The sequence below is a fragment of the Trichosurus vulpecula genome, chromosome 9 (assembly GCF_011100635.1).
Source record: "Trichosurus vulpecula isolate mTriVul1 chromosome 9, mTriVul1.pri, whole genome shotgun sequence".
NCBI classification, from domain to species: Eukaryota; Metazoa; Chordata; class Mammalia; order Diprotodontia; family Phalangeridae; genus Trichosurus; species Trichosurus vulpecula.
The window spans coordinates 79,833,633-79,977,811 of record NC_050581.1 but is presented as its reverse complement, the minus strand read 5'-3'; the positions used below and the strand labels follow the sequence as shown (position 1 = coordinate 79,977,811).

Sequence of the window (144,179 nt, the reverse complement as noted above, 5' to 3'; positions counted from 1 at the left end):
TCTCTTGTCTGGAATATTGAAATCGTTTCCGAAAGGTTTCTCTGCCTCCCATCTCTCTCTCCTCCATCCATCTTTTACACAGCTACAAAAATAATCACCCTAATGGACAGACCTGACCATGTTACTCCCTGCTCAACTTTCAGTGGTACAGACTGCCTACAGAATAAAAAGACAAAGTCCTTCATTTTCACTTCGCAGGCTCTGAACACCTGGATCCAACTTACTTTCTCTAATATTATTCTCTTTCACGTGCCAACCAAACTGAATTAGCTGGTCACTTATTATGACCTACTGTCTCATACCTCTGTACCTTTTCATGAGTCATCCCTTATGCCTAGAATGTTTTCCCATCTCATCTCTGCAGAATAAAGCTTTTCTTTAGGCTCAAACTCCAGTGCTTCCCTCCACCTATCGGTCCAGCTGAAAGCATTTTCTCCTTCCTCAAATTTTCTGAGAGCATGGTTCATCTCTTCTTTGCCTCATCACATTCTACCTTGTATTCTTTTTATCTGTGTATATGTCGGAGGCACCAGAATAATGTAAGCTCCTTGAACTCAAGAATGCTATCATTTTCTGTCTGTGAATGCCCAACACTAAATAAAGCATCTTATACACAGACCAAACTTACAGTTTCACTGGTATAGGTGGGGAAATTCCCTTTATCATTACAGATCAAAATTATTCTGTAAGGTATCATCTTACAGAGTTGCCTGGGGCACAGGAAGGTCACACGTGACTACAAGGCAAACCATGAACCCAGTCTTCCAGACTCAGACCTTGGTTCTCTCTCCATTGCAATGCTATCACTCTAAACTTATACAAAATAGGTTGTTTATCAGTGTTTGTGGAATTGATTTGACCTTATTTTGGGTTACAAAGGGATCTGCCATCTGCCCAAGAGAGTGGCTACTTAGCTGATGAAGCCCAACCCATACTCTGATTAAACAACCAGGGTTACCACACACACAGAAAACTGACCTACAAAGTACTTTTCCAGCATTAACTAATTAACTGCTCCCACAGCCTCACCAGACATTAGTTTAAAAAAAAAGCTATCTCTCTATTAGCACCCAAGCTCTTAAGTATGCAACTGATGGGCACTCTCAGGTAATTGATGTATTTTTCAGTCCCTGAATTATTTATCCATTAAATCATAGACCATTATGCCAGACGATTGATAATAATACTTAAATACTTTTAGGATCTGTGATTTTATATGTATGGGTCCTCCCTCTGGACCTCAACCCCTCCACACCTACTCAGATGTTTCATGAATTGTTGCAAAATTTAAAAAAATATCTATTTAAAAATCCATTGCCCAGTAACCAGCCTTCTGATAATGAGCTCCTCTGAAATTTGCTAGGCCAGTTGTATGTTGACAAACCCACAGTCAAAGCTTTTCCAGTTTGTTGGGCCCACCACTGGCAGAGTCCTTGAGAACCCAGGGTCACTTCTACATCATAATAAAGCAGTGAAGTAGAAGAGGTTAATACTGGTTTGCTATTTCCCAATAGACAAATGGTCAAAGGATATGAATAGGCAATTCTCAAAGGAAGAAACCCAAGCTTTGAAAAAATATTCCAAATCACTAATAATTAGTGAAAATTAAATGAAATTTAAAGCAGCTCTGAGATTCCACCTCAGACCCACCAGATTGGCAAAGATGACCAAAAGAGAGAATGACCATTGTTGGAGGATGGGAGGGAAGTGGAGAGGGGGCAACCTACTGCAGCTGTGAGCTGGTGTAGTCATTCTTTTTTTTTTTTTTTTGCAGGGGGGAAAGCAGGGCAATTGGGGTTAAGTGACTTGCCCAAGGTCTAGGTGCTAGTAAGTGTGTCAAGTGTCTGAGGCCAGATTTGAATTCAGGTCCTCCTGACTCTAGGGCCAGCGTTCTACTCACTGTGCCACATAGCTGCCCCCACCCTTCCCCTCCCCCACCCAGTCATTCTTGAAAGCAATTTGGAACTATGTCCAAAAAGTCAGTAAGCAGCATATCCAGCAGCTTAATGTGATCAAAGAAAGAAAAGGATCCATATCTATAAAAAATATTAATAGCAGCACTTTTTGTTATAGCAAAGACTTAGAATGGCTAAACAAATTTGGGGAATGGCTAAACAAATCAGGTATATGAATTAACAGAATACTATTGTACCCTAAGAACTTGTGAAAGGGGCAGTTTCAATGAAACCTGGAAAAGCTTGTTGAGAGAAATGATAATTAATAACCAATGATTTGGGGAGATCCAGAGTTCCCCCCTTTTTTCTAAAGTTCTGATTTTAAAACTTCAGTCTCTTGAAGGACATTGCTGATAATGAGATTGGACTAACTTTCTTGTTTAGACCCCCACCTGAGTGGGGTAACCATTGTGTTTTGCTCAGGCTTGAATGCAGCATAAATTCCTTGAATAGATTGCCCAAGGCTGGGAGTGGTCAAGATGCTTTACCATGCATGTCTGTTATAAGTGTAATTAGCAATAAGATTGTCAGAAAAGAATGTACAGAGAGACTGGAAGGAAGCATAGACAAGCAGGGATGCTTTAAAAATGACATAATGAATTTAACGCAAGCCCGGCATCATAGGGATTCACAGTTTCGTGTAAAATCCTCTTTTTTCTGTCCAACTTTGTGTACGGAAATGCTCATTTTACATGGTATTTGTTAAGTTCAGAATAAAAAAAAATGTTGAATATAAGGGCAATAAAAAACAAAAAAAGACAATAGCTCACTTCTCTGTAGGCCTGGGCAGTTTCTAAAAGTGTTTTCTCCACCACAAGCTTGGGAATCAAAGACTTCCTAACACTTAGGGTCACAAAAAAACAGAATGGATGGCCTCATGAAGTGGTACATTTCACCTTACTGAACGTGTTCAAGCAGAAGCAGAGGACCACTTGTTAGATATGTTACAAAGGGAATTCTATTCCAGTAGAGATTGCAATAGAGCATCACAGTCCCTTCCACTCTTGACATTCAACGATACCGTGAGGTAGGCCCTATAAGTCAGTGGTCTCCAAATATCTTTAATTGCACATTCCATAAGAAAAAATGCATGCATATTTACTTATTTATAAGGAAATACACATTTATACATGCATTACTGTATGGTGCTACTGAACTAATAACTAGGTATATTTTAAAACTTACCCAAAAATAATAGGAAGCCATTGGAGTTTATGGATAGGGAAGTGACATGGTCAGATTTGTGCTTAAGGAAAATCCTTTTGACTTGTATGGAGGATAGACTGGAGCAGGGATGGTCTTAAGTCAGGGATTTTATTGGAATAATCCAAGAAAGAGGTATTGAGAGCTTAAATCAGGGTGGTGGCTATGTGAGCAGAACTAAAGGGACATATGCCAGAGATGTAGAAGCTGAAAGATTTAGCAGCTGATCAGATATTTGGGTGAGGGTGAGGGAAGAGTCAAAACTGACACAAGGGTGTGAACCAAGGTGACTAGAGAGGATGATGGTGCCCTTGACAGTGACAAGGAAGTTAAGAAGATGGATGGTCTCCCACTGCCCAGGGAGCAGGCACTTGCCACAACCAAGAAGTAACCTGAGAGGCACGAGGTAAATATGCTGGAGAAGAGGGGGGAAATGTTTGGGGTGGAATTTTTACATTGACACCTAAGTTCTAACTTCCCAGAAAGGCACTCTTGGCTCAGACAGGGGGAAGTTATGAGTTTGCAAGTGAAGGGAGAAGGCAGAAGGGGAAAATGTGGAAAGGCCAAAGTAGGCATAGTCTTGTTGGGTGTGAGCCCCAGGCTTGGCTATCACGGGAAGGAAGGATGGGATTTGCCCATGTGTCCACCCTCTGATTGACTGATCATAAAGCTTTTCCAAGTTAGGCCATGACCTTCACTTTAGAGTCCCCTTCTCAGGCTAGAGCATCATTCTCCCCATTTTACAGAGTATGAGTCTCAGAGAGAGGAAGTGATTAAAAATGCAATTAGTAACTGGCAAAGCTGGGAATCCAAGCCAGGTCTCCAGATAACTCTTAAATATCCTCAAGTAGGACTAAAAGGGGGAAGAGGAGGGAGAAGAGATAATTGCCAGAGACCTTACTGGTAACTAGGTGCAACTGGGTAGTGCAATGGCTAGATTGTGGCCCCGGAGTCAGGAAGACCTGAGTTCAAATCTGACCTCAGACACTTACTAGCTGTGCGATCCTGGGCAAGTCACTTAACCCTGTTTGCCTCAGTTTCCTCATCTGGAAGATGAGCTAGAAAAGGAAATGGCAAACCACTCCAGTACCTTTGCCAAGAAAACCCCAAATGGAGTTATGAAGAGTCAGACATGACTGGAATGACAAGAACAACCACCACTCTCAGTAAAGAATATCTAAGGTGAATATGAAATCCAGATTTGTCAGTCCTATTGACTAGAACCAAATAAGGTGACATCCCAGCTCTTCAGCCCTACACTTCTGTTTTTCACTGTTGTTGCTCTCTCTCATTCAATAAACACTGATCAAGCACCTACAAGGGCTCTGTGCTCGGCCCCTGAAGCTACAAAGATGAAGAAGCCACAACTCCTGCCTTCACGGAGCTTATTCTTTTTTTGAGAATATAAGATTCCACCACATAACCCTATGAGGTGAGATGAGAGGAATACCTGCTATTTCTACTATTTCTGCTATTGCAATAGCCTGTTAATGCATAAATTAATTGATTGTAGGAGCCAGAAAGAAACATCTCATGTTTTAGAAAAAGAAACTGAAGCTCAAAGAAAGGAAGTGATTTTACACAAAGGCTAAACAAGTAGAAAGTAGCAGAGTTCACAAGGGGGGAGAGGTCATTTCCAGGTGAAAACACAATATTTTACAACCATGAAGAATTCTAGGATCACAAAATCTTAAAGCCAGAAGATGCTTTAGTCCAACCCCTTCATTGCACGGATGTGGAAACTGAGGCCCAGAAAGGGAAAGGCACTAGTCCAAAGTCTGTCAGTCAGCGGCAGGAGCCAGCATGTGAACCTAGGTTTCCTGTCTCTAAGACTACCTTTTATTTATTTTTTTTATTTGCTGTTATATGCTTTTATATGCATATGTTGTAACTCTCAATGAGTATGCTACTTCAAACAAGGACTTTTTTCATTTTTGCCTTGGTATCTCAGCACCTAGCACAATGCCTGGTACACAGTAGGCACTTCATAAATGCTTGTTGACTGACTGTGCCATTTTTCCACTTAGATCACTTATTTCTTCAGAAAGTCCTTTGAGAGCCCAAGATGACACAAATCAAAGATTTAGAACTGGACGTGATCTTGACAGTTATCTAATCCAGCCCCCTCATTTTAAAAATGAGGAAACTGAGTCCCAGAGAGGTTCACAGGTAGTGTCAGATTTGGACCCAGGCTGTTTGATTCCATATCCAGGATTCTACCTCCCCGATGAATTTAGACTGAATCTTTATTCTCTAATTTATGTATTTTTCTGATATATTCAAACTGTCTCTCCATTTTTCAGATGAAAAAACTGAGACTAAAGGAGGCAGAGATATTTCTCATATCACCCTCAAGCTATGGGCTCTGGAGAACCAAGGTAACAGCCATGGCCACACTGCTTTCTTAAGGAGAAATGGGCATTGGTACCATGGATATCCCAGTGAGAGCCTGAAATTGTCCTTCCCCATGCCCAGCGCTTGACAGAAGCCACACTCCTCTGGCTTACTGGAACTAGTCAAGTACATGTGGACCCCCCTGTAAGAACTCATGATCTAGGAAACTCAAAATTCACTAAATAGATGATTGTTCTCATAACAAAAGGAACTTCTGTTTCAGAAAAGAGCTCCTCACACAGCTCCTTGGGAAGCACATTTTTTAAAAAATTCAATTTACAAAAAGTATATTTGTACCCAACTTTTCAGGAATACATCTACTGGGAAAAGGAAGACATGCCTGCATTCTTAACAGACCCAGGTAAAATAATTTTCTTAGTGCTGAAGAAAACACATTGTTTTTAAACTCTAGTCCCCTATGGTGCTCACTCAAACAGCACTCTTTCTCACACCTCCAAAAAATATCATTAAATAACCATCCCTTTAATGCATAAAATAATTAACACTTCTACGGCAAAGTGCTTCCCCCCAAACCACTCTATGAGGTTTGGAGTTGGAAGCATTTTTATTTCCACTTTACAAAATAAGGAACCTGAGGTTCAGAGAGGTATATTATATTATCTCATTTGATCTTCACAACAATCCTGTGAGATAGCTGCTATTATCCCCATTTTACAACTTAGGAAACTGAGGCAGACAGATATTAACTGACATGCCTAGGGTCACACACCTATTAAGTGATTGAACTCAGTTCCTCCTGACCTTGGGACTACTGTTCCATCTACCACAACATCTAGCTGCCTTGGACTCAAGATGCCACGGTCCTCAAGTCAAATCCAGTGCATTTTCCACTACCCCCTACTCTGCATCTGCATAGCACATGATAATTTTAAAAGCTACATGAATGTAGCAGACTATTACTGAGCCATGAGAAGAATAATATGAAAAATTCAAAGAAGCATGGGAAGGCTCATATTGCTGATGCAGAATAAAGTACATAAAACCAGGAAAACAGTACATACATAATAACTGCAACAAAGTAAATGGGGGGAAATAAAATAATGAAACTTAATCCTGTATGATCATAATGACCAACCTTGACAACCTGCAGAGATGAAAAAATGCTCCTCCATCCTAACTTTGCAAAGGCAAAGGACCATGGGTTTGGCACATATACTACATAGACTGTCAGACTTGTTTTATGTGTTTCTTAGTTTCGCTTAACTACTTTTTTTTTTGGAATGGGGGAAGGCAGGGCAATTGGGGTTAAGTGACTTGCCTAAGGTCACACAGCTAGTAAGTGTGTCAAATGTCTGAGGTTGGATTGAACTCAGGTCCTCTTGACTCCAGGGCCAGTGCTCTACTCACTACGCCACCTAGCTGCCCCTACTTTTTTCTTTAAAAAAAAATCTTTGCCATAGGGGATGACTTATAGAATAGGGGAAAGGGAGAGATATATTCAGAAATTAAGGCAATATAAAAACAAAAGATACCCATAAAATTAAAAATAAAAGTAGTACATCCCCTTAGACCAGGAATTCTTAAGCTAAGGTCCAGGAATTTGGTTGTTATTTTTTTTAATATATTTTCATAACTATGTTTTAATATAATTGGTTTCCTTTCCAATCCTACATACTTTGTTTTATGCATTTAGTAATATTTTTCTGAGAAGAGGTCTATAGGCTTCTCCAGACTGGAAAAGGACTCTATCACACAAAACAGCGAAAAGTCCCTACCTCAGATGATCTTCTCATAACAACCCAGTGGGAGGCTGGGGTGGGGGGGTGGGTAGGAGTGGGAGGATTAACTATCCTCTCCCTTTAACCAGAGGAAATGGAAAACAGAAGAGAAGTGACTTGCCTAGAGTCCCACAGTGAAAATAAGTGGAACAGCCAGGAGTAGAGGTCAGATCTCTTAACTTCCAGTCCCCCATGTCACACTTTAAAATTTTCTTTTTAAAAAGTCAGACTGTCTGTCTGCAGCCCTTCCTCTGCCTCCTAGACAGCGAGTACTACTCTCTGACAAGGCTCCAGCCTCCAAGGCCCGCAGCAGTCCACCTCATAGAAATGCCAGCTGTCCAAGAATGTCACCTTATCTTGCTTAAAGTTATTCCATCTAGTAATATCACGGAAATTATGGCACCTCGCTGTTCTACATGAAGTACAAGGCAGAGCTCTTTGTAAGGCCTGGCAGCTGCCACTCTCAGCAGAGCAGATGGCAGTGATAAAAACACAAGGCTGAGAACAGGTTGATAAAGCCATTGCAGTCATTACACTTGCACTTTGCAATTACTCTCCTCCCTCCTGTTCCTCCTACCTCTTCTCCTTTCTTCCTCCTCTTCCTCCCATTCCCCCTCCTCCTCTCCCCTTCTCTTCCTATTCTTCCCACCTACTCCTCCCCCTCCCTCCTCTCCTCTTCCTCCTCCTCTTCATTCTCCTTTTCCTCAGAAGAAAAATCTGGGTTCATCTGAGGAGAGAATCACTCTAGGGGCACTACTTAATGCCTTAGGCCATGCTACCAACTATAACCACCCTCTCCAAAAACAAAAAGGAAGGTGGGAAGGGAAGAAGAATATCCCACCCTAGGAAAAACACAGAACCAACACTCATCACCACCCTACTATTCAAAGAAGCTCCCAGGTTAAAGGTGTAAGTCAGATCTTTCTGTTCCTTCAGTAGGACAAGATGCTAATTTCTCATCTCCGGGTAAAGATCAAAGTCATGCACAGTAATGAACATGTGTAACCTGAAGGTGGGCCATTTCACACTCTTCATTAATGGCCACTTACTGAGTTCACAGCATTCATTTTTCTAATCCCTGGATTTCCAATTGTAGAATAGAGACTTCGGGACTAGTAGAGCTGAAAGAGATCTCAGAATCTGGAACTTAGAATGTCAACACTAGAAGGGGTCTTAGAATATAGATAATAGAATGTCAAAGCTACAGGGACCTTCTAACAAAGAACCTAGAACCTGAACATCAGCACTGAGATGGGACTTAGAATATAAGCAATCGAATGTCAATGCTAGTGGGACCTTCAAATATAGAACCTAACCCCTGGATGTAAGAGTTAAAAGGGACCTGAGAATATAAGGAATAGAATGCTGAATCTTCTGGTGAAGAACCCAGAATGTCAGAGCTAGAAAGGAGCTTGGAACAGAGAATAGTGGAAAAGGAAGGGACTTTGGAGATGGTTTTGTTCAAACCAGAGGTAATATGTCAAAGGACAGAATGCTGGATTTAAATTCTTGACTTTGCCATTTACTAGCTCGCTGACCTTAAGTAAGTTACTTAACTTCTTGGGGCCTCAGCTCCCCATCGGTAAAATGAAGAGATTGGATTAAATCGAAACACCCTTCCAACTCCAGATCTGATTCTTCCTGTTAACGGAAGCTCAGAGAATGTCTTCTTTTCCTCCTCCAGCAGATAGAGCACTGCACCTGGAGTCAGAAAGATCTGAGTTGAAAATCCAACCTCTGACTCTTACTAGTGCATGACTGTGAGCAAGTCCCTCAACCTGTTTGCCTCAGTTTCCTCATCTGTAAAATGGGGATAATAATGAGACCTACCTCCTAGGGTGGTTGTGAGGATAAAATAGTATTTGTAAAGTGCTTTGCAAACCTTAAAGCTACTTATAAAGACTATCATTATTATTTTGCCCTGAAGTCTGAAGTGTCTCTCCATAATCTCCCCCCACCTTCCTCCTCCATTTGAATTCTCCTTTGCCCTACGGGCATTTTGTAGCACCTGCTCCAAATGGAAGAACTGGGCTCCAGAAACATCCATTCGACAGGGAGAAATCCCTGTCGTGGACTGGAGTTGTCAGAGAAGGCAATATGGAAGAGGTGGGGGCTCCTGAAGGCTGGGCAGGCTAAGTGTAGCAAGCAGAAAGGAAAAAGGAGGGCATTCAAAGCTTGGAGGCCAGGGGTAGAGAACAAAGATATGAGTGAAGGCCACCTGCAATAATGTGACCACTGACTTTTCCTGCTCCCTTCCCCCACCTATACATAGGCCACCTCCCCACCGAGTGAGCAAGCAAATGAAAATCATTCATCAGTCTGCAAGTTCACCAGGGTCCTTAGAAAGATCAGGTAAGCTATACTGAGCACTGAGTCCCCTGAAGAAAAAGATTCCCATCAGCAGAAAGTGTGGCCCCAATTTTTCTTCCAAATCTTGAGTGACCAAAGTTCACACTAGATCTGTGAGGTCTTTTCTAGTTCTATTCCTACCGTCCTGTGACCTTATGATTCTTTTCTTCGCTCAATCAACTCCTTTTCAAATCCCCCTAGGCTCTCTAGGTCCAGGATAAGTTAAAGAACAGTAAAAAAAAAAACAAACTGGAAGGTAGATTTCCTTCTCAGTTTTGGGGATGGGAGTGGGGTTCTTTTGTAGCAGATGAATCAGGTTTACCATAAAGTATGCCCGGGAATTAGCCTCCTACTCCCAATGGTTCCTCCATACACTTCCCTACTGAAAACCCTGGAGGGGAGCAGCCAAGGCTGAGCCTCTCTAATGTATGTCACAGGCACCCTCCCCCGACTCCCCAGTTCATCTGGTATTCTGCCAATCCACAATGTACGTCATTTACAAGTCCCTCCTCAGATTTGTATGTTTTGGGGCATCTGTTTAGTTTTATTACTTCTGGCCTTGGCTTCAATACTCCTTCACAGATCAAATAACTGCTTCCCTTACCCACTAATTCCAACAGCTGGTTACTGCTCGCCAAGCTCCTACTATAATTACCAAGGGAAGAATTATAAATAAATGTGTACAAGCAAACAGATGCTGTCATTTTAAAAATCGATCCATCCAGTAAAAATGCCCCACTTAGGACTTAAGTGGTGTACGACAGAGCATGTGTCTCAGCACCATTTTAATAAAATCTAAAAATAATGGCACAGCTTATTGATGGATCCGAAACGAGCAAATGAGGGAAGATTGCTAAAGGGGAAGAGAAGAAACCAGTCTAGTTAACTTTGCCACATTTGGGAGCCCCCCACCCCAGCCATCTCTACAACCTAAGACAGCAGAGCAGGTCAGACATTTGCTGAATCTGAATTTCATACCTTGTTTATTTTCCCTTTCTCTCTTTTCAAAGGGGACACTGCCTCCCCAACTCAGTTACATTACAAATGAAATTCACTGAGTGTTTTCCTCTGGGATTCATCCCACTATATGTGGTGGCACTAAGGCATCATGAAAACACTGCTGAAAGAGTTGGGAAATCTGGATTCCGGTCCTGGACCTGTCATTAATTCACCATGGGACTTTAGGCAACGCCCTCGCTCTCTGTAAAATGAGGCAGTTGGAGGAGGTGATTTCCAAAGTCCCGTCTAGCTCTAATATCTTATATTCTCTCTTCTAAGGCCTCTTCCAAATCTGACATGCTCTACTCTGTGTTCTAAGGTGTCTTCAGGCCCTGATAGTCTATGTTCCGTGTTCCAAGTTCCTTTTACCTGTGACCTTCTATGTTTCACATCCAAAGATCTCTCTCAACTCTGAAATTTTGTGATCCTATGATAGAAGAAATAGCTCTGGCAATTGCAGAGAATCAATGGGCTACTTTCCAAAGACCTCACTACAGGCTAGGCTAAATCAACTTATTTTTCTCTTTGGATGAAAACCATTGGAATTCAGGTGTCAATTCAGGTTCTTGCCACATGGAACAAGATGCTTTAATTTAAAATATTGTTTAAGCTAATGATAACAGCTAGCATTCATATAGCACTTTAAGATTTTCAAAGTGCTTCACAAATATCTCATTTTATCCTCACAACAACCCTGGGAGGTAGGTGCTATTATAATCCCCATTTTACAGATGAGAAAACTGAGACAGACACAAGTGGTTTGCCAGGGTTGTATAGCTAATGGGTGTCTGAGGCTGAATTTGAATGCATTCTTCCAGGTCCACTGCTCTATCCACTGTACCACCTAGCTGCCTGAGAAATTACTTGGTATATACTCTTTGCATTTATTTCTCTGTGTAAATGTTGTATTATCTCAGTAAAGCATAGTCATTGAGAGGAAGGATGAAGCTGGGTGGTGCAGTGTGATTAGTGGTTAGAGCACTAGGTTTAAAATCAGGAAGACTTTAGTCTAACCGCATCAGACCTTTAAGAGCTGTATGATCCTGGGCAATGCATCTCACCTCTCTCAGCCTCAGCTTCCTCATCTGTTAAAAAAAAAAAATTCCTCCTTTGCTTGAAATCTATGATCCTAAGGGCCTTTGCTTTTTTGTTTTCATCTTTATGCCTGGAGTGCCTAGCAAAATGCCTTGCGTATAAATCGTACTTAATAAGTTTGTCATACTGAATTCAGTTGGATTCTTCCCTGCCTCTCCACTCCCACCCCCATTCCGACCCCACCCCCACCCCAATCCCTACTCCACCCTCACCTCTTGGTTCTGACCACTTCATGCCATAGTGTGAAGACTTCCAGTCCTTTATCATTACCGACAGAGACAACCCAATCCTTTCAGGCTCCAAATCAAAGTCTTTCATAATCCAACTCCAACATACCTGTTTGCAATTTCTGTCTCTTCACATACCCTAAGCCCCAGCCACACCTGTGTACTCGCTGCTTCCCAAACACATCTGTCACTTACTCGACTCCAACCACTTCTTTGCATATGCTATTTAATATACTTGAAATACCTCTGGACCAACCCATACACACACACACACACACACACACACACACACACACACACACACACACATCTCCTAGAGCTAAAACCTTAAGCGTCCCTTCAAGGTCCGATCAAATGTTACCCCAATTCTTAATCACTTTCCCTAGTAAACCCTCCCCCTCCCTCAGCCAAAAATGAATGCTGCCTCCTGGATACCCTTTACACTTTCTTTGTCTCTTCCGCTAGGCTTCACATTCTGTTTTGTATTACATTTATGTCTGTCTATTCCTTATTCCTCCCTACTAAACTGTCAGCGCCCTGTAGGGAGGGGCTGTCTTATATATCTTTGTCTCGATTCAACTCAACAATCATAATGTAGGCACCTTTAAGACGCAGGCCTTGCTTTCAACGAGGTCATAATCAAATAAGGGTGAAAAGAGTGGAAGAAAAAGAAGGACCCAAGATAAAATGGAGAGTGTGACAAGCACCAAGGGCAGATCCCATCGAAGTACTAGAAGAAATGGGGACAAGATCATTTTCAGATGAGGGCAGAGGGAGGGGAGTCCGTATAAAGCAAATTAAATAGGCTCTTCGTAAATGTCTGCTGAATGTAATTTAAACAGGCACAACCTTGAATCTATTGATTCCTGAAGACCTGTATCTATGCAAAAAAAAGTATAACTGTTGTATTGTTATTGACAATATCATTTTTGCAATTTCTATAATCTTGCCTCACTTTTCCTGGCATTGTTGAGGGAGAAAAAACAACGCAGGGATTCAGGAATCCCAAAACTAAAGTTCCCAGGACTGGAGTTCCCAGATGGGGTCATTAAGGGGGAGTGCTCCTCAAGGACCTGAGTACTGGAAAGGGTCAGGACCGTCCGAAATGAATTCACAATCTCAAGCGTTCTTTAAATCAAGGCGGCAAAGATTTATTACGCTTTACAGTGGGCAAGAGTTCTTAGGGAACCTGCAACCTTAGAGGGGTGCAGGAAGAGCTTTTGTACAAGATTTGGGGATGAAACATGTCAATTAGGTGTTTTGGGGTGGGATTAGGGAGTGGCTAAGGGCTGGTCAGTTCTTAAAGGAACATGTACTTTTAGTATCTACTGAGAGGGTGTGTTACCCAAAGTTCACTGAGAAATAGCCCAAGGGGGGGCTATTAGGAGGAGTGGTTTTGACTGTGAAACCATCACTAAGTTAACTAGGAGTCAGGGCTGACTGGGAATATCTAAGTGGCTTTCATCAAATGTCTTGTTAGACAAAATAAATGTAAGAGAGTATGCATTTGACTAAATCTAGGATACATATCAATAAGGTCAGTAAGTAGTAAATATGGTCATGACCCAGTGTACAGCCAACTATCAGTACACAGGGAGTAGATGGGCACAGCTACCTACTGTGAAAGGAGTAGAGATAAGTGTGTTGCCGGGGCATGCTGCCCTTGAGCTAGAGAGACAGTATTTTGAGGCTAGGGAAAGATATGATTTTAGAACTGGATGTGGTTTTGGAATTAGGGTCCAAGCAAGAGCACCCATCAGCACTTTTCACATTTATTTTTATTTGATCTTCATAATCCTATGAAAAAAAGTTCATATATGGGAGACATTAATATCCCCACTTTGCAAATGAGGGAAATGAAATCCAAAGATGGTAAGGACAAGAGAACCTATTTCCTTCCAAAGCTAACTCCCAAAGGCATCTGGTTAAAAAATCTAAAAAGTTCGACAAGTCAGTTTTTAACCTTTAGAAAACCCCCAAGAGGACCTAGTTGTGCATATATAGTCATTTCATTTGGTGATATACTTTGGAGGTGAAATGGATTTGGGGCCTAATTGTTCTTCTTTTCTGAGTGATGGAATACAATTGAATAATATCTTTTCAAAAGGCTTTTATTTCCTGCTCTCCTTTTATTTCCTTTTCTGAAGGGAAGAAAAATCTACAATTCGCTTGTGATTAAGGTAGAATGTAGTCAGTCGGTCAACAAGCATTTATTAAGCACTTACTATGTGTCAGACACTGTGCTAAACTCTTGGGGTACAAAAAAAGGGGCAAAAGCACAAGCAACTACATACATATGATATTCATAAACAGTAGATGAAAGGTAATCTCAGAAAGAAAGAAGGGGGGGGATGAGACTTCCTTCAGAAGGTAGGATTTGACTTTAGTTTGAAAGTAGCCAGTGAAACCAGTAAGTAGAAGTAGGGAGAGTAAAAAAAACACTGAGTCAGGGGATGGAATGTCCTGCTTAAGGAACAGCAAGAACACTAGTGTTGTTGGAAATGAGCAATATGTAAGTATAATTGGGTGATTCTTATTCTATTTCATAGGGTGCTGTTGCTAAAATTTAACATAGACATAAATCATTGGCGGGGTTCTCCAAATACTTCTATTTGTAAATGATACTGTGTTTCCTTGAGCCCCAGAACACTACAAAGATTCTTCAATGAAATCAACTGTTACTTAAGAGATTGGCCTAACCTTATACACTGCAAAAATAAAGAGGATAAAAAACACATGTTGCCCAGATCGTTATACACTGTTGGACAGATAATGCATTGGTACTGCAGATAGGCGATGAGCTGAGCCCAGAATTAAACAGAGGGAGATTGGGCTGGATTGCATTTCTAAACTTTGGCATTTTCAGTGATTCTCAACCTGCAACCTTCTTCAAAAGACAATCTTTTTAATGGGAATATTCTCCTAGTAATACTATGTGGTGTAAAGGCAGTCAGTAAGTGAGAAGATCTTTCCCCCAACCCCTGTCCATTTGAATAGGCTTCAGGTAGGGCTCCAGGTGGGGCCAATGAAGAGAGGTCTGACTAGATCTTCTTTTCTCAGTAGGCCCCAAACCCCTAGCTACTAGGTGCTAAACCAATGTGGGCGTGAAGCCCTCAGGACCCTAAGGGGAGTTGCTAAGACCAGAGCCAATAGTATGTGCCTAAGTCCTGGTCGCTCAGATGACATTCTAGTCAATTGGATGACAGCTAAGGACTGTATAAAAAAAGAGAACAGGAGAGGCAGACATGGCAGAAGCAGGAGAAGGAGGAGCAGCAGAAGCATGAGAAGGAGGCGCAGCAGAAGCAGAACCAGCAGGCGCTACTGAGAGCAGAACTGACCCAAGAACCATCTTCCGGAGAGTGCTGAGCAAGGGCTTGAGACCAGTGAGCGATCTTCTTACAGGAGGGCCCTAGCATTAGGGGGAAGCATAAGTATGGTTTGGCTTACTGCCATAATATTTTTCTGTAACCTCCTGGTTACTATTGTGAAGCGGGCTTATTGGATCTGGAAGGTTTTGGCCATGAATTGGGGACATTGGTCCGTGGGTCTGCTACTTTGGAGCTTGAATAAATGCTTTAATTCCTCTGCCTTCTACTTAGAGAATTCCTTATATCCTGCGATTCTGAACCATTCAGGTATGCTCATGATTTTCTTCAGTCATGAATTCTGCCTTAATGCTACATGTGGCTACAAATCATGGAGCACCAGGAGCTTAGAAGAAGTGAAATTATAGGCCGCTCTAGAAGCAACAGAAAGTTTGCACAGTGGGGTATAAACAGGTGACAGCACATTCTCTCCAGAGACAGAGAACCTAGGTTCAAATTCCGGTGCTACCACTTACAAGTTGTATGACCTTAGGTGAGTCACTTATCCTCTCTAGGCCTCAGCTTCCTCATCTGTAAAGTTATGAAGTCGAACCAGATGTTCTCTAATGCTCTTTTCAGATCTAAATCTATGATCCGGTGATGGGGCACAAAATCTATTGTCTAGAATACTAATGGGAGCAGAAAAGAGGAAAGCAAGAAAGAAGGAGAACAGATGAACGGTCTGAGACCTGTACTGATATCCTAGGAATATTAAAAGAATAACAGAACTACAAGAACTCCATTGTACTGGACATAGCTGCTTTGCTGAGTTGTGCTTTTTTTTAAGACATGGCCAAGATCAAAGTAGGCTAGAAAGACTTGGCTAAACAGATATCTGCACCGGTAGAGTGAGTGCCTACAAGAATGAGAAATGCTGAAGGGTTGAAATTATCTATTGAAATATTGAAGTATTTTGGATTGTGAGCTATAGCATCATCAGAAAGTGCCCACACCAGTGAAATCACAGATCCACCAGAGCACTGAAGAGTATGGAATGAATGCTAAAAGTCCACCAGCTAATGAGAAGTCTTATTTTTTGGCTGAAAGTTGTCCTGAGACTGTAGAAAGGGAAAATGAACTCCATCCACATTATCCAACTGGATTAAGTCAAATGCCACAGGTCATGATTTCTTGGTGGAGGATGTGATTGTCAGGCGAGTCAGAAATGGGGACAGTATATGGGAGGTATATATGCTATAGGCCTAAAGAACAATGGACCCAGCTGGGTTCAATGAATTGTAATTAGGGTTTAACAAATCATAACTAGTTCAATAGTTTACTAAGTTCAAACGTGAATCAGTAAGCATTTATTAAACATCTACTATATGCCTGGCACTATGCTCTTAGGCACTAGGGAGACAGATATAAAAGTGAAATAGACTATCCTCAATGTGCTTGCATTCTTAATAGTGGGATGCAACATGTTCAGAGATAAGAAAGTACAGCATAAACAAAATAAATGCACATGATGAGAACTGAGGGGTGTCAGGAGGTGACTAAAAACTGAAAGATTCAATCAACCTATACTGAGTAGTTTTCTTATGTACTCATTTTTGATTACCTATAACCACATTCTTGATATTTCTGGATACAAATAAAGAATACCTCAAAGTGGGTCCATAACTCAAATTTATACTACAGATTTCCATTGGGCTGGAATCAATTACTATATTTTATATAATTTTAACTTCAAATAGTACAAATTCAAATACATGGCACCACTTTATGGGATTCATTATTTACATTAGTGAGACCTAGATGTACTCTTCCCTTGTGAATAAGGCCTAAAAGATGGATTCTTATGGTCTACTCTAGACTCTGTATGAGCAGAGGTAAGAAGGAAAAGAGGAATACAATTTCTAGAATAATGCAACAAGATATATGGAATGCTAGAACTGGAGCTGTTTGGGACTTTTGTTGGTTTGTTTAAAAAAAAAAGGCTTAGGGACAAAGGCAGTGGTTCCCTAGATCAGTTCCATGAAGCTAGGATCCTGCAAAGTATTGTGGTCAGCAGACCAACACCATAGCCTAACAGGGGTGGGGAACCTGTGGCCTCAAGGCCACAAGTGACCCTCTAGGTCCTCATGTGCAGCCCTTTGACTGAATCCAGTTTGTTCTGTAAGTTTGGATTCAGTCAAAGGACTGCACATGAGGACCTAGAAGGTCACGTGTGGCCTTGAGGTTGCAGGTTCCCCACCCCTGGTAAAATATTATCTTTCACAGTTGGTAATCTGAATCCCTATTCACTCTTCTCTTAATTTAGCTATTTAACTTAACTCACATGGGATTAAGAGAGGCCCCTATGGTCTTTCAAGGAATAACTTTTTACACACAGTTTAGGTCTGGGCAATTCATTTCCCCTCTCTTCAAGTCTGAGCTTGTAAATAAAAAAGAAGGATGGGGGAGATGGGAATTGGATTCCATGATTCCTAAGGTTTCTTCCAGTCTTACAATTCTATTTTATGTTTTAATATCCTATCCAGCTCAAGTAATAACATTTCTTTCAGTTATAATATTCTATGTTCTGTGGTCCCTTCCAGCTCTAACATTCCGGGCTCTAAACTCCCTTTTCATACTAACATTCTAGGTTCTAAACTTTCTTCTGCTCTTCCACTCTATGTTCTAAAAAATCTCCTTTAGCTCTAACATTTTATGTTATATGTTCTAAAGTCTCTTCCTACCCTAGCATTCTATATTCCAAATCTCTCCCAGTGCTGATATTTTGTGTTCTAAAAGTTTCCTTTTAGCTCTAACATTTTATGTTCTATGATTGATGTTGGAGTTACTATGGAAAGACGAGCACACTAACTCATTGTTGGTGGACCTGTGAATTAATCCAACCATTCTGCAAAGTAATTTGAAGTTATCCCATGAGAATGATTAAAATACCCATACCCTTTGACTGAGTGACTCCACTGTTTTAGCCCAAAGAAGTCAATGACAAAAAGAAAAGATCTTATAGATGCAAAAATATTGTAACAGTATTTTTTGTAGTAGCAAAGAACTAGTAACAAAGTAGATGTCTGTTGTCTGGAGAAAGGCTAAACAGACTATGGTACATGAATGTCACAGACTATTCCTGCGCTACTAGAATTATGAATATGATGAACATCAAGAAGCCTAGAAAGGTATGTGAAAGGATACAAACTGAAATAAGCAGAACCAAGAAAACAATATACAAAATGACTACAATAATGTAAATGGAAAGAACAACAAAGTAATTTTTTTAATTAGTGCTTTGAAATTATAATGACCCCAAAGAAAAGCTACACAAAAACTCCCTACATTCTTTTCAGAAGTGGGGAACTATGACTGTAGAATGCTACATATCATGTCAGGCTTTTTTGATAGGTTAGTTAGTTATTTCAGAACTTTTTTCTTCCTCTCTTTATCATTATAGAAGATGATTCTCTGGAGGGGGAGGAGAGGATATGTTGAGAAATTATGAAACATAAAAACAAAAAAATAAAACTATTTTTAAAAAATTCTGTGTTCTATATTCTAGGGTGTCTTCCAGTTCAAGCATTCTATATTCTAAAATCACTTCCTGTTCTACCATTTTATTCCACATTCCCTCTTTTAAAATCCCTTTCAGCTTTGAGATTCTGTGTTTTATGACCCCTTCTGGCTCTAAACTTTTAGAGACTAATGACCTCATGGCAAAACATAAGACTTCCAAATCCCATTCCTCCCTTTGCATTTCAAGAAGAGTGGTGAACTAGACAACCAGCTGAGTGGCCCAGAATAACTGGATGAGAATTCATTTTTGAACTCTGGACTGGACATTTTGTTCCTATATCACCAAATGTTAACCCTCAATCAGACTTGTACAGTACTATCGGAGGTTCCCTTTAGGACAAGACAACAAGTTGCTCTTTAAAAAAAAAAAAAGGTGTTTTTTCTCACATAAAGGTCAAACACATTATGACAAAATAAAGCATATGGCTGCCCAAATCTGCTTTTATTACATCTAATTGAAAGAGACATAGTCAGGCACATGAATATTTTAGCAGTTTCCAGCATGCAAATCATTGTGCCAAGGCCCAATTACTTACTAATCGGTAAATGCCCAGCTACCATGTGTCAGCTAAGAACAATATCTATTTCTTCTCCATGCCTGTTGCAGCCTTTGGACTGCTTCTCTGTTTGAATCATTGATAATTCACATTAGGTCCTAAATAGCTCCCCAGCACAAGAATAACTTTAAATTCTCTAAGGTTTTATACTCTGACATCCTTCTGTGGACAGAGTGCACAGAGAATGCCATTTGGCAGCAGAAGAATAGAAAATTGAAATATTTTATTATAATCTGTGACTAATTTGCCTTGATGAAAAGATTTCAGAAACTGCTCTTTATATATCAGGATATACGAATGAATGGGAATTAACGAGAGCTTATTTTCTGGTCAATTTCAAAAGAATCCAGAGCTCCTAAGGGTTGAGCAGGATGAGGAAATCTACTGAAATTATTTGTTTCATAGGATGTTAGAGTTGGAAGGTACTTTCGAGATTTCCTCACCCAAGCTTCTCTGATTTTATAGATAGGAAAAATCTATATTTCCAGAGAGCTGAATTAATTTACCCAAGATCACATTGTTAATAAATCCTGTCAATGAATAAGCATTATTAAGTACCTATTATGTGCCAGGCATTTTGCTAAGTGCTTGGGATACAACAAGAGACAAGACAGTTCCTGCCTTCAAGGAGATTACCATCTAGTGGGGGAGACAACAAGTAAACATATGAAGAACCAGGGCTCTAACCTGAGACCTCTAACTCCAAGACCAGGGTGCTTTCCACTACACAATTCCAACACCCAAACTCAGAGCATTGCTTCTGTGTCATCTTTGTAAATACTTCAAAATGTCAAGGATCTATGATTTAGTCAGCATGGGTTTTTCCTCCAGCAACAAAAATGGCAAGCCTTCAATAAATGGTATTTGCAAATTCCTGTGATTGAAAAATTCATTAACCTGGTGATAAGGTCCTCCAGACTTAGCAAGGCTAGTTCTCAGATGAAATATATTATTGTATCAGAGGATCAATATTCCAAGCCTTTCAAGCCTGATAGGATATTCCAGGACTTGTATTCCAGTGATATTACATTTAAAAACCCATGATTTGATGAAGCAATAGAGTAGGAAATTAGCAGAGAACTCTTGTAAATATTGTAATTGAAATAAATCATGGAAATCTTCACACTACTAAAACTTAAAACAACCAAAAATCCCAATAATTTCAATACTTCAAGGATCTATATCTCAACACTATGGATCCTCTCTCCACTGAAATATTTAGCAATGTTTCCATTATTAACTAAGTGATCTTCAGGAGTTATTATAATCAAAATGTCATTACCTTGTTCCTAGTCTACTGATGAACTTTTCTTTTTCAAAAAATTGATATTTTTGTTGACATATTGTTTTTCCAAATATATCTTTCTCTACTTTCTCCCCAAAGAGCTATCCCTTATAACAAAGAGGAAGAAAGAAGGAAAAAGGGAGGGAGGGAAGGAAGGAAAGGAGGATAAGAGAGGAGGGAAAGCCATTCCCCAATTAATGGGTATCTACATTGTCTTTAGCTCTTTAATACTATAAAAAAATAGTGCTATAAACATTTTGGACATATATGAGAACTTTCTTTCTATCTTAGGCTTCATTGGGGTTTGAGCCTAGCAGAAGGATCTTTGGATCAGAGGAGATGAAAATTTTAGTCACTTACTTAGCACAATTCCAAATTGCTTTCTATAATGATTGGACCAATTCACCCCTCAATCAACAATGTATTAGTGTGTCTGTCTTTCCATAATTCCTCCAACATTGACTATTCCCACACATTATTATCTTTTCCAGTTTTATGGTTGTAATGTGAAACCTGAGTGTTTTGATTTGCATTTCTTTTATTATCACTGATTTGGGGCAATCTTTCATATGGTTACTTATCATTTTCAATTCTTTTGAAAACTGTTTGCTCATCTTCTTTGACTACTGATCCACTAGAGAATAGCTCTAGGTCTTTATCCATCTCTAAGTTCCCTATACATCCTGAATATCAGGTTTTTATTATAAATATTTTTCTTCCCAAATCCACAGCTTTGCTTCTTATCTTAGTTGTGTTAATTTGTTCATGCAAAAGCTTTTTAATTTCATGCAATTATATTTACCTTCCTTTCAATTAAACATTTAATAAGTACCTACTGTAGTCAAGGCTCTGGGCTAGGTATTAGGGACACAAAGATGCAACAAGACATTGTGCCTGCCCTGAAGGAGGTTACAGTCTAATAGGTGAAGACCTAGGATGTCCTATTACTGCACCTGTAACAGCAGGGGAAAGAAATATAACTCTCTCAACGTGGAGAGAAAAGGAAAAAACTTTATTGAATGTAACACAAATCATCCTATCTCAATCTAGACACCATTTCATTTACCTCTGTCCACCAACACTTCCCCCTAAAAAAACCCCATATGTCTCAAACTGATTTCATAACCCTTTTTTTCCTAATTTCTTCTACTTTTTTAAATCATTATAGTCATTATTACTATTGTAAGGGAGGGAGTGGAAGTCCCTATTCCCTTCCCCCAATTGATGTGGTACTCACTGAAGGCCCAGAATGTCATCACAAGATGTTAATGTAGTGATAAACCAACAGTGAAGATAAGCCTATGTCCTGATCCCTTTATGAAGTGGAAGAGTTCTCTGACCAAATTAAGAAGGGAACAGAGGGATTGGCTGGACAAACAAATTAGTCAAGTCTCTGGGAATTTTGAATAGCTAAATGCAGGACAAATATCAGCAACTGGAGAAAGATTTCAAACTAAGAATTGCCTTACAAAGGAGACCTCTGTGGAGGGGAGAAGGAAATTTCACCCACATTGGTCTTGAGACATTGCATCAACAGAAGGGGAAAAATACTCCACACAAATATAAATGTAGAGGGACAGTTACCAAGAAAGGAAGTAGCTTCAAAGAGAGAGTCCACCGGAAGTAAAGAAAATAGCCAGTCATGGAGAGGGACAGACTGTAGGAACCCAGGTGAGTAGCCTACCCAGCAGAGCTACTGCACCCAAGGGAAGCTGTATGAGGACTCTACAAAGAGAGAAAGGATTTCCAGTCCCTACAGAACCAGAAGCTGTCAGTTGCCTTTGCACATATGTAGCCTACATATATGACCTATAACCATTGTATTTAAATTTAAGTTCTTTTTTAATTTTTATTTATTTTGTTAAATATTTCCCAATCATGTTTAAAAAAATTTTAACAATCTTTTTTTTTGGAGTTCCTTGAGAAGGTAAGCAATTTTATATCAATTATACATGTGAAGTCATACAAAACACAGAACCCACTCTTTCAAAGGATGATATCTGTTATTTGTTAGAGAGAACACCCCAGGTTTATGGGAACAATATTATTGTTCTTCCTATGCCATGTGGGTGAATGCCTTTACTAGGAGAGAACTGAGTCCATTACTAGCTCTAACATTAGTGGGAAGTAAATGGTGGAGGGAGGTGAGCTGTAGTACTAAGAATGCAGATCCACAGAGTTACTCTTGGAACTCAAGGTAGTAGCTACCTTTTGAGGCCTGAAAGCACAAATGCACGTGCAGGTTGGAGGAGCCTAGCAAAGGGCATGACTATCACTAAAGTACACAGAGAGGCAGCATGGTATAGTGTAGAGAACTGGCCTCAGAGTCAAATAGGCCTGGATTCAAGTCCTTCCCCTGACCTCCCTCCCAGCTGCATCACCCTGGGCAAGTCAAGTATTCTTGGAAAAATATGAGTCACAGAGAAGGTGCCAATCTATACTGATAGAGGAAGTTCCTCACCAGGAGTTCTGTACTCCAATCAAATTGACCATTCCAGTAAATACACATATGTATATTGATTACACTTCCATACTTCTCACGTGGATGAGACCTCCATCCAGTGGTACAGATTGTCATCTACCCACATCATCTTTGAGTATGATTCTGGTCCAAGTCATTCCATAGAACTCCTGTAGAGGAGCCATCCAGCACACCTGGGACCTTCCTATAACTAAAGGGTACCTTCAATTAGAGGCCATCTAGTCTCACTTTAGAGACAAAGAAAGTGAGATCCACGAGGCAACGCGACCTTGCCTAAGATCAATAGGTAACAAGTGTCAAAGTCCGGGTATGAACCAAGATCCTCTAACTCTGGACCCTGGACTCTTCCCACAATACTACAGGCACTAACACCATGCTCGGAATATCCATCTGTTTCTCCTCATTCTCATGATCTGCCTACCCCCTTCACAAATTACATTGACTGGCCAATACCTCTTATGCCACATACTGCATTACAAACAATCACTCGTAATATGCTGCAGTCTACTTACCACACATCTCTCCATTGCCCTTTGGGTCACACATAATTTTGATTCTTTGGAAATCATGGTGTGGAATGATCTATAGCCATATAGCATCACCAGAATAATAATGGTGTTAAGAGATGAGTTTTTGCATCACAGAGTGGCTTGGGATGACTGAAAGTAATGTGTCTTTCCCAAATGTAATCCAACCTGTTCTCTTCCTCCTATTCAGTTCTGGCCCCAGCTCACTGTCCATCTTCAGTTCCTGTCCAAGAAAATATAATGACAGACTAACTCAATGAGCTGTGCAGTACAGTGGGCAGTGTACTGAAGCAGGGGTTATGAGACCTGAGTTTGAATTCCCATTCTACCACTTACTATTTTGGGAATGTTATATAATCTGTCTGGGTCTCCGTTTCTTCATCTGTAAAATAACAAGGTTAGACTACGCAGTCTACACATCAGATGTCTCTTCTGGCTTTAGGTCTATGCTCTTCTGTTGTAGCCTGGACAATATTCTTCATCTATTTCATTTTTTCCTATGTGGATCGTTAGGTTCATTTCTTTTGAGCGTCCATGAATCTCTTTGAGAAAAACCTGTAGTATTCTAGAGTTTGATGCAATCAGCACAACACCATCTACAAAAGAAGCACCTGGAGGACCCCCTCTCTAATCAATAAGGAATTCCTGTTTCAATTGTATTCTTTGCATGAGTACCAATGCGGCTGTGCTAAATACCTCTGATGATTGGATAGCTCCCTATTTTATGCTTTGTTTTATATACTAATAAGCTCATTGAACAGAGTAATTTTGCTGCATCTAACAAGAAACACTGCATTATCATAACATATACATGAGAATATTACTTGGTGGAAGAGAGCCTTTGAAGCTGTTTTACTCTCCCAGGTCAAATACTCTTTTCCAACTGACGAACAATAAACACAGCAGGATCACATATTCTTTATACCTTTCAGTCAGTTGTATGACTTTAAAGGTGCACTATAGAAAAATCACTTGTGAAAGTCAGTGTGTTAAAAGGCACAATAGGCAACCTTGGTGGAGTGATGAATTGGTTCACTTATTCTGGAAAGTGATTTGGAACTATGCCCAAAAAGTCACTAAACTAACAAATACCCTTTAACCCAGTAATACCACTACTAGGTCTGTACCTCAAAGAGATCAGAGAAAGGGGGAAAGGACTCATATGTACAAAAATACTTATAAAGGCTCTTTCCTTATAGCAAAGAACTGGAAACTAAGGGGGCCTCTATCATGTGGAGAATAACTAAAAAATTATGGTATATGAATAAAATATTTGAGAAATTATGAAAAGGACAATTTCAATGAAACTTGGGAAGGCTTATATAACATGATATAGAGTGAAATGAACATAAGCAGGAGAAAAATTTATGCGTTAACAACATTGTAAAACAGAACATTTTTTAAAGACTTAAGAACTTTGAGCAACAGGATGATTAAACATAATTCTAGAAGACCAGTGCCAACACTTGCTATGTACCTCCTGACAGAGAAAAAGGTGGATTCACAATGCAGAATGGGACATGCATATTTTTGGACCTGGCCAATGTGGGAATTTGTTTTGCTTGACTATGAACATACTCTTCAGTCCAGTGACACTGGCCTCTTGGCTGTTCCACAGAAGACACTCCATCTCTCTGCTCCAGGCATTTTCTCTGGTTGTCCCCCATGCCTAAAATGTTCTCCCTCTTCATCTCCATTTACTGACTTCCCTGGCTTCCTTTAATCCCATATTTTATGGGAACCCTTTCCCAACCCTCTTAATTTTAGTGCATTCCTTCTATTAATTACTTCCTATTTATACTGGATATGGTTTGCTTTATATATATTTGTTCATTTGTTATCTTCCTCTTTTCCTCTTTAGACTGCAAACTCCTTTGAGGGCAGAGGCTGTCTTTTGCCTTTTTTTGTATCTACAATGCTTATCATAGTGTCTGACAAACAGCAGGCACTTAATAAGTGTTTAGTGATTAATTGGTTGCTTATAATGTTTATTTTCAATTGCAGGGAGGAAGCAGGTGGAAAAGAAAAGAAATATTTTAATTAATTTTTTTAAAATTAGAATTTGAAAATCAGTGTGCTCTCTTCTCATATTTTAGTCAAAAACAACCTAGATGCATATGCAAATCATTTCCTAAAAATTTTATAGAGATGAGAGTGGAGGCATATGCACTAGAAGTTAACGGCTTTTTCATCATCTTTTTTTAAATAATAGGCTGAGAAGTTTTCTTATAGATCTAGTATACCCATCCCTGATACCTTGAAAATCAGTCCCTAAATGCTGTTAATCGTGTCATTTCCCTACAAATCCTTTATGTGTGTACCTGGTCTGACCCAACTCCTTTTCTTCAGGGACCGGAGCTTTAAGAGTGTGAGTCCAGGGTGGGGTTGGCATTGTCATTTATGATGAAAGTTATTTGTTACAGACATTCTAGCAGATCTGTTCCCTTTTTGTATGTGTTCTGTCATCTTTTCAGTTTCATCTAGAAATGCTCTTGAGGGTAATCTGGAAGAACTAAGTATCACTCAACTCCTTGCTGTTTTATGAAACAATATTGCTTATGATCATAGGATTAAGGATTTAAAGCTGGAAGGCACCTTAGAGGTCAACTAATTCAAAACCCCTCATTTTATAGGTGAGGAAACTGAGGAACAAAAAGGGTTAAGAAACTTGCCCAAGGTCAGAGTAGTAGTGTCAAAGGCAGGACTAAAATCCAATTCCTCCAAAAGTCAGTGATCTCATAATACCACGTTGTCTCCCACCATCCTTCTTTAGGGCATTCTGCAAATGAGTTTATGTTCTAAACTGGTATGGTCCTAGGCTGATCTCTCTTTGCTTGGCAAAGAAATCCAGTATCTGCTGTCTAAGGCCATTTGGGAGCTATTCTGGCCTCGGGGCGGGGCGGGGGTGGTAACTACTTTACACCAGTTAAACTTCCATAAGAAACTGTAACTATAAGAATCCATGTTTTTCATTTATTAATTTCACATTTTGAGAGATATCAGCTCGTTTGAATAGGTTGGGTTAGAGCTATTATAATGGTATACAGTCTCTTCTTCATCTTTGCCCTTTATCCTTTTAATTTGCTCTTCCTCTTTTTCTCTAACTGATGTTCTGACTGAACAGATAGTTAATTCTTTGATATCCCTACAATATCAGTAGTCAGTCACTTCCTGTATGTTAAGACACAATCAGTTTCATCTTTCTGGTGATTTTGTTCAGTGTTCAACGTCCACTGGCTTCTGAATTCTCCTTTTGAAAATATTCATGATAGACAAACTTGAGGATTTGAAGTAGTCTCTAAATGTTTGGCCTTTTTAATCCCTTAATTTAGAACCATATTTTTCATTATCCTTCTCGTACCCAACCCTACCTCCATCTACTTTCACAATGAAGTCATTGAGTATAAAGGTATATGATGACTTGGTTGGGAGGATGCTGTCAAATCCTTTGGAGAATTACTCTACCTCTTTATCCTCTGCAACGGACATTGGTACACAAAATGTAGCCATCTTTATGGTGGTCTTTTTGCTTATGTTTCTCATGAGCACTGTAAGGTGAGATGATCAAGTGCTCCATGAGCAGTAGGTATAGTAGAGTGCCGGACTTGTGGTCAAGGAGGCTTGGATCCAAATCCTGTCTCATATGCTTTTGAGTTGTGTGACCCTAGGAAAGTCACTTAACCTCTCCGAGCTTCTGTTTCCTCATCTCTACAATGAAATATTTAGGATTTATGACCTTTAAGATCTCTTCCAACTCTATTATCTTTGATCCCATATAAAAAATATGTTGCCTTTGGGGGCACTAGGAAACCAGTTCTATTAACTGCTTTATTTGCCTCACAAAGAAGAGCTATGAGCTATCCTTCAATGTGGTTACAACTTCCTTTTGTTTTCCAGTTCCATCTCCAGCCAAAACGTTGTCATTAACATGGTTCTGTTCTCCTAATCAGAATAGAACTAGCAATTTTAGCATCTAGGGCAAGCAATACAAAATGTGCCCTCGAAACAACTTTGCAATGTATGACATAAAAGTGATACAAGAAGCAATTAAGACAAATTAAAGTAAGTAGAACAGAAAACTTCTTATAATAGTGGCTCACTGATAGGGGTTACCAATAGTGCCCTCAATCTTGGTAGTTTCCTGTTTTGACTAACTGTTCTTGCTAACTAGGTCCAGTCATTTTGTTTTTGCACCTTCTAAATTTCAGGCCCTGGGGGTGGGGGAATACTCAACAATCCTGCCCCAGTTATGCTTCCACATGCAGCAATATATCAACCCACTGTTACCAGACAAAATTCTCTCACTGAGAGGTCCAACAGTTTGTCATTTATGGACACTGTCAAAACTATGTGACTCCTAGCACCTTCTACTCCCATTTCTGCTACTATTCTACTGTCATTATAAAAATAGAAAGGAGATTCACAAGACTAAGGGCTCCTTTGTATTTTTTTTTTGTTTCATAAGTCATTATGGTCAAAACATTAATCACGTCTTGTGATGAGACTTTCTGCAACTAGCTAGGCTACTCCCAGGACAAAAGATGCAATTTGTCACTGGGACTATCCTCAGAATTTTTCCAGTTTGGCAGAACCTTCCAGAATATGCAATCCACTAGAGTAGCTTTTGAGATTTCAGGGCTATTTCTATGTCATGATGAGGAACTGAAGGTAGAATTCTGTGAAGTTTAGTAACAGTAGCCATAATACTACTGTTTAAAGTATTAACATTTACCACTGCTACTACTGCTAATACTACTACTGCTGCAACTAATAACAATAATAATAATAATAACCAGATATCACTTCACTAAGCAACAAGAAAGGCGAGTAACAGGTATAGACCGACAGATTTGTTGAGAGTAACCAAAAGTGGCTTACTAGATGGAGCCTATGAAATGACTAATATCCAACAACAGAATCAAAAGTTCTTTGACAAATGACATCTTTGTGAATTCAGACAAAAATATGTCAAAAAAGAAGCATTAAAGAAATGGCTGAGGCGTGTGGATTTGTTTGTAGAAATGGAGGGGTCTGTGATAGCAATTCAGGATCAGGTCGCTGCCATCAGAAATTACAGAAGGGTTACCCCTAAGGAGCCCAGATTTTTCATGTTCAATGTAGATTATTCAAGACGATGTCAACAACATATTATTTTAGGCTATAAAAAATTTTAACACCTACTGAATACCTAGCAAGACATGACCTGGTTGTTAGGGTTATACATCAGAAGTTTACTATCTGTCATGTCAATGAATCCTCATACTACAAATACAGACCCCCAAGATATCCTAGAGAATTCAATCAATAGACTGCACTGAACAAGACCATTATTACAGACCAAACTATAGAGTATCCGAACTGGATTTTAGATATCATCTGTGCCTGGCAAGCCTTAAAGTGTTATACAAATATTATTGTCATCTTCATCATCATCATCATCATCATCATCATCATCATCATCATCATCATCATCATCTAATCCAATTTTCTCATTTTACCAGTGAGGATATGAGGCCTAGAGAGATGAAGTGTTTGCTCAAGGTCAAACATTCATTTCTGGCTGAGTTGAGACTAGAAGTCAAGGTTCCTTTCTCTCAGGCTAATGATATTTCTATTATACCATGTTGCCTCTCACATCAATTGATTCTCTTATGATGGCCCTCATGGCTAGGCTACTACAATACCCCTTCAACTGTTTTCCCTGCCTCAAGACTTTCCTACTTCCAGTCAATCCTGGAAAATCTTTCAGATTAATTTTCCAAAAATCTTGCTTTCACTGTATCATCTCTCTATAAAAAACCATCAGTGGTTTCCCACTGCCTACAGGATAAAGTGCAAACTTTAAATTTTGTGCTCAAGGTCCCCCATCTTATTTCTCTCCACAATGTCCTCAAGAAGCAGGGGATAAAGAAGGAATTTCATTTACTGACAAGGAAACTGAGGCATTGAGAGATTGTTTTTAATGACTTACCCAAAGTCACCCAAATCATGACTAGTAGAATGATTTTAGAGGTTGTCACATATCCACAAATCATTTAATTAAACACAAGCCACTCAATGGCTTTGGTTGAAAGGAAGCTCTTGTGGTTTTCTGTGATGGATGTTAAAGGCTGTTAGGTAGTGGTAGGTTTTTTTCTTAGTAAATGTGATAATTATGCCTCAAATGTCTCCAGTACATTTGTATATTTTAAAATTGCGGGCTTTTGATTAATGAAAAAAAATTGGAAGATGACTTTTTTGTTCAGTGCCCCTCATAGTGAAACAGTCCTTTAATGGACCTGTGAGACTAATAGCCACTTCAGTAACTCCCAGCAATGCTCAGCTTTGGCCAATGAAATGGCCTGAAATAAACAGTCCAGCACACAACCTCATCATTAAAGACATGTTTTCCTTTTTAAAACATTCCATTTGCATCTCTAATTCATTTCAACTCCCCTGTTAAAAACAAAAACAAGCTAAAGAGGGTATTTGTCTTAGTCTGAAAGGGCAGCTTTTACCATTAATTGGTTACCAGTCACAGTCTTTCCTGAAAGCCATTCAAGAGAAGCATCCAGATACAATGGAGAGAACCTTGGACTTGGAGCAAAAGGCCTGGATCAAAGGATTGACTCTAGCACTTATAAGTTGTGTGATCCCAGACAAGTTACTAAAACAGCTCAGAGTCTTATTTTCCTCATCTGTAAAGGAGAGATAATCTTACTTCATAGGTTTGTTGCAAGCAAAATGTGTTGTAAACCATGAAGTGCCTTATAAATGAATTAATTTTGTTGAGAAGTAATGTAATCTGGTATATTTGATGGGCTTGGAGTCAAGAGAGACCCAGTTTCAAATTCCAGCTTTGAAGACAATAAGACAATATGCTGTGTGATCTCGGGCAAATCACTTAACCTGGATCTCGATTTCCTAATCTGTAAAATGCTGGTGTGTGTGTGTGTGTGTGTGTGTGTGTGTGTACCTCACTGGGTTGTAGTGTGGGAAAATACTCTGTAAACCTTACATAGGGCTGTATGTAAATGTGAATTATCCCTTCCAGTTGGAAGGTTCAGGAAATGATTTATGGAGATATTTGAGCTGAGTCTTGAATTTAGGTAAGAGAATTGGAGGATTAGAAAGTATTTTAGGTGGAAGTACTAAAAAAGTGTGTTCAGCCATACTGTGAGTGGCAGCCAGTTTGGCAGGATCTGATGAATTCTTATAGGGAAGTAGTGAAAAATGAGGATAAAAGGTAAATTAGGGTCAAATTATAAAGGGCCTTGAATGCTAGACTTACGAGTTTGAAATTGATTCAGGAGGTAACAGGGAATCACTGATGATTTCTGAGCAGTGTAATGACTACACTGGGAATTAAGGTGGGATTTTATTACTGTTTAAGAATGCTAAATTGATTGTGTCTTTGGTTGACCCTTACTAGGTGCCAAGCCCCAGGACCAAACTCCTATCTATTAGGTGCTAAGCCTATGTGGGTATGAAGCCCTTCAGGGCCCTAAGGGGAGTTGCTAAGACCAGAGCCAACAGTAGGCGCCTAAGTTCTGGTTTGATGACCTCCAAACACTGTATAAAAAGAGAGAACAGAGCTATTTGCTAGAGGCTCTCACTCCTGGAGGAGTGATGGCGTGGGACTCTGGACAGCTGCTTTAAGAGCCTCCTGGCTCACCTAGATGTTGATGGTTTCTTGGAAACTATGAATTGTATTTGGTCTGTTTATAATGTATGTTTGTAATTTGTTTGTATTTGCTCTGAAGTTCAGGGTGCTGGCTTTTTCCTCTGAACTAAGTGAATGATATTTGTATGTTGGATTGAAATAAGATTGTTAACCTCTTAATGTTACTTTCCTTAGTAAAGCAGATCAAAAGAACCTGTGCTGGCAGCATTCTTGTTGTTGGGCTTGTCTTTAGTCTTTCACCCCCACAGCAGCTGCTAGCCGAATTGTTGCAACAAAAGGCACAATCAAATCAGGACATTAGGAAAACTGAACTGACCACATGTAATAATAGCTAGCATTTAGAGAGCACCAACTATGTGCCAAGGACTGTGTTAAGTACTTTATGAATATTATCTCATGTGATCTTCACAACAACCCTGAGAGGTGGGTACTAATATTATACCCATTTCTTTTTATATGGGGAAACTGAAAAACTGAAAAGTTGAGTTTGAATCCTGCCTCTAATACAGGAAGCATATCACTGAGACAAACAGAGGTTAGGTGATTTACCCTAGGTAACACAGCTAGTAAATATCTGAGGTCAGATCTAGCTGACTTGGGTCTTCCTGACTCCAAGTCCAGTACTGTCTGTCTACTATGCTACGTAGCTGCCTATGTGCAGCAGGAAAGGGAGAGAGGAAAGAATGAAGATAGGACAACCCTTCCGAAGCTGCTGCAGTAGTTCAGGTATTGAGGGCTAGAACTGAACTAATGGTAGTGGGAAAAGAAATGAAAAGCCATCAGGAAGAACTGGGAGGACTTTAGGACTGATTTCATTCATGGATGAAGGAGGAGTCAATTTTCCCAATTAAGTGACTTGACTATTTTCACCTAGTAATTGTCAGAGGGGGGATTCAAACCTACGAAGTAAGTCTATTGTGCAGGGTAGATTCAGCAGAGTGGTCTGAGCAGAAGTGATGCTGCAAGGGGACCCTTGGCATAGACTACTCAGAGAACGCGGGAGCTGGAAGGTGCCTCAGAGATCACCTAATCCAAGTACCTCATTGAGTCCCGGTGAATAATCTGCCCACAGGTACCCACCTAGCAGGTGGAAGAATTGGAACTTGAGCCCAGCCAGGATTGGGTGAATTTAAGACCACTCCAAAGTGGTGCCTTCTTTCCCAAAAGTCTCTCACATTCCTTTCCCGCAGCCCCCTCCTTCTCGCCGCCCCTCCAGAGGATGCTCCTCCCTCTCCTTTGTGGGAGGGGTAGGCTCAGAGAGGCGATCGATCGCTCGGTATTCTGCTAGGAGCGTAGCCCAGCGGCTGAGATGAGCTCTGAGTGATCGATACCTTCATGTGCTCCATGCCCGGAAGGACGAAGGATAGCACCGTTAAGGGCCAGGAACCGGGTGAGGAGGATACAGTGAGTGTGTCGGAGAAAAGCATGTGGGCCACAAAACCACGAGGGCACAGCTGAGAGGGGAAACTAAGAGTCAGGAAACTGCACACTGCCACGCGTGCCCGACACCTAAGATAAGGTTTGGGAAGGAGTCCGTGGGAGAGCACGTTGCGCTTGCGCGGTAGTGGGGCTGCGTTTGGCGGAGGTCTTTGTGCACCTGCGCAGTGTGATTTAGGCGGGACTTGGTACGCCTGCACCGCGTAGAAGTTTGTGGTTGGGGCTAAGACGCCTGCGCGGTTGTTCAGGCTTGTACGGTGTCTGCGTCTGTTGCTTGCGTTGTCTGGTTCATTCCCTTAGGGGGCCTGCATCTCTGGGGAAGCTTGTTTCCTGGGGCCGGAAGCCCGTGTGGATGGATACTGCTTTCTGCAAGAATCGGAGCGGGGTGTGAATCCCGTCCCTGCTACCTCGTAGCCGTGTGTCTTTGGGCAAGTTCCTTCCTCTCTCTGGGTCGAACTAAGGAGACGTTGGAGTTGATGGAGAAGTTCCCCTCTCTCATTTTATGGTCTTCCCTATTCCTTTACCCTCCTACCAGCCCGGGCTCAGGGGCCTAGGAAATAATAGTGTTTCTGTAAATGGGTACGTGTGCGCTCTTCGGGGTCCGAGAGCATTGTGCCGTAGGGGCTCCCGAAGTGATTGTTGAAATTTAGGGGGCGAGGGATTTTAAAGTTGCAGAAAAGAAGACTTAGAAGTGTCAAGTCAGCAAGCATTTATTAAGTGCTTGCTGTGTGCTCAGCACTGTAGTAAGTGTTAGGTATACAAAAAAAAGGCCAAAAAAAAAAGACCTTAAATTCAAGTAGGGAGACAACATGCAAACAACTAGGTATAAGGCAACAAGTGAAATCAACAAAGGTTTATTAATCACTTGCTATGTGCTGGTTGTGCTAAGCTACAAAGGAAAAGGTGGAGGGTGAGATGGGAACCATTCCCTGCCCACAAGAAGCTCATAATCTGGAAGAGAAAACATAACAACTAGGAACAAACAAGGCAGACTAAGTTGGAGATGCTCTTAGAAAGAAGGACATTAAGATTAAGGGGAGTGGAAAAGGTTTGTTAAAGAAACTAAAAGTTTTTAAAAAGTCAAGACAGAACTAAAAGGATGTGCTTGTCCAGACCTTCAACCTAAGGAAAAGTTCGGGATCACTTTTAGCTTTGGAAAAGTGGAATGGTCTGCCTTGGGATGTAGTGGGTTCCAACCTGTTAGGCAACTTTGAGTAAAGAACAGCTACCCACTTGTAAAAAGGATTTCTGTATATATTGGGCAAGAGGGCCTCTTTCTGTGAGTATTACTGTCTTCGGGCTCCTGCAAGTTGGCAAACCCAGTCTCTGAGGCTTAGAACACCCTTTATTCTCTTCTCAGTTTATTGACAACTGGATTCTCTTCCTTTAAGTTCCAGACTTAGCCCCACATCCATGAGTAAAGTCACCCTGGAAACCTTTTCCCTCAGCTGAAAGTGACGTCTCCCGTTTATTGCATCTTGTTCTTTGCCCTAGTCAAGTTTTACCCAGAATCATACTTATTTGTGAATAGTCCCCATCCCTTGTTTGTTACAGTAAGCTCCTTAAAAGCAGGCCGCCTTATTTCCATCTTTTTCCGTATAGCACCTAAGTAATTGTCAAATAGCCTTTGGCCCCTCATTGCTCCAGGCGCAGATACACCAGGTTCCTATGGATTCTGCCCCTACAGGGGCTTTTCTACCTACAAAGGGCATCAGATTTTTCCAGAGTGTTTAAAGTCAGTGAAAGAGAAAGATGGAAAGGGAGGGATAGGATGAATGAATTAACAACTATAAAAGCACTTGCTAAGTTCACTATGTGCAAAGCATTGTGTTAAGTGCTAGAGATACAGATAAAAAAGCAAGACAGTCCCATCTCTCAAGGGATTCACATTCTAATAGGGAGAGACAACACATTTGGGGAGGGCAATATGGTGTTAACAGCCTGAATTTGGAGTCAGAGATACCTGAAGTTGAGCTCTGATCCTCTGTGGCAACGTGAGGAAGTCTGTTTTCTCCTTTGTAAAATGGAGATTATAATACTTGTACTCTTATAAAGTTGTTATGGGGAAAGAACTTTGTAAGCCATAGAGCTGTGTATGAATATAACCTGCTATTATGTTCCCTTTAGAGTCTTGAAATGTAGTATCAGTGCAGTGGGAAAAGCATGGAACTGGAGAGTCAAGAGTCCTAGGTTCTAGCCCCAGTTCAAACTAGTTGTTTGACCTTGGATGTGCTGTTTCTTTTACGTGGTCCTCATTCTCCACTGCAGAAAACCAGGGGATTGAATGACAGTGATCTCTAAGGTCCTCTCAAGTCCTGAGATCATATAACTATATGTCACTAATCCCATTCTTTTGGGGCCCTGCTCACTCTTCCAAGATAATGATAACTTGTTCAGTCAGCCATTCAGTCAGTTGTTTCTGACTCTTTGTGACCCCATTTGGGGTTTTCTTGGCACAGATACTGGAGTGGTTTGCCATTTCTTTCTCCAACTCATTTTATAGATGAGGAAACTGAGGCAAACAGGGTTAAGTGACTTGCCCGGGGTCGCACAGCTAATAAATGTCTGAGGCCAGATTTGAGCTCAGGAAGATGAGTCTTCCTGATCTAAGCACAGTACTCACCTAGCCACCCCAATAATAATAACTAACATCTCTAATTCTGTTCTTAGCAAAAAACACCCCTGCCTCAAGTCCTCCCAAATTTCAACTGCTAGGTCACTTCACCAAACTCATACAAAGAGAAAGGATTATGAGACAGCATTAAACTTGAAATCTGAAGATCCCAGGTTTGACACCTGATACCAACTGAAGGAACTCTCCACTTGAAATGAGGAAAACACTGTAAATGTTAAATCACTATATAAACATGGACTAATATAATTTATTAAATGAATGCTAAAATTGCAGGGAGAATTAATTAGTCACCCTGCACTGCATTTGAAGTTGACTAGGTGACCACTAATATCTCTTCTGAAAATGAATCAGAAGATCCAGGATCAGGTACTCCTTCTGATACTTAGTAGCTATGGATCACATCTTTTTATTTCTTTGACCCTCAGTTTCCTCATCTGTAAAATACAGAGGATGATATTTGCCCACACTTAAAACTACTTGGCTTAGTAGTAGAGAGGAGTGCTTTGTAGTTGTTAAAGTGCTGTGTAAATGAAATCTACAGTTGGTATTCTGGTAGGGAGGAGCCTGTCTACAGGATTCTGTAGCTCAGAATATGAGGATTCTTAATGCCTTCTTTTTTGTCCACTATTTGACTCTCTTCCTCTGTGCCAAACTATTAAATACAAATTATTTGTTTTCCTTTTCCTTTTACCTTGGATTTGACAGACTCTAGATCCCGAGGTACTCTGCAGTTCTTAATATGGAGACAATATGAATTTGCTTCTAGCTCCCATATAAAGTGTAAAACTTAGAAATCTACCCCTTCCTGCAAGCAGATCTGCCTCCTATCAATCCAGGAATCTAGAGTTATTCTCCCGAGTATCCCCTGACCTAGCTCCACTTCTAAATTGAGATGATCCAATGAAATACAATGACTGTGAAAATAAAATGTTTGAGGGTTCTTGTATTTCTATACTTCTAGGTTTTCACTAGACAAATTATAAGAATGAATGAAAAGGTATTAAGTGCTTACTGTGTGCCAAGCACTGTGCCATGAAGATGTCAGTCATAGTAAAGTTATAATGAAGACATTAGTTAGTGTAGAGAAGAGTTTTCTGTGGTTTACAAGTTTCATTTGTTTCCTAACAGCAAATTCATGAAGATCATTGTTGAGAAGAAAGAAGTGCACCAAGCAAACAGCTGTCTTGTGGGTTAGATGTCAAAAGCCAATCTTTCTGACAATAAGATGTCAGCGACATGTTCCCTCTCAGAAGAACTCATGGCCTTGCTCCCCCAGACCAAAGAGAGCTTCAAGTTAGACTTCAGTGAGAAGGTTGAAAAAAGTGTAGTGATATTACTTCATCAAGCTCGAGAGCTTTTCTATGAAGGAAAAATGAATGAATGTCTGAAGACCAGTGAAACAATAAGAGATTACTCCTGGGAAAAACTTAATACTGGAACTTGGAGGGATGTGGACAAAGAATGGCGACGAGTTTATTCTTATGGGTGTCTTTTAAAAGTTCTTTGTATGTGCTTTAAAACTGATGACATAGGAGAAGCAATCAGAGTCTGTGACATGGGTCTGTTGATGGGAGCATCCATACTGGAGGACATTCTGGTTAAAGTAGTCAATGTCCTTCAGAAGCATCTTCAACATGGGAAAAGACCTGAAACCAAGATTGAAGAACTGAGCAAAAAGGTATTAATTTGAGATTGTTACTGAATTATGTGTAATAGATGCTAACGTAGTGGTTCCTATAAAAGCAGAATCCCAGATTCCTTCCAGGCTGAATGTCTGTGGTCCACTGACCTGAGCTGTCCATGGTTGATGAACTGCAGAGCATGTTGTTTTGAGGCAGACATTGATTTTGCAGATGGAACATTTCAGCCCATTTTCTTGGTTTATTTGCAATTTCTACAGCAGCAATTTTCCATTACTTTTTTTTTTATAGCATTTATGGTCTCAAAGAGAAACACCTCAGACACACTGTAGGAGTGAGTTGCAGCTGCTTTTAGTCCATTTTGTACACCTATTTATTGGTCAGCTAGCTGAATTATCACTCACTTTTCTTGTTACAGCTGCTTCTATTTTGTTTCCTGTTGCTGAGTTTGTAATGAAAATTGCCTCAAACTAACTTTTTCTGACTCACGGATACTGTCATTTGAGTACGTGGGATTTTTTGAGATGCTTATATTATTGCCCCAAACATACGTTACCTTAGTTGGCATCAGTATCTTAAATGTGTTTTGCCAAAGAATACCTCCAGGCAGGGTTTATGGGTTGGTTTAAATCTAAGTTGTTTAAAAGAATCAGAATCAGCCAGCTCATGTTATTTTTCTAGCCCTCCACTAAAATTGTTGTAGGTATCGTACCCACACCTGATGATGCTCCTGCCTGATGGGTCTCAGTTCAAAAATCAATCATTCATTCAAAAAGTATTTTAAGTTCTGTGCTGTGAGAAACATGAGAGAGATGTACAACATGTTTCCTGCCCTTAGGGGAAGACAGCAGAAATGAAAAAATTAAATAATAGCCTAAGTCAGAATATGACGAAATGCTGAAGTGTATAGTACAGATTATAAGTGAAATAGGAATTCAAAGAAGGAAAACATGAATATTGGCTGGAGCAGTAAAAGAATTCAGCCAGCATTTGTAGCACTGCCTGCTATGTTACCAGAATGGTGCTGGGTGCTAAGGAAAGAACATCGCTTACTAAGAAATGGTTCCTGCTGTCAGGGAGCTTCTATCTGGTAGTAGAAATGGATAGATCTGATCTGAGAGGTAGTAGAATAATGAAAACTAACGTTTATGTAACAACAGCAACAACACTGGGAGGCAGGTGCTACTGTTATCCCCATTTAACAAATGAAGAAACTGAGGCAGGCAGCAGTTAAGTGACTTGTTCAAGGTCACACAGCTAGTAAGTGTCTGAAGGATTTGTACACAAGTCTTCCTGACTCCAGACCCAGTGCTCTATCCACTGGACCACCTGGCTGGTTGGCAGAAAAAGTTAGAAAACCTAGGTTCGAATTCTGACTCTGTTTACCTTTGTGACCTTGGGAGTGTTAACTTCTCTGGGCCTCATACTATATATGTAAAATGATGGAGTCTTAAAGATCCTTTCCTAAATTTTAAGTCCTATAGGAAGGCAGAAAGGACATGAGAAGGTATTATAAAGAGGCCCATAAGCAGAGCTAGAGCCTGACACGTGAAGAGATTGAGCTGATCCAAGTGAAAGATGTATCATAGGGGAAAATCCATCCTTCTTAATGAACTTTTATTCTGAATATTGTTTATATCTCTGACCATTGGGAAGAGATGTAGGACATTTGAAATATGTGTATCTTGGGAAGGTTATATGTTTGTATAGTAGTTTTCCTTAGAGATTACCTTTTCTTTACCTCCATTGCTATGAAATAGGTACTTTCTCAAGTTTGTGTAAACTATGTGTAAATACAATTTGTTGTGACTCAAATTCTGTCTTTATATACAGAAAACCAAAAGTGACCATACATTGGCTCCAGCTGTGAAATTAGGAACTGCAGTTCCAATACTACAATGCCCTTCACTTGAGTTTTTTAGGAAAAATTATTTGGTTCCACAAAAGCCTGTTATTCTGGAGGGGATTGCTAACCACTGGCCATGCATGAAGAAATGGAGGTAAGTAGCAAAAGTAAGTAAGTTGGTGTCGTTTTCCCCATTTTGTACCTCCTAGGCAGGTTGATGAATCCTTCGGCTATATATCCAAACCATAGAAGTCTCAATAAACAAGTTATCACTGAATTGAAGAATTCATATTTGTGATTAAAAAATCATTTAGTTCTTTTATTCTGTAACATAGGCTGCAAGATTATTTTAAACTTTTCCCCTCTTTCCCGTAGAAACATTTCTTGTAGATGTTTACATTTTAGATTTCCTTTATACTAATTAAGACATTTATTAGCATTTCACTGCTCTGGACCTCAGTTTCCCCATCTATAAAATAGATAATAGTACTTGCACAGAAGTGTTATGTGGAAAGTGCTTTGTCAACCTTAAAACAGTATAGAAATGTGAGTTATTATTATCATCATTATTTTCAAGGGCTTTGATACAATAGAAGGAATTATTATCACCACAGAATGTCTATCAACAGACTGAGTCTACATTCTGAGGACTAGCTTACCTAAGTATGGAGAGTTTTCTTACCTGTAAACCAGCTACTTGGTGATGAATTCTTTGGCCATGGGAACCCATGGAACAAAGAATGATACAAAATGGTCCTCCATCTCCTGTGGCCCTCTTCTGCTTCTTCAGTGACAGTGGCAGAATAGCAGGGAAAGGGGCAGAGTGTGCGAAGAATCACTTTTTAGACCATCTGTAAATATTAATTAGTTACGCTAAATGTGAGATCCTTGTCCAGTGACCAAAGAGTGTCATACTGCTGGAGAACCTGAATCATAAAATATTTATATTCTCTCTATAAATGGAATCAGAAGAAACAAATAAGTTGCAGCTAAATAGAAGGCTTGTAGGTATTCTTTGGAGGTACAATAAAAGGAGTTGTTGGAATTCGTTTTATCTTATGCCCAAAGGCAACAGGAAACATTTTTTTCTTGGGATATTGATCATCTCATATTGCAGTACTCATGATAAGTATTTGCAAAGAAACTACCATAAAAATACTTATGCCTTACATGCAGACATTATTATAGAGAATAGGAGTAGAAAAATCACATGAAAAACTCTATAAGGATTTCCAAATTACATCAGTCTACACTTATATGACCACTAAAGCTATTGCTTCAACACAAAGATTAGAAAAAATTGAGGTTAGTGAGAAATATTGTTCAGGAAGGAGTGAGGGAAGCCAAAAACTCATAGACTACACAGAAACTTCGTGACTTTATATCATAAACACTTCAAGAAATAAATTTGTAGGTGCTGGACACAGCATCAAATGACATCACAAAAAATGAAATTTGCTTTATTTTAACAGACAGAAAAAGATTCATTATTGATGTATGTTATTTTCCTTCCCTGTCTGGTGGGCCATCTCCCCCGTCCTATGTACCACTCACCCTGGAGACCTGTACAGTCCTTGAGAGTCATAGTACTGCCCTGTGATTTGGACTTCCTTTGGAACAGATATGAATTTGGGGTTGCTATATGTTTTGGGAGTTTTCCCAAAAAGGGAATTTTGCATTAGGGGCTGCTAGAGGAGCCTCCCTCCCCTCACCATACACCAAGTTTCCAACCCCACTTAAGGACAAATACAGTCTTCCGCACCTACAAAAGGAATTTGCAGTCACCAGAGAGATAACACTCTCTGCTTCCCATTGGGCCTCCATAGTCTGCATAACTAACTGATGATTATCTCCTCTAACAATAGAAGAGATTCTGGTTTATGTCCCTCACATCCTGACAGTCCGTTGCTGCCCCTTGTCTTTCTGAAAGGCTCAATCTAGGAACTCTTGATATCTAGGGATTCTTATTCCTCCACTGTTACCATGTAGTTCCATCCTCATAATAGTTGGAGGTAGAGATCCCAGTTTGCTCTTCTAAACCATGGATCTGCATTTTGTAGCTTCCCTACCTCCAGTGCTAAATGTTTGATCCTCTTCTAAGGAATGAGGCAGTGAGGTGTCTTAGTGGACAGAGCACTGGACTTGGAGTCAGGAAGTCCTGAGTTTGAATCCTGCCTTACGCATTTACTAGTAGTGTGATCCAGAGGAAATCACAAATACTTTGTCTTGGCCTCAGTTTCTTTAGCTGTAAAATGGAGATAATAGCACCTACTACCTTCCGACTCTCTCACTTATCTTCAGTCTTTCCCTGTCTTTTGGCTGCTTCCTTATTGCCTGCAGATATGCCCATGTTTTCCCTATCTCAGAAAACCCTCACTTAATTTATCCACTTCCATTAGCTATCATCCCCTATGTCTCCTCCCTTTTATGGCTAAATTTCCTTGAGAAGGCCGACTACAATAGGTGCCTCCACTTACCTTCCTCTCCCTCTCTCCTTAACTGTTTATAGTGTGGCCAATAAGCCAGAACTGCTCTGCAAAGTTACTAGCCATCTCTTAATTGCCAAATCCAATGGGTGTTTTTCAATCCTCATCCTTGACCTGCCTGTTAATCAGTATCAAACCTCTTCTCTTGGATACTTTCTCCTCTAGGTTTTCATGCCACTACTGACTCCTGGTTTTCCTACCTCTCTAACTGTTTCTTCTCAGCTTCCTTTGCTAGAACTTCATCTAGGTCGCACTTCCTAATGATGGGTGTCTCACAGGGCTCTGTCCTGGGACTTCTATTCTCCTATACTATTTCACTAGGTGATCCCATCAGCTCCCATGGATTCAATTACTATTCCTATGCTGATAATTCTCAAATCTGCTTATTCAGCTCTGACCTCCCTTCTGACATCCAGTCTGATAACTCCAAATGCCTTTTGGATATCTCTAGAGAACTGGATGTTTTGTAGACGTCTTATACTTAACATGGCCGAAACTGAATTTACTGTCTTTCCCTCTATCCTTCCCCTCTTCCTGACTTCCATCTTACTATGGGAGGTACCACCATCCTCTCAGTAACCTAGGCTTGCAGCCTTGGCATCATCCTCAACTCCTCATGCTCTCACCACCACCACCCCATAGGCAATCTACTGCCAAGGCTTACTGATTTTACCTTCATAACATCTAACAATAATATAATAATAATAGCTTTTAACATCTATGTGTAGCACCTACACTGTGCTAAGCACTCTGTAAATATTATCTCATTTGATCCTCAATAGCAGCCCAAAAGGTGGTAGTAGTAGTCCCATTTTGCCCCTGTATATTCCCTCTTCAATTTTCTGACACTGCTGCCACCTTGGTAGTGGTGTTGGTGGTGTGCAGTCATTTCAGTCATGTCTAACTCTTTAAAACCCCAACTTGGGGTTTTCTTGGCAAAGATACTGAAGTGGTTTGCCATTTTTCCTTCTCTGGCTCATTCTTTACTGACAAGGAACTAAGGAGGTTTGGGTTAAGTGACTTGGCCAGGGTCACACAGCTAGTAAGTGTCTGAGGCCAGATTTGAACACACGAAGATGAGTCTTCCTGATTCCAAGCCCAGTGTTCTATCTCTACTGTATCACGTAGCTACCTGGTAGCACTCTGGTACAGGCCTGTATCAACAATCCAGCTAGCAGCTGCTGTGGGGTGTGAACCAACAACAACTAACCCACAGAACGCTGCAAGCCCAGGTCCTTTCCATCTGCTTTAAAGCACCGTTAAGGGGTTAACAATCATACTTTAATCTAGCATACAAATAGCATTTACTTAGTTCAGGGGAAAAAACCAGCACCCTAAATGACAGACCAAATACAATTCGTAGTTATCAACATCTGAGTCTTCAGCCGGGGAGCTCATTACAAGGGCTGGCCCAGAGTACATGCCACTCCTGCTGTGGCTCAGAGCTCTGAGAGAGAATGCTAACCTCTGGACTTATATATCCTGTTCAGGGCCCTGAGGGCCCCCACCTCATCCAGGCTGGTTGTGGAGAAGTTCCCCACCCCCAATATCACATCAGATACAAATCAATCAGTGGCTCCCAATTGTGTCAGTGCTGAGAGATACAAAAACATCCCATTTTATCTGCCCCATTCAAACAAAGGCCAGAATCATTAAAGGTCAACAGCAAAAAGTCCCACCTTAATTACCATTACAAGGCCCTCATCATCTCACAGCTGGACTACTGCAGTAGCCCCCCTGTCATAAATCTGTCCTACTCCAGTCCATCCTGCACTCAGCTGTCCAGTTAATCTTCCTAAAGAGCTAACTGTGTCACCCTGCTATTCAGTAAGTTGCAGTGGCTCCCCATTATCTCCAGGATCCAATATTAAATCTTCCTTTTCATGTTCAGAGCTTTTTATCACTTGCCTCCCCACCACCTTCCCTGTCTTCTTATTCTTTGCACATACATACACATACATACATACATTGGCCTCTTTGATGTCCCTTGTACAAATGACATTCCATCTCTCAACACCCAGCATTTTCTCTGGCTGTCCCCCATGCCTACAATGATCTCCCACCTTATCTCTGCCTCCTGGCTTCCCACAAGTCCCAGTTTAAATACTGCCTTCTATAGGAAGTTTTTCCCATTCCCCCTTAATCCTAATTCCTTCTTCCAGTTATTTCCAGTTTATTCTGCATACAGCTTGTCTGTCCATAGTTGTTTGCATGTTGTCTCCCCTCTAAGACTGTAAATTCCTTGAGAGCAGAGACTGTCTTTTGCCTTTCTTTGTATCTCCAGTGCTTAGCACAGAGTAGGAGCTTTATAATGTTTATTGATAACTGAGGATCAAAGCACTTTGAAAATCTTAAAGCATTATATAAGTGCTAGCCATATTGATGGTGATGATGATGATGATGACGATGGTGGAGGAGGAGACTGGTTTTGGAGTGCTAGCCAAAACTCCTTACAGTTCTGTTCAGGAGCCTGGGCCCAGGATTCTCAAGTATGATGCTCTAAAATTCCCTCTTCCTGGAGCCACATGATTCCAGTGCAAGAATCTGCACTGCTGCCTCATGGCTTGGGTAACATTCCTCCCTCCTCTCCTGCAGTCATATAGAGAGAGGCTCTGCCACCGGCTTTGTAGTAGCAATTCCTCACGGCTGCCTCCTATCCTGTCCACATGCTTCACTCACACATACCCCTGCTCCAAGCTCTAGGTCTGTTTGTATCAGCAGGGTGGTGGGGGGGGGAGACTTAGTAAAAAAGGGTAGTGCTTAAATTGAGTATTGAAAGAGTAAAGAATTCTCTTAAGATGAAGGGGGGGGGGACATGAGAGACACAGACATGGGTGATGGAATGCTTTGTGTGAAAACCAGCAAAAAGGCCAGTTTGGTTCAACCGGGAGTATAAGGAGAATAAAGTACAGTCAGCCTAGAAAGGTAGGTTGGGGCCAAATTGTTATAGACTTTAAATATAAATGTAACTTTTCTGAAGCAAATCATTTTAAGTGCACTAGGGAAGCTAGCAGTAGAGTGGGAAGACTACTGATTCCAAGGGCTTGGGTCAGGATCCCAGCTCTGCCACTTACTACTTGTGTGACAGGTTTTTCTTCTCTAGGCCTCAGTTTCTTCACCTGTAAAATAAGGGGGTTATATTAGAGGATCTCTGAAGGCTTTTCTGGTGCTAAATTCGATGATCATATAAATCCTATGCCTCTCCATGGACAAATGGAAGCAAGGAGCCCAAGAAATAGAGGAAACAATCAATCAAAATTTATTAAGCACATACCATGTGCCAGGCATTGTGCTAGGCTCTGGAGATACAATAAGAGGCAAAAGAAAGTCCCTGCCCTCAAGGAGCTTACAAGCCAATGGGGGAGACAACATGCAAACAAATATATACAAAGTGAGCTATACAGGATAAAGAGGAAATAACAAAAAGAGGGAAGGAATTAAGAGGGGTTGGGGGAGGCTGTCTGTAGAAGGTGGAATTTTAGTTGAAACTTAAAGGAAGCCAGAGAGGTCAGTAGTCAGAGTTGAGGAGAGAGAGCATTCTAGCCCTGCTGAAGAGCCAGATAAAATGCCCAGAGATGGAGTGCCTTCTTCATGGAACAGCCAGGAGGCCAGTGTCACTGGATCAAAGGTGAGTGAAGTATAAAAAAACTGGTAAGGTAGAAGGGTGCTAGGGTATGAAGAGCTTTGAATGCCAAGCAGAGCATTTTGTATTTGTTCCTGGAAGCAGTAAGAAGCCTCTAAAATTTATTGGATGGGTGGGGGTGACACAATGACATAATGACCAGTATAAACTGAAAGGGGCACAATTTAGCTGAGATGGGGTAGGGGGAAGAGGAATAGGGGTGAGACGAGAGGAAGGGAGTTATAAGGCATATAAGATATATCTTATGGAACCGCACTGACGTTGGGAATTCAGAGAGGTAAAAGATATGGTAAGGAATGTAAGATAATTTTGAGCTTATAAGATTATAAGCCCCTCAAGAGCAGAGACTTATTTCTTATTTTTGTACCCCATTCTCTAGCACATAGTAAGCACTTACTAAAATTTTTTTGAATTGATTAAATAGAAGAATAAAATTATATGGTATATATGTCAAATAAGAGATCAAGACAATAAGCACAGCAGGACTTCAGACTGAAGAGCAACAACAACTACAGGGGCCAGAAAAGGCTTTATGGAAGTTGTATTTGAGGCGGGTTTTGAAGGAAGAACAGATACTTAAAAAGAAGTGAAGATAATTCAAGTGATGGGGAACATCATGAACATGAGCAGGGCAAATTCAGAGAAAATGATTGAAGTGAACAGTTCATGAATATAAGACTAAAAGAAATGACACTCCAGATTGTACTAGGATCCTGTTCTTAGAGTAAGGAAACCAAAACATGACATGATTCCATGATTTCCCCATCACTTAAGTGTTTTATAAGAGTGAGAGCAAAACTTCTATCTTCATGGTCACTCTTCTTGTTTCATTATAAATAGGATAAGTCTGCACCCTTACTTAGTAATATGCCTGAAATCAGTCATTGTTTCCACATACTTCTTCCTGATAACTACTATCCACATCTTTACTTTCAGAAAGCATGAACCGAACAAAAAATGTGGCATGAGTCAAAGCTTTTTCACAAGTCTTTCTTCAAAAGACTGTCTGTGTAAAAATAGGACAGATGTGTCAAAGGTGTTAGCAAATGTCGAAATAAATCCACTTGTTCAGTTTCACTCTAAACAAATCAAAGAACTGGTTAGTAGTAGTCGCAGGCCTAGCCTCTTTCATTATATGGCCTTTTAACAGGTAGCTACTTTTTTAAAAAATGGATTTTCATGTGTAGTCAGTCACACAGCTACTCCTGTACACTGCTCGCCTCCAAGCTCAGGATAGCAGCCTGCAGATTTTCGAGTGTTAACTTTTAAAGGAACTGGCTCTTGAGGCATAACATGAACAACCATCAGATTAGTTTGCTAAAGTCTAAAAAGTTAGGTTATCCTGTAAGAAAAGTTAGCTTTGTTACTGCTATAGGAATTCATAATAACTAATAATATAGCTGTTGTTCAGTCGTTTTCAGTTATGTCCAACTCTCTGTGATCCCTGTTTGGGTTTTCCTTGCCAAAGATACTGGAGTGGTTTGACATTTCCTTCTCTAATTCATTTTACAGATGAGGAAACTGAGGCAAGTAGGGTTAAGTGGCTTACCCAGAGTTACACAGCTAGTAAGTGTCTGAGGCTGGATTCCAAGCCCAATGTTCTATCCACTGCACCACCTCACTGCCCCACATAGCTATAGGAATAAATAATCTAGTACTTCAGTTAGGAATGTGTCAGTGTAGGTCACGGACATTAGGTGATGACACTGATAAATATGAAAAGAGACAGTAAAAATTCTGTGGCTGCTAAAGTATACACATTACTGAAGAAGAAGGAAGGTATACTGAGGTCAGAGAAACATTACTCTACTACAAGTTGGGAGGGTTAATGTCCTTGAATGGTATATGATAAAAACTTCCTTAAGACTAATAAAAGGTCTCAATTATCATAACCCTTGTTATATTTGTACCCTGAGTTTACATTTCCCGAGTCTCTTCTATCAAGATTGAAAGTGATAAGGGAAGTAACCAGGAAATTGAACAAAACTGTGCAAATATTTGCTTACCCAGGATCTAAGTGAAATTGGATTGGTCCTGGTGGAAATTATGCAGCATGTTTAAAGAAAGATGGATGAATTTAGCCTCGTGGTTTCCATTATATTTTCATTGGAATTTGTGTTGGGGGAACACTGTAGAATACAGAAAACACTAAAAAAGGTTTGTTGGTTAGGGAAATTTGTTAGGCTGGTGAAAGTTTTTGCTGGCCCAAACAAACCCCAAACTTGTTATATGTATTTCTTTCTAATAGTGTGGATTATATTCAAGAAATAGCTGGCTGTCGTACTGTCCCAGTGGAAGTAGGGTCCAAGTACACTGATGAAGAATGGTCTCAAAGGCTCATGACTGTCAATGAATTTATCAGCAAATATATTATGAATAAGGTCTGTCCTTTTTTTTTTCTCTAAGTGCTTATGAAAAAAATAAACTAATATTTCTTGACGAGTGTTCCCATGCACTGAAATTTAAAGAGACATATGGGAATAGGAGTATAAGTGCCATAAGTAACTTCATAATCTCAGTGCAGTAGGCTAGAGGTAAGCAGTCAGACATACCAGGATATGGAAACTGGAACATTTGGAATTTTTAGGACCTATGTGAACTGTTATTTTCCACAAAGCCCTCCCCTGATACTGACATCATTATGGCATTGAATTGATCCTAGGTTCTTTAAGGCTTTGCCAATAGAGCACAAGCTATGTCAGGGTCTACCGTGTTAGAAAATTTTTGAGTGCAATCCCTGTAATAGACTCTATCTACCTTCCCGAGACAAGCATAGCTTAATATGGAGAGGATCGTCACCAATAGATGGACTATAATAGTGATTAATTCTTTGGCCGTTGCAACCCATGATACGAGTAAAAATACAAAATGGCCTTCAATCCCACATAGGCCCCTCTGTTTCCACAGTAATGGTGGCAGAATGAAACCAAAGGAGGCAGAGGATACTAAGAATCATAGTTTTTCAGCCATCTATAAACATTAACTTAGCTTTCAATAGTCTGAACATGAAACACCTGTCCATGGAATCGTATTAATCATTACATTCTCCTTATGAAGAAAACCAGAAGATAGTAGGAAGTACAGCTAAATGAAAGGATGGCACACAGGTCTTCCTTGGAAAGGCAAATAAACGAGCTCATTGAGTTCACCTTTGTGTATCCAAAAACAATGAGTGATATTTCATGGGATATTTGGTTATCTGGTATGCTCATGATAATTATTTGCAAAAAAAATCACTATGAAAATAATTATACCTTATATCACTATTTCAGAGAATGAGCAGCTAGAAAAAAATAAGACCCTTTAAATGAAATCAACATATAATTTTCATACACAATGATTTCATTGGATAGGTGTTAGAAAATATGGGAGAAAATATGATTTCAGGAGTAAGGAATAAGAGGAGCCAAAAATGTGTATTCTTCACATAAGTCTCACACACATGCTTCTTTAAGAAAAGAATTTAGGAGGTGTTGGACATGGTGAGCACTGAATAATATCACACTCAAAAAATAAACTGATTATATTTTAATTGGCAGGAAACAACTTATTATAATTGTGAGACACCTTCCTGAATTAGCTGTATTTATACAGGGAGACCATCGTGGGCTAGTGCCATTCTCTCTAAAGTTAACTTCCATTTACTTTATATTTATCTTGTATGTTCTGATTTATAAATGTTGTCTCCCTTATTAAAACATAAGCTCCTTGAGTCAAGATGGCAGAGTAAGAGGATGTAGTTGAGCCTTGTTCCTCACAGTAATCAGACCAAATTCTGATTGGGAAGGCCAGAAAGAAGTCACATGGAATCACTTTTCCAGCCCAGGATGGCTTAGAGAGACAGTCATAGTGAGGTTTGTAGACACTGGGGATGGGGTCTGGCCAGGAGTATGCATAGCCTGAAGCCTTCCAGGACACAGGGACTGCCCGAAAGAAAGTCAAGAAAGAACACCAAGGCAGGAGTAGATGCCAGGGGAGCCTTGAACTAGCACTGAGTGTAGGAATGGGTACTATCTGGCAGTTCTATTGCCTACTACCCAGTTCCAGGTCATAGATCAGGGCAGAAAAAAACAGTCTGAAGTGTTGGCCATCAAGGAACAAGTTCCAGAACCATAATTATGTGGCTCTGATCCCAGGCGGTACAAAAGCTCACTGAAGAAAGTAACTCTTTAAAAATTAGAATTGGCCAAATGAAAGCTAATGACTCCATGAGAGATCAAGAATTAGTAAGGCAAAATCTAAAGAAAGAAAATGTGAAATATTTCATAGGAAAAACAGACTTGGAAACCAGATGAAGGAAAGATGCTTTAAGAATCACTGAACTACCTGAAAGCCATGAACAAGAAAAAAGAACCTAATTATCATATTTCAAGAAATCATAAAAGAAAACTGCCCAATTATCTCAGAAGCAGAGAGCAAAGTAGGAATTGAAGGGATCAACCGATCATCTTCTGAAAGAAACCCCAAAATTAGAACTCCCAGGAGTATTATAGCCAAAATCCAGAACTCCCAGCTCAAGGAAAAATATACTGCAAGCAAACAGAAAGAAAGAATAAAAGTGCTGAGGAGACAGTCAGGATTACACAAGATTCACCAGCCACTACTTCCAAAGGAATGGAGAGCTTGGAACACGATATTCCAGAAGGCAAAGGATATAGGCTTATAACCAAGAATCACCTACCCAGCAAAACGAAGTATAATGTTCAGGGGGAGAAAATGAATCTTTAGCAACACTGAGGACTTCTAAGCATTCCTGACAAAAAGACCAGAGCTAAGTATAAAGTTTGAAATATAAACACAGGAGTCAAGAGAAACATAAAAAGGTAAACATGAGTAAGCAATCATAAGGAAGTAAAGAACAACTGTTTACATTCTTATATAGGAAGATGATAAATGTAGCTAGCCTCTCTGTAATAATTGGTGCATAGAGGGAATCTCATTATTCATAAAATCTGGGAGTGATTCTCTTATGTTTTGATGATCTCAAAAGAACAATGGAAAGGATTAGAGAAGAGAGAGATCAGCTCTCAGAAGAGTTCTTGGGGTGTCTGAAGGAGACAGGGCAAACTGCCAAAAGCATGAAGGAAAAAATATCTATGTCCATACTATTAACCCTCCCCCCACCAAAAAAAAAATAAAAAATAAGGCTACCAGGAGCAAATCAATAATTCCTCATCTGTATACCTACTTATCCTTCTTCAAAAAATGTCTATTAGAATAATCTAAACATGCATTGAGGGAATATTTGTTGAAGATATTTGAAGGGAAAAGGTGGACTTCCACAAGCAGTATTCCAGAACATTACACAGTTGACTGAAATATATAGATAGCCTAATGTACTTACTAAGTTTATTGATTACAAGTAAAAATTTTATTCAGTAAAGCAAAATGCCACTTTAAAGGCATTCCTCCAACAAGATGTATAAAAATCATGCATGCATATGTCAGAATTATACAAGATGTGTTAAAAAGATAAAACAGGTAATCTTATTTGGCAGTCCTCTGATTATTACTATCAAGCAGGGCTTAAAACAGGAAACTGTAAGCTTACCAAAGGTGTTCAATTCAGAATAGAGTCCAAATTGAGAAGGAATTCCTATAGATAGTAAGGTCTTCCAAATATTCCTGTATGCAGGTGACATTGTCCTTAATTTATTAAGCTCTAGAACACTGCAAATAGTCCTAACAGGATGGTGAGTGGCTTTGAGAGCATGCTACATTAGATCTGTGAAATAACTGGGAATTTTTATCCCAGAAAGATGACTTCAGCGAGATATAACATATCTTCAAGTAAGCAAAGAGCTGTCAGATGTAGTAAGATTAGACTACTTCTGCTAGGGCTCCTCCCCCCCCCCCCCACTCCCCATTGCCACGGCAGAAGTAGGGTCAGTGTAATGTTGGAAAGAAGCAAATTTAGAGTTGACATAAGGAAAAACTTCCAACAAATAGAGGTATCCAAAAGCATAATGGGTTGCCTTGGGGAGTAGTAAATTCCCTTTCACTGGAAGTCTTCAACAAATAAAGGATAGCCATTCGGGTATGTTTTAGAAAGGATTCTGATTTATATATTGGGATACACTGAATGGCCACTGAGCGAGCTCCTTTCCGACTTGGTAAAATTTACCAGATATGTGGTCTGTTAGCATAGCCTTCAAGAACCCAGAGCCATCAGCACACCATCATGAGGCATCCAAGTAGGACTCTATCGAGCATATGGTTCATAATGTTTCCATATCTTACTCTCATATTCCAAACAGGACCATCAACTCCAAGTGACTGTCAAGTAATATTTTCTGCTGCTGCTGTTGTTGAGTTGTTACAGTTGTGTCTGACTCTTCATAACTCCATGTAGGGTTTTCTTGGCAAGGGTACTGGAGTGGTTCGCCAGCCCACTTTACAGATGAGGAACTGAGGCAAGCAGAGTTAAGTGACTTGCCAGCTAGTAAGCATTCAGCCTGGATTTGAACTCATGAAGATGTCTTCCTGATTCCAGGCCCAGTTCTCAACCCACTCTTTCAGTATTCCAGAGGTATGGTTTGGTCTGGTGGAAAGAGTACTGAATTTAATGTCAGAAAGACCTGGGTTCACCCAGTTCTGATACTAACTGTATGACCTTGGATGAGTCATTTAACCTGAGTGTGAGTTTCCTCATCTCTAAAATGTGAGGAAGCCTGCTTTATAGGCCTATTGTTGTAAGAAAAATTCATTCTAAAATTTAAAGTGATATACAAAGGATTCTTTTCACAAATTTTAGATCCCACAAATGCTAATTTAAAATACCAGTGCAAAAAATGAAAATTCACTTAGGAACATTAAGATCACAAACTTCTGTCAAAAAAAAAATCAGAATTACCAGTCTCAACCATGGTCAAAACCTGTGATTCTGCCTGTGACCTTATCACAAAGAGGTATACTGTGGGTGAGAACGTGGTTATATTCCTTGACATTAAGCTTGGGATATGAAATTAAGTGAGTACCGTTATTAAAGTAATGGGTTTTCCTAGAGCTGGAATGAAATAGCCATTTATATAATGCACAGATTGGGAAGGCTGAAGAATGGCATCTACTGATTAGAAAGCAAACATAGTACCATTAGGGTTCACTCCATTAAGGAGCTAACCCATCTAACTGGGAGAGCTTTATGCTGTTAACACTATCATCATCCTCCATACCGCCCCCCCCATCCCCCCATGCCCCCACGTAAAGGACGCTCATTCCCAGAACAGTAAGTTATAGTCCAAATTGATCACCAAGGGACATATCATATAGTCAAATTGACTCCTACATGTCACCATCTTCTCTTTGTTCTTCCTCCCTCAAAACAGCAGAATGACATCGGCTACCTTGCTCAGCACCAATTATTTGATCAGGTAAGCGTATGGATTGCATTTCTTTCTGGGTTCAAGTCTTGACTCTAAAACTTAACTGGCTTTGTGACCCTGGGCAAATCACTTAACCTCTCGGTGAATGGCTCACTCTCTACATTGCAGAGCAGTTAATGAGCTGCATTGTTAAAGGAAGTTTCCCCACAAGGGCACACCAATAAAATCACAGGTCTGATTTTTATAAAGCAGCAATAATAATAAACATTATATGTCAAGTTCCAAGTGGGTGGCACAGACAAGTGCCTCTGGAGTTCCCAGGAAGAAAAGATCACTGTAGGGTAGGTAGGGACGGCTTTCTGGACAGAACATGAACCAAAGGCTTGAAGGATAATTAGTTTCAAAAAGATAGTAGGAGAAAGTGCATTCCCAGTGAGCAAAAGAGAAAAAAAAGATGGTAGACTTATACAGGATGTGTTCATGAGCAGTGAGCAGTCTAGTATGATAGGAGGAATGATAGGAATTTGAACCATAGATAGTTTTCGGCCAGATCTTAGAGGCCTGGAATTCCATGTGAACGAATTTGGACTTTAATGCTATAGTTAAAAATACTTTTTGGACATGAGCTATAGTCAGCAAGCAGTAGGTAACCAGTGAATTCTTTGGACAGGAGTATAACATGGTGAGAGTAGTGTTGAGGAAAGCTTAAATTCAGCAGGGACATCTAGAATGTATCTGTATGATAGGGATGCAGTAGAAACCACAAAATGTTAGAGCTACTTTTAGAGTGACTTTTGAGATTAGTTGGGCCAGTCCCCTCATCTGCAAAATGAGAGGCCTGATGGGGTGAGTAACTTATGTTTCCAAAGTCAAACAGCTAGTGAATGGCAGAGCCATAACTAGTAGCAAGCTTAACTGATTTCCAATCTTTGTATTCACCATACCATATCTGTAAGTGAGGAGTTTCCAAATTATACTACTGTCCCCTGTATTTTATTGAGAATTTTTATGAAACTATTGGAATTTATTGTCAGACTAAATCTAATTACAAAAAAGGAGTCCATGCAAAAAAATTAGAGTTAGGCATGCATATGTTCCAGTCACTTTCTGCACAGTTTCTGTCATCTGAGCAGGCCGTAACTCCAAAATTTTCCTAGCAAGTACTTTCTTTAGATGTTTGTAATTTTGTCTGTGTAGATAGACCTTCCACCAAGAGAGATTACAATCCCTTTATTCCTTATTAAATAGTTTCATGAATTGGTATGGCCAAAATAATTCATGTCTCCTCGGCATAATAAGGATGCTCCTCAAATGATATACACAAAGTTCAGCACTAGGCCCAAATTCAAAATCTTTCCATCTTGGTAGGATCAGCCATACCCATACCCTTCAAGAAAACAGGATCACTTCCACATAATGAGGCCGTTGGAGTAGGACTATGGTGGAGTTAGAAGATAAATCAATTAGTATTTAGTGTTTTATGCATATAGATTCCATAGACCAAAGCCTCTTACAAGAAGATGAGTTCATCTGGCTAATTTTTCTACTAACAAATACAAAATAAGAGTCCTACCTCGAGAAAGAATCCAATTAATTTCCCGGCTAATGGGAAGTTTAATATAAGTGTAGAAGAGAGCTGGACTTTGCCCTGATAGCATGAAGCTGGTCTTGGCAGTACTTAACATTTCCTTGAGATGCCAAAAGTGTATAAGGTAGTTTCAGAGATGAGAGTTGGCTGAAGTATTAATTTTTATAGTCATCTCTTCAGGTTGGAAGCTTCGTTGCAAATGGTTAGCCATTCCCTTAGCCAGGAGAACAAAATAAAAAAAAAACCATTGGAGAGATTGTAGGTGGAAATGAGTAAGAAAAGAAAACTGTCCCATAACAATGAATACCATGGAGTAGTAGAATTCCAGGATAAAATTCCAAAAGAAAATAATTTTGCATTATCTAGAACTCCATAAAAGAGAATGAAGTGGACACAGGAACCCCCAGTGTGGTTGGCAAGCCTAACTTAAAAAACCTGAAGGACCAGCAAAGGAATAAACTAGATGGGCTTAGAGCAGAATATGGAAAACCTTGGCAAGGCATTAAACATCTTGGGGGGAAAAAAAGAAATACATTATTTAATAAGACATCAAAAATACTAGAGCAGAATCAAAAGACAGCAAAATTGGGAAAAAAAAAACCCTGAAATAAACTGTTGTCAAAAGCAATTGACCTAGAATACACAGTGCAGAGAAATATCCTAAGAATCAGGCCAAATAAGTTAAACAGTTTGCCAAAGGTCACCCACGTAGTAAGTTACAGACCCTGGATTTGTACCCTAATGAGTTCAGTTCAACAAACATTAAGTGCACATACTCACTATGTGCTACATACTGTTAGGTGTTTGGCCCTGGGGATATAAAGATAAGTGATATATTCATATGTAAATGAGATTTTATATACACACACATTCTTATATATGAGATATTCCCTGCCCTCAGGAAGCTTACATTCTACCACAAAGAATAGCTGACACAAGACAGCACTGTAAGGTTTACAAATTGCATTCTGTATATTATATGATTCTCACAGCAACTCTGTAATGGGTTGTGCAGAGCAAATGTTATATTATTCCTGTTTTTACATCTGAGGAAAGTGTAAGAGCTGAGATTTGAACCCAGGTCTCACCATACTGCCTTTTATGGTCTAATACAGAGTAGAGCTGTTTGAAAGACGGGACTAGCTCATTTTGTCTTTGTAGTCCCAGTCCTAGTTCGTTGTCTTTCACATAGTAGCTTATGGTTTTAGAAATTGAATTCAGATGGAATTGTTCTTTTCCACTGTACCACCCTACACCCAAGAAATGCAACTCTCTTTGGTAGCAGCACAGTAGCAGTAGTCCTACCCTTACTGCTATCTTAGCAGCTTCTGATTCCTGGGCTTAAGGATAAACTGAAGTATACCAGGCAATAGATTTAAATTTGCAATTTTCCAAATCTCACTGGGTAATTACATTGTGTAGGTATACTCATTCATGTAGAGGTGAAAATAAGCAAGGCCAAGGACTTTGTGCCAAGAAGTACACGAATATGATCTTCAGTTCCCCCTCACCTTTTTATACTCCCCAGTTGCCTTTCAGCCTTTCAGCATCTCTCTCTCTCTCTCTCTCTCTCCCTCTCCCCCTCTCTCTCCCTCTCCCTCTCTCTCTCCCCCTCTCTCTCTCTCCCCCTCTCTCTCTCTCCCCCTCTCTCTCTCTCCCCCTCTCTCTCTCTCCCTCTCTCCCTGTCTTCCTCTCTCCCTGTCTCCCTCTCTCCCTGTCTCCCTCTCCCCCTCTCCCCCTCTCCCCCCCTTCTCTCTCCCCCCTTCTCCCTCTCCCTCCCCCTCCCTCCCTCTCTCTCCCTCTCCCCCCACCTCTCTCTCTCCCTCTCTCTCACACACACACACACACACACACACACACACACACACACACGGAAAGCATTGATTGTATACATACTGCTCCCAGCTGCCCAGTGTGTCTCAGTGCAGTGCTTGGTTGAGACCAGTTCTCCCTTTGCCCTCCTTCTCCACCTTTTTGAAGACATTAGTAATGTATTCATTTTTACATAGTAGTTTACAGTTTGCAAAGCCCTTCGCTGGAAACAGTCCTGTAATGTAGCAGCAAAATATATTATTCCCATTTTCTAGACAAGGAAAATGAAGCTCAGAAATGTTAGGTGATTTGCTCAAGTTCTTACAACAGATAAATGGCAGAATCTAGGACCTGACTTGATATTTTAGCTGCAATTACAGTGTTGTATCCACTGTACAGTAGGCTTTAAAAGCCTCTTATTTACAAAGCAACTAAAATACAAATAATACAAAATCTAAATCCAAATGCTTATTCCCTTCCCCTCCTTCCTATGTAAATGATACTCTGCACTAAATTATTATTAGCCTTGCCTACTCTCAAGACCAGTCAAGACTTTCTATCAGTGATTCAGCATTTTGAACTGATTGTCCCGTACATATCTTAAAACTCAACATGTACAAAACAGAACTTGGTATCTTTTCACACAAACCTACTCCTTTTCTATTGGATTGTGAGCCCCTCAGGAACAGGGACAGTTTTTTTGCCTTTCTTTGTATCCCCAGTGCTTAGCACAGTACGTGGGATATAGTTGGCACTTAATGTTTACTGACTGACGTACTTTTCTATACTTACCTTTTACTATCAAAGCTACCATATCCTTCAAGTCACCCAGGGTCAAAACCTCAGTGTCACTCTTGATTCCTCACCATCACTCACCCCACATTCCCTTGTTGACACTTGTGTTGTTTCTACTTGTACATTTCCCATATTTATCCCCTTCTCTCTTCACACAAAACAGACCTTTGCCACTTTTAGCCTGTACTATTTTAAAAGCCTCCTAATTGGTCTCCCTGTGTGAGGCATCCCAACCCATTGTCTGCTGCTGCCAGAGGCACACTAATATCACAGGTACAACTGTGATACTCCCCACTCAACAAATTCCAAGAGTTCCTTATTACTGCTAGAACAAAACAGAAGTTCGTTTTGAGTATTTAAAGCTCTTCACAACCTAGTGTAATAACCACACCGGCATACCCAGGAAGGCTGCTAGTGTAGGTTCTTAGATCTGCTTTACTAAGGAAAGGTAGCTGTTTCAGGGTCAACAGTCTTCTTTAATTACATAAAATACAGAGAAGAGAAATAAAGACCAACAGACAGGGCTCTACTGCTTGAATCAAAAACACTGAGAGCCTTTACCTCTGAGCAGCTGGGAGCTCTGAATATGCAACCACTCATTCTCAACCAAGGAATCACAAGGTCCTTCTTGTAAGCAAGCCCCCAAAGCAAAAGCTCACCTCCCAGAATATATACTCTTTCAGGTAATAGGCTCAGAACCAGAAGGCATCACTACTCCCCTGATTCAGTGCCTAATTAGCAAAAGGCGTGTAAGCCTTCCTACAAGCGAGCAAGCTTCCCTTAATGGGTTCCACATGAGGCCTATTGATGGGCGGGAAGATCTTATTCCCCATTAACCTTATACCTGGCCCCCTCCTGTCTTTCTAATTTCCCCACACATTACTGTCTTCCACATCACTGTAGTCAGGCAGGCAGGCAGGCACTGTGCTAAGCAATGAGAATACAACAGAAGAAGCAGAAATATATTCCTTGTCCCCAAAGAGCTTCCATTCTAATTGGAGAAGACTGGCCTGAAAGGGGAGCTGAGAGTGGGGAGGGAGAAGAGAAGGTACATGGTGCAGGAGCATGGTAGAGAAAGGCTTCTGGAGGCTAGGCAGCAGCAGTGGGAAGAAGGTATTTCTGGTCTGGGACTCCTCCTTTAATTGGATTTTCTGGGAGGAGCCATCCAATCAGGTAAAGCCACAGAGGTGGAGAGTTCTTCCGATGTGAGAAATAGTTCAGGAGCAAAATGAACTTTGAGGTTCGCTGAAGATGTTTCTATATAAAGTCCTGTGGGGAAAACTCAGCAGCGCAGACTGTAGAGGGAGGAATATATCTTTGGCCTGGGCCGCCTCCTTTAAGTGGACGTTCTAGAAAGAACCATCATAGTCCATCAGTAATGGCCCACTTGTCTTCCTCACACACCATGTTCTGTCTCCTATCTCTCTGCCTTTGTGTTAGCTGTCCCCCAGGCCTAGGATGCACTCCTTCTTCACCTCTACTTAGAATCCCTAGCATCCTATAAGTTTGAAATCAAGCGTCACCTATAAAACAAACCTTTCCCACATCCCCTCAACTTCACTAGTGTTCTGATATTACATATGTCAAGACTCTGTAAATGTTAGCTCTTATTATTAGCTATTAGAATGTAAGCTCTTTAATAACCAAAACTTTATACTTCTTTTTATCATGTGTTCAGAATGGTACCAGGAACCAAAGTGTCTAATAAATGCTTATTATAATAATAGTTCAGTTTTGAACTCTTAGCTTTAATTATACCCAAGACCAGTCAAAACTTCTGATATAACGGATCATTTATTAAAAAGTAATTGAAAATAATACATGTGTGTCCTAGGTTGAATTGCTCAACTTCTTAGGGAGGGTGGGTGGGAAGGGAAGAGGGAAGAGAATTTGGAACTCAAAGTTTTAAAATCAGATGTTCAAAAACAAAGTTTTTGTATGCAACTAAAAAATAAGATACACAGGCAATGGGGCGTAGAAATTTATCTTGCCCTACAAGAAAGGAAGGGAAAAGGGGATGAGAGGGGAGGGGGGTGATAGAGGGAAGGGCTGACTGGGGAACAGGGCAACCAGAATATAAGCCATTTTGGAGTGGGGGGGAGGGTAGAAATGGGGAGAAAATTTGTAATTCAAAATGTTGTGAAAATCAATGCTGAAAACCAAATATGTTAAATAAATAAATTGCATTAAAAAAAAAGTAATTGAAAAATAACATCAGTTGTTTTCTCTTACTTTTTTTTTTTTGGTCCATACTTGTGATTTAATTGATAGAAGGAACTGCTGATGAGGAAATCCTCCCTACTAATTTGGACTGCCAAAAGTTCTTAACTTTTAGTTTTAAAATTGCCATAGTCACTGGGAAGTTTCTCTTGTACTTTTATATAAACCTCTTACCACTGCCGTGCTAAAAGTTAAATCATTTCTGACACTTATGTGATCAGGAATATTGGAAAACAAAACAAATTTAATTATTGAAATCTCACCTATCAGGTAGTACTTTTTGATGTTATGACTTATGTGACACTTTTGGAGAATTACTTTCTTCTTCCATAGCTCTCCTTTTTAAACTAATTTTCAGTTGTAACATAAGGAGGAAATGTTTAGTATTATGCAGAAATCCAAGTGTAAATTGAATATATTTATGCTATTGGGGTCTATTTCCCTAGACTAGATAAGTGTCTGGATATATTTATTATAACTCAGAAAATATATAAGTAAAACAGCAAACTTGGTTTCCTTAGTGACCCCATTTTTATGTCTTCAATACTGTCTGGTCCAGAAAATTTCTCTTTTGTGGGTTCATGATTAATAAAGTAGTAGACTGTGAGATGGGCAGGAAAGCAGTTATTACTGTTGTCAGTTAGTTATGGTCTTCAGATAATCAGATTAGGAAGTGGCTCAAAATTAGTATAGATTTGTTCTTAGTTTTTTGACTCTTGTTTAAAAATTGAGCATATTTGTCAAAGGTTAACATCCAAGATTGGCTGATGAGCTCATGAAACATCCCCTGAATTCAATGAAAATTTTATGGAAGCTTTGGTTTTGTACCTAAAAGAAAAATCTCTTTTAGAACCATAAACCTAGGAAATTAAATGCAAAACACCATGTTAATGCACAGTCTGGCTATGAAAGTAAAACAAAATTGAGATAATGAAAATCTTAAGTGGATATTAACTCACCCACATGCCACATTTATGGTATTTTGATTATAAGTTAGCCTGTTGAAAGTACCTTTGTAAAGCCTGAGATAGGTAAGGCAGTATTACTTGCAAAGCCTTTAACCTTGAATCATATAGCCCCAATTTTATTTTAAATTTTCGTAATTGAAACTGATTCTCGTCTTTAACGTGTAGTACCTGACTGTAATCTTTTCTAATTGGTTTGACTGGGACAGATTCCAGAACTGAAGCAAGATATTTGTATACCAGATTACTGCTGTCTAGGCAGTGGTGAAGAAGACGACATAACTATTAATGCCTGGTTTGGTCCAGCAGGAACCATCTCTCCTCTTCACCAAGATCCACAGCAGAATTTTTTAGCCCAGGTTTGTGTGATCATTATCATCATCAAATCAGCATTTTAGAGAATTTAAATTTAATTTTTAAAAATCTTCATTTTCGTGGGGTCAGTGTAGTCTGAGTGTTTTTTAAATCTGACAGCCAGGAAACACTCTCTCACACACACACACATATACACACATACATACACACACATATATATGTATATATATATATATATATATATGTGTGTGTGTGTGTGTGTGTGTATGTATATATATGCATATATGTATATATATGCATATACGCATATATATGCATACACACACACACACAGAGACATACACACACATATATATCTGTTTTTTAAGCCCATCCCATCCACAGAATTCTATGCTTTTAGCAGTTGGGTTATCCACTATAATATATTGTCTATCCCTGGGCTTTCAGTTACATATTGGCCATATTCTATTCACTAAGTCATTTACTCCCCCATAGCTTAAATACTTTATAGTTACATTAATTCTTGTAAGCCAATAGGCTACATTTGGTCCATTTAGTAAATTACTGTTCCAGTTTCCTAAGTGGCCTAAAAGAAATATGCCCTCTTAGGTGACTAATGGTCAGGGAATAATTTACTCACTCTGCAATGACTGGCTTACTAATAAACCATCTGAGATGGAAAGAGCACATGTCCTACTCTATATATTTTAAGTACAAAAATTCTCAGGAAAGAACACAGAAAATTGTGACCCTCACTAAGTGCATCTACCAGATTGTATTTTACTAGACTGTAAATTTCTTGAAGGCAAAGACTATGCCAATTATTTTTGTATTAAGTCTGTACCTAGTGTAGTAGAGTGTACAGGATAGGGGCACTTAACAAATTTTTGCTGAAGTAATAAATTCTTAAAAAAAAAAACAACTTTAACCAGTCCAAGAAGCACATTATCTAAAACTTAAGCTACAGAGCGTTTTTTTTTTAACTCAAATTATAAAATGATACTAAAGGCACCTATATTTTTATTAGAAAATATTAGTTAAGGTAGCTGTCACTTTTTTATAGTAATAGTAACTAGAAGGACATGCTATGTTCAAATGCCATTTATTCTCATAGAATTATCTATATTAATTTAGTGCCTTGTACCATTAAGTGTTCACTAAATGGAGAAGGTAAATTAGTCATCACTAAGTTTCATGATAAAACACATTTTACCAATTTGAGTGAATTCACTTTTTCTCTAATCCCATAATCCCATGGTCTTTATTTCAAATGTACAATATAACAAGTTAAATTAATGCTAGTGCCATTTGAAATTTTTAAAAAGACAACTCATTGGTATTACATGTGCTTTTTTCATCTACTATGGCATGCCCATATTATTCATTAGATTTGAAGCCGATTGTGACTACCCACCATTTAATTTTAATTCTTGCTTAAGCTATTTAACTGGAACTTTTAAGAACAGACAATTGTATTTTTTGTTTCAGGAGTACTAGACATTGACCCTCCTGACTTTCACAAACCCAGCAAAGTCTGGAGAGAGGTTTTTTATCATAATATGTTAATTATAGTGACGAATTAGCAAAAGTCCTGCTAAATTCATTTTTATGTGTTCACCTTGATTATACAGGGTGTCCCCCAAAGCTTTTATAGCTTAACACTTAAGTGAGACTTTGGGGACATTCTGTATTTCTACTGCTTGGTCATTGTACAAATAGCATATTATTAATTACCTTTAAATTAAATTTCTTCTACAACTAAAATACCAAATGACAGATGGGGAATCTCTTTCCAGGTACTTGGAAGAAAATACATCCAGTTGTACTCTCCAGAAGAATCAGAGTCTTTATATCCACATGAAACACAACTCCTTCACAATACAAGCCAGGTAAAATATTTATGGTGTAGTTTTAGATGTTGTCATAATCATAACACAGCTAACTGGTTTCTTTTGTTTTTCAGGTGGATGTGGAAAATCCCAATTTAATTAAATTCCCCAAATTTACTGAGGCCTCATATCAGTCATGTATTTTGAATCCTGGACAGATTCTGTTTATTCCCGTTAAGTATTGGCACTATGTGCGAGCTCTGGATATCAGCTTCTCTGTCAGCTTCTGGTGGTCATAACCATTATTAGAAGAGGAATTAAAAACACCTATAATGCAAACAGCATGGTCTTTTCCTGAAGGGAGAGTGATACTGTAATCTAAGGTCAATAAATTTGTCCTTGCGTGTGGCATCACGAATTGCTTGAAATTTATAAAAATATATTCCAAGTGTCCCACAAAAACAGAATACTTAGTGGATATCAAAATTTTCTCTCTTTATATTTGACATGATAGGAAGTATTTATCTAAATTTTCACATGACAAGATTCCTATTAAGTCACTAAAGGTACACTGACATAAGATGTAATAGGAATCCTATGTCATCATGCATATCTAACATTAAGGAGGGATAGATTGAATTCATCAAAGCAGAATGTAATTCAAGGGGAGCTTGGCATAATGTGTGCTTTTCTCCCCTAGCTCAGATAGGCTATTTGGCTGTAGTCCCTATCAGCAACTGATCCTCGGTGATCACTTCTGTACCAATTTGGCAGGTTCTGCTTTTCCTCTCAGCTAGAGTTGAAAGGAACATGTACCTTTGAAATGTGATGTGATTTTCTTTTAAACTTCAAACTACAGGAAAAAAAAATCATTAAAATGTAATATTTGGGGGCAGCTAGGTGGCACAGTGAGTAGAGCACCGTTCCTGGAGTCAGGAGGACCTGAGTTAAAATCCAGTCTCAGACCCTTGACACATTTACTATCTGTGTGATCTTGGGCAAGTCACTTGACCCCAATTGCCCTGCCTTCCCCCTCAAAAAAAACATTTAAAAAGCATCTATCAAAAAAATGTAATATTTGAAACATGGACATTTCCATGATCTTATTTTCCTCAAGCAGGTGTTTTCATCAGCTCAGTAGAATTCTGAAAATGAAATCTTCAAATCATACCATTAAATCTCCAGTATTGTCAGAAATCCAAAATATTGAGTTCATGGCTTAGTGATGGAGCATTTTCTTTGGATGAAGGCTTCAAAGGAGTTTGTACTGAACCAGTGAGGGTTAGTAGATTTGAATAAAAGTTATTAGTTTTTGTTTACCTAATAACCAATTCCATGAAGCAAGTACTTAGATGTAGTATTTAATGGATAAGTAAATTGACTGGTAGTCATCTGGACTGAATTTATATCCTTTACATTAATAGCATCACACAGACTTTACTAAAAGATAAAAATCAGATGTCTCACTCCTCACTTTGGCCACCTGTACTTACTTGCCTCTGTCACTTAAGACCTTCCATAGTCTGGCTCCAGCTTACCTCTCCAGCTAGAAATAAAATAATTCCTCTCATACACACTAGGTTCCTGTCAAACTGGACCAGTTTTTCCTTAAATCACATGCTGCCCTGTACCACTGCACAGGCCTACCCTGATGTCTGGAATGTACTCTGCCCTCATTTTTACTCATGAAATCCTTGTTTTGCTCCAAAGCTCATCTTAGAGTTTCTGACTCTTTGTTGTCTGTAACACTGTTGGCTCCAGCCCCTGACTCCTTTTCCCTTGGTCACTCAGTTTGGTCTCTAGTTAACTCCTTGCTGCCTGACCTCTGAATTCTGAACCTTACTTGCCAATGCATTTCAACAAATGTTTACTAAATGTGCATAGGGAGAGAGATCAAAAGCATTGATTAGCCACAGTTCCGTTCTTTGTGGAACTTACTGTCTGGTACAGAGAGAACACAGAAAACAAACTAAGCAAAGATCTATGATGACGGAGGGGTTCCTGAATGAGCTAGTATTTGAGTTTTGCTCTCAGTGATAGGTATAAATATAATAGGTAGATGAGCAGGGAGGACATTCTCAACACAGGGAATGGAGTGCAAACAAAAGTATGGTGGTAAGAAAAAAAAATATTCAGTACCTGCTATGTGCTGATGCTGTACTAAGCACTGAGGATACAAAAGGAGGCAGAAGATGGTCCCTGCCCTCAAGGAGCTCACACTCTAACGGGGGAAACAACATGCAAGCCAATATATACTAAACAAGCTACATACAGGATAAATAGGAAATAATTAACAGAATGAAGGCACAGAATTTAAGAGGGAGTGGGGAAGACTCCAGTAGGTGGTACAATTTTAGTTGGGACTTAAAGGAAGCCAGGGAGATCAACACAGCAGATAAGGGGGAGCCTTCTAGGCATGGGAGACAGCCACATAAAATACCCAGAGCCAAGAGATGGGGAATCTTGTTTGTGGAACAGCCAGAAGGCCAGTGTCACTGAATCAAAGAGTACATGTCAGAGTAAGAGGAGGTAGGTTATTAAGGGGTTTGAATGCCAAACGGCATTTTGTGTTTGATTCCAGAAGAAGGGAACCCCTGGAGTTTATTCGAGTAAGAGGGTGATATAGTCAGACGTGTGCTTTAGAAAATCACTAGTAGCTGAATGGAGGATGATTTAGAATAGGAAGAGACTTGAGACAGAGCTATCAGCAGCCTATTGCAGTAGTTCAGGTATGAAGTGATGAGGGCCTGCACTAGAGTGGTGGCAGGGTCAGAGGAGAGAAGGGGGAGGATTTGAGAGATGTTGCAGAGGTGAAATTGACAGGCCTTGGCAACAAATTCAATAAGGTGTATAAGGGAGTAAGACATCCAGAATGACTACTAGTTTGCAAGCCTGAGGGGCTAGGAGGATCAACAGTGTTGCCCTCTACCATAATAGGTTAGGTAAGAGGGGGAAGGGCTTGGAGAAAAAGATAATGTGTTCCATTTTGAACATACTGAGTTTAAGATGTCTACTGAACATCCAGTCCAATAAGGCTGAAAAGCAGTTGGAGGTCAGCAGAGAGCTGGGGGCAGGACAGGTAGATTTGAGAACCATCAGTACAAAGGTGGTAATTAAATCCACGGGAGCTGATGAAAGCATGTTTTAGGGGAAAGGCCATTTTAGTTTTGGCTATTTTAAATATGAGGTGCTAATTGGACAGCGAGGCAGGGAAGTCCTTTATTTAGTTTGGGATGCAAGTCTAGAAGGATCAAGGCTAGAAATACCAACTTAGCAATCGACTGGGTAGAAGTGATAGCTGGCCACTTTTTGAGATAGCTAAGAACGGGAAACAAAGTAGGTGCCTGTCACTTGGGGAATGGCTAAACAAATGGTAGTACATGAATGAAAGGGAGTATGTGCTATAAGAAATGATGTGTGTGAAAAATACAGAGAAGCATGGAAAGATCTATATGAATTGATGCAAAGTGAAGTAAGCAGAGCCAAGAAAACAACATGCCTTATGAAAAAATGCTCTAAATCACTACTGATTAGAGAAATGCAAATCAAAACAACTCTTAGATACCACATCTCTCCTGTCAGATTGGCTAAAATAACAAAACAGGAAAATGATAAATGCTGGAGAGGATGTGGGAAAATTGGAATATTGTTACATTGCTGGTGGAGTTGTGAGCTGATCCAGCCATTTTGGAGAGCAATTTGGAACTATGCTCAAAGGGCTATAAAAATGTTCATACCCTTTGACCCAGCAATACCACTTCTAGGGTTGTATCCCAAAGAAATCACACAAGTGGGAAAAGGACCCATATGTACAAAAATATTTCTAGCGGCTCTTTTTGTAGTAGCTAAGAATTAGAAATCAAAGGGATGCCCATCAGTTGGGGAATGGCTGAACAAGCTGAGGTATATGAAGGTAATGGAATACTAACTGTGCTATAAGAAATGGGGATGATACAGACTTCATAACAGCCTGGAAAAACCTACACGACATAATGCTGACTGAGCGGAGCAGAGCCAGGAGAACATTATACACAACCACAGATATATGGATTCTGTGAGGACCAACCCTGACAGACTTTGCTCTTCTCAGCAACACAAGGTACAAAGACAACTCCAAAGGACTCATGATGGAGAATGCTATCTACATTCAGAGAAAGAACTATGAAGTATGAATGCAGATTGAGGCACACTTCATGCTAGCCTTCCCCCCCCCCTTTTTTTTTCTTTTTCTCTCTTGTTTTTGTTTTTGGGTTGGTTTTTTTTTTTTGGTCCTGTTTCTTCTTTCACATGATTCATTTCATTGATCACAGTTCTTCTCCATAACTTGACTAGTGTGTAAATTAATTCAATGCGAAGTTATACATGGAAGCTATATGGGATCCCATGCCATCTTGCGGAGGGAGAGGTGGAGGGAGGGAAGAAAATCTGGAACTCATAATTACGTAGAACTGAATGTTGTAAACTAAAACTAAAAAAGAAAAAAGAAAACAACATGCCCAGTAACTACAACAATAAATGGAAAGAACAACCCACACACCGAAAAATCAAAAGTAAATGTGAAAAAATTATAAAGATCCAACAGGACTCAAATGAAGAGGGGTGAGGGCACATCCCTAACCTACCCTTTTGTGGAAGTGGGAGGTGCACTAGTGTTACACATTGCACATGCTCTCAGACTTCTTTAGCGTACTTACCAGTTGGGCTGACTTTTTCTCTTGGAGAGGAAGAGGGATGGATATTTGAGATAACTGTGGTGATATCAGAAATGGAAAAATGAATAAAAAACATTTTTTAAAAGCAACATCTGGCACTATGAGAGTGAATGCATTAGCCAAGGAGGGAATTATTAAAAGGGAGGAGCAAAGACAGAGGACTGGGGAACATCTACCTTAAGGGAATAAGAAGAGAACGAGCAACTGAGAACTGATTCAAGAGGTTGTCATGTCTCAGTGGTGTCATGTCTCAGAAACCAAGGAAAAGGTGTACAGAAAGTAAAAGTGGTTAATAACATCCAATGCTGCAGAATGAAAATACAAGTCAATAAAAAAGCCACTGACAACAGAGAGGTCATTACTGACTTTTGAGACTGACGTTTCTGTCACATAGTAGGAACTGAAGCCACTATATAGTGAAGGAATGAGGAGTGAGGGGGAGAAAGAAATGGAGGCACTGGAAACAGTTTTTTTTAAGAAGCATGGCAATGAAAGGAAGAGGAGAGGTCTCTGCATAGCTTACAAAAGGAGATGAGTCGAGGGGAGACAATGAGGTTGGGAGGGGAGGATTTTTGGAACAAACTCTCCCAGAGAAGGCAAGAAGAGACAGGGACAGTGCCACAGATAGAGTTGTCCTAATAAGGACTAAGGATACCTATTCACGTAAAATAGGTGGCAAAAAGAAGAAAATGGGTGATGTTGAGAAATTTTGAGTTGCAGAGGAAGAAAATGAAGGGTTCCCATTGTTATAGCCTCACTGAAGTAGGAGACAATGTTCTCTGCTATTAAGTGTGGGCCATGGAAACGTGGTTGGAAGCTTGAAGTATGGGGAAACAGTTTGGAATAGTTGTAACAGGGAATAGGATAAGAAGGCAGCAAGAGTACAGCAGGATTGGCAAGTAGCAATGAAGGCCTCACTGAGATTATTACCACGAAATTATAGAGGGATAAATCAGCTTTTTTTTAACTTAAGGCAAAGAGTGAAGGACAAGAAGGTGGTGGCTGATGAATTATAAACACTGCATACCACGGAGTGAAGCCTTGGTACAGAGTGAGAAAGATGGACTGGGAAAATAGAATAAGAGGGACCAAAGAACTAGAGATTAAGACATCTGGCTCTGCAGTATTTCTCTGTTCCACCCTGCCTTTGAGGATTTCTCTTAACGACTTCTAACTTCACTCCTGGCCAAAGTCTCAATCTCAGCCAGTCAATAGGCAGCCTCCTCCAGATGCCACCTATGGCCTGATGTAGCATCAGGAAAAACAGGAACAAGAGAAAAGGGACATCTTATGAAATACTGAAAAGGAACACTGACTCAATAAAAACAAAGGATTTAAAATGTAACTTATTTCAATTTTAGTTCAGTTAAATTCAAATATTTATTTAAACCCTTATGAAAAGAAAAACAAATTACTATTTCATTCTATTACAAATTACCAAACAATACTAGTGTCAACAGTACCAGGGCACGGACCAAGAAAAATGCCAAAATCACCATCTCGTTAAAACTATTTTACTTAAGCTTATTAGCAAGTCAATACAAATAAGCAGGGCTAATTAATATAAAATTATTAAAAACAGATTAACAAGTTCAAAATAGGACCATTTAGTACATTTTATCCTTTTGAACCTTTCTGAATGTTAAACTCCAGTGCAGAAAATTCTGACTCAATATTGAACTCTTAACATCACTTCATTTCTGAAGATGAGATTCTTCTAGATGTTCTTGGGGTACTGGATGGCAAATGGGAATCTGGTCGAACTAAATCTGCATAAGGAAGAGCACAGATAAGATTAAAAGGCTGTTTTCACATACAGAAGCTGCTTCTGATACTTTCTAGTGCTGGACAACTTTCCTAGGTACTGTATTAACATATAACATAAAACTGGTTTTTAGCTCAAGTCTAAAAGATTCAGGGAAGCTTCAGATTTTCAGTAGGTTCCCAAGAAAACATTGGTAGAATTAGTGCAAATCATCCCCAAACTCCTCCCAAAAGAAACTTTGGAAGTAATGATACCGAGGCAAAGAAAATTACATCTCACTTAAAATCTATAGCATGGAAAATGTGCACAGTGACCCCAAATTATATAATAAAGCAGGAAGCATCAATATTATTTGGCACTACTTAAAAAAACAGAAGAGTAGATTGGACCAGAAAAGATAGGAAATAATAGATAGCCCAGGGTGCCATAAAGCCCCAAATCAGAAGTCACCTGGGCAGAGCTATCTATTTGACAAGAAGTGCTGGTGAAACTGCAAAGGAGCAATGGATCTATGACCTGAATTTTAAAAGTCATACCACAAAAATCATAAGATAACCATATCGGATACCTTTTACAACTATGACCAGGGTTATTTTTTAATAGAAATAGGGAATTTTAATAGGGAATAAGGAATAGAGTTGATCATAAAATATAAGAAGTAATTTTGATTACATAAAATTGAAAAGCTTTTGCATAAATGATTTAACAGAATTAGGAATAAAAGAAGCAGTCTACTGGGGGAAATAATCTTTGTATCAAATATCTCTGGTAAGGATTTGATATCTAAGATAAGCATATACCCCAAGAAGGTTAGGGACAAAAAGAAAGGCTACATTAACGCCACAATATTTACAGCAAAAATTTCTGTAGTAGCAAAAAAAAAACCAACTAAACATAGTAAACAGATGTTCATTGATCAGAGAATAGAAAAAATTAATTGTGGTAAATGTTACATAAAAAATTACCGAATTATTAAAAAACAATGTAATGAATGCACAGAAGCATAGGGAAGTCTTAGCTAATGATGCAAAGTGCAATAAGCAGAACCAGGAAAACCACACACAATTACCACGACAATGTAAATGGAAAAAACGACAAAGCAACTGAAACAAGGCTGCCAAAGTATAATGATAGCTTGGTCCCAAAGAGGAAAAACAGTAATGCACCTCCCGGTATGGAGGTGAGGGGCTATGGGTCTGAAACACTGCATACCATGTCAGACTTGTTTGGCATGTTGATTAGCTGTGCTAAACTTTTTTTTTCTCTTTTTTTTTTCATTGCAATGAAAGGTTCTCTAGGAGGAGAATATGAGGATTTCATGAAAAGCAGGTGATACAAAAACAAAATATAGTAAGAAAAATAAAGATGTCCATGACAAATCTGCTAGCATTTGCTCTAGTCCAGCAAACCCAGGGCAAAGTTTAAATCATGGGAGACACCCTACCTCGTGTCTCATGAGGCCAGACTTCATTACAATGAGGACAGTGTGGCTCAGGCTGAGATTTGAAATACTTTGCAATGCAAGGTAAATGCATTTTAATTCCACAGGTTTCACAGGACTGGCCCTGCAATGACAAAGGCTGATTATGACAAGTCTCAGACTTCTCTGCATTTTGTTTGAAACTTTTAAGTGCACTGTGTATCTTCTCCCTTAGGAGTCCATATTGTTACTGTCATTCATTCCAGTGATCAAGAACTTTCTCCTGGAAGTTCTAGAACTGCTTGCATTCATTTTGCTATCAGGATTCTACGTGCTGAGTCACAGGATGCATGGGGCCGATGAATTGTCCCAGCTCTCCTACGTGTAGATTGGCTGTGTGAACGTGGGGAAGTTCTCCATTTTCACTTCACTAAAACCGGCTGAACGAGATAATCTCTGATGTCCTTTTTGGCTGACCCCACCACTACCACAAATGTTCCTTGGGCACGCTCAGAAATGTACCAGATAGCTACGGTTCTATCTGTCCTCTAGATTGACCCTCTCGTGACATGCAATTTCATGTACTTTCCAAAGTGACTAATACTCTGAAGGAGGGGTCTGGCCCAATAACGTTCTATTTATTTGGGGGAAACAGCAAGAAAAAGCAATGTTCTAACAAAAATATCTACAATATTTTTAAGTATGAACAAGGTATTAGATGCAGGTAGTTCATGTTAATAGCAATAGAAGTTTATTATCAGAGGCTGTTGTTTTTTCCCCTCCTGTGCCTGGCACATAGTAGGGACTTAATAAATGTTTGTTGATTGACTGATTGGGTCAGAGAGAATATGGCCAGAGAGAAACCAATGGGTTAGTTAGCTTATGGTATCAAAGGTTGTGAAATTCAAAACACCCCGTAGAACTACTACAAATCTATACAGTGGTAACCATGAAGGGAGAAATATTCTCAAAGATCAGTTTAAAAGCTTCATATTATTTACCTGAATGGCAAGGCTGTGGCAGATGTTGCACTTTTTGACATCTTGATACGTCTCGCATATATACTGATCCAGTTCCATGATGCTGCGAGTATGTAAAGTGTATTCACCATGTCTCTAAAGAGATAGTGACAGCCCACAAGCATTTACTGAAGGTTCATGGTGGAAAGATCAGCATGGGGTGGGGGGAAGGCATATAATAATGGGAATGTCAACAAGCCCCTGGCCTTGAGGTTAAGATTTAGTTGTGAAGGTGAAACATACAGAAATAAAATGTCAAGAACATTAAAGAGCACCCTGTCAAGAGGCAATATGGTGCCATACCAAATAGTGCCACGACATATTACACATATGCTTTCTACCACTTTAAAAAAGCAATGTAGGAAGGCTCACACGAACTGATTCAGAGTGAACTAAGCAGAATCAGAACAGTTTATACAGTAATGGCAAAACTGTAATAATCAACTTTGAAAGACTTAGTCACTTTGATCAACACAATGACCCGCCACAATTCAAAAAGATTTATGATGAAACATGTTATCTACCTCCAGAGAAAGAACTGAGGCACTCAAGAGTTCAAACTGAAGCATATTTTCTATTTCTTTCTTTTTCTTGCTGTTCTTATTTTTGAAACATAACTACTATAGAAATTAGTTTTGCATGATTTGTAACAGATTTTGTTTTTCTTGCCTTCTCAAAAGGAGAGAATTTGGAACCAAAAATAAAATAAAATTGAGTTTCAGGAGGAAAAGCAAGGTAGTATAGTAGAAAAAAAACACTAGATTTGGAATCAATTGATCTGGATTTGAGACCTATATTTGAGCTATGTGAAGGAAGGCCATGCACTTCCCCCTGCCTCAGCCTGTTTTCTTTATCTATAAAATGGGGATATTCAAGCTGAAATCCTATTTCACAGGATTATTATGAGCATAAAGCATTTTGTAAATTGTAATGCGTTAAACTAAGGTCAAAAAATTGAAAGCAGTAGAGCCACCTTGACTTTTGAGATCCTCTGAGCACCCAGAAATACAGGATTGGTACAAACAAAACATTGTCAATGTCCTTTTCCCTGAAGGGACATAGAAAAGCCACATCTATGCCCAGAAGACCTAGGCTGTGCTTGTATGTAGACATTAGACATAGTGCAGTCCAGTGGGAAAACCACTAGATTTGGAATCAAAGCAGCATCTGGGTTTGGGTGGTCCTGTTATATACTATTTGTGTGAACTTGGCCACAAGACACTGATGGAAGTCATATTTGGGAATTCCCTGGGCTAAGTGCCCACTGCTTCTCCTCTCAAATATAGCAGTAGCTTTGACTAAATAGGGATAGGCCATTGATACAAGGATTGGTGTTTTTCAAAGAACCCGTGCATGGGAAGAGGAGGTGGAGAAGCCCTCAGAGCCCTTTACTTCACAGCACAGGAAAGAAAATGGCAGAGGACCAGGTGGGCCAAGTCCTTAAGACCGTGAGAGTTCAAAGTAAGGGGTCCTCAAAGTTCATCTAGATCACCTTCCTCATTGTGTAAAAGAAGAAACAGCAGAGGGAGGGGCTGTGACTTGTCCAAGATCACACAACCAGCCAACCAAAACAGGGATGCTTCTGCAATATCCCTTGGTGGGCCTCCTACTATGTGAATGAACACAGGATGAGAGTCTGAAAAAGGTGGAGGGAGGTTCCTGACTGTCAAGTAAGTATTTTAATGAACACTTCCTTTTAACGAGTTAGTAAGAGCTCCCATTTACATAGCACTTTACAAAGTATTTTCTTCACAAGTTTTCTGTGAAATTGGATCATGTAGGAAGAGACCTCTGAAATGGCCTAATACACCCCACTTTATTTTAGAGACAAAGAAAATGAGGCCTCAACTAAGAGGAGAAGAGCCTAGCCTAAGATCCGACATCTAGTGCCAGGGCCAGTGCTTGGAGACCTGTAGCCAGATCCTAACGTGCTTTGGGTTCTTGATGTCCTTGGCCATGTAACTAAGTCATTGGGAAGTATGAGAAGATCCCGAGTCCTTAGAGGTTTCCTAAGGCAACCCATTCATTTTACAAAAGGAGGAATTAGGTCTCAGAACGTTTGAGGATGAGCCCAACTTGACCTGGGTGGTGGTCGCAGCACAACTGGGATGTGAACCCAGAGGAACCAGCTGGAAATGGAAAGAGCCCTGGCTTTCGTATCAGAGAACCTGTGGCCAAACATTTTTCCTCCTATCCACAAAATTGCTGACCACCTACTATTAAATATTTCTTCCCATCTCAGGTTATTTATTAACTTATCTCAGCCAGAGTTCCAGGTAGCAGAGATGTTCACATCTTGGATGTATTACACTAGGAAGTAGGAATATGATAATAGCTGTCAGTTATTTGAGGTTTGCAAAGTACTTCACAAGGACATCTCGCTTTGACATTCAAAACACCTTTGAGAGGTGACTGCTTAAGTGATTTGCCCAGGCTCACACAGCTAGTAAGTGTCTGAGGTAGGATTCAAATTCAAGTCTTCCCGACTCCAAGTCACCTAGCCGCCTCTATTGCCTGCTCTGGTTGTCTTTCCTAAAGTGTGACGCAGATATGATTACTAGTAACACTAGCACTGCACAGCTAATACAACAGTGTGTGTGTTTATGTGCACAGCCAGGGGTCCTCACAGAGGGGTCTGCCCTGCCCTGCCCTGCATCTCACAGGGTCTTCTCTCAATTTACCCCTGGGGCTTCTTATCATTCTGGAAGGATCTTATTACTACTCTGAAGTATAGGAAACAGCAGAAAAGGGATAGAGTGAGAGCATCTTAATCCACAGAAAAGGAGAGACAGAGGAATGAATGGCGGAGTTGGAATTTTTAGTCCCTAAATTTATAGACTAGCTCCTGATTCTTACTAGACATTCAGAACAGAATCGGGCAATAAAGTCCTGGACTCAGAAGACTCAGGTTCAAATCCTGGTTTTACCACTTACTGGCTACATCCTTGAGCAATTCACATCATCATACAGGATCCTAGGAATGGGGGTGAAAGGTTCTAAATAATCTAATCTGGCCTATTCATTGTATAGATAAAGGAAGCCAAGGTCTGGAGGGATAAAGAGACTTATGCAGGGTCACACAAGTAGTAAGCAGGGACCAGCTAAAGATTTCAGTGGATCTGGAGTCTGGAAGACTTGAGTTCAAATCTGTCCTCAGATACTGTGTGACCCTGGTCACTTAACCACTGTCTGCCTCAGTTTCCTCAACTATTAAATGAGGATAAGAAGAACACCTGGCTCACAGGGTTGATGTGAGTATCAAATGAGATAATATGTGTGATTCACTGAGCACAGCGGCTGAACCAAAGCAGGTACCCTTCCCCCTCCCCCAAGCAGCAAATCTGGGTCTGAACCTGAGTCTCCTGACTCCAAATCCAGCCCTCTTTCTACTCCATATCTCTCTGAGTCTTAGTTTACTTCTCTATAAAAGGAGGAGGTTTGAATCACTGATCTCCGAGGTCTTTTCTAAAACTAAAAAATTCTGATTCTGGAAACCAAGTTAAATTAATTGAGAAATTCAATTCATAAGTTAAACATATTCTACAGGCTCAATGCATTTGGAATTTACCAGGTTACTGATAAATATTAAATACTGTCTTCATAGCTAGCTCCTCGAAATGTAAACAAACTAGTCAGTGCTGAAAAACACCATAGTATTGTCTTGCTTGAGTCACACCTGAAATTATCAGTTTACCTCCATGACATCAGTGAACTATGTATGTAGGGCTACCAAGAAGTAGGCTTTCCCCGAGAAAGAGGCTAACAGAGGTATCAGCAGGTCCAGCGTGTCAGCCAGGAACCACATGAGGAAGTACAGCATCACCATGCAGAACTTCTCATGCAGGCCAGACAGAACAAAATCGCCAGACACTCACTGGAAGGAAGCTGCTGATAAACGAGGTTTCTGTGACAAGAACCTCGCTTTCTGTGCCCCTGTCTGGAGTTTCTTGGAAATGCTATCATATTATTACAAAATGCAGAACCAGAAGTTTTGTGTCAGCACTGAGAGCCCCAAAGGGAGAGGAACAAGTATCTTTATGTTCAAGCACAATCCATGGAACAACCTTTTTCTAGTTTTGCTTTCCTTTCTAAAGTAGCTGAGTTAATTAAATCAAGACTTTGGAAGGTTGCCCTAAAAATCAGTCAAAGCTTTAAAAATGGCCACAGTGCAACCCGGGGCAATTTACTTCTGAAAGCCACTTGTCCTGAACAAACATCTGGAGCACTTGTTCTGCTTCCTTCTTCCTCATTTTTTTGCTCTGGAGTTTGTCGGTCAGGTTTAAAATACTGGTGGATGATGCATAGCCACTTTCTGATTCAACAATCAAGTCCATCTGTAAGAAATAAATAGTTTTACAGTAAATAAATCTCAAGTCTGTGTCTTTGGCCCACTTTTCCCTCCAAGATTTCAAGTCCCAAACCAGCAGGCCTGCAAAGGAGCCTCTCTCTCTTTCACAGCATTGGGAAGTTATCTTAATTTTATAAATAGACAATGCCTGTGCAATCCAGCTGAAGTGAAGATACACAATGTCTACCCACCTTCCTCACTGGATTTTTGTGAGGGTCAAATGAATATGTAAAGCACTTTATAAGCACAGTGCAGTATTTCTATAATAAATAATATTATTTAAATTGTTAGCTACTGCATTTCTTACTGGAGAGATGAAGGGGAAAAATGCTTTAAAAATAGTTGATAAATCTTAAATCTTATTTTATAAATCACCAGAACAGCACAGACAACAGAACAGTTGTTCCTAAACCAGGCAGGACAAAATTCACGTAAAATCTGCCTTATGGAAAAACTATAGCAAGATAATCGAATACTCAAATGCAGCTCATCAATGTGGGCGTCCCCTCCAACAACCCAGACACAATCTGTCTATGCATGCCCATCCTCTACAACTCTTGTCCACGTCCTCTCTTAGACTTTTGTGTGTTGTCTCCCCCATTAGATTGTAAGCTCCTTGAGGGCAAGGACTCTCTTTCTTTTTCTTCTTTGTATGCCCAGTGCATAGCACAGTACCTGGCACGTGGAAGGTGCTCAATAAATGTTTATTTTGCTGTATTATTATTTATAATCTAAAGCTGTGATTATTGGTGCCCTCTGCTGCCAATTCTGCCACTCTGCCAATATTGCTGCGGAAGCAGATGGGGGCCACATGGGACAGATGATCATCTTATACTAATTTACTTCAAGGTTGCCATGGCCAAATTATTTGTTCCTAAATGGCCAGCCTACTATTGATGAAACTTCTGTATTTAATTAGGCTAGCCCTCAGAAAATACTCAATCTGTTGCTAGAACCAGACTTGAGGCCTTTACAGCATGGTAGGGTCTGCCAGAGCTTATGCTCCACTGGCCTCACAATGAATCCTGCTGCCTCCATCATGCCCAAGTCCCTCTCATCCTAGAAGGCTCTCAGTAAACCCTCAAGCTGTCATCCCACATCTCTCCTCCCTTTCTTAGCCAAACTAGAAAAAGCTTACTCTCTTCTCACTTCTAAACTCTTTGCAATCTGGCTTGTGACTTCACTCAACTGAAACTGAACTCTCCGAAGTTACCAATGATGGTTAATTGCCAGCTCTGATGGTCTTCTTACAGCTCTTATCCTTCCTGACTTTTCTCAATCATATGACACTGCTAAAGATCCTCTCCTTCTAGATCCTCTCTCCTCTCTGGGTTTTCAGGGTTTTGCAACCCTGCTCTATCGTAGTTCTCTTCCTATCTGGCTGCTCTTTTTAAGTGTTCTTTGCTGGTTCTTCATCCACCTCAAGCCCTTCGGCTAGGGATAAACCCTAGGCCTCTATATCCCAAGACCTCTTCTCCTCTCTCTCTTCCTCTCTCTCGTCCTCTCTCTCTCTTCCTCTCTCTTTCTCTCTCTCTCCCACTCTCCCTTCCTCCCTCCCTCTCTCCTCACTCTTGGTGACTATGTCAGCTCATATAGTTTTATTATCATCTCTAGGCTGACAACTCCCCAACTGGCATCCAGCCTTAGTTAGTGATTCTCCTTAGATTCAGTAGCACAACATGACCTTCTTATTGGACATTTGGAATTGAATGTTCCATAGATATCTCAAACTCGGCATACCCAAAACAGAACTCACCATCTGCTTCCCCAAACCCATCCCTCTTTCTGTCAAGGGCACCACCAGTTCTTTCTAGTGGTCCAGGTTTGCAAATTCAGTGACACCCTCAACTCCTCACTCATGACAAGTATCTCATCAGTTGCCAAATTCTGTACTTTCTATCTCCACAAAATCCTCCACGCTTGTCCCACTACATGCTCACACAGCTACCACCTTGATGCAGGCTCTCATCACCTCTTGCCAAAACACTGAACTGGCTCCTAACTGGCCTCTCTGCCTCAAGTTTCACCCCACTCCAGCTCGTCCTCCACAAAACCAGCAAAGTGATTTTCCTTAAGCATATGATCATGAAACTTCCCTACTCCATAAACTCCAGTGTTTTCGATTGTCTCTATGACCAAATAGAACTCCTCTGTTTGGCTTTTAAAGCTCTTTATAAGCCAGCCACAACCTGTCTTTCCAGCCTCATTATACATTAAAACCCCTTCTTGAACTCTATGGTCCAGCCAAACTGGCCTTCTCTCTGTTCCTTACACAAGGCATTCCTCCCGTATCTTTGCCTTTGCAATGCCCCCCCCCCCCCATCCTGGAATGTATTCCAACCCCACCTCTGCCTAGAAGAATTCCATGTTCCATTCAAAGTTCCATCCAAGTACCACTTTCTACATTGAGCCTTTTCTGATGCCCTCGACTATTAGCATATGTCCCCCAAAATTATCTTCTACCTAGCAACTCCTTTGGAGAAGGGGCTAGTCATTCTCACCAAGTGCCAATCAACTGCCCCACAGAGGGTAGACAAACCAGTCTAACTGAATGAAGCAGCAAGTCACCCTGAGGGAGAGAATGGGAGAACACCATCTCAGAGCCTGATGCAGACAGCCCAGGACCCTGAGCCTAAAAGACTGGAGAAGGATGTTTTCCACACGGTGGTCCACAGTCATCACCCTGGGAAACAACTCCTGTCAAAATGCAGCCTGGCAGCTATGCCCACAGGTGCTAGAGCCACAGCTACTGAAGACTCAGAAAAGAACATTCCTACCAATAAAGATTTTGGCACCATCAAATGGCTGAACTCATAAGATCTCATCAGTGGGAATGACTTTAAAGAATAGGCATTGCCATCTCCTTTGCCCCTCTACCCTCAGGACCATAGGATGTTCCATCTAACTTGCAGCTTAACTAAACCTCCCATATGTGTGGTCTCCCCCATCAGAATATGAACTCCTCAAGAGCGAGGGTTGTCTTACCTCTCTGTTTGTATTCCTGGTGCTTTGCACATAGTAATGCTTAACAAATGCTTTTGTAACTCATTGGCTCATTTCTTTTCTGCATACCTATGAGTCCATGTTTTCTCCCCAGTCTGGACTCTAAGCTCCTCAAGGGCAAGTACCTCAAGGGCAAGACTTTCACCTTTATCTATGGTGCCCAGCAGAGCCTGGGACATTAAAGGCATCTAATAAATGCTTGTTGACTGACTGATTGAGAATCCAGGGTCCCTTCTTTGCTACAACAAAGGGTTCCACAGACAGCTGTTCTCCCTAGAGACCATTTAGCAATCCTTGCTGGGAATTCCAGGTGAGAACACTAAACAAAGACAACTATGTTAAATGAAAAACCAAACCCTTCTTTGAAAAAGCTTCAATGATTTTAATTTAACACTAATTTATCTCACAAGAGAAAATCCGTTCCCTGAATAAAGACCTTTCCATTCATTTGACTTGTGGTGTATGCCTACTCCCACTAATTATTATGCATCAAAATAAAATGATATGTACCTCTTTAATCATTCTCCAAAGACAATTATTTTTTTTTAGTAGAGGATAAAATTTTCCCTAATCATTCTATTTGAGGATACTTACAGTTTTTTTAAATAATTCCAATTCATTTTCTGCATAGTCAGATGCCACTTTGGTAGCTTCTGTTATTGCAAGATTCACCTAAAAAGAACAGTCACACTGAATGTTAATTTTTGCCCCTTCATTAATAATCAGTATAGTAGTATTACTTCTCTTAGCCTAGTTTCCTTTTCTATAAAATTAAGATGATAATATTTGCTCTACATACATCACTTTGTCAATGTCATAATAACAGAGAAATATGATTTATTATCATAATTATTCACATTTCTGCATTATTGAATAAAATTTTTTTTAACTTGCAAAAGACCTTAGAGATAATCTAGCATTAATTCTTCATTTTACAAAAAAGGAAAATGACGCTTGAGTATGGGAAGCAATTTGTCCAAGGTCATACTGGCAGTAAGTGGCAGAACCAGGATTCTGGACTCCAAATTCACTGTTCTTTCCCCTAAACCAGGTTTTTAATCTGAGGGGAAGGGTTATGAAGTGTAATACTGTGATAATTATATTTCAATATAATTGTTTTCCTTTGTAATATTATACATTTTATTTTATGCATTTAAAAACATTACTCTGAATGATCTTAAGAGGAAAGAGAAGAAAAAGGAATACACTGCAGGGGGAGGGGAGAGTAGGGAAAAGAATGTTAGGGAAAACTATCTCATATGCTGGAGTGGACAACTATACAAACAAGGAGGAGGGGGTAAGGGAAGCAGCTGAAGCTTGAACCTCACTCTCATTTGAACTGTCAAAGGAGAGAATATACATGCCCACAGAGTTTGGTTGTAGAAATAGATTTCACTGAAAAGGGAAATAGAAGGGAAAAGGGAGAAGGCAGAATTAGGGGAGGGGGAGTAGATTAAGGGAGGGATTAGTCTAAGCAAAACAAACTTGAGGTGGTAAAGAATGGTAATCTGAAGGAGTGCCCACAAACTGGGAGATGGCTGAACAAGTTATGGTATATAAATGTGATGCAATATTATTGTGCTGAATGGGGGTGGGGAGGGAAGAAGGGGGAGAATATGGAACTCACGGTTTTAAAAACAAAAGTTTGAAAACATGTAACTGTGGGGAAATTGTATATTAAATAAATACAAAAATAAAATAAATATTATTGTGCTGAAAGAAATGATGGAGATGATATCAGAGAAAACTGAGAAGACTTGTATGAACTGATACAGAGGGAAGTAAACAGAACCAGGAAAACCATATAAACAATGACAACAATATGGAAAAGACAAACAACTCTGAAAAAATTAGGAACTCTGATCAGGATAATGACCAGGGTAAGGAATCCAGAGGGCTAATGATAAAATATGCTCCGCCCCTCCTGATGGAGAAGTGAAGGGCTCAGAGCACAGAATGAGACTTGTATTTTTCGGACACAGATGATGCAAAAATGTATTTTGTTTGATTATACATGTTTGCAACAAGGAGTTTGTTTTTCTTTTGTTCTCAGTTGGTGAGGAGGTGGGCGGGTGGGGCAGAGAGAAGGTAGATTTTTGCTGAAGGAAAAAGTTAATACAATTATTTTTTAAACTGGGTCAGTTTCAGTTGACGAATCATAAAATGCCAGAGTTGGAAGGGACTTCAGAGATCATCCAACCTAACCTTTAATTCTAGAGAGGCTCAGAAAGGATTTTAGGCCTACTACAATGCCCCAAGCCAGAGTGGTTTGTCCAAAGCTATTCAGTGCCACATCTGTGGCTCCTTACTCCAGGCCAGTGCATAGGTTATCACTTGCACGTTACAAGTGAAAACAGCAGAGGTTCATTTAGTCACAGTTTTTAGTAGCATCCCATAGTAGAATTAGCACTAGGTTTGGAAGCAGAGGACCTGGAGCTGAAGGCTACCTCTGCTACTTACTCCCTAGGTGGCCTTTGACAAATCCCATATACCCTTTCAGATTGAGGTTCAACTTCTAGAAGATGAGAGGTATTGGGACTAGATAGTCTAAGTTCTAATTCCTATTCAATTATCCTGCTAACAACTGAACTCTCATTTATGCCTTGTTTTCTTAATGAATAACCACACACACACACACACACACACACACACACACACACAATTATACTATAACTTCAGTGAATTACACTTAGTAAATTAAGGGGGAAAGATTTCATACTTTAAAATTTTGAATATCTAGTCAATTCATTAGATGACAGACATGGCTATTTCTGTTGTCAAAAGTCATGTTGTCACCTCTCTCTTACAAGAGTAATTCCTGTATTTAGAGACAGTCTTAAAAGCACTTTGAAATTAGCTGGGTTGAGCAAATTCATTTGTAACTTATGTAAGTTAGTATTATGCAACTTGGAATGCATTTTCCCCTAGAAATATGATCAGATTCCTAGGTCAGCCCCTGAATGCTGGTTTAATTGCTTCTGCAAAAAAGCAAGCAGTATAAGAGGCATTGTTAGAAATGGAGAAGACCTTAGAAATAATCTAATCCAATCCCCTATTTTCTAGAAGAAAAATGCTTAGGCTTAGAGAGCAGAAGATCCCTCTGCTAGTTAAGGGAAGAGGTAAAATTCAAACACAAATCTACGACCTATTAATGCTTGATGTTTCCCATAAACACTATCAAAACTGGAGCCTCAGAGAGGAGGATGACAGAATCCAGAGGCTGAAAGGATCTCAGAGACCACCCAGTCCAGCCCCTCCATTTTAAAAATGAAGAATCTGAGGCTCACAAGAATCAAAAGACTCACAAAGTTTTACACAGTTGGTGGCAAAGAGCAATGCAGAGCACAATCTTCATGTGTAATAACGTTTTAATTTGTAAGGTCAGGAATCCATTTCCCTGGTCTATAGCCCCAGCAAGGGGGCTGGCCAGCAGAAGACGGGAATGACCAGCTGGCTGTAAGCCAATGCCAAATGGGCAGGGACATCTCTTGCCCTCCTGCCAGTCTTACCGCTTCCCCTCTACTCCTGCCCCTGAAGCAACCACATAGATCTCCTGAGGTTTTCTAAGAGTTCTGACTGCTAGAAACAACAGGAAATATAGAGTATAAAATGGTTCCCTCCAAGGCTCCCTTCTTTTTTTTTTTTGCCTTATAACCTATAGGGAAAGACTAAGACTGGTGACCATGGAGGTTTTTTAATTATAATAAGACTGACAGTTCAGGAGAATACAGAGGCTTTGCTCCTAAATTCTGTTAACAGGAACAGGACAGGTAGCTCTAGAGGTAAGAAGAAAACTAGGATGAGGGCATTACTGAAAACCTTTTCATATATTTTTGCCTGGTACAAACCAATGTTACAAGTTGAGAGTTTCCCCCCCAAAATTAATTAAAGGTATGTTTTACCCAAATCCCGATTTGTGAAATGAAATCTCTTTGGTGTATATCGGCTATAGTCCTCTTGGCTTTTATTTACTTTGGTCACAAGTGTTTCTGGCCAGACAAATCTTAACTATTACTTCCGGTCTTTATAACCATTTCAGTCATGACACAATGCCATAAGTTCAGCCCTTTCCATAACTATAACCAGATGAGGTCATGTGATGTTTGTTGCCAGAGATAGTTATCATTATGACTCAGTAAAAATAGTTTCAACCTTTGCAGCTTAAACCTTATTTCTTATTAACAAGAATTGAAATCTAAAAGTGAAGGCTTTCCCCTTGTGCATTACCGTTAATGGTTCTGGCCCCAGATAAGCAGCAGCCCAGGACAAGAACATTTTACAGTTCAGTCCATCTCTGCACACTACACATCAGAAGAAATAATATATCACATGTTCTATACAGCAATTTAAGTTTGCAATGCACCTTACACAGAGTAGGGCCATCAGTCTTTCCTCAGACATAACTGAAAGCAAAAGTTTCCCCGAAGCCATGGCAAATCCCCTATTCATCCTTCCCCTCAATACAGAGTGATTCTAGAGTGATCTAGAGAAAAGGACCACCACCACCACCACCCCCCCCCACCAGACCTATTCTAGTCACAATCCATTTCAGGGCATCTACTCTAGGCTGATTCTAGAATTAGAAGAAATCCCAATAGGAGGGTAAGTTTGGGACCTTTGGTGGGGTTTCTAATATATATTAGCATTGAGACCATCCCACTCCCTCAGTGACTCTCTAAGGACTGACTAAAATCACAGCAGACTCTTAAGAGAACCTTTAAATCTAGCAGATTTAGGTCACCTGGCCCTCTTCCTATAGCTATATAGTTCAGAAGCCCAGGTTAAACCTCCCAAGGGGCAACAGGAGCTGAGCCAGCCTCAGGGGCTTGTCTGTCTCCATTCCTCTCTGTCTCTCTCTTTTCTTTCCTCTCGCATTCTCTTTTGGGGAATAGGAGGGAGGTGGCCAAACTGCCAGCTCACCTCAGGGCTCACATTTTGGTTCCCTTCCTAATCCCAAGGGCAAATAGAAATATAATAAAAATACAAAGCACGGTGGTTCTTTCAACAAGTTTGGCATATCAGCTCCAGGCGAGAATACCCTCCTCCCTCCGGTCCCAATACTCCCTATATTTGGGGGGAGTTCTTTGGAGAGAACTGCTAAAAAGATGAACTTTTGTGGCCTGATGCAAAGGAATATGAGGTGGGGGAAGAAGCAGAAGAAACATCATGTAGAAAGCAGGAAGGGAATAATAACACTTGGATTACCTGCCCTAAAAGTGGTTGTGAAGAATATGTCGACTGAACCTTGAAGTGCTTAGAGAAATGCCAATAATTACGGTAGTGATTACTGTTATTTGTATGACTACCTGCGTGACTTTAGGCAGGTCACTTGATGGCTCTGGGCCTTAGTTTTCCTCTTTGGTAAAATGAGGTCCTTAGCCCAGGTGATCACTAAGGTGCCTTACAGATGTAAACCCTATGATCCCGTGTCCCAGGCCTGAGGGTGTTAATGGAGAGACAGCATGGTGTAATAGAAGGAATATTCAGATCAACAGACCTATACAAAGTATGCAAATAGACCAGTATGAAAGAGATTCAGAAAATCAGTGGACCTGATTGGTGTCCCACTCCTCCCACTAATCAGCTATGTGACCTTGGGAAACTTATTTCAACTCTTGAGGTCTCAGTTTCCATCTCTGTAAAGAGGTTGCAAGGGCAGCTAAGTGGAGCAGTGGATAGAGCGCTGGGCCTGGAGACAGAAAAACTGTCTTTAAGAGTTCAAATCCAGCAAGTCACTTCACCCTGTTTGCCTCAGTTTCTTCATCTGTAAAATGAGCTAGAGAAGGAAATGGCAAACCACTCCAGTATCTTTGCCAAGAAAACCCCAGATGGGGTCACAAAGAGTCGGACAGGATTGAAACAGCTGAATAACCACAACAAAGAGGTGGGAATGGATGATGTGGAAGATCCACTCCAACTCCAATCTTCATGATTCTATAATCCCCCTCCTCCCCCCATCCCCCAGCCCATACCCAAAACAGCAGATGAAAGTGGGGCTGGAAGAGGAAGGCGAAGTGCATTTTCACCACTGATACATTGAACCTCGGCTCTGTTTACAGGGACATTCCACAAGGGGGCGTCAGCCACGCACTTACCAGAGCATAAAACATCTTTCCATTATCTTCTGAGCGACCTTTCCTGATTTCCATAAACAATGGACGCAGAAATGTGTTAATCACGTCAACGAAGTCATCCAATTTGTCATGGGCATAGTACACTGAAAATCCATAAACAAGAAAAAGAAACGGGTGAATCAAAGCCTCTCTCCCCTCTCCATCCTTCCCTCCATACCTCCAGCGGCAATGATTTCTAGAGCCAGAAAGCACCGGCCGCCTCTCAGGAATGTCTACGTTGAATAACACGCTAGCAAACGGTGGAGACAGAAGACTAGATCTCTGGACAAACCAATGTGATTTCTTAAAAGTGTCTTCTTTTCTGCTGTGACCTCTAGGCCTATACCACTATCCTACACTGCCTCCTTCCCACCCACCCCACATCTCCACCACCACCACCCAGCAGAACAGAGGATTAAAATGCTTAGGCTTTGTCCGTATTAGGTGATGATGACAGTCTGGTTGTAGCCATAGGATCCACATACCCCTATCGTCCCCTACTCCCCTGAAACAATCCCACAATAATACCGTTTGCATAGCACTTTAAAGTTTGCAAAGCACTTTAAACGGTATACTGTTTAATATTCATAACAGCCTGTAAGCTAGGTGCTGTTTTCCACCCATATCCCCTCTTTTTCCTTTATATGTTACCCTCTTTAGAACAAAAGCTCCTTGAGGGCAGAGATCTTGCTTGCCTGTATTTATATTCCTAGTACTTAGCACAATGCCTAGAATACAGTAAACACTTAATAAATGCTTTCGCTCTCCTCCCATATGCAAAAGAGATTAAGTGACTCGGCCAGGATCACTAGCAAATGTCTGAGTAAGGATTTGAACTCACATCCTCCTCACTCCAAGTCCAATCCTCTATCTATAATGGCCAGGGTCACTAGTTAGTGTCTGAGTAAGGATTTGAACTCACATGCTCCCCACTCCAAGTCCAATCCTCTATCTATAGTGGCCAGGGTCACTAATAAGTGTCTGAGTAATGATTTGAACTCACATCCTTGTTTCAACAATCCGGCTAGCAGCTTCTGCGGGGGTGTAAGATCCACCCACAACCAGCACGCAGAAAGCTGCCGGCACACTGGGAAAGCACAGGTTCTTTTGATCTGCTTTAATAAGGAAAGCAAGGTTTGAAGGGGTTGACAAGCTTACTTTAATTCAGCATACAGACAGCATTCACTTAGTTCAGGGGAAAAATCCAGCATCCTAAACTTCAGAACAAAATACAAACAAATTACAAACATCAACAGACAGACCCAATACAATTCATAGTTACCAACATCTAGGTTCAGCCCAGGAGCTCAGAACAAGGGCTGGCCCAGAGTCATGCTCGCCACGACTGCTGCGGGAATGAGCTCCAAAGAACAAACAGCCAACCCCTGGTTTTTATATCTTTTTCAGCGTCAGGGGTGAGTCACACATGTGACTGACCCACGTGACCTAGAATCGTCACAAAGAGGCGGACTTAAACCCACCTGGTCTAAGAGCCTCTGTTCTCCCAGACATGTAAATTAGGCCCTCCCTGGAGTTAGCCCCACCTTGGGCCCCACCTTAGTTGCCAATCCACACCCACTAAGGTTTTACACCTAATAGGGTTTTGGGCCTGGGGCTTAGCACCTAGTAAGACTCAATCAAAGACACTGAATTAATCAAAGGAAACAAAGGCCAAACTCTTCAAGGGCACTTGTTGAACTAAGTGCTAAGGAGCTCATTTTGATTACCAACACAATCCTCCCCACTCCAAGTCCAATCCTCTATCTACCATGCCACCAAACTGTTTCCAATCTTGGAAAACTGAGTGCAGAGAGGAAGTGGGAGAACCGTGAGATCTGAAGAAAGCTGTTTAGGAACAGAGACACAAGTCATAATGAGCGACTATATTCTCCCCTGGACTTCACTACTGACCAGAGTAAGTAGGGATGCTCATTTTGACATCTGAAAAAACCACTACTCATAATAATGATAATAATCACAGCGAACACTTCTATAGCACCTACTACGTGCCAGGCACTGTGCTATGCTAAGCACTTTACAAATTTTCTCTCATTCGATCCTGTCAACAACCCTGGGAGGTAGGTGCCATTGTTCTCATCCCCATTTTATAGATGAAGAAACTGAGGCAAACAGAGTTAAATGATTTGCCCAAGGTCACGGAGTTGATGTCTGAAGCTGGATTTTAACTCAGGTCTTCCTGACTCCTGGCTCAACAGTCTATCCACTGCACCACTTAGCTGCTGATACAGTATAATCAGGAAAAACATTTGTCATGTAAATCATTTCAATTTGATTCAACAAAGGTCTACCTACAAGGTGCTGAAGGTGCAGAGACAGAAAACAAACAAACAAAAAACCACAATTCTTAAACTCAAGGAGCTTTCAATCCAATAGAAGAGATACAACATGGACATAAAACAAGGCAGAGTATGACAGGAGCAATGGAGAGATCCCAGCAAAGGGCTGCTGGAAAATCTGAGAACAGAAAACTCACTTTCAACTAGAGCTGCACTGAGTTTTCGGGTGTGTTTGCGACTGCAGTGAGTGTAAGAGGCTGGTCAGCAGTTGAGGGAAAGGAAGGGAGATGGCATCCAATTTTTCAAAAGGCCACTGAAAGTGAAGGTATTGAACAAGACCAGGCTTTACATCGCTTTCTCTAGGTAGCATGCCACCAACGCCGATGTCCTGGGTCTTAGGCCAAGGGTCTCTAAGATTCTGTTAGGTGAGGCACTGGCTGCTTCCCCTGATGCAAATCACAGCCCCATCCATACTGAGGTAATGGTCTTCCTCCCTTTCTGTGGCTCAAGATATTCATCACTTGGGGATCAACCCTCAAGTGCTGAACCTCTGCAACTCTCTGCTGATATATAGTTCAGGAAAAGGCAATATGGCAGGATGGAAAGGATGCTGGACCTAGAAGCAGGAGAGGTTTGGATTCCAATCCCAATTCTGATAACAGCTTGTGACCAACAGCAAGAAGCTTAAGGGCTCTGTGCCTTATTTTCCTTATCTGTAAAATGGTGTAACAACAATGTTGCTAGCAGCTGCTGTGGAGGTGAAACACCAACAACAAGAGCACACAGGAGGGTTGCTAGCACAGATTCTTTGATCTGCTTTTCTAAGAAATGCAACTTTAAGGGGTTAACAATCTCACTTTAACTAAACATACATATATCATTCATTTAGTTCAGGAGAAAAAGTCAGCACCCTGAACTTCAGGAAAAACACAAACAGAAATTACAAGCAGAAATTATATAAATAGAGCAAATAGCCTGCAGAAATCAACAGACAGGCCTCTAGCAGTCTGACCAAGACATTACCTACACAGTTACCAAAGAGGCACCAACATCTGGGTTTTCAAAGCTGGGGGGATGGGGGCTCCTTAATGGCTACCCAGAGTCTTGTCTGGCCAAATCAACAACACTCTTCCAATGAGTGTACCCCCAAAAGCAAACTGCCAACCTCAGAGCTCATATACCCTTCTTAGGGCCCTGAGGGTTCAGAGTCCACTTAGCAAAAGGGATGTAGGAAAGATCTTTAATCACCAGCACCACATCATATACATTATTCCCAATTAACGACTCTTGATTCAAAGACTCAAAGACACCAGATTGCCTCAGTGCTGAGAAGCACTCCAAGATAACAAAAGGTCCCACCTTACTTGCCATTACATTTGAAAGGCAAGACTCAACAAAGGTACTTGATTACCTGGTGCTGAGAAGCACTCCAAAACAAAAGACAAAAGGTCCCAGTATACCTTTAACAAAGGCAAGACTCATCAAAGGCACTTGATTGCCTTCGCATTCCAAAAGAGAAAACAATAAAAAAGTCCCACCCTGCTTAACATTACAAATGGAGATGACAATCCCTCATGGACTGTTATGAGGATCAAAGGAGATAACATATGTGAACATTTTGTAAATCCTAAAGCACTAATTGACAGCCACCATTATTATTCTTATGCAGAATCAGGGAAGGCTTCCTAAAGGAATAGCAAAAATAACTCATTCAGACATCACCAGACATTTGTACAACCTCACAACCCAGTGGGATAAGTAAAGCTTATTATTCCCCCCTTATAGATGAAAAACCTGAGGGCCAGAAAGGTGAAGAGAAGTCAACAAGCCTTTATGAAACACTTACTATGTACCTGGCACTGTGATAAGCACTGGGGATACAAAGAAAAGCCAAAACAGCCCCTGGGTCTCTAGGAGCTCATGGTCTGATGGAAGAAGCAATCATAGGAACAACTACATACAAACAAAAAATAGACAGGATAAACCAGAGAAAATCTCAAAGGGAAGGCACTATAGTTAAGGCAGATCAGGAAAGGCTTCCTGCAGAAGGTAGGATTTTAGCTGAGACTTTAAAGAAGCCAGGGAAGCTGTAAGTTGGAAATGAGGAGCAAAAGCATTCCAGGCATGGGGGACAGCCAGTGAAAATGCACAGAGTTGGGAGATGGTGTGTCCTGCTCAAAGAAAAGCAAGGAAGACAGGGTCACTGGATCACAGAATATCAAATGGGGGAGGACAGAAGGAGGAGAAGAGAAGCAAAATGTCAGAAGACCAGAAAGGTAGGATGAGTCAAAATGATGCAAAGCCCAAAGCTAAAAAGAGGATTTTCTATTTGATCCTAGAGGTAACAGGGAACCATGGAAGTTGACTTAATGGGGAGGGGTGGGGTGGGTGAGATGGGGAGGAGTGACATCGTCAGGCTTGCACTTCAGGAAGGTGGCTCTGACAGCTGAGTGAAGAACAGACTGGACTGAGAAAAGATTTGATTGAGGAAAGGAGACCAAGCAGCAGGTTGTTGCAAGTCTAGGAGTGAGGTGATCAAGGCCTGCACATGGTGGTGACAGTATAAGAGGAGACAAGGGGGCATAGCTGAGAGGTTATCACAAAGATGACATTGACAGGCCTTGGAAACAGATTAGATATTGGGGATGAGAAAAAGAAGTCATTGATGGCACCTAGTTTGTAAGCCTGGATGACTTGGAGGATGGTGGTACCCTGAACAATAACAGGAAGCTTAGGAAGAAGGGAAGGGTTGGGGGGAAGGAAAACGAGTTCAGTCTTGGACATGTTGAGAATAAGATTTCTACGGGCCATCCAGTTCAATACACCCAAGGAGCAGTTGGAGATACAAGACTGGAGGTCAGCAGAGAGATCAAGGCTTGAAAAATAGATCTGACAATCATTTGCACTGGGATAATTGAAGTAACGGGAGCAATGAGATCATCAAAAGAAATGATCTTCCTAAGTTTACATGGTTAGTGAGATAAGTAGAACTGAGATGTAAACCCAGATCTTAGAGCACAATGCCCATTGATTTTTCCACTACAACAGTGACTACCTCCCAGACCGGGGAATTCTGATTTAGCATGAGCTAGAAAAGAAAGAGGTCTCTGGATGAAAAAAAATCAGCAAGAATACTCTCCAATCCTGGCCAAAGCTGGACCATGAACCTATCCTATTTATATATGTTTGCTTTCCTAATGAATGGTATATGCCCTGTCTAGACTGAAGAAGATAAACCGGAGGATGTATTGATAGCTTCCTTGGGAGAAGGGCTAGGGTGTATGTGCTGGGGGTAGGGGAGGCCCAAGCTCTACTTTCTTGTGGCTATAGGAAGCAAAGTCCCAAGCCTACCTCCATGACACCTAGTATGGAGCAAAGAGCTTTGCCACAGCTGCCGCCACAGCTTCATAGCTGCTGCTCATATAAAATACAAGGAAGTCTTTCAGTGATTTAAGTGGTTTGTTGCTTTAGTAATTCAACATTTTAGCAATAACAGTACTTCATTTGAAATGCAGTTTTAAGTGTGAGTTAAAGTAAGGCCTCACCTACCCACTTACTGACTTAATGGGGGTGTAGTGGGAAAAAGCGGCAGACTGATGTAGAGATGTTCAGGGTTGTTTCAAGGACCAGTAGCAGCAGCAGCTGCAGCCACAGAAACCCATAGTCACTTATCGGACCAGATCAGCTTATCTTTCATCAAAGCCAAGAACCCAGATGTAAAAAAACTAGTACAAAGAGCCACCAAATTAAACGTAATACAGTCCATGCTCTAGTGCAGGGGTGGGGAACCTGCAGCCTTGAGGCCACATGTGGCCCTCTAGCTCCTCAAGTGCAGCCCTTTGACTGAATCCAAACTTCACAGAACAAATCCCCTTAAATGGAGGGGCTGTAAGATCCCTCAGAGGCCATCTGGATCAACCCCCTCATTTTATAGATGAGTAAAAGGAGGCCCGGGAGGTTTTAAGTGACTTGCCCAAGGACAAGTGGGTAGCAAGGGTCAAAGAACAAGTTCTCTGACTCCAGAGTCAGGGATCTCCTAGCCTAAGCTATGGAAGGTCCCACCCAGTTGGGAAGGCTTCAGGTAAAGGCTTTGTTCAAAGCTTGGATAAGTTCAGAGAGATTCATCAACGGAAGAGCCTCAGTAGGATGAATCTTTCAGCTATATTAATTCTTGTAGATGGTCTACCAAGGCACAGTGGAATCGATAAGGTGATGGGACTTGGACCCCTAAAAGGAAAAGATCGTGTCTTTGACAGCAACCCAGTCCTTGAATTTTCCCATACATTTCAGCAGCCCAGATCACTGGTATCTAGCCCAAGACATGTGGCCCACCCCAGCCCACCTAGATACTTGACAGTTCTTTCACAGTCCTCTTGGCCCACTCCAGACTATTTGATATGCCTTTCACTACTGCACCTGGCCCACTCCAGACCACTTACTACTCCTTAATCCAAGCCAGATCCTTTCACTGTCTTTTTTTTATATAAGCATCAGCCTCACACCCATTAAGTTGCTGGTTCACTTAAAAATCTTGTCACTTGACTGGAAGGTTTGAGTGCTTGGTGGAAGCCACCCTGTACCCTGACATTTCGGGGTTCCCAGCAACCTGAAACTGCATCAGAATGACAACCTGCCCTGGTGGAGTAGCTACAACAATGAATCAGAGATCCCCGGAGTCCTGACATCTTGCATTCAAGTTCATACAAGTTCATTTCACTGGAGAGCCCTGTGACATTCATTTAGAGCATACTGACCTTTTACTTTGCATGAAATTCTAACAAACCTGGTGATTTAAGAATAAGAGTCTGTAGATACACTTAATAATCAAAACAATTCATATTTACATATCAAGGTTTACCAAGTGCTTTACATCTCATTTAATCCTCTCAACAACTCTGGCAGGTAGGTGCTATTATTAGCCCATGTTACAGATGAGGAAACCAGAGTTCAGAGAAATTAAGTGATTTGCCCAGGGTCACACAGCTAATAAGTGTCTGAGGGAGGATTCAAATCTAGGTCTTCCTGACTGCAAATCCAGCCCTCCATCTGATGGGATGATGGGACCTGGACCCCAAAAGACCCCCCCCCCTTCTCCTAAAAGAAAAGATCATGTTTCTGGAAGCACCCCAGTCACAAACAGACCTGACCCTATAAGTCCTCATATAAAAGCTATCAGGGCAGGCAAAAGGGCCAAGCCTTTGGTAAACCTTTGCATAAAAAGAACTATCTTGCCCCTTTAACAAAGCTATCTCTATTGACCCCCTGAATTTTCCCACATAGGATCCTTTCACTATCCCTTTTGTATATAAGCATCAGCATCATCCTCATTAGTTTACAGGTTCCCTAAGAACTTAGCCTGCTTGATTGGTGTTACAATAAACATTACCACCTGACTGGAAGATGGTTTGAGTGCATGAATTCATTCCAGGTGACTCCACCCTATACCCTGACATTTTGAGTTCTCAACACCCCTAAACTGCATCACATCCACTAAACAACATTTCTTCTTAGGGTACACTATGAGTAGGACAGTGAACAATTATAAAAAGCAAGCACAAGAATTCTAAAAGCACAGAGATGTAGAAATATTTAATACAGGTATAGATAGCCCATATGCATCTAATCGCCCCCACAGCAATCCCTGTTACAGCATTGTTATAGATAATTGTAGCCATCAAGGAAAAATTAAATTATGTTCAGAACAGTCTGTTTAGAAAGGTGTTTGTTTTTAATAGGATGTTTAAAAGAGCAAATACCAGTTATCTAGAAATATCCTTCTGTCAAACAGCTAGCTCCCAGATAATAAAAATTCACATTTGCGTAGTACTTTGAGGTTTACAAAGCTCTTTCTTCCCAGCTTCCCTGTGAGGTAGATTGTTCACGTATTCTTACTGTCTATTTTACAGGGGATATAACGGAAACCCGCAGAGAGCTCAAGGGACTTGCCTCTACAGGGTCCCACAACCAGGAAATGGCAGAAGCAAGGCTCACATTTATGTCCACTGACTCTAAATTCGGTGTTCTTTCATGACATCAGCAGATAAAACTGTGGCTTACTATAGAGTGTTCTTTGGGGTCTACACGGTTTAAAATTCAGGTTCTGATAATATTTAGGATAAACTGATTGTGACTGTTCTTTATGCATCTTGTGCTTGAAAGCCAGTAGAACCAATGATCCGATCACTGAAGTGTATTACAAAGAATAATTCAGGAGTATATTCATGATTGGAAGCAGACTTTGGCCTTAATATATGTTAAATGTATAAAAAACAAAAAGGATATCTATTGACACTGTCCTCTCCACTCCTGTGTTTACTGACACAGATTAAAGAGGCAACTTTGCTTTTCAGATAGTCTCAAAATCCTCCCCAACCCCTACACAAGTTGGCTTAGGATTCAGACTAGTAGTAGTTCTCAAACCTTTTTGGTCTTGGAACCCCCTTTACACTCTTAAAAATTACTGAGGACCCCAAGGAGCTTTTTTTTATATGGGCCATATCTGTTAATATTTACAATATAAGAAACTTATCTTAGCAACATTATGAAAATAGTTTTGGCCTCACAGACCCCTCAAAGTGTTTTCAGGAGTCCCTGGACCACACTTTGAGAACCAATGATCTCGATCTGTGATGTCAAACTCAAATACAAATGGTGACTTAGAAAACCACAGATTTAACATTATCTATGTTGTATTATATTTTTATCTATTTTTGTCAACTATTTCCCAATTACATTTTCATCTGATTGGGGCCTAACTCAGTAGTTTTTGACTGCTTTTGGTCCTCAGGCTGCAGTCTAGATCTCTGATCTAGACTAGCACTTCTTAAACTGTGGGTTGCAACCCGATATGGGGTCATGAAAAATTTGGCAACAGTAGAAGGTTTCTGAATGCACAATGACCAAAAATTAATTAAAAATCAAACACATAATGAATCCAAGGTGTTTCTGGCAACACTTGCCCATGCTGCATCAAAAAACTTCAAGGCAGCCTTGGTTCTGAACACAAATATACTTTGTCTGTACATGCCCTCAGGAAACCCAACACCAACAAAATGCTGCCCAAAGGCAAAAAGGGTTCTTTAGTGGAAAAAGTTTAAGAAGTCCTCATCTGGACCATATCTGAACTCTACTTGCTGGCCCCTGATTCCACCACCACCCTGGCTCAAGTCTCAAGACCTTAGGACCTGGAGAATTGCAGCCATGTCCCATGGACCTCCCTGCTTCCTAGTTCTCCCACTCTAATCCATAAGGCACATTTACCAGCTCAATACCTAACAAACAAAATTGAAAACACCCTGGCATTCAAGGTCTTCCTCAGTCTCACCCCAACCTACTTTCTTAGCCTCCCACAATTTTACTATGGGAGCCTTCAATCCCTGTGAAACTGGTCCACTTATCACTCCCCTTTCATACTCCCTCCATCTTTACTCACTGCTTCCTATCCTTCAATGACCAACTGAAATACTACCTTCTTCAATGGCCTGGTCAGCACTGGCTTGATTCACTGCTTTCTCTGGGAGCCTAAAATATTTGTGCATTCAACTCATATGGCACCTAACCTATTGTAATTTATCTCCTCAGCCACAATGACATTTCTAGAGGGCAGGAATCATATCTTAGACCTCTAGCACACAGTGCTCAAGATATTATTGCCCTGTATGTTGTAGGTGTTCTATAAATGTTTGATTTATTGATTGAAAGGAGATTTTAAGTAAGGGGTATAGATCAATAAGCCACAGTAGCTATCTACCTGCCACACAAGGCCTACCCCACCTTCTCATCTCTAGGCAGACACGTCATTGACAGAAAATGACAAACTAAATTTTCCACTGAAAACACTCTTGCCAGAATTCATTCAGAAAAAAAAAAGTATTTTGTGGGTGGATCAAAAGCATTCTAATGTGATGGACTTTCCAGATATCAAGTATGGCTAGTTCTAAGTCAAGAGTTACTATCCGTAGCTTCCTCCCTCTGGGCCGTTCTTTTATGTCAAACTAACCCCAATTTCTGATACTTGTAGTATGCTTTTTCTGTCCTTTTGTAAGAAATTATTGAAATTATTGGCACAATCAACATTTTTCAGACTCTCTCCTTTTTACCCCTCCCAATTTTTAGCACCCTCTATATCTTCCCAACTCGTCTCCCTTCCCCATCTCATTATTTAACCCCACCCATCCTCAATAGTCAAAAACTGCCTTCCCTCTGAGCCTTGCTTTCCCCGTCTGTAAAATGGAGATAATGATCCATTACACATGGCAGGCCTATTGTGAAGAAATCACTTTGTCATCCATAAAAGTGCCTGTCATTGTTGTTCAGTTGTGTTCGACTCTTCATGACCCTATTTAGGGTTTTCTTGGCAGGTACTTTGCCTTTTCCTTCTCCAGCTCATTTTAGAGATGAGGAAATCGAGGCAAATAGGGCATCTGAGGCTAGCTTTGAACTCAGGAAGATGAGTCTTCTAGCTGTCCTGACTTTTGTCCTGCCACTGGACTTCAATGACTCTGGAAGAAAGAGTGAGGCTGATAATTTTGTGCAACTCTGCCGTGCTCAAGTCCAATTCATGAGCAAGTCAAGACATATCACCCTTGTAACGCCATGGGTCCTCTTTGAAAACCAAAGACGAATGACAATGCTATAAAGTACTGTAGGGTCAGCTGTTACTATGATCACTGCAAGAAATTTTCTTTATGGATTCAATCCATTGTTCTCTGAAGTCCATATTTTATTTAACTACCTGAATATTGTTCAGCTTGGCTCGAACCCCTCACAAAATACCTTGACTTCCTGAAACTATACTACTATGTATTAAACACTTTTTGGAACCACCGTTAAGCGCTGCAAGATAAAGATTGTATCACAAAGAGGCAACCTAATTCTGAAGAAATCCTAGTCCTAGTCTCCAGTCTCAGCTCTACCACTGAATTGCAATATGACTAGAGAATCTGAACATGCAACCCTGTGAGCTATTGTGTCAGCCACACCTCACACTATCCTCCTCCCTAGTAAAGTTTCATCACTGAAATTCTGCTCATTGGTAAAATCAGGACTATAATAACTGTCCTTTCCAATCTCACTTAACTACTGATCGAATGAATTCAATAACATTTGTAAAACACCAATCACTAAAGAGAAAGACAACGTAGAGGCACAAGAATATATCTTGGACATTTTTAATAAAAAGAAATACAAAAACCTAGCATGTATAGCTGATAAACATGATTAATCAATAAATGAAAGAGGAATTCTTGTTTTTATGGAACAACTTCTTGTCTACCTAATCCCAAGTCCAAAACATAATCATTTTATTGTACCATCATTGTACTCAATATATATATGTATGTACATATGTATAGCAATTATGTATGTACATATATAATATTCTAATTTGCATTATTCATTCATTCATTCAACAAATCTCTCTCTCTCTCTCTCTCTCTCTCTCTCTCCCTCTTTCCCTGCTGGAGGAGCTGTTGTTCATCCTTCATTATCAGAGGACCAATGACATCACAGGTGATATCTTGACTCTCTTGTGAATTGGATTTAAGTGGTACAGAGTTGCACAAAGTCATCAGCCTCCCTCTCTCTTTCAGAGTCATCGAAGTGCACAGGCAAGACAAAAGACAGGATGACTTGTGATGGTCTGAGATGCTGTGGATGACCCTGGTGTCTTCAACGTCTGACCAAGCTCTAGGTACTCCACAGCACCTGCTTCAGATGCCTTCATGGCTGTTCAAATAAAATATTCTCATCTGCCCATTCTACCAGGGGAAGTCTTCACATGCTTATAATAGATATCCCCCTAACTCAACGATGGGTTTGAGGCCTGTCAGTCATCCTCAACCTGATTTAGCCCATCTTCCAAAACAGCTTTACTGGGGTGTGGCCCCTGTACGTGCTACAGCTTCTTGTGCTTCAGATGAGAGGTGGGTAAAAGGTGGACATCAAGGTAGATGAGCAGCCCTGAAAAGGGTTTGGCAAGCTCTCACACCCATGTGCTAGTCCTCCCTGAACACCCCCATACACCACCAGAGAATATACATAAGACTAACAAGATATACAACCCATTCTAAAGTAGCTCACATTCTAATCTGAGTAGGAAAGACATGTACACAGATAATATAATACCAATTAAAACATAAAAAGTGCATAAGTAGTACAATGAGGTCACATCAGAGAAGAAAATACCACTTCTAGCTAGGAGATCAGAGAAGGCCTCATGGAGGAGGTAACATCGTGACCCCATTTGGGGTTTTCTTGGCAAAGATACTGGACTGGTTTGCCATTTCCTTCTCCAGCTCATTTTACAGATGAAGCAACTGAGGAAAATAAGCTTAAGTGACTTGCTTTGGTTCACGCAGCTACTCAGTGTTTGAACTCAGGTCTTCCTCAACTTGGGACTGAGGGGGCTACAGCCACTGCACCACCTAGTTGCCCTCTACTTGACTGAAAGTTCCTAAAGAGCAAGACCTTGTTTTATTCATCTGCGTATCTGCTCCAGAATCTAGCACAGCACAGTGCACCTGAAAATAATGTTTAACAAATAACTAATGATTACCTGGGGGAGCTAGATGATGCAGTGAATAAAGTATTGGACCTGAGGTCAGGAAGATCCGAGTTTAAATCCAGCCTCAGACACCTATTAGCTGTGTGACTCTGGGCAAGTCACATGACATCTGTCTCAGTGTCCTCATCTATAAAACGAGGATAAAAATAGCTCCAACTTTATGAGGTCAATGAGAAGGCCGTTGTGAGATAACACTCTGTAAACCTTAAAGTGCTACAGAAGTGCTCTCAATTATTATTGCTACTACTACTACTAACCTTAAACTATAAAAGAAGGAATCCCATTCAACCAACGTTTATTTAAGACTAGTCTATACAGAGCAGTATTCTAGACCTGCAGGAGACACAGAGTTTAGATAACAGATGGTCCTTTCCCACAAGCACCTTACATCCATATCCCTTCTGACTATCGTACTGTGTCTCTCCTCCCATTTGTGGCTGAACCCTAGAAAAGGCCTTCTCACACTTCCTTTCCTCTCAGTCTCTTATTAAGTTTTCACAGTTAAGGACTCTCTCCTGGGGCCTCTTCTCTTCTTCCATTATACTATCTCCCTCGGTGATACTATCAGCTCCCAAGGATTCAACTATCAACTCTATGCAGATGATTCTCAGACGTATTTATCCTGCCCTAACTTCTCTCCTGCCCTCTAGTCTCATATCTCCACCTTCCTCTGAGCCGCCTCATAGATAATGTACTATATCCAAAACTGAGCTCATCATCTTTATCCCCAAATTCTCTTCTCTTCCTAACTTCCCCACTGCTATCCAGGATACCGCCATCCTCCCAGGCCCTCAGGCCCCAAACTAGATTTCAGCCTCGACTCCCCACTCTCTTTCACCCCGCTCCATATCCAATCTACTGCTGAGGCTTGTCAGTTTTACCCCCACAACAGCTCTTGTACATGCCCTTCTCTCCTCTGACACTGCCATTGCCCTTTTTTAGGCCTTTATCACTTCAAGCCTTCTGGTGGTCTCTCCTCATTCCAGTCCATCCTCCAGTTGACTATCAGTGATCTTCCTCAAATGTAAGTATGGTCACGTCAACCTCAATGGCTCCCTATTACCTTTGGGATCAAATATAAATTCTTCTATTTGAATTTCAAAGCTCCCATAACCTGGCCCTTTCTACCTGACTCTTCCTCCTCAGCCCCAAGTTGGATAGTGACACTATCCAGTGACACTGGCCTCTTTGCTATCCCCCCGTAGGGTACTCCAGCTCCTAATACCAGGCATTTTCACCTCTGTCATCCTTGCTTTAAACTCCTCCTCCATCTTCCTTCCATCTTTGCTTTTTAGCTTCCCTGGCTTCCTTTAAGTCTTAAAGTCCCACTTTCTACAAGAAGCTATTTTCCAGTCTCCTCCTTGATCTTAGTGTGTTCTCCCTGAGATTGTCTACAGTATATCCTGTCTATGGCCTGTCTGTACAGAGCTGTTTGCATGTTCTTGCCTCCCCCCATGAGACTGCGAGGTCCTTGAGGGCAAGGACTTTTTTTGTGTGTTTCTTTGCACAAGTTCCAGGCGCATTAATGGGCAATTAATAAAAAGCTTGTTGACTGAAGATATCTATAATAAACAACATTAAATGGCACATATTTCCTCCATTGCCTAGCAAAGGGCCCTGCAGCTAAGAGGAGATTCATAAATATTTACTGGTTATATCAAGCATGAAGCCCAAGATGAAAAGTGACTGCAGAGTCCAATGTAACATCCAAAGCCAGCCCTGGGATCACGAGTAGTTCAGGCAGGCACCAAAAGAGCCCTTTTATCACAGCCCTTGATAATCACATAACATCCAGTCCCACACACTTTGAGGGGAGGAAGGGAGCAGGTGAATGTCCAAGCACAAGGAGAGCATGGACAGTGGTTTACTTGGCAAGAAATGCCTTTCAGTCAGCTGATGGTATTAACAAAACGGGCCTCCAAGGTAGGGGAACAGATGGGCACCACCGTAAAAAAGACAGGGACGTGCCTGCTCTTTGACGGAAAGGAATCAATCCACTTGGAGAGGCTCTGGGCTGTGTGCTTTACCATTCTCTCTCCCAGTCCTAAGGAGATGAGCATGGTTTTGAGCTGAGGGACTATAGATCAAGGAGACGCCAACTTCTAGCTGCTGAGACATTTCCAAATTAGGCAGGACAACCATGAGATTCTAATTTTAGTCAGGAGAGGCAACAGCAAGGAGCCAGCCCCCCAAGGGAGTGTGTCCACTTATGGCAATGAAAACCACGAGCAGCACTGAATGCCAAAGGAAGCAGAATAAATAATGAACTGGGAAGAGCCCTGCGGGGGGTAGGGTTGGAGACTTGAATCTAGCCCAAGTTCTGACACTGTCTTTATTCAATGTCTATCCATTGACTGAGCATCTACTGGGTGCAAGGCACTGTGCTGGATTCTGGGGATAGAGAGACATAAAATACAAACTCTAATTCAAGGAGTTTAAAATCTGATGGAGGAAAGAGAGGAAGAATGCATAGAAACAACAGGTCTAAGTGGAAAGAACCATGGATTTGGAGTCAGAAGGCCTGTGTTCCAAGTGCAGGTCTTCCATTTTCTATCTTTTTCTACTGCCTGAGGGTTTCCATATTCTCATTTGCAAAATCAGAAGCTCCTCCTATCGGAGGATCCCAAAGCTCCCTTCCACCTCTGAAATCCTAAGGTCTTATAAATTCTCAGAGAAGCAAAGATAAAAGAAAAGGATAAGTCCAGGAAAACTGCTATGTCTTGACAAAAATCAATACAACTAGCGATGGCCCGTGATTCAGTGAGTGACTTTCGGCAGTTAATAGATAGCGCTTTACAGTTTACAAAGCATTTTACATATGCTATCTCATTTGATACTTACAAAACTAATATGTAATATGAGAGCAAGATGTTGGGAGAAGAAGGGGATTCAATCCAAGTCTGGATTCAAAGGAAAGGAGGGGCTTCAACTGAAAGAAATGGAGGAGAGTCCCCATGTGAGGAATGGCACAAATGAAGGCTTAGATTCAGCAGAAAGGAGGACAAGAATGGAGGACAACTCCAGGCTGGCTGGAAAGGAGGTAAAAGGAATTAGTACAAGATGAAGCTGTAAAGCCTGACTGAAGCCAGACTGCAGGGAGCTGGGAATGCTAGGACAAAGACCTTACTTATACTTTGCTTGGAAGGCAATGGAAAGCTACTGAAGGTCTCCAAGTTGAGAAATGCCATACTCAGTGGCACAGTAAGAGGACAACTCAAGTGGTGGCATGACCCGAGACACAACCACGGGTTAGATTAGAAGTTAGATTAGTTTAGACGAGAAAAGATAAGGGCCTAAACAAAGGTGGTTGCTATGAAAATTGAGATTAGGAGCCCAATGCAGGGGACAGAATTACAGGATTTTGAAAATGACAGAGGGGGAAGGTGGAAGAAGTAAAAATTGCAAGCCTGGGTCTTAACAAAAATGGTGCCATCGACAAAAATGGAAAAGGTAAAGCAGGGATTCTTAACCTGGGGTCTGTGAATTTTTTAAAAGCATTTTAATAACTATACTTCAATATAATTGCTTTTCTTTGTAATCCCGTATATTTTATGCCATGCACTTTAAAATACTATCCATAGACTTCACCAGACTGCCAAAGAGGTCCATGACCCAGAGAAGGTTAGGAACCCCGAGCTGGAGGAAGGGGTAGTTGTAGGGAGAGCAATCATAGTAACGACAACTAACATATTGTTGTTCGCCCTTCATTCTCGAAAAGGACCAATGATATCACAGGGCAATGTCTTGACTTGCATGTGAATTGGATTCAAGTGAGGCAAGTGTCATCAACCTTAGTCTCTCCTCCAAAGTCATCAGAGTCCAGTGGCAAGACAAAAGTCAAGACAACTAGCAAAGGCCCATGATGCAGTGGGTGACTTTCAGCAGTTAATAAATAGCACTTTACAATTTAGAAGCACTTTACACATGCTATCTCATTTGATACTTACAATAACCCTGTGTGGTCAAGCCTGATTATCCTCATTTTACATACAAGGAAACTAAGTCTTAGAAACATTAAGTGACTTGCCCAGTAAGTGTCTTAAGTAGGATTCAAATTCAGTTCCTCCTGACTTCAAGTCCAGAGCTCTATTATGTCTAACTGTCTCTCTAGATAACAATCAAGAAAGATAATCAGTTCGGTTGGGCACAGTAAGTTTTAGGTGCTGGCAGGTCATCCAGGTGCAGTTATTGAGGGGGTAGTCTGGATATATGTCTAGAAGTCTGGGCCAGGGTAGGGGATAGAGGTGTTGATTTGAGAAGCATTTGCAGAGAAGTGGTAACTGAATCCACAGGAATAAATGAAAACACCAATAAAAACCAAGGACAGAATCTGGGGGATATCCGTGTTTTATGGATGTGAGGAGGATAAGGAACTAGCAAAAAAGAGAGGAGTGATCTGAAAGATGGAGAGAGTCATGAATGCAATCTCATGAAAGCCAAGGGAAGAGATGGAAACCAGAAGGAGAAATGTCAAATGCTGCAGAGAGGACAAGGGGAATAAAAAAAAAGAAACCAATGTATTTAACACTAAGGAGTTCCCAAGTGATCTTAGAGAGAGCCATTTCAGTAGAATGGTGGGCAGAGAATCTAGAATGTAAGGTGTTGCAGAGGAAGAGGGTAGAAGACAGACTTCTGGGAGGAAGGAGTAGGTGGTGAGATGCAGAGGCAAGTACAGAATACTCTTTCGAGAAGTTTGTCAGTGAAGAAGAGCAAGGTATCCAAATAGCTTGAGGAAGTAGCAGAGTTGAGGGATGGTTCTTTAGGTTAGGGAAAATCTGGCCATGTTTATAGCTGAGAAGAAAGACCTAGGATAATTCACTATATCCAACAAATATAAACTAAGTATCTACTTCAAACGAGGTTCAATTCCATTAAAGTTCACCAATGTTTCCTGATGGTAAAGAAATGAACTGGACTTCTCAAAGATGATGCCTATGGTAGGTCCTATCATATTTGAAAGGCTTTGAGTATAGACCCTACCACTAACTGTATACATGTAGTACAAAGACCCCCACCACCATCTCGGTAATTTCACCATGAAGTTGGTAATAGAGGGATGGATTTTTTGACTACACCAACTGTCAAAGTTGTAGAGGGGTTGCAATCTGTTTCAGTAGGAGTAGCTACAATCCTCCCAAAAAAATCAGAGATTCTTGAAGTTTGTGAAAGGTACTATGTTGCTCACTGAGAGATAACAAAGATAAGAGAAAGCAGAGCAGGGTGAGGAGAACACTGGATCTGAAGAATGCTGAGTTCAAATCCTGGATCTGTTGCTTATTGTGTTACGTTGGAAAAATCACATCATCTCTGAGAGAACTGTGTGAACCAAACTGACTCCATCTTGTAAAAACAAACTCTATTTTGAGACTTGTTTCATTTTCCTGTACATTCCAACTGCTTGCTAATAGTGGGAATTAAGTGATATCCTGTTTCACATCCAGGAAAATCCACACCTTCAAGTCATCCCTTTCCCAACTCAGAAAGTCCCCAATATTTCCTTCAATGAGAAATCAGATTACCTAATCTTGTATTCTGGTTTATATTCTGTTAGTTGTTTGCTTTTAATACATAATACATAATTTTAATACATAAAAATCTGTCTCCCTCTGTATCTGGGGTCCAGTGCCAAGCTGTGGGGGCCTGGTCTGTTATGTAATTGGGGTGTTGCTTAATTAAATGATATGCTTAGAAGCTCAAACCTTTGTTTCCTCAATTATTTCAGATTTCAACCATCAACCTCCCAGGGTGTCAGTTTTCTCACCTATAAAACAAAAGAGCCAATCTAGATGGTCTCAAAAGTCTATTTTAGATCTAAATCATATGGTCCTAGGAATAGGATCCAAATTCTAATTTCAAGGAATTTATAATCTAGTAGGAAAGATCCATGTATACATATGGTACAATTTAAGTAGAATTTCAAGGAATTTATAATCTAGTAGGAAAGATCCATGTATACATATGGTACAATTTAAGTAGAACCTAAAGGAGAAGTACCTTGAGACACACAAGGGGAGAGAGATTATGAATGGATGGCGGTGGGGGTGGGGTGTAAAAAAAACCTTCAAGGAAATGGTGGCATGTGAACTACAGGTTGAAGGACAGGCAGGATTTCAAAAGTCAGAAATGGGGTGAGAATCACAACTTTCAGAAACTCAGTGTCCCCATAAGTATAACATTGGAGCTAGACTAGATAACTTCTTGGGGCCCTGGCAGCTTATTATCATTGTTACTGATAATAAATAGTGATAAATGTTAAATAATAACTAATAATAAGTAAAAATCTGACTAGACAGTGGAGTAAAGGATGTCATTTTGTTCTTTAGTCATTTCAGTTGTGTCTGACTCTCCCTGACCCCATTTGGGGTTTTCTTGGCACAGATACTGGAATGGTTTGCCATTTCCTTCTCCAGCTCCTTTTACAGATGTGAGGTAAACTGAGTTAAGTGACTTGCTCAGAGTCACACAGCTAGTGTCTGAGGCCAGATTTGAACTCAAAAGGTTGTTTTAGAAGGAGCAGAGTAATGAGACATAGCCTTTCCAGGAATAGATATGATCTACACCTCTTACTTTCCAATCCCTTTGATAACTGCACAAAATCAATACCCACCAATTACAGATACCCATGGGGAGCTACTGCAAGCAACATCCTCTCTGCCTGCTTTGGCTCCACAGGAGCCTTGTGCCTTTGGGTTCATACTCTTCTCGATGCTTTTTCCTTTTCTTCATTTCTATTTGTTGAAATCTTACTCATCCTTCCCTGCCTAGCTCAAACGGCATCCCCCCCCCCCACAAAGACATCCCTGTTTCCCAAAGGAGCAAATTGCCACATCAGATAAGAGCACTGGAGTAAGTCACGAAGACATGAATTCAAACCTCCACTCAAACACTAGCTGTGTTTAAGTCATTTACCCTCTCTCAGACTCTGTTTCCTCACCTGTAAAACAGCACCTACCTCAATGGGTTGCCATGAAGACCAGCTGAGATATGCACAGTGCTTCACAAACCTTAAAGCGTTGTAGTGATGCTAACTGTTAGGATCACTATTATTCCCACGAACCAGAAAGGCTCTCTTCACCCCTCATATCCTCTTTCTTAGGCACTTATCACATTCTACCCTTTATTATCATTATTTGTGTGCTTATCATCTGCTAATCATATATTCAAAGCCAGAAAAGACAGCAGGGGTCATCTACTCCAATCCCCTTGTTTTAAAAATGAAGAAAAAGAAGCCCAGGTAGTGATGTACCTGGCTGACACGGGTGACAAGTGGCAGAACCAAGCAAGACTCGAACTTCTGACGGTAGAACCAACGTTCTTTCTATCTCTCTAATAGGAAATAATGTCTCATTTCTCTTTGTATTTCCCCCAATACCTAGAACAATGTCTCAGACATAGAGGGTGCCGAGAGGTAGATAACTTGAGACGTACCACATACAGCTAAAAACCTAAAAAGAATGTTTTGTACTACGACAGCCATTATCATACTTGAATTTCATTGTTCGTTTTTTAACTGGAGCTACCTGTGTCAGTCCCCCTTTAGGCCTTAGGCCCCTCATTAATGTTCAATGTAGGGCCTTAGCAATACCAGGTTAGAGGCCTCTGATTTAATGCAATGAGTGGTAGCAACACACCAAATGAGATCAGTCCTGGATTTGGAATGGAAAAACCTGGGTTCCAGTTCCACTTTGACTACTTACTATCTGTGTGACCTTGGATTTGTCACTTACCCTCTCTTGACACCAGCTGTAAAAGGAAGGGATCAGAAAAGGTCATCACTGATGTTCTTCCTAGCACTAAATCCTATGACGGGCAGGCATCAATCAGAGTCACCTCTGGAGTCTTCCTCCCCAAGGAAGCTATACGTTCTAAAACTTTTTCCACATCACCACCTCATTTTGCATTTCTTTTCAATGATTTTATTTTTCTTCTCTCTCTCCAAAAAAGGGAAGAAATACCAAGAGTGAGTCGGCTTCCCTAACATGCCGTATCAACAAAGAAGGGAGAAGAACAGGACCACAACCTAGGAACTTAGGGAGGTGGGATGGTAAAATATGAGGAGTGGAGATAAGACACAGAAGAGGATCCTGAGCTGCTGTGGCTTAGAGAATCACACGCTAGAAAGGGCTTAGCACTGCTCTTGATGACTCAAGATTGGTACTTAGTCATCAAGGGCATGTAAATATAATCCTCCAACCTTGTTCAAAAACTTCTGCGGTGTAATCTTATCTCAGCCAACAATCTCACATGTGTGATTGGCCACTTTGCTTTATTTAACTCATCAGTGCTGAAATATGTTTTTTTCCACCTATCAATTGTTAAGAATAATGTCTACCCAATCCTCAGTAATCCTAGCGGAATAATTAGTGTGGAGTTTACTGTGATGAGAATGGCTGCAGTGGGGACGCAGTCCTCCACCAAGAGAATAGAATCTTAATGATGGCTTTAGGTAAAAGGACCTGGTCATTTGGGAAAATGTATTTCAAGGACTCAACCGAACACATTAAATCATGTAACTGTGGTTTCTCTACCTTGGGGTGCCTGAATCAAGAGGATACATTGCAACAAATTCTTCAATTGCCTTTTGTCAGGGTGTATCAGAGTGTGGACTCTGAAAGTTACCAGAGGGTTGGAGAAGAAAGTGTCTAGCGATGACAACAGTTTTACAACCATATCTAATTTCACAGAACAAGGTAATTGTAAATATGCTTTTTAAAAATTCAAAAGGATGATTTCATTTGGAAAAACTGTACTTTGGCCTTGCTTCAGATAAAAATCAGCATAAAATGTTTGGAGTTTTCTTTTACTATATTTATGACAGTTCCTAGCTACAATTAATAAGTATATAGTGACAGCCCAGTGGATAGAGTTCCAGACCTGAAATCAGGAATATTTATCTTCCTGAGCTCAAATTTAGCCTCAGACACTTACTAACTGTGTGACCCTGGGCAAGTCACTTAACCCTGTTGGCCTTCAATTCCTCATCTGTAAAATGAGCTGGAGAAGGAAATGGCAAACCGCTCCAGTATCTTTGCCAAGAAAACCCCCCATGGGGTCACAAAGAGTTAGACGCAACTGAAATGACTGAACAACAACAAAATACATTAAAACAGCAGTGACAAGGTACCATGTGTACTGCCAATCAAGATGGGCTTTTAGCACTTATTCAATCAAGTGCCCTTGAAGAGTTTGGCCTTTGTTTCCTTGATTAAATTAGGAGTCCTTGATGACCTCCTTGCCTCAAGGGAAAGCCTGGTTTACATGGGTTTGAGTGACATGTTTGTGACATCAGAGGCTTTTAGACCACGTGGGTTTAAGTTGCATTTCTGTGACGCTTTTAGGTCATGTGGGTGAGTCGCATGTGTGACTCACCTTTGGCCCTGAACAAGATATACAAGCCCAGAGGTTGGCGTTCTCTTGGAGGCTCTGACTCCTGGAGGCACAGGACTCTGGACAGCCTCCCAGCTGAACTCAGATGTTGATGGTTTCTTGGTGACTATGAATTGTATTTGGTCCGTTTATAATGTATGTTTGTAATTTGTTTGTATCTGCTTTGAAGTTCAGGGTGCTGGCTTTTTCCCCTGGACTAAGTGAATGATATATGTATATGTAAAATAGATCAAAAGAACCTGTGCTGGCAGTATTCTTGTTGTTGGGCTTGTGTTGGTCTTTCATCCCCACAACAGCTGCTAGTCGAATTGTTGCAACACCATGGTATACGATGAATAATAGACTTGAGGATGGAAACACCTGGGTTTGAACCTTGACTCTAGTACTAAACACTTCTTTAAACCTTACTTGGTAAAAGGAGGATAATAACACTCACATTACCATACTCAAAGGATTGTTGTGAGCAAAGGGTTTTGTAAGCTAAAAAGAATACACTTTCACAGCATACAGCTTTCATGCTATAGTGGAACAAGGAAGTTATGTTGTAGAAAGGGTATTGGACTCAACCAGAAGAACTAGAATGGAGTCCTGGCTCCAATCCAAGAAAGGCTGACAGATTTGTGGATAAGACAGAGAAAGAGAGAAAGAAAAGGTAGGATGGATGGATGGATGGATGAATGGAAGGGAGAAGGGAGGGAGGGAGGAAGGAAGAGAGGAAGGGAAGAAGGGATGGAGGGAAGAGAGGAAGGGAAGATGGGAGGAAGGGAAGGAGGGAGGGAGGGAAGAACAGAGGAAGGGAAGAAGGGAGGAAGGGAAGGAGGGGGAGGGAGGGAGCAAGGGAGGAAGGAAGGAAGGAAGAGAGGGAGGGAGGGAAGCATATGATAGCTAGACATATAGATAACAGATAGAAAGGTGAGCTTTTATTATTCCTAGCATTCTCCACTTAAAATTCTGCTCAGATGCTGCATCAAAGAGGCATGGAGGTAACCCTGAGTTCAGTAAAATGCAAAGTTTAGCAGATTCTTTCAAGTTGAAAAGGTTTTTAGTCTACTGGGCCCAACATTAGACTATACGTCTATAGTCTAAAGACCAGCCTAGCTAAGAGTGAAGAGGGTCATCACCAAAACTGGCAATAAAATTATTTTTTCCATCAACAGGAATTTAACAAGACTTTTTATAAAGACATTGGGTTGTACTTAACTGCATCAATGGATGATGTATTCACTACAATAAAATTACAGATACTCAAAATACTAATGTGTTCATGAGATATATAGTTGACACTTTACTATACAGCCCTGAAAGATTCTCAATGAATCTCCTACATAGAAGAACTTTATGTCAGGATTTTACTGTGTTACTCTTGTGTGAAAAGTTCCCTATCAGGAAATACTAAGCAAACAATGCCCCATTATTCTTGAATAGATTAACAATTTGGATCTGCTGTCATTTCTGCTATTGAATTGAGGGCAGAACTGTCTTCTTGTACTGGTACTCGGCCCAGTGCTTAACCAGGACTGGCACATAGTAAGCATTTAATAAATGTTGTGGTTGACTGTTCATAGCTGGTCTGACATGCACCCTATACTTTTGGGAGACCAAATTTCAAAAGATTCAGAGGAATGATAAATAGGATCTATCTCATGGCCTAATATTCCTCAAGGGAAGTTATACTAGAAGGAGTGAGAAGCTAAGACCCTGATTCTGGTGAGGCTGAGGCTGGTGGGTTGTTTGAGCTTGGGAATTCTAAGCTGTAAAAGGGCTAAGTTGATTAGGTGTCAAGGACCTCACATTCTAATGGTGAAGACACACACTAAAGGAAGCTAAAAAGGGGGGGCGGGGGGGAAGGCGGAGACATTCTGGAGAAGTCAGAAGGAATCATTTCCTGGTGGGAAATGAACAGATGGTTGGCCTGAATGCTCTCCTTAAATGAAAGTTCTCAGAAGGGAGGGGGCCCAGGGCTTAAGGTACTCCTAAAGTGATCTTCTAAGATGAAGAAGTTCCTGGAGAATGAAGAAGTTCAGAGGTGTGCAGTCTGGTGAGAAATGAAGACTGGTCCCAACTTTCTTCTTCTTCATCACGAATCCTAAAAGTAAAGTCACTCCTCCCTCCACCCCCACCCCCCCAAGCTTCTCATCATTTTCACTCCAGCAACCAGGTCTTTGTTGATGAGAATCAGATCCAGAAATAAATTTGCTCTTTCTCGTTCCTCTACCTTCTGAAAGATGAAATTATCTCTAAATTAAGTCAGAATTTATTAGCTGATCTGCTTTTGGCAGAGGGGACTTGAGCAGACATGAGCTCCTGGAGAGCTTTCTTTATATCCCCAGCATTCAGCACAACATTTGGCACATAGTAGGCACTCGATAAAGGCTTGTTGACTGACTGGTGTGAAGGGCCCAGATGGTCTTTGTGATTACTCCCTCTCTGCTCTCATAGCCCTTTATGCTCAATGTATACACTCATATTCTGGTCGTATGGTATTTTTGAGAAGCAGAGAGGCCTAGTGAATAGAGAGCTAGCCTCCCCACCTCTGACACATATAGTGACTATGTGACTCTTGGTAAGTTAATTAACTTCTCAATATCCTAGGCAACTCCCTAAGACTCCAAGTCCCAGAATAGTAACAACTGCCAGTCTACATTGATGGAGCAAGTCTTCTTGCTGAGGAATTCCTGATCCCAATAAAACTGCAAGTTCAGATCAAGATTCATAGCTTATCTACCCCACCCAGATCAGAAGCTCCTTAGTTGGAGGCTAGGGCTCACATCTTAATTCTGTGCCTACAGGGCCTTGAATTTAACAGGCCTTTAATAAATGTTGTAGAAATGGCCCTAGATACAAGAAAGGCCTTTTAGACAAAATCATTTCATCTCATCCCACCATCAACTCAGCTCCATACATACTGACTAAACACCTACAGTGATGAGCCCCGGCATCATCACCCCATGATCGTAACCTTCAATACTCTGACCTAGTAAAGAAATGAGCAAGCACAAAGACAGTTCAGCTCAAGCTGAAACAGATCGAGAAATAACGCTGTCCATATCCAGTGTGAAATCAGACCTGGGAAGGGCTGGACTCACAGGGCTGGAGAACCTGCCGCAGGTTCCCCACCCCAGGCTAGGGCAAGGCAAGACCAAGATGTGAGGATGCCCAGCGCCTTACGCTGCTCAGAGCCCTCTGACGGCACCCTGGCTACCAAGCAAAGCTCCAATTTCTCAGACTGGCATTCAAAATCCCTCCATTTGACCCCAACCTTATTACATGCTATTCCCCTCCACGTACTCTAAGATGCAAGGAAACTGGCCGCTCCATATCCCTTCTTCATGGCCCACATTTCTCCACCTACGTATCTTTACTTATACTGTTACCTATGCCTAGAATGCCATCCCCACCCTCTTTTCCCTGCCTCTCTTGAATTCCTATGCATTCTTTAAAACCTAACTCAAATATTATCATTCCACAAAGCCTTTCCCGAATTCTCTCTCAGTCCTCACACAGTTATTTGTGTGTACCTATGGCACATTCTTATCCTGTATTATTTTGTATTCTAGTGAATAGTGAATATTTGAATATGGTTTATATCACCCTACAGGACTATAAGCTTCATAAGGGTAGGTACGACATATAATCTAAATTTTGAATCTCATTCATTCCTTGTAGTGCTCTGCACACAGCCAGTGTTTGACGAATGTTCACTAAAGTGAATCAAATTTTAATTCCCAAAATGTCATGCATACACTCAAAGTGAGATATCAGTATAAAATATATATATTACAAAGCCTGGATCTAAGAGAGGAATGACAGGGAAAGGAGACTCAGGAATCTCTTGGGTTCGAGAATGCAGACTCACATTCCTACAGTGCTTTAAAGCTGGCCAAGCACTTTTCCTAACCCTCGATGGGAGGTGAGCAATGCAAGTACAACTATTCCCATTTTCCAGATGACGACACCAAAGCTCTGAGAGTTTAAGTGACTTATCCACAGATGTACAACTAAAAAGTGTCTAAGGTGGGGTTCAAACCTAGGTTTCCTGAGTTTAAGGCCAGAGTTCTCCCCTCTACGCCATCCTGCTTTTCACTATCTCAGAGCCAAACCTGTAGTAGACACCCAATAAATACTTACTAAATTTAACTGATCAAATCATAGGTTTGGGGTTAGTCAATTCCACTGCTCCCCTCCAAAAGCGCCCTATTCACAACTTATGGGTATAAATCCCTTTCACATGCCTTCCCCTTCTGTCATCTGATCCTCACAATAGCCCTGGGATTATTGGTACTTGGCACAGAGCCTAGCTCATAGTAGCCATTTAATAAATGTTTACTGATTGAGTAATTGATAGTCATGTATTATTATCCTCATTTTATAAACAAGGAAACCAATTCAGAGAAGTTAAATAACTTGCTTCAAGTGACAGTCAGGACACAATACCAAATCTTCTCACTTAGTTCAGTGTTGCAAGAACTGACTCTAATTTGGCCAGTTCCAGGCCAGCAAAATAGAAATAAAAGTTACTTTAAATTAAAAAGCTATTCTTGTGGCTGAGAAGTCTAATTTTGTTTTCCTCTCAGTCTAGACATTCCATGGTACTTAGAATGTAATTGCCCATGGTAAAATTCAGCACGCAGAAAGATTCATCAAATTGTACTTTAGAATGTTACTTTTGGAACAACTTTCCTGGTTAATAAGCAATGTAAAAAAAAACCTCCCATGAAATAAGTAATAGTCTAGGTAAACTTTCTTGGACTCAGCTGTGCATTAACATTCATCAAGTCCTTGTCGAAGAAAAATATTTGCAGATTATATCATGATACAAGATAAAATATTAAAATAAAATGTCACAAAAGTTGTTGTTGATGCAATACTAATGTTCTTAATGCATCTACCAATGTTGATGGCTCCTTACCATTGCACCTGAAACATACACAAACATTAAAGATAGTTACATAAATTAGATAAGCTAAGTAATCACCAAGCATGAAACAAATTAATATAGAGGAAAATAAAGATTTTTATTAAAAAAAAAAAGACCAGACAATCTTTCAACACTTTCATAAAAATTCTCTAATAATAGATACTCCAATATATTTCTTCTCATCTAGTTGTGCAATTTATTTTTTGAACCTAAGTATAGGACTTTATATTTATACAGGACTTTTATTTATAAAATAAGATCACACGTGTAAAGCAATTTATAAGCCTTAAAATGTTAAATTAATGTCTTTTTATTATCGTTTCTGAGAAAGGCCATATGATGTGGCATAAAAAAAAAAAGCACTGAGCTTGGGAAGCCTGGGTTCAGCTGGGAACAGCACTAACATTTACCAACCACTTCACATCCCTGATCTTCAAGTTCCCTACTTTGTAAGACAAAGAGAACCCTTTGTACCATGGATGTTGTAGGCTTCTTTGGAAGGAAAAAATGAAAGTGCCTTACAAAGAACTATGTAAATAAAACGATTCTCATAATTATCAAATTTCATCTTGTTGCTTTCAATCCACATTTCTACCTGTCCAGACGCTTTTGACCTTAGTTTTGTCATCAATATATTAGTCATCCTTCTCCACTTTTACCCTGCCTGACAGTTTGACTCCACCTCGGTGCAGTGGATGACATAAAAACAACCAAGTATTTGTAGCTGACTGTTATTGATACTGTCAGCCACCCCTTGGGAAGCTCTTCTTCCCTGGGCTTAGTCTCCCTCACAGTCAGCTTTGTTGGTTGATCTTCCATCTCCTGCCCCGCTAAGGCTGGATGTCCCTCAACACTGTGCTGAGTGAGCCCTCCTCTCTTATCTTCTCTCTCTCTTCTCTCCTTTGGTCACCTCACCTGCTTCTGTGGATTCAAATATCATCTCTAAGCCAACGAATTCCAAATCTGTGTATCTAACACAATTATTTCTCTTTAACTCCAGTCTCATATCATCAACTACCCCAAGGGCATCTCCATCCAAGTGTTCTGTAGGCATGTAAGTTCACTAAGCGCAAAACCAAACACATAATCTTCTCCCCTAAATACATCCTTTTCTAAACTTCTCTGTTTCTATTGAGGGTACCACGATTCCCAATAATCTACATTTGTAGGAATCATAGGGATTGCAAGTTAGAAGGCATCTTAGTGGTCATCTAGTTCAACTCCTTCATTTTACAGATGAAAAAATTCAGGCCCAGAGCAATCAAGTGATACAAGTAGCAAGGATGTGAAGCCAGATCTTCTCATTCCAAAGCTATTACTTTCCTCTTGACCACAGCTGTTTCCCTTGAGTTCTCTACTTCCAAGTCATCCTTGACTTCTCCCTCTCCCCCATAGCCTATATTAGTTGCCACATTCTGCTGATCCTGCTTCCACATCTCTGGCATATTTCCCTTTTATTCTGTTCACATAGCATCCTGTTTCAGCCTCTCATCACCTGTTGCCTAGATTATTACAATAATTTCCTAATTGGTTTCTGTGCTTCCAGTGTCTCCCCTTTTCATACGTCCTTCACAAAGCCACCAAAATAATCTTCCTAAAGCATGGTTCTAACTATTTCATTCCCCACCTTAAAAAAGCCTCAGTAGCCCCCTACTGTGAGTTATACTGTATAATATTTCTATATTTATTCAGCAACTTTACATAAAAAAAATCAAGACATTCTGACCAAAGACTTAACCTAGCACATATCAGCCATATCCTAGGGTAGTGAAAGAACTAGCAAAAATAAGCTAAAAGCAGATAAATGACAGGAATACAAAAAGTCATATAATTTTTTTTACAAAATTAGGATAAGACTATACTGGGTACATTTGTCATAGCTACAGTCAGAAAGGGAACCCTTTTCTTTTTCTTGATTTTTTTTTACATCACCTACATTTCCCAAGATATAACTTCCCACTCATGTCTCCATCTTCACCCCAACCCCAGCCATCCCTTATAATAAATAGAAAAATAGAAAAAGCAAAACAACCAATATATCAACTAAGTCCAACATAATTAATCACAAAAGATAAAATAGATAACTTTCATTACATTAAATTGAAAAACTTTTAACTGAACAAAAACAATGCAACTAGAATAAAGGGGAGAAAAATCTATGCATCAAAATCTCTGAAAACTGATATCCAGTGATATACAAGGAACTAATACATATATATGAGTTCAAGAGTCATTCAGTGATGGACAATGGTCAAAGGAGGTGAATAAACAGTTCTCAAAAGAAGAACTGCAAATGATTTACAACCATACAAAAGACTTCTACTCAATTATAAGAGATATACAAATCAAAAGAATTCCGAGTTCCAATTCACATCAGGCCAATTGACCAAGATGAAAAAGGTTGGGAATAGTCAATGTTGGAGGAAAGACTGTCATACCAATACTATGGTAGAAGCAACATCCTAACTCCTGCCTCTATTCTCATTAGGCTAAACTAGTTTTTCCTTAAAAAATACTAGGACCATCCTCAAGACTTGACTGGCCCAGGGGACAAATCACTTTCTTGTCTCCTGAGTATAAAAGAGTCATGAGGAGCTCAGAGAGCACTAGAGGCTCCCTGGTGCTTGGCCAGTGGATCATTCAGGCAAGGGAGCGTCACTCAGCTGATCAACTTGAAGGGTCCTCTAAGCCTAACCTTGGTGACTATCCAGCCACTATGGCTAAGTAAACCTCTTTTTGTTAACTGTTGAAGGACTCACAAATGTCTCATTTTGTTCCCATATGACAATAACAATAAAAATAATAATAGCAGCTAGCATTTAAATAGCACTTTAAGGTTTGTAAAGTGCTTTACAAACATAATTCCATTTTATTCTCACAAAAACCCTGGAAGATAAGATTTTTAAATTCCCATTTTACAGATGAGGAAACTGAGACAGACAGAAGCGAACTGACTTACCCAAAGTCAAACAGCTAATAAGTGTCCGAGGCCTGATTTAAACTTGAATCTGCTGACTCCAGGTCTAGTACTCCAAACCTAAACTCCCAGGGAATTGGCCTGAGTCGGCCCCACCCCTAAAAGATGCACTGCTAGTAGAAGCGTTCCAACAATTCTGGAAAGCAACTTGGAATCATGCTAAGAGACTGACTAAAATACCCACACCCTCTAACCCAGAGATGGCACTACTGAGGTATATACCCCAGGCAAATCTACCTCTCTGAGCCTCAGTTTCTTCATTTGTAAAATGAAGTTAGACTTGATGGCCTCAAAGATCCCTTCTAATTCCATATCCAATGGTGCCAAGAAGGACAAAGGCAGGAAGGCTTCATACACCAAAATGTTTATAGTCACTCTTTTCATATTAGTAATGAATGGAAACAAAGTTCCCAGTTGCCTATTGACTACAGAATAGCTAAAAAATTTTGGCACACTAGTATAATGGAATATTATTGTGCCAAATGAAATAATGAACGTGAAGAATTAAGATGAACTCATGTAAAGGGAAGAAAGCAGAACCAAAAATAATACCATATATGACTATAACAAAGTAAATGGGTGGTAGTGGGGGAAGCACATATAACTGAATACTATATAATTATAATGACCAGGCTTGGTCTCAAAGAAGAGATAAGAAAATGAAGCTCCTTCCTTTCTTTATAGAGGCAGAGAAGAGCTAGAAGAGCTACATATTGTACATACTATCAGACTAAGCCTATGTGCTAGTCAGTTTTGCTGAATAGTTCTTAGTTCTCTTTTTTATTTTTTTGTCACAGGAAATGGATCTCCACATTTTAAATTCTCAAAATTTTAAAGAGAAAGAGTACTTGCAGGCGAGATTTGTAAGTCACTATTACTTCTCTTTGAAAGACTGGAGAATAAGAGATACTATAGGAATGGAGAAGTGCAAATGTCTCAACTGAAGAATAATGAAGACAATCTGCAAATTATAGGCCAGTGGGCTTGATTTTGAGTCCTGGAAAAATGCTAGACTACAGTAAAGATACAGTGAATGATCATCTAGAAAATATAAGCATAAATCACATAAAGAGTCGGCATAGCTTTATCAAGAATTAGTCTTGCCAACCTAACATTGTTTTCTTTTTGGACAGAGTTAGCAGAGTGGTAGAATAGAGGAAAACTGTAGCTACATTTTGCTAGATTAGAGCAAAGCAAATGACAGGTCTCTCATGCTATTCTTATGAAAAAGATGGAAAGTTGGATAATAGTACAGTTAGGTATATTTAGAACTTTGAATGGCTGGATCCAAAGGGCAGTCATGAAGTTGTCAAGTCAGCAGGAGGTCTCTAGTAGAGTGTCTCAGGATAAAAGCTTCTCAAATTGATAGATGACATAAAGCTCAGGGGATGGTTAGTACATACAATGACGATTTCAAAATAAGAAAACATCTTGACAGGCTAGAAAGCCAAGCTGAATACAGTAAGGTGAAATTTAATAGAACTTATAGTCTTATAGTAGGTTTCAAAAAAAAATCAGTTTCCCAAGTAGAAGATTCCTGAATTGTTGCTAGAAAACAACTGCTCCGAAAAAGACCTAGAAGTTTTAACGGATTTCAAACTCTATCCAAGTCAACTGCATGATATGAGGACCAAATAGCTCAAGTGAACTTAGGCTGCCCAAAGGCAGGCATAATGTCCAGGAATAGGGACATTATAGCTCCACCAGACTCTATCCTGCTCAGACCACATCTAGGAATCATGGACAATTCCAGGTATTACATTTTGGGGAAGACATTGATAAGTTAATGGGCCAGCAGGACTGTGAAAGGCTTTGAGATCAAACCATATAGGGACCAACTGAGGGAAGCTTGGGCTAGAAAAAAAAAACAGAAGGAGGGACATCAATTAGAGAATGGCCAGATAGCATGCAGTATATAAATGTAATGAAATTTTATTACACCATAAAAATGATGGATGTAATAGTTTCAGAGAAAGCTGGAAAGATCTGTATGAAACGAATGAGTGAATTGAGCAAAACCAGGCCAACTTACACAACATCTACAATAATAGAAGGAAAAATGACTTTGAGAGGCTTCAGAAGTCTCTCTGATCAATGGAGTGACCAGTCAAGACTTCAGAGGCCTTTATTTCTAAATATATTTCTAAAATATATAGAGAACTGAGTCAAATTTATAAAAAGACATTTAACCCCAATTGCCCTGCTTTCCCCCCTCCAAAAAAAATTAAATTTATAAGAATACAAGTCATTCCCCAGTTGATAAAAAGTCAAAGGATATGAATAAGCAGTTTTCAGATGAAGAAATTAAAGCTATCCATAGTCATATGAAAAATGCTCTAAGTCACTATTGGCTAGAGAAATGCAAATTAAAACCACTCTGAGGTACCACGTTACACCTATCAGATTGGTTAACGTGACAAAACAAGAAAATGATAAATGCTGGAGAAGATGTGGGAAAATTGGAACACTAATGTATTGTTGGTGGAGTTGTGAACTGCTCCAACCATTCTGGAGAGCAATTTGGAACTATGCCCAAAGAGCTATAAAGCTGTGTATACATATTGACCCAGCAATACCACTTCTAGGTCTATATCCCAAAAAGATCATTAAAAAGGGAAAAGGACCTACACATACAAAAATATTTATAGCAGCTCTTTTTGTGGTGGCAAAGAATTGGAAATTGAGGGCATGCCCATCAATTGGGGAATGGCTAAACAAGTTCTGGCATGTGAATGTAATGAAATATTACTGTTCCATAAGAAATAATGAGCAGGCAGATTTCAGAAAAACCTGGAAAGATTTACATGAAATGAGGCTGAGTGAAGTGAGCAGAACCAGGAGAACATTGTACACAATAACAGGAACATTGTGCAATGACCAACTTTGTTAGACTTAGCTCTTCTCAGCAATGCAATTATCTAAGACAGTTCCAAAAGACTCATGATGAAAAATGCTATCCACATCCAGAGAAAGCACTGTGGAGTCTGAACACAGATCGAAGCATACTCTTTTTCTCCTTTTTGTTTGTTTTTTCCTTTCTCACGGTTTTTACCTTTTGTTCTGATTCTTCATTCACAACATGACTAATGTGAAAATATGTTTAATATGATTGTATACATATATATATATTGTATGCCATCTTGGGGAGGAGGGGAAATTTTAAACTCAAAATCTTATAAAGGTGAATGTTGAAAACAAAAAAATTAAAAAATTTTAAATAAAAAAAAAGACTTCAGAAGCCTAGTGATGAAGCAAAGCTCCCATTTCTTCACGAAGAGAGCAAACACCAGAGATATGGAATGAGACATGTGGTTTTTTAAATTAATATATATATTTTTCCTAATTACATGAGAAAACAATTTTTAACATTTGTTTTTTAAAATTTTAAGTTCCAAACTCCCTCCCTCCCTCCCTTCTCTCTCCACCCCTTAAGAAGGCAAGCAATTTGATATAGGTTATACATGTACAGTCATACAAAATGTATTTCGATGTTAGTTATGTGAAAGAGAACACAGACAAAAAAAAACAAGAAAAATAAAGTTTTAAAAAGTATGTTTTGATCTGCATTCAGACTCCATCAGTTCTTTCTCTGGAGATGGACAGCGTTTTTCACCATATGTCCTTCAGAATTGTCTTAGATCATTGTATTGCTAATAGTAGCTAAGTCATTCACAACTGTTCATTATACAATGTTGCTGTTACTGTGTACACTGTTCTGGATGTGCTCACTTCACTTTCCATTGGTTCATCTAAATCTTTCCAGGTTGTTCCAAAAGCAGCCTGCTCATCATTTCTTATAGTATAATAGTATTCCATCAGAATCATATATCACAACTTGTTCAGCCATTCCTAATGATGGGCATCCCCTCAATTTCCAATTCTTTTCCATCACTAAAAGAGCTGCTATAAATATTTTTGCGCATATAGGTCCTTTTCCTTTTTTAAAAAAATCTCTTTGTGATACAGACCTAGTAGCGGTATTGCTGAGACAAAGGGTTTGCACAGTTTAATAACCCTTTGGGCATAGTTCCAAATTTCCCTCCAGAATGAATGAATCAGTGTTTTAGTATCCAATTTTCCCACTTCCCTTCCAACATTTGTCATTTTCCTTTTCTGTCATATTAGCCAATCTAAAAGGTATGAGGTAGTACCTCAGAGTTGTTTTAATTTGCATTTCTCTAATCAATAGTGATTGAGAGCATTTTTCATATGAAGACAGATAGCCCTGATTTCATCTGAAAACTTCTTGTTCATATTCTTTAACCATTTATCAATAAGGGAGTGACTTATGTTCTTATATATTTGACTCAGTTCTCTACATATTTGAGAAATGAGACCTGTATCAGTAAAATTTGATATAAAGATGTTTTCACAGTTAACTGTGTATTTTGCTCCATCCTGTTTTTCCCTATTTATCCTCCTCTCTTTCACCCTGACCCTCCTCAAAAGTGTTTTGCTTCTGATCACCACTAATTCATTCTCCCTTCTATCAGCCCCTGACTTTCTCTTATCTCCTTCCCTTCCTACTCCCCTGTAGGGTAAGATAGATTTCTATACCCAACTGAGTGTTTATATTATTCTCTCTTTAAGCCTATTCTGATGAGAATAAGATTCAAGTGCCATTTGCTACCCCCTCCTATCTTCCCTTCCACTGTAAAAGCTCTTTCATGCTTCTTTTAGGTGAGATAATTTACTCCATTCTGTCTCTCTCTCTTCCCCTTCTCCCAGTGTATCCCTTTTAATTTTATTTTTTTGATGTCATCTCATCATAACCATCCCTCTTTCTCATCTCTTAATTTTTTAATATATCATCCCATTATAGTCAACTCGGACCCATGCCCTTTGTCTATATATACTCCTTCTAACTATCCTAATAATGGTAAAGTTCTTAGGAGTTACAAGTATTATCTTCCCATGTAGGAATATAAAGTTTAACCTTACTGAATCCCTTATGATTTCTCTGTCCTGTTCACCTTTTTATGCTTCTCTTGAATCTTGTATTTAAAAGTCAATTTTTTTATTCCGCTCTGGTCTTTTCATCAGGAACGTTTGAAAGTCCTCTATTTCATTGAATGTCCATTTTTTCCCCTGAAGTCTTATATTCAGTTTTGCTGCACTGGTGATTCTTGGTTGTAATCCCTCTGCCTTCTGGAGTATCACATTCCAAGCCTCTTCCAATCCTTTAACATAGAAGCTGCTAAATCTTGTGTTGCAGCTCCACAATATTTGAATTTTTTTTTTCTGGCTACTTGCAATATTTTCTCTTTGACCAGGGAGCTCTGGAATTTGTCTATAATATTCCTGGGAGTTTTCATTTCAGGATCACTTTCAGGAGGTGATATGTAGATTCTTTTGATTTCTATTTTATCTCCTTGTTTTAGGTTATTTGGGGCAGTTTTCCTTGATAATTTCTTGAAAGATAATGCCTAGACTTTGTTGGATCATGGCTTTTAGGTAGTCCAATAATTTTTAAATTATCTCTCCTTGATCTATTTTCCAGGCCAGCTGTTTTTCCAATGAGATATTTCACATTTTCTTCTATTTTTTTCATTCTTTTGATTCTGTTTTATTGTGTCTTAATGTCTTAAAGAATCATTAGCTTCCACTCACCCAATTCTAATTTTTAAGGTATTCTTTTCTTCGGAGAGCTTTTGTACCTCCTTTTCCATTTGGCCAATTTTACTTTTTAAGAAGTTCTTCTCTTCAGTGGATTTTTATGCCTCTTTCACCATTTGGCCGAGTTCTGGTTTTTAAAGTGCCATTCAGTATTTTTTTTTTGTGCCTCCTTTACCACTTTTTTTTAATGGTTTTCTTGCATTATTATAATTTCTTTTCCCAATTCTTCCTCTACCTCTCTTACTTGATTTTTAAAATCCTTTTTGAGCTCTTCCATGGCCTGAGGTCAACTCATATTTTTCTTTGAGGTTTTAGATGTAGCAGTTTTGACTTTGTTGTCTTCTGACTTTGGGTTTTGATCATCCCTGTTACTATAATAACTTTCTACAGTCAGTTTCTTTTTTTGTTGTTTGCTCGTTTTTCCAGAGTATTTCTTGACTTTTAACTTTATATTAAAGTTGGGCTCTCTTCCTGGGATGGAGGGGGCACTGTTCCAAGTTTTGGGGGTTTTTGTGCTGCTGTTTTCAGCATCAGTTCTAGGAGTGGTAAGTTTTCAGTTCCAAGGTGGTATAATCTAAGAAGAGGTGTGATCACTGCTCTCCTGGCCTGTGCTCCAGTCTGTGAGTGACCACAAACATTCTCCTTCACCCTGGAACTGTGACCAGGGTTCTGCTCCTGCTAGTGCTCCTCCTTGCCTTGGGACTGAGACCCGGAACTGTATATGGACAAGTCAACATAGTCCTGAACTCAGTGTCAACAAAGGGTCCCCTGTAATCTCCTTCTGACCAGTTGTCCAACCTCCCTAATATCTGTGGCCTGAGAGCTCGAGAAGCTACCACTGTGGATTCAGTCACCCCCAAAGCATGCCGCTGCCTTGCCAGGGCATGGCACGGCACCTCAGTGTGACAAACCTTTCCTGCTGACTTTCTAAGTTGTCTTGGGCTGGAAAATTTTTCACCCCAACCTTTTGTTGATTCTGTGGCTCCAGAATTCGTTTTGAGGACTTATTTTAAAGTCGTTTGGAAGGGAATTTTGGAGAGTTCAGGCAAGTTCCTGCCTTTACTCCACCATCTCAGCACTGCCCCCAAGACATATTTTCAAATATGGTCAATATCAGGTGGGGGAATCTGTGGCCTCAAGGACACATGTGGCCCTCTAGGTCCTCAAGGGCAGCCCTTTGACTGAATCCAAAGGATTCAATATTGGATTCAATTTGGATTCAACTGAATCTAAAGGATTCAGTCAAAGGGCTGCACCTGAGGGCCACATGTGACCTCGATGCTGCAGGTTCCCCATCCTTGGTTAATATGATTTGCTCTTCATTTGATTATGTTAAATTGAAATGTTTTTGTATAAAAAAAGCCAATGCAACAAAGATTAGAAGGGAAGCAGAAAATTGGAAGAAAATCCTTACAACCAGTGTCTCTGATTAAAGGTCTCATCTCTAAAATATACAGGGAACTGAGCCAAATTTATAGGAATACAAGTCATTCCCCAATTGAGAAATGGTCAAAGGATATGAACAGGCAGTTTTCAGAGAAAGAAATTAAAGATATTTATAGGCATGTGAAAAAAATGCTCGAAATCACTACTGATTAGAGAAATGCAAATCTTAGGTACCACATCTCTCCTGTCAGATTGGCTAAAATAACAAAACAGGAAAATGATAAATGCTGGAGAGGATGTGGGAAAATTGGAATATTGTTACATTGCTGGTGGAACTGTGAACTGATCCAGTCACTCTAGAGAGCAATTTGGAACTATGCCCAAAGGGCTATAAAAACGTTCATACCTTTTGACCCAGCAATACCACTTCTAGGGTTGTATCCCAATGAGATCACACAAGTGGGAAAAGGACCCATGTGTACAAAAATATTGATAGTGGCTCTTTTTGTAGTAGCAAAGAGTTGGAAATCAAGGGGATGCCCATCAATTGGGGAATGGCTGAACAAGTTGTGATATATGAAGGTAATGGAATACTATTGTGCTATAAGAAATGGGGATGATATGGACTTCATAATAACCTGGAAAAACCTACATGACATAATGCTGAGTGAACAGAGCAGAACCAGGAGAATATTATACACAACCACAGATATATGGATTCTGTGATGACTAACCCTGATAGACTTTGCTCTTCTCAGCAACACAAGGTGCAAAGACAACTCCAAAGGACTCATGAGGGAGAGAGCTATCTACATCCAGAGAAAGAACTATGAAGTATGAATGCAGATTGAGGTATACTTTATGCTCACCTTTTTTTCCCCTTTTTTTTCCTCTTTTGTTTTTTTTTGGGGGGGGGCAGGTTTTGGTTCTGTTTCTTCTTTTTTATGATTCATTCCATTGGTCATAATTCTTCTTCACAACTTGACTAGTGTGTAAATAAGTTCAATGTGAAGTTATACATAGAAGACATATCGGATTTCATGCCATCTTGGGGAGGGGAGGGGGAGGGAGGGAGGGAAGAAAATCTGGAACTCAAAATTATGTAGAACTGAGTGTTGTAAACTAAAAATAAAAAATCTCTAAATGAAAAAAAAAAGACATGCAAAAAAAATATGATTTGCTCTTACTAACTATACTTATTTGTCACAAGAGGTGGCTTCTATTTGTTTGGGGGGGCATGGAGTAGTGTTTGTAAGTAATGACAGAGATTCAAAAAAGAAAGAAAAGAGCATCAGTAAAATATTTTTTAAAACATAAAAGAAAACAAAAGGAAGTTTAGAAGGGGACATAAATAAACAGGGAAATTTTATTACCACAATACCAAATTTAAGACATACTTTAAAACACTATAATAGAAGCTTATGATTGAATATACAATTCCTTTTTTGCTCATTTTCTTTTGAAATGTTTGTGTTTGTAATGTCTATTAAGTTCATAACAAAAAAGAAAAAAATTTTAAAAAACGAACAGTGGGCAGAGTCACTGTCTTGAGGAATCTGAAGAGCTATCATAGAAAAGATTAGATTTGTTCTTCTCGGTTCCACAAACCAAAAGGAACAATCAGTAGAAACTGTAAATAGGCAACATAGCCTTGATATTAAAAAAAAAAACTTTCTTAACAGTCAGTACTATCCAAAAAGTAGAATGATCTGCGTAGGGTGGTAGTAGATTCCCATTCACTAGAAGTCTCCAAGCAAAGGATGAATAAAATTTATTGAATATGCTATCAAGGGAATTCTAATTTAGGTATGAGTTGAAATAGATGGTATCTAGCATCCCTCCCAGCTCTGACAGTCCATGAATGGGTAAAAAATTAGTAGTTCATTCTTCCTGAGGCATTGATAACATGAAGGGGAGTATTAAGAGATAGGAAGAGAGAGACAGGATTGAGTCAGGTCATAAAAGTCCCTAAATATCAAGCTAAGGAGTATAGACTCTATTTGGTAAATAAATGGAAACCATGGAAGGGCTGGCATAGGGGAAGAGACATAATCAGTGCCATAAAAATTATCTGGCATCAGATTAACTACCCATCTGTGCACTATGCTGGTTACATGCCTGCTATCATCTTAATCTTCCTCCCATTAGAATCTTGGACTCTGACCTTGGAAAGTCAGGCTCTGATAGGTCAGCTTTTGACTCATCTTGTTCTGACACAGTCCTCTACAATGCCTCTTCCCTGCCATCTCTATACCACGTAACCATGTATACACCCTCCACCACCTTCCAGATCCCCTTCATGGGTTGTCTTCCTTTATGAGAATGTAAGCTCCTCAAAGACAGGAACTGTCTTAATTTGCTTGTATTTGCATCTCTAGTGTTTAGTATGGTTCCCAGAAAACAAAAAAGCGTTTAATAATTTCTCTGTCTTTCACTGTGAAGAAGGGAGAATAAGCAAAGAGGCAGAAATACCATTAGTGGGCTATTGTAACAGCCAAGACAAAAATAATTCACATGACTTGTTGGAAAGATGAAGTGAAAGACAAGACAAAAGAGAAAGGAGATCCAAAATTAACACCACATAGTAGGTGGCATTTTTAAAAGCTCTCCAAACACTCTAGGAAAGGCTGTCATTTCTATAAGAATAATTTACAGTTTCAATTTGTCTTCTTTCTTTCAAATTCCTCTCACAAACTGAATAGTTCTTTCAGTTTGTAAAAGGGAATTTTCTTGGGCATATATTCAAAGAGTAAAAAATTAACAAAACTGGTTTTGCTCAGTGTTAGCTTCACTTTAGATAGCATTTCTCTCGTTTCTCAAATTCTTCACACTAAGAGCTGAGCACAGAGAACAGGTTTTTTGTTGAAACAAAAGAGAAAAAACATATTTGCAAAGTCTGGTCCCTAGCCATTCTAACATCTTTCTAGTGCTCCGATGTGCCAAGAAAAATATGAATAAATCAATCTGAGGACAAGTTCCAGAGGACTTTCCTGAATTAGATCATATCTTCAAAGGTCAAATGAAAGCAAAAACACTTTTAGACTCAGCAGTGTCATCAAATGGTTTCCTCCTGGCTGCTGTTAAACTCCCCCACCAACACTAAGGCTCACATCTTGCACTTTTAATTTGGAGCTCAATGGGAAGTATTACCAAAAGAAGGGTCCAGAATGGGGGAAGGAGATCAGAATTAAAATGTTCTTTAAAGAAAAAATTTTTGTTAGACTCTATATCCTAGAATCTGTCAGTCAGTCAATAAGCAGATATTAAGTGCCTACTATGTGCCAGGCATTGTGCTAAGTGTTGAGGATATAAAGAAAGGCAAAGTACTGTCCCTGCTCTCAAGAAGCCGACGGTATAATGAGGGAGACAGCATGTAAACAACTATGTACCAACAAGATGTATTCAAGATAAATTAAAATAATCAACTGAGGGAAGGCACTAGAATTAAGGAGGATCCCAAAAGGTTTCCTGTAGAAGATAATATTATAGTTGGGACTTGAAAGAAGCCAGGGAAGCTAGAAGGCAGAAATAAGGAGGGAGAGCATTCTGAGCATGGGTCACAGCCGGTGAAAATGCCCAGAGTCAAGAGACAAAGTTCAAGGAACAGCAAGGAAGCCAGTGTCACTAGATCACAGAATACATGCTGGGGGAGGAGGGGGAGGGTGCAAGGGAACTAGAAAGATGACGGGAGGAGGAAGTTATGAAGGGTTTTGAATGCCGGAGGACTTTATATTTGATTCTAGGAGCGATAGGGAGTCACTGGAGTTTTTTGAGTAGAAAGTAACAAAGTCAGTAACATGGCCATGGTCAGACCTACACTTCAGAAAGATCCCTCTGACAGCTAAATGGAGCAATGGATATGAGTGGGGCAAGACTTGTGGCAGGGAGACCAACCAGCAGACTGTTGTAATTGTCCAGGTGTGAGGAGATGAGGGTCTGTGCTAGGATGCTGAGTCAGGCGAGAAAAGGAGGGGTGTACAAGACAGACCACAAAGGTATGACCGATAGGACTTGGCAACAGGCTGGAATGGTGGGGGGAGACGAAGGAATCCAGGGTGATGCCCAGATTATGTGGCTGGGTGAACAGGAGGATGGTTGTGCTCTCAGTAGTAACAGGGATGTCATTACAAAGAGGAAAGGGTTTTGGGGGAAAGATAATGAATTTGGTTTTAGACATGTTAAGTTTAAGATGTCTATGAGACATCCAGTTTGAGAGGCTCAGTAGACAGTTGGAGACATAAGACTAGAGGTCACCAGAGAGGTTGGGGTTAGATATGCAGATGTGAGAACCATCCACATAGAGATAACTGAATCCATGGAAGCTCATGAAATGCCCACAGGAAATAGTACAGAAGGAAAAGAGAAGAGGGCTTAGGAAAGAGCCCTGTGGAACACCCTTGATTAGCAAGTATGACTTGTATGAAGATACAGCAAAGGATACTGGGAAGGAACAATTAGAGAAGAGAACCACCAAGAGATAGTAAACCTAGAAAAGGGAGAATATCAAAGAGAAGAGGGTGAACAACAGTGCCAGAGGCTGCGGAGAGGTCAAGAAGAATGAAGACAAAGAAAAGGCCATTCGATTAGACAATAAGAAGATCCCTGGTAACTTTAGAGAGAGGAGTTATGGTGGAATGATGAGGTCAGAAGTCAAACTTTAGTGAGTTAAGAAAACAGTGAAAGCTTAAGGGCAGAGGCTATGTTTTCTTTACATTGTCTCCAGGCTCTGCACATATTATATGATTTATATACATTTACTTGAAAAGTTAAGCCAATGATCCTTTGTCAATCTTTTACTCTTAAATCTATTCCTCTGCCAGACGTCTTTATCTCTATCAATGGCATAACCAGTCTCCCAAGGATCTCAAGTTCAGAACCTCGGAATCCTCTTCCTCTCTTCCTTCTTCTTCATCTCATAAATCCTATCAGTCATCAAATCCTCCCTCCATAAAATGTTTCTTTCACCTGTTTCCTCCCTTCCTTTCTGGCTTCCAGCGTCCTTGTTCATACTTTTACTATGTCATACCTAAACTTGTTCATTGGCCTCTTAGACCTCTCCCCTTCTAATCCTTCCTACACATTAGGCCCAGACTAATCTCCCCAATGTACATTTATCATGTCCCTTCCCTGCTCAAGAACTATCATTGGCTTCCTACTGCCCAAAATTTAACTAGTCATTAATTACCACCCTACCGCTACTTCCAAGATTGCCAAAGAATCATACTCACCTTTGTGCTGCTCACAGAAAAATCTATGGAGCCGTCTTGCCTCAGCTGCATCTATTATTCCATTAGACATCAGTACCTGGAGGAATCGACGATGGCTATCAGTCATGCGGCTGGCCATGGTGATACTGTACTCTGCCTGGGAGGGCAAAAGAGATGGGTGAGCATTAGCTATCTTGGGGCAAATACAAAACACTGTTTCAAAGTTGTTCTAGATGTTTAGAAGATAAAATGTGATTCTTTAATCAAGTTCTTCATGTTATAAAGGACCTCAGCATCTGCCCATTTTGTACTTATTTCCCGAGATAATTCAACAACTGTCTTTCAGGGTGGCATGGTTCTAAAATTACAGAAAGAGAGGGTAAGTTTTAAGTTACTTAAAATTTGTCTCACTTCTAATAGGCCCTATCTTGACCCTTCTAAGTCCCCAAAAAGGTCAGCTCAACTACCAACTCCTCCAAGAAACCTTCCATCCTTCCCCTAGCCAGAATGATCACTTGTCCCTGAATACATGTATTATAATGATTTGTATAAATGTCTTATCTCCCTACTGAAATTTAAACTTCAAGAGGTCAGGGACTCTTATTCTTTGTTTCCATTCCCACAATACCTAGCATATTGAGAAATATAGAGAATAGTTTCATCGTATGTAATTTCATTCATGTGTCTATCCCCTTCACCATCAGAATGCAATACCTCCATGTTTTAGCAGACAATCTTACTAGCAGCAATCCAATATGGTAATAAGCTTCCCCAAACTTAGGCTAGTCTTTTGATTACAGTCTATCATTTACTCCATAACCTTTGAGAAGCCAGGGTTATTCATCCCTACTCTGTGAAGAAACCACAGAGTAAAGGTGGTATAGTAGGGGCAGTGGTAGGAGCACCACAACAGAGTAGAAACAGCAGAAGGAGAAATGGATTTGAAATCAGAGGATCTGGGTTCAAATATTGCCTCAGTCACTTACACCCTGGGTAGCTGAGTCACTAAACCTCTCTAAGCGTTATGTTCCTAGTGTAGAAAATGAGAAGGCTGGAGCAGCTGATCTCCAAGGTCCCTTCTGGCTCTAAATCAGATGTCCTTAATCTTTGTTGTGTCATAGACCCCTTTGGCAGTTTGGTGAAGGATCTGCTACTATTTAGCTGTCTGACTTTACAAGTCAGACTTTCTGGACCTCGGTTTCCTCAATGAGATTGGTCTTGATCAGGGGTTCTTAACTTTTTTGTATCATGGACCCCTTTGGCAGTCTGGTGAAGATTATTGAATCCCTTCTGAGAATAATGTTTTGAAATAACTGAAGGAAATGCTAAATTTCAGTTATATGTTAGAAGAAATAAAGATGTAATTTTTTTTTCCCTGTCCAAGTGTAAAGACTCCCTGAAATCTATCCATAGCCCCATGGTGGTAGATTGACCCCAAGTTAAGAGCCCTTGCTATAAACCTATGATAAGATATAGCCCTTACAGAAATAGTTTCTCATAGAAGTGGTTTACATCTGGTCTCTCCAGGTTTTGATTCACATTGTGAATCATCATTACACCAGTGTGAATTCAAGTAAGGAAAGGCAGCCTACTTTAATGGAAATAACAGTGGAGTTGAGTATCATAAGAACTACGTTCGAGTCCAGATTCTGATGCTGACGAGTTACACGATTATAAGTAGGTCATTTGACCTCTCTGATTCAGATTCTTGCTTACAACTACCACTAATTCTCCTAGTTTTTCATATGACTATAACAATGCTATCCTACCAGTTTTGTTCTTAATATTATTATCTGGAGTTACCACTGAACTTAGGGCTTAGAGAAAGGATAGATTTTGAGCTAGAAGGAATCTTAGAGATCATATAATCCAATGTATTATTTTATAGATGAGGAAACTGAGGCCCAATGTCCAGACTATGACATACAGTTTATCAAAATATATAATTATGTGCTTATGTACTATATAAAATTATTGCAATGGGCAGGTTTTTAAGTTAGTTCATCGATAAATATGCCACGGACAGGCACTGCAGAGGGACAACAGGCTGGACCTAGAAGAGGAGATGGGGCTCCCTTCTATTATTTAGCAAAGGCTAGACATCTACTTGTCAGATAGGTTGTAAAGGAATTCTTTTTCAACTATGAACTGGACTATGGATTGCCAATAAGGTCACCCCCAATTCTGAAATTCCCTGATTCTATGACGTTGGATAGCATTTGTAAAATTGTACCACACTTTCAATGTCCAATCTTCCCTGACATAAAACAGAAACAACACACACACACACACACACACACACACACACACAAATACCTTTACAACAAAATTCCTCAAGTGATGCTTATGGTAGCAAATCATCAAACACCACGTTCTCTTAAAAAATTGCAGGTGCCCCATGAGGCATTGGAGATACATATAATGAGTGTAACCTGTAGCATACTGCCTTTGATGACTTTATGCAACAAATGGCATATGAAGTGTGTCCAGGGAAATGTATGGTTGTCAATGGACAAAAGTTGATCATATAGTGAGAAAAAGAAAACAGAACAAGTGTTGTACTGAAAGCCACAAAATATCAGATATCCCAGGTGAAACCCTCCAGAGAACTGAGGCTATCCTCTATGGAGGATTTGAGGACAGAGCCAAGAATTACACAGAAGGCATGAATGGGTTGCAATCTGCATTACTGGAGGGAATACTCACATCAGTGAGAACATAGATCCATATAAGTATCCAAGTAACAAAAGTTAACAAGTCAACAAAGCCTTTTTTCAAAAGGACAGAACTCTGAAGCCTGAGGGTCAGACACATCAGCCTTTAATCCCCTTCTCTCTTAAAGAAATGTCAATTCTCCATGCTTGTTGTGTAGGCATTACCAACACACTTTTGTTGTTGCAAGATAAAGCATATCCAGTTTGAAGCTATAGAAATGGAATTTTGCAGGTCAGGTATAGCCAACCAAAATTAAGTGGACAGCTTTGCAAAAGCAAAAGGAACCATTTAATAACTTGCCAGTTTTATTTTTCCTAAATAATACCCTACAACTGCCCAGATCCTCAAAGAGAACCAAAACAAATTTAGTGTTGCTCAATACTTGAGACCATCAGATCATGGCAGCCACTCAAAATCCAAAAGAGCTTTGAACTTGGTATCCATGACTCATATCCCAGTTCCAACATCGACTGACCTTCTGCCAGTCACCTTTCTGGGTATCAGTAAAACGAGGATAATAATACTTGTCCTACCTAGCTCTCAGGAAAGTACTTGTTTATTAAAGTGCTTATAAGGATGTTGGTGGTTACTTCCATTCTTTTCCCATGTTTCCATCTTCTATCTGTCCAATTCACAAATCTACTAGATAAGGATCACGTCTAATTCAGCAACCTCTCAAACATGTACCACAGCCACTACTCAATTAATAGCGTATACATTAGGAATAGCACAACAGCAATAAATGATGATCCTTCTCCATTCACCCTACACAAAACTCATTTGTTCTTTGGTTCCTATTATAAAATGACGATCCAGATTCCAAAGGAGGAGTAAACAGGCTCAAGCCTTCAGTTGTCTCAGAGCAGTTAAGTGCCTTTTTTGGGGGAATGGTTTTCTATTTTATTGAAATATTTTGGAACGGGTCACACATATCCTCTACTAAGAATATTCTACAAGATTCATTTTTTTTTCCACCTCTCTGTATTACCTGATACAAAGGGAAGCTTCCAAGTTATGTGTATTGGGTATAGGAAAAAGAGGGCAAATAGTTCTAATATAAGTATAACATAGGCTATTCTCCTGACATTAAGGGAACAAACTGCTTAATGTAAAGTGATGTAGTGGCATAGCTCCTGATCAGTAATATACAGCGGTATGGAGAGTAGGGAAGCCAAGGGAATAAATCCGAGTATCTTCTGATATATCTATTAGTGACAGGCAATGTGGTATAGTGCAAAGAGTCCTGAACCGTGAGTTGGAAGGTGGTTCTCATTCTAGCTCTGTCTAGCATCTTACTGAGTGATCATGACCAAGTCACTTTACTTTTCTGGCCCTGTTACTTGAACTGTCAAATGAGAGAAGTAGACGAGATACCCTCTTAGGTCCTCTCCGACTCTTACATTCTATGACTTCATGCCTGATTCAGCTTCTACAAATGTTTCTTAAATCCACCTTAAATTTCCACCTATTATTTAATTCAGAACCATCCCCTCCCTTTTCTTCTAGACCAGAGGTTCATAACCTTTTTTTGGGTCATGGACACCTTTGGCAGTCTGATAAAACCTACTGATCACTTTTTGGAATGTTTTTAAATGCATTGAAAAAAAATATATAGCATTACAAAGGCAACCAATTATATTGAAATACAATCATCGAAAGAAAAATTTGTGATAGGTTAACACAGATCACAGGTAAAGAATTCCTTTTCTAGAGCCTTGTCCAGCTCATCTTCAATCTCTCCTTTCCTTTAGTTCCTTTCCTATATCTACCAACATGCTCAGCTTTTCCTTATCTCTAAAAGGAAAAAAAAAATCTTCCCCTTGACTTTGCTACCTCGTCAAGTTCTCATCCAGTTCTCTCCCTTCTACCATTGCTAAATTTGTAGAAAGTATAGTCTGGTCTACCCTCACTGCCTCTATTGACTCACTACCCATTCATCAGCTCTTTCGTCTCTACCTTCTCTACTCTATAATATAATTCTTTCCAAATTACTAATAACTGCCCTTTCTCAGGCCTCTCCTAGACATCTCTGGAGCATCTGACTTTATTAATCATTCTCTCTTCTTTCCTACCTTCTTCCCTTGTCTTTCACAGGACTGCTCCCTCCCTCACAGTTCCCTTCCTATCTCTGACTGATTCTTCTCAATCTTCTCGGCTGGTTTCTCTTCCTCTCTAAGAATGGTATACCCTAAACCTCTATCCACTCTTCTTGTGTAATCCACACACTCTCCCATAACAAAGTCCTCCACCCCCACAGCTTCAATTATCTTATTTGGGCAAATGCTTAATAAATTCTCCAGGGCTGAAATGAGGGTGGTGTGACAGAGGCTTTTCCCAAGGTCAGAAATGTACAGACCACTAATTGTACTCTTCTAAGGCAGAAAGTGGAAGAGTTGGGCAAAGCCTGGTAACAGATTGGCAGAGAAGAGGATAGGAGGAAGACAGGATAAACATCTTACCATAGGAAGAGGGAAGAGAAGGTGGAGGCTATCACTTGACAAAAACTAATTTTGACCTAGCTTTGGGGTAAGAGGAGACACCTAGCAAGCAGGTCACCTCATTACCTGTCAGTGGCCAAGACTCTTGAGTGAAGGGATGGGAAAGCTTAAGTGAGCATAGTAAATGTGTAGCCCTTCAACTGCCTGCTACCACAGACAGTAACAGGCCCAAGGCCATATTGCCCTAAAGGAGATTGCTGGATTGTAAGGGTGAGCTTGGAGTCATAGCATACCCAGGGACTACAAAGAAGCACCCTTCCCATTCAGCTGCTCATCCCAAGTCTTAAGACTAGGGACCAGCTTCGGGGAAAGGACAGTATGCCTGAGTGAAGCTTGGCCATATCACATCTAAATTCAACAACCCTGCTGAAATGGCAGTAACCCAAGAATCAGGTGATAAGTCTTCTAGTCCCTGCTCTGACATTAAATCTGGACTTCCGCCTCCCTCTTTGTAAAATGATGGGGTTGGACAGGTAAGTGACTAAGGTCCTTTCCAGGTGTAACAATTTGAGTCTATGAGATTTGTGCCCATATGTCTTCATCTCATCCTCAATTGCAGTAAGAAATGAATAAGCCTGCCTTCTTCTGTGACCTTTGGCAAATCACTTCACGACTTTGGGGCCTCAATTTCCTTCTTTGTAAAATGAAAGGTCCCCTCTATTTTCAATACTCTGTCATGATTTCTTAAGGGCTCTGCTTATGGTTGGCCTCAGGCCTTCTTTCTCTCCCCTTCCCCAAAGCATCTGTTTACTGTAGTGGTCATCCCCTTCACTCCCACAAACCTTAGTTTTCTTGAATACCATGTGAAGAAATAACTTCAGCACCCAGCATTTAAAAATAATTAGTAGAAATAGGTAACTAGTGCATAGCTCTCTTCCTCACCCATATTTCCAACTCCCTGCTGGACATCTCTATTTGGATATCCTGCTATGACTCAAAATGCAAGACGTCCCTTATCAACTTTCCCTCAAAACTCGCCCCTCCTGCTGGTTTCCTATTTCTGTCCAGTTTTCTCACACCCAGACAGAAACCTCTGAGTTATTCTAGACTTTCCCCTCACTTCCATACTCCACAATTAGTTGCCAAACTCAATCAAGACCACAAGCATTTATTAAACATCTCCTATGTGCCAAGCTCTGTGCTAAGCACTGGATCAATCCTACATCTGAAATTTCTTTTGTTTGTCTCTCTCTCCTTTCCAATCCCTATTCATGACCTGATTACCTCTCACCTAGACTATTTACTATGTTAATCATACCTCTAGTCCTTCCCTTCTCCAATCTAGCATTTATTTCAGGTCCCTCCTAGACATCTCTGCTGCATTTGACACTGTTAATCACTCACTCCTCCTTTCATACTTTCTTCACTTATCTTTCACAAGACTGCTCCCTCCCTCCCAGTCCGCTTCCTACCTCTGATTGATCTTTCTCAATCTCCTGGACTGATTTCTCTTCCTCCCTAAGAATAGTGTACCCTAAGGCTACCACAGTAATCTTCCTGATCCACAGATCAAAATATCATCATTTCCACGATCGAAAATCTTCAAAGGTTCCCCAAGGTCTCCAAAATCAAATGCGAACACCAGACACACAAGGACCTCCCAAACCAGGCTATAATCTACCTCTGTAGCCTAAGAGTATTTCCTCTGTGCACTCTGGCTTAGTTAAACAAACGGTCAGTCCCATTTCTCGTCATACTGGCTCTTTGTTTCCATGACACATAACCCAGTTCAATTTCTGCCCATTGACATCATTCCTCTCCTTCAAAAACCAGGTCAAGGGGCCACTTCAGCCAATACACTTTCCCTGAGCCCAACTAGAAGAGACCCTTCCTTCATGTTTACTCAGCTGAATCAGTTAAATCAACATTTATTAAGTCTCCATTCCTTACTTGCTGGGTTCCACGCTAGGCAGTGGGTGAGATACAAAGTTTAGGTAAGACCCCCAACCTCCTCATTGAACCAGTTTGACTTCTCCTGTGTATTAATCATTGTCTAATTTGTGTCAGTTCCATGCATCTTCCCCTTGCTAGACAGTAACCTCCTTAATGGCAGAATCTATGTAATGTTATCTTTATATCCCCCAGGAGGCAGAACGTGTCACACCTTGAACACAACAGGTATTTAAAAGAATTTCAACTGGCTAAAATGATGAATAATAAATAATAAACTATTAGAACTGGAAGGTGCCCTGTACTTTATCCTAGGTTTAGATTTATTCCTATTTCCTTTCTACCTGGACAATGTCCCTTTTTGTCTCTTTCTCCACCTGCTTGTAACGTATATATATACACGGGTCTCCATGTTATTTTTCATGGGGATTCTTCCTGTCCCTGGAGCTATCTATACATGCTGAGTCTAAGAAAGGAAATGCAAATATTTGACTGGGACTACCAGTCAAACGCTGATGAGGAATGTCCTTAAAAGATACCACCCACCCGAGGTGGACCTTACAGAGAAAAAGAGGGATGCGGGGAGGCCACGGCTATGCCATACAGGGTGGTATCGTAGAAAGGCCTGACACTCAGAAGGACTGGGTTCTAGTCCCAGGCCTGCCCTGAATCCATGCGTGTCCACGTCTCCATGGGCCTCAGTTTCGACCTCTGAGAAATGGGCCGCGATCTAACTCTACGTGATATCTAAGGAGCCTTCCAGGCCTAGGGACCATGCTCCATCTATGGCCGCACGGGCTTCTCCATCCACCCAAACGATCAGTCAAGAACATTTATTTAGCGCCTACTACGTGCCCGCCCTCCCTTCCCCAAAAGCAGTGGAATGACGTAGGGGTTTGCCACCGCGGGCCCCGGGTTCGAATTCTGAATTGGGGATGCCAGAGCCCAGTGACTCCAAATAACTTGCTCCCAGTTCCTCGCCTCCTGGCGCTCCCCGCCCCGTAGTCTAGGCACTCCCGCTGGTGGCCCCACCCCCTGCCAGCACTGCCACCCCACAGAACTCGCCCCGGGTCCGCTGCAGTCCCCAAACACTAGACCCCGTACCTGGCGCGCTCCTACCGCGGGAGGGGGAGGGACTAAAAGGAAAGCGACTTCCCCATTGGCCAATGCCAAGAAGCCGCCCCTGAGAGCCCCCCCTCCAAAGGGCCGCGCCGCTTACGCACTTCCGTTTCCGGCTTCCTGGACACCTGAAGGAGGATTTGAGGAGGACGGGAAGGGGGCGCGACGCTGTTGCTATGGTGATGTGGCCTTGGCTTTACGGGCGCGGCCTCCGAGACGCCCACGCTTCCGCTGGCAACCGCCTACCAACGCCTCCGCCTCCCCGCGCTCCTCCGGATGTTGTGGTGTGCGGGAGGGGGAAGGAATAAACTTTCGCTTCCCCACGTGAGGCTCTTGGAGTCAGAGTATCAGAGCTGAAGCGGGGAACCTAAACCACACAGGGCTGTCAGAGCTGAGGGGGGGACTTGGAACGTGGTCTGACAGAACTGAGGGGGGATCTAGAACTTGGGCTGTCAGAGCTGGGAAGGACCTCAGAGCATGGCATGTTTGGCTGGTAGGTGACCTGGAACATGGAAAGTCAATGCTAGTAGGGGCCTAAAAGTCAAGTTAAGAAGATAAGCATTTGTTGACTACTGTGTGGTAGGCACCGGGCAAAGTACTGGGGATTACAAGACGGAAAAATACCCCTTCTCTCTAGGAGCGCCCACCCTAACACGAACCACTATGTACAAACAAGATAGATAGATAGATAGATAGATAGATAGATAGATAGATAGATGGATAGATGGAAGACACTACTATTAAAGGGGAGGAAGACCGCCTTGGCAGGTTCTACCAAGCTGGGAAGTCTTCATATGAGCCCATTGACAATCAGTGAATTTGTTAAATGAGAATTGGCCTAAGTTTACAAAGACCTCATTGGCCACATGTTTTCAGCTACAGGGATTTTCAAAGATCACATCATAAACGAAAGACTGATTTAATTTGCCTCTGCCTGGGGAATACAAATACCATGTACTCTGTACTGCATCTGTACCAAGTACAAATACCATGCACAAATGTGTACATTTGTACCAGGTACAGACGCTGTGCTTGAAGCAGTAAAGTCAGAAAAAATAAAACAAAAAAATTATTTCAGATCGAATCCAAGTCTTAGAGGCCCTATTTATCAGACCTCTCATATCATATCCCTTAGGTTCATTTTTAATACAAAATTATTCATGTAATATGAAAACATATGTACGGTATTGTTTCATAGCATAGTATCAAAACACAGATATTCCTAGAAGTTTATAGAAGGGTAGAATTAGGAACTGGAAGAGGCTTTAGAGCAGAATTTCTTAACCTGGGATCCATGAACCCAAAATCTATATCCGCAGATTTTAGAGAGTCTATGAACTTGAATGGGAAAAAAAATTACATGTTTATTTCAATATAATGAATGCCTTTTGTAATCCTATGTATTTTATGAAGTTAAAAAACATTACTCAGATCCATAGGCTTCACCGGACTACCAGTGGTCCACAACACAAAAAAAAGTTAAGCACCCTTGCCTTAGAGATTATTTAGTCCAACCCCTAAATCTTACAAATGAGAAAACTGAAGCTCAGAGAGGAAAAATGATTTCTCAGGGTTGTATAACAAATTAGGCTCCTGTCTCCTCGTCCCAGCACTTATCTACTGTATGTTCCCTCTATCATAGGTCAGCCATTCAACAAACATTTGTTGATTGACCACTCTAGTGATGGAGGACTCATTGCTGTACTGGAGAGTACAAAAAGAGTGAAGAGGGGACATAAATCCCCAACACTGAAGAAGCTTAATCTCTCCCTACTGCCTACCAATATTCAATAGGCTGACATTCAAGGACCATCACAGTCTGATTCTGACCTCCTTTTCCAACTTTATCTCCCACAGCTCTGTTGCAGTTTAAAGGTGCTAGGAGCTCCAAAATGCAAGGGTGCAAGGCAGGTCTGCCTCGAAAGAATTCGACCACTCAAGCCTTCTTTCAGTCCAAGTAGTGAGTTTCTTATGATGCTGGTTGGGTGGGCAAGATTCCTAATGGGTCTGTGGTTTTTATGACACCAATACAAGTGGGCCAGATTCTAAGAATCTGCGCAATTTAATGGGGGTAAGATTGACATTTTTATACAGAAAGACTGTGGGAAGATCTGGATGGGACCTAGGAGTAGCAAGTAGCCTGGGGTACTCCAGAGGCAACAGAGGAAGGGTCTGGATGAGATTAAGGAGTGGCAAGTAGCCTGGGGTGGTCCAGGTGCAGATAATGGAAGGAGTTAAGTGGCCAGATCCCACAGTGAAAGTGCATTTTAAAGGGTTATTGACTGGGATGGGCCAGATACCTCAAGCAAAGATCTGGGCTGCTGAAATGTATGGGAAAGTACAGGGGCTTTTAGGGGTCCAGGTCTCATCCCCATCACCTCCAACACATTCAAGATGGAGTAAAAAGAACACTAGACTTGAAATAAAGACACTTGAGTTCTAACCACAGCTCTGTCACATAGAGTATGACCTTGAGCAAAGCTGATACATTAGACAGAAGAATCAATATCCAAAAGAATTTCAGTTGGCTAAAATGATCAATCAAATCTAGCAAGGTGAAATATTGGAAAAATATAACGCACTTGGGGTCAAAAAAAATCAAAAGCACAAGTAACATGACTAAACAAAAACATCATGTGAGAAAAAGACCTGGGGATATTAGTGGACCACAAGCTCAATATGAATCAACAGTGTCATGACAGCCAAAAAGATAATGTAATTGGAGCAGTTAGGTGGCACAGCAGAGAGAACACTGGGCTTATACACTAGCTGTGTGACCCTGGGCAAGTCATTTAACCTCTTGTTTGCCTCAGTTTCCTTATCTGTAAAATAGAAATAATAATAGTACCCACCTCTGAGGGATATTGTGCGGATCAAATGAGGTAATTGCAAAGCATTTAGCACATGCCTGTGCCTGGCACGTAGCAAGCCCTATGTAAGTGTTAGCTATTGTTACATCCCCTGTGGGAGGAGCAGAGCTGGCTTGAAGGCTTTAGAGAGGAGCATCACCACTCATTCCTTCTTTGTAAGAGGACGTGACTAGGTCTAGGGTCTCTTTGACATAAATTTCAGGGAGGAAGGAGAAAAAGAATTTGGACATGGCAAACATGTAAGGAAATATGGAGCCTCAGTATGTTCCTTATTTCCATCCTGCTTCCTTAGAGACTTGACAAAATTTCCTTGGGTGAGATTGATACCTTTCTTTTGGTTAAGCAAGTTATCAGCCCACTTACATCACTCTGGTGTGTTTTCTGGTATATTCCAATCTGTACAATTTCTCCTATTTCTATTCACTATTTCCTTGGATAAATGGGATTACTTGCTTTTCACTATTTGTGATAGTTTTTTATGTAACTAGCATTTGGTCAAAAAGAGTCAACCATCTTTGGTTACCTTCACCCTTTAAGAAATAGTGGCCAGAGAAGTGGCTTGACTCTAAAAGGTTTGCCCCCACACCAAGAATATTTTGGTGGACAAAGAGATGTAATTCTAGTGTGATATCCATCTCTCTCAATGGAGAACCTACACACCAGTCTTATGGTCCCTTCTTCTGATTCTGTCAAGGCAGGCATCACAAATCTCCCCTAAGGCAGGGTGGGCAGGATTCTAGATATCTATCAATGCATTCCCTCAAGCCATTGTTTTGATATTCACAATAACAACACACATCTTATAGGAAGGACTACTGAGGTATATGTTAAAATATTATTGGCTTTTCTCTATTGCAAATCCTAAGATGATGTAATCACTCTCCCACCCACCTCCAAGGTTCCCATCAACTCCACCAAAGCAGCCAGTTCCTCCATGTTGCTGAGAATCAGACACATGATAGAATTGCCCTGTGTTCCTTCACATTTGAGGAAATTATCAGTAAGGCAAGTCAAGAAATTATTAGCTGAAATTTCCAGGGACAAAGTCAAGAGTAGAGGAATCGCTATAGCTGAGCTCTCCCAACATTCCTCCCCAAACAACTTTAAAATAAGACCTCAAATCAAATTCTGGAGTGGCAGAGCCAACAAAAGATTGGAGTGAGATGTTTTCCCACCCCAAGATAACTTAGGAGGTCAAAAGGAGAAAATTGTGATAATGACATAAGAGCTGGCCTGTAGTCCACATGGTAGCAATACCAACTAAGGGCCTTGGAGGCTGCAACAGTGGCAGCAGCAGCTTTGGAAGCTGTCAAGCCAGAAATAGTAAGGGGATTGGGCAACTGGTCAGAAAGAGATTATAGCAGGGCCCTGGGCCAGAACTGAGGGCAGGACCTAGGTGCTGTTTGGTAACTCCATTGCCTTTATCTACTTCCAGGTCATAGTTCCAGGGTGGACAGGAGAGCTTTCAGTCACAAGGGAGCAGGGGCCCTGAGGAGGAGGAGGAGTGCTTGTGGCTTCAAGGGATCAGGAACCTTACCCTTCCTGGGTATGGACCAGAACTTACATGAGAGTAGTGACTACACTTCTCCCTAAATCACATCACTTTGGAAGTACTGAAAACTCCCATACTCCTAGAACTAACTCTGAAAACAGCAGGGCAAAAAAGCCTGAAGCTTGGGATGGTGCCCCATTCCCCTCTCCCAGGAACAGAGCCCAACTTTAACATAAAGTTCAAAGCCAAGAAATAGACTGGCAAAATAAGCAAACATTAAAAAAGAACATCACCATAAAAAAGCTACTATGATGACAGGGAAGATCAAGACACATATTTAGAAGAAGACAATGATGTCAAAACAGCTATGAGCAAAGCCTCAAAGGAAAAAAAATGTGAATTTGTTATAAGCCCAACAAGAATTCCTGGAAAAGTTATTTTACAATTCAAATAAGAATTATGGGGGGAAATTGGGAAAAGAAATCAAAGCTGTACAAGAAAATTATGAAAAGGCAATTAACAGCTTGGTAAAAGAGGCACCAAAAATACTGAAGAAAATAACACTTTAAAAAGCAGAACTGGCCAAATGGAAAAATAAGCACAAAAACTGACTGAAGAAAATAATTACTTAAAAAATTAGAATTGGTCAAATGGAAGCTAATGACTCCATGAGACATCAAGAAACAATAAAACAAAATCAAAACAATGAAAAAAATAGAAGAAAATATAAAATATCTCATTGGAAAAATGACTGATCTAGAAAATAAAGAAGGGATAATTTAAGAATGTTTGGACTAGGAAAGGATTCTGGGACTGAGGTAGAGTAGGCCAGAAAACCTCAGGCTCTCCAGATTTCCTCCACAAAAAAAGAAGGAACATCATCTCAAAGCAAACATAGAGCAACAGAAACAAACAAAAGTCAGGGTAAAGCAGTTGTTCTAAGACAACTGGTGAAGACCTCCAGGGTAGAGGTTTGTCCTGAGTGAAGTGCAAACACCTCCAGGACAACTCCACTAAATCAACAAACAACCAGCCATGGGGACAGCTGGGTTGGGAGGCAGCCTCAGCCTCAGGAACTTTCACCTCATGGACAGTGTGAAAGTCAGGCAACTGAGTAGGAGAACATTACAGGATTTTCACTGTCTAGGGATGCCAAGCACAGCTGTACTGACCAGACATGGTCCTGAGCTGTGGCTGCAGGGGGGAGCAGGAGCTAGAAAACGCCTGAGGAGTACAGTAGCAGATGGACAGGGACCCTGCTGGACAGAATCTCTGGTTTCAGTTCTAGGGCAGAGAGGACAGCTAAAGGTCGCAACCACCTTCTGGGTCACAGGGAGTAAGAGCACTTGCAGGACAGCATGGCTAGGGGGCCCTAGCCATGGCTTAGGAGTGGTAGGGAGTGCCCAAGTTTGGGCCCTGGGACAGAGATCAGAAAAGAACAGCAAAAAGTACCTGAGGCCTGGGGCATCATTGCCCACACCTTGGGACTAGAATCTATTATAATAATAAGCTACTGAAAATAAAACAAAATTTTAAAAATGAGTAAGCATTGGAAAAAGAACCTAACCATAGATAGCTACTATGGGGATAGAGAAGATATCAGAGGAAGATAATGGAGCTTAAAAAAGCCATTCCTTTTTCAGTGGGAAACATCAAGTGGTCACAAGCACAAAAAGAGTTATTGGAAGAACTTAAAAAGGACTTTAAAAATCAAATAAGAGAGATCAAGGGAAAATTAGGAAAAAAAAACTAAAAGAAACCCAAGAAAATTATGAAAAGAATGTCAATCAACTAGAAATGGAGAATCAAAAATTTAAGGAAAAAAATAATTATTTATAAACTAGAATTGGGCAAGGGGAAGCTAATGACATTATAAGACCCCAAGAAATAATAAAATCAAAAGAATGAAAAAATGGAAGAGACTGAAACATCTCAGGTCTTCCTGACTTCAGGGCCAGTGCTCTACTCACTGCACCACCTAAAACAACTGATCTAGAGAACAGATCAAAGAGAGATAATATAAGAGTAGCCAGACTACCTGAAAATTGTGATCAAAAAAAAGAATCTTGATAAAATGTTGCAAGAAATTGTCAAAGAAAATTTCCCTGAAGTGCTAGAACAAGAAGGTAAAGCAGAAATAGAAAAAAAATCTCATCACCACCTGAAAGAGGTCCTGGGGGAAACCTTACAGAAGTATCATAGCCAACTTTCAAGGCTCCCAGGTTAAGAAGAAAATATTGCAAGCAACAAGGGGAAAAAATTTAATATGGAACCATAAGATTACTACACAAGACCTAGCAGCTTCTACATTGAAGGACCATAGGTCTTAGAACATTATATTTTGTAGAGCAAAAGAGCTGGGGTTGCAACAAAGGTAACTTACCCAGCAAAGTTAAGTATAATCCTGAATGGAAAAAAAAATGGACATTTAAAGAACTGAAAAGCTTTCAAGTATTTGTGACAAAAGAAGAACAGAACTTAATGGAAAATTCTTCATGCAAGATCCAGGAGAAATAAAAGATAAACAGTAAATACCAATTATAAGGGACTTAATAAGGTCAAACTGTTTACGTATATATGAAAATGTTATCAGTACTCTTAAGACTGTCATCCTTATTTGGATGGTTTGAAAGAAAGGCTTGGGCTAAGCTGTGTATGATGGGATGATTCTAAAAAATAAAATTGTGTGGAGAGCTAAAATGGAGTAATTATAGAAATGAAACATGAGAGGAAGAATTGATACAGAAGAAGCAAGTTTGGGGGAGGGGTGGTAGTATTGGAACCTTATTCTCATCAGGAATGGGTTAAAGAGGGAAAAACATATACCTTTAAAGGCATAAATTTCCAAATTTAGAAAGAAATAAGAGGCAATAGGACAGGGTAGGGGGAAAGGATAAGGGAGAGACTTTTAGAAGGGTGTGTAGATTAAGAATGAGAGGGAGGGGATAAGGGAGAAACTTAGAAAGATAGGTAGATTAAAGTGGAGGGAGAGGATAGGGAGGGACTTGAGTAGAATAAGGAAGAGAGCAAGGTAAGCAGTAGAAAAGAGTAAGGAGGAATAGAGTGCATAGGGCAAGAAGGATAGTGAAGAAAAATAAGATGGAGGGGATTATACAAGTAATTATAACTTTGAATGTGGATGGGAGGAAGTTATCCATAAAATGGAAATGGATAGCAGAATAGATTAAAAATATGAATTCAACAATATGTTGTTTTAAGGAAACAACAAAAATGAAAAATACCGAGTTATGATAAAGGGCTAGAATAGAACTTAAGTTAAAAAAGCAGGGATAGTAATCATGATCTCAAAGTTAAAGCTAAAATAGATTAAAAGAGAAAAATAGGGAAACTACACTATGTGTCACCAATATTATTCAATATTCTCAGACCAGGAGTGGGGAACCTGTGGCCTTCTAGGTCCTCAAGTACAGCCTTTTGACTAAGTCCAAGTTTTACAGAACAAATCCTTTTATTAAGGGGATTTGTTCTATGATGTTTGGATTCAGTCAAAAGGCCTCACTTGAGGACCTAAAGGGCTACATGTGGCCTCAAGGCTGAAGATTCCTCACCCCTGTCTTAGACCATTTAAAATAACTAGACAGTGTGAAACACCTGAGAGTATAGCTGCAGAAACAGCCATAGGAATTACATGAACATAAACATGAAGCATTCTTTATACAAATAAAGTCAGATTTATGTAATTGGTGAAATACTCACTCATTGTTCATGGGTAGGCAAACCCAATATAATAAAAATGACAATTTTACCTAACTGATGTTGTTTGGGGTTGCTGGGAACCCCAAAATGTCAGGGTACAGGGTGGTGTCCACCTGGAAAAAAATTCACGCACTCAAACCTTCTAGTCAAAATGGCAAGGTTTATTGTAAAGCCAGTAGTTCGTGCTAGATTCCCAATAAATCTGCAGCTTAATGGGGGTGAAACTGATACTTACATACAAAAAAAAATGACAGTGAAAAGATCTGGATGGAATTAAGCAGTGGTAAATAGCCTGGGAGAAGTGGGGGAGGGGGGGAGACAGGTGCAGTAGTGAAAGGAATGAAGTAGCCTGGGTTAGGCCAAGAGCAACTGTGCAAAGACTGTCAAGTATCTAGGTGGGGGGTGAGATGCCAGTGATCAGTATGGGAAAATTCTGGAACTGGATTGCTTTCAAGACATGGTATTTTCCTTTTAGGGGTCCAGGTCCTATCACCCAATCATAACTAACCTGTTTATTCAATACCATCCCAATTAAATTACTAAAAAAATATTTTATTGAGTTAGAAAAAAAATCATTTGGAAGAACGAAAGGTCAAGAATTCTAAAGAATCGAGGGTAGGGGGGAAAGTAAAGGAAGGAGATTTAACAGTACCAGACCTTTAACTATATTATAAGGCAGTAAATATCAAAACTATTTGTTACTGGCTAAGAAATAGGAAGGTAGATTAGTGGAACAGAGTAGACATACAGTATGTAGTAGTAAAGGACTACAGTAACTTTGTGTTTGACAAATGTAAAGATTTAAGTTTTGGGGATAAGAATTCATTATTTGGTAAAAATTGTTGGGAATGCTGGAAAGCAATCTGGCAGGAATTAGGCATAGACCAATATATTAAGCCATGTAACAAGATAAGGTCAAAATGGGTACATGACCTAGATATAAAAGGAGATATCACAAGAAATTTAGAACATGGAGCATATCTATCAGACTCATGGGTAAGAAAATAATATATGAAGAAACAAGAGATGGTATTGTTGAGGTGTAAAAACATAATTTTGATTATTTAAAATTAAAAATGTATAAATAAAGCCAATGTAGCCAAAATTAGATGGAAAGCAGAAAATCCAGGGAAAACTTTCATAGACAATATCTCAAAGGTCCTATTTCTCAAATATATAAAGAACATTGTCAAATGTATAAGAATATGAGTCAAACCCCAATTTATAAATGATCAAGGGATATAAACAGGCAGT

The 144,179-nt window shown here is 40.3% G+C and overlaps 2 protein-coding genes across 8 annotated transcripts; one reads left to right on the top strand and one right to left on the bottom strand.

The window, feature by feature from the left end:
* Positions 1-32,658: 32,658 nt before the first annotated feature.
* Positions 32,659-62,306, top strand: KDM8 (lysine demethylase 8). Of its 6 annotated transcripts, none has more exons than XM_036737323.1 (8): positions 32,659-32,749; positions 36,560-37,109; positions 38,905-39,071; positions 47,295-47,427; positions 52,372-52,416; positions 59,958-60,107; positions 61,860-61,952; positions 62,027-62,306. In XM_036737323.1, exons 2-8 carry the CDS (start codon positions 36,627-36,629, stop codon positions 62,189-62,191), a joined length of 1,236 nt encoding a protein of 411 aa, XP_036593218.1. In that variant the 5' UTR covers positions 32,659-32,749; positions 36,560-36,626; the 3' UTR covers positions 62,192-62,306. The 6 variants fall into 6 exon arrangements, with proteins under 6 accessions (XP_036593218.1, XP_036593220.1, XP_036593222.1 ...); XM_036737325.1 differs by having other exon boundaries at positions 32,686-32,878; XM_036737327.1 differs by having other exon boundaries at positions 32,702-32,763.
* Positions 62,307-68,102: 5,796 nt separating this feature from the next.
* Positions 68,103-134,950, bottom strand: NSMCE1 (NSE1 homolog, SMC5-SMC6 complex component). Of its 2 annotated transcripts, XM_036739758.1 has the most exons (8): positions 134,832-134,950; positions 126,646-126,781; positions 84,255-84,376; positions 78,754-78,831; positions 74,996-75,142; positions 70,791-70,904; positions 69,814-69,934; positions 68,103-68,373 (listed from the first exon to the last, which is right to left on the bottom strand). In XM_036739758.1, the coding sequence occupies exons 2-8, from the start codon at positions 126,761-126,763 to the stop codon at positions 68,294-68,296; spliced, it is 780 nt and encodes a 259-aa protein (XP_036595653.1). In that variant the 5' UTR covers positions 126,764-126,781; positions 134,832-134,950; the 3' UTR covers positions 68,103-68,293. The 2 variants fall into 2 exon arrangements, with proteins under 2 accessions (XP_036595653.1, XP_036595654.1); XM_036739759.1 differs by lacking the exons at positions 126,646-126,781; positions 134,832-134,950 and adding an exon at positions 85,431-85,468.
* Positions 134,951-144,179: the final 9,229 nt, after the last annotated feature.

Excerpts from the sequence above, each read along its gene's own strand:
- KDM8 (XM_036737323.1), top strand. The coding sequence starts at position 36,627 with ATGTCAAAAGCCAATCTTTCTGACAATAAGATGTCAGCGACATGTTCC. Across the intron at positions 39,072-47,294 it reads CCATGCATGAAGAAATGGAG|TGTGGATTATATTCAAGAAA; the intron begins GTAAGTAGCAAA and ends TCTTTCTAATAG. Across the intron at positions 60,108-61,859 it reads AGCAGAATTTTTTAGCCCAG|GTACTTGGAAGAAAATACAT; the intron begins GTTTGTGTGATC and ends ATCTCTTTCCAG.
- NSMCE1 (XM_036739758.1), bottom strand. The coding sequence starts at position 126,763 with ATGGCCAGCCGCATGACTGATAGCCATCGTCGATTCCTCCAGGTACTG. Across the intron at positions 84,377-126,645 it reads TTTCTGTGAGCAGCACAAAG|TGTACTATGCCCATGACAAA; the intron begins GTGAGTATGATT and ends ATGGATTTTCAG. Across the intron at positions 75,143-78,753 it reads TGGAATTATTTAAAAAAACT|ATGGACTTGATTGTTGAATC; the intron begins GTAAGTATCCTC and ends TATTTCTTACAG.